The sequence below is a fragment of the Polyodon spathula genome, chromosome 24 (assembly GCF_017654505.1).
Source record: "Polyodon spathula isolate WHYD16114869_AA chromosome 24, ASM1765450v1, whole genome shotgun sequence".
NCBI classification, from domain to species: Eukaryota; Metazoa; Chordata; class Actinopteri; order Acipenseriformes; family Polyodontidae; genus Polyodon; species Polyodon spathula.
Window position 1 is genome coordinate 21,210,393 of NC_054557.1, and position 144,179 is coordinate 21,354,571.

The 144,179-nt window shown below is 38.8% G+C and overlaps 4 protein-coding genes across 5 annotated transcripts in view; 1 reads left to right on the forward strand and 3 right to left on the reverse strand.

Annotated features, from left to right (window-relative positions):
- Window positions 1–21,471: 21,471 nt before the first annotated feature.
- Window positions 21,472–26,510, reverse strand: LOC121298730 (tumor necrosis factor ligand superfamily member 10-like). The gene is made up of 6 exons (XM_041225939.1): window positions 26,322–26,510; window positions 24,025–24,052; window positions 23,537–23,569; window positions 23,382–23,441; window positions 22,673–22,711; window positions 21,472–22,373 (listed from the first exon to the last, which is right to left on the reverse strand). The coding sequence occupies exons 1-6, from the start codon at window positions 26,445–26,447 to the stop codon at window positions 22,012–22,014; spliced, it is 648 nt and encodes a 215-aa protein (XP_041081873.1). The 5' UTR covers window positions 26,448–26,510; the 3' UTR covers window positions 21,472–22,011.
- A 22,184-nt stretch (window positions 26,511–48,694) lies between these two features.
- On the forward strand, window positions 48,695–52,114 carry LOC121298748 (V-type proton ATPase subunit G 2-like). The gene is made up of 3 exons (XM_041225965.1): window positions 48,695–49,135; window positions 49,896–49,996; window positions 50,497–52,114. The coding sequence occupies exons 1-3, from the start codon at window positions 49,054–49,056 to the stop codon at window positions 50,668–50,670; spliced, it is 357 nt and encodes a 118-aa protein (XP_041081899.1). The 5' UTR covers window positions 48,695–49,053; the 3' UTR covers window positions 50,671–52,114.
- Window positions 52,115–52,533: 419 nt separating this feature from the next.
- Window positions 52,534–115,915, reverse strand: gabbr1b (gamma-aminobutyric acid (GABA) B receptor, 1b). 2 transcript variants are annotated; one of them, XM_041225781.1, is made up of 24 exons: window positions 115,876–115,915; window positions 98,613–98,714; window positions 97,715–97,798; window positions 96,991–97,194; window positions 94,809–95,003; window positions 94,598–94,630; window positions 83,899–84,059; window positions 67,889–68,023; window positions 66,273–66,443; window positions 65,321–65,422; window positions 65,018–65,083; window positions 64,249–64,440; window positions 63,153–63,398; window positions 62,177–62,240; window positions 61,154–61,231; window positions 59,691–59,841; window positions 59,061–59,193; window positions 57,863–57,979; window positions 57,340–57,447; window positions 56,985–57,078; window positions 56,522–56,649; window positions 55,872–56,000; window positions 55,371–55,514; window positions 52,534–55,035 (listed from the first exon to the last, which is right to left on the reverse strand). In XM_041225781.1, the coding sequence occupies exons 3-24, from the start codon at window positions 97,788–97,790 to the stop codon at window positions 54,790–54,792; spliced, it is 2,973 nt and encodes a 990-aa protein (XP_041081715.1). In that variant the 5' UTR covers window positions 97,791–97,798; window positions 98,613–98,714; window positions 115,876–115,915; the 3' UTR covers window positions 52,534–54,789. The 2 variants fall into 2 exon arrangements, with proteins under 2 accessions (XP_041081715.1, XP_041081714.1); XM_041225780.1 differs by having other exon boundaries at window positions 57,340–57,450.
- A 22,985-nt stretch (window positions 115,916–138,900) lies between these two features.
- The window catches only part of sh3bp5lb (SH3-binding domain protein 5-like, b), an 8,341-nt gene continuing 3,062 nt past the window's right edge, over window positions 138,901–144,179 (reverse strand). The window contains exons 2-6 of the mRNA XM_041225864.1: window positions 143,983–144,045; window positions 143,469–143,597; window positions 142,652–142,813; window positions 140,567–140,740; window positions 138,901–140,154 (exon numbers count right to left, since the gene is read on the reverse strand). Of these exons, the coding sequence (XP_041081798.1) occupies window positions 139,657–140,154; window positions 140,567–140,740; window positions 142,652–142,813; window positions 143,469–143,597; window positions 143,983–144,045 (1,026 nt within the window). The 3' untranslated portion in view covers window positions 138,901–139,656. The remainder of the gene's footprint in view (window positions 140,155–140,566; window positions 140,741–142,651; window positions 142,814–143,468; window positions 143,598–143,982; window positions 144,046–144,179) is intronic.

The window sequence follows — 144,179 nt, forward strand, 5'->3', positions numbered from 1 at the left end:
CGTAATAATGTTTGTTTTAGTTTGGAACAAAGATTCCCGCGACTTCCACAAAATCAATGACTTCCCAACACTAATTTGTAAATATAAAATGCAATGAATATAGTGCAGACACACTTTTAGGTTGCAGATGTTGTTTTTGATATATATTTTTTTACAATATTATCAGTGAAATACGTATACCTGGTTTGTCATATATTTCAAGATAAAATCAAGAGAATCACACATAATAGGACATTTACCAGGTAGGAAATGAAAAAGAGTAACTGCGGAATATTTTCCAGAGAGCTGTTTAATACCTTGAGAAAAACATTTTAAATGTAGAAAAGACACATCCTCTTTCTTACAGTATAATTGTACAAATGTGCACAGTAGTCTAAAGGTTAAGCCACCGTGCAAACTGTCTCAGTGTGCTCTACAATGAAGTGTTTGACCTTGATGTTTTTTCTAGGGTTTTGTATGACCAATAGAAGATGATTCAAAACCTCTGAGGGTAGTTTTTTTATAACACACGCTGACCTTGTTAACTTAATCTAAAGAGGTTCATTAAAAACCCACAGACCTCAAGACACACGATGGAAACCTGACAGCCTTTTTTGGTTGTTCGTATGAGTGTAGAAAATTGTATTTGCGCACTGTGGACCCTGTGTCACTGCCATTTTTAGATTTGGGGGTGGAGAGGTTACGTGCGTTAACTGGAATGTATGTCAGTGTCCTTACAACAGACGTGCCTAAGCAGAATTATTGGATGTTCATTAGACTGAAATGTCTTTAACTGCCTAATTCAATAATTTAATGCTCTTTAGTTCAGGACAAAACCCAGATGACAGCTAATTTGAGTGGTATTTGATTATTTATTTATTTATTTGTTGTTTGTATGTGTGTAAGGGGGGCGCAGTCAAGGGCGCTGGAACTAGGGGTGCTGGGGGTGCAGTAGCACCCCCTGGCTTTGCATGGCTTCCTTCATATACAGGGGTTGCAGTTTTGTTCAGTGGCTTTAGGCACCCCCACTTTTAAAATTGTTCCAGTGCCACTGGGCGCAGTCATTCTTCCTGAACTGATATTCAGTTTTAACCGATTAAAAACGATAAAAACACCCCGATACAAACAAAATGAAATCGGTGGATAGCCAATAAACCGAGGAAAAACGCTGGAAATTGCTGTTGAATTCATATTGGCTTGACCCCTTTCCCCGTAAAACAAATACAAACAGAATAAAACTTTCCCTGGGCAATGTCCTTGCTCCCTGGCTTGTACCTCGCATTGATTCGTTCTGAATACTTAATTTAAGTCTAACTGTTGTTAGATTTGTGCCTATAACTCTTTAACTATAAAGGTTACAGGTACATTTCATATTTGAAATGAATATGAACACACTAGGCTTCTATAAAAAATAATAAATAGTTTGAGACTCACCCTGTTTAGTACTGATAACAAAAACCATTGAAAAAGAGAGACGCTTTTTAGAAAAAAAAAACATTATACCATTTATTTTAGCATGCTCAGTGTACAATGAAGCTGCAACATGCAGGTGACTTGGAAACGTTTGTAAAAAATTGTATAATAAATAAAGTATTTATGGCCATATATACAAAAGGTACCAAAAGCAACCCAAAAAAAACAAAAAACAAAAAATACCCTGAACAATTAAAAATTGTGCAAATGAAAAACATAAAGAAAAATAAAACAGAAAAAAAAGAAACACATTCAAATTATTCGTACCGGGGACCCTGTGGTGCAAAATGTGTCTATTCACTGTGGCTTCAAGCCTGACCCTAACCCTAACCCTAACCCTAACTTTAACATCTGACTTGTGTCATGCATCGGACCTTTAAGTGCTAAACCCACCCACACTACTGAGTGGCAGCAAATCCTTACATTTCTATCGGAGGATTGCAACATGCTTGCCAGATTTAAAACAAGATTCTAATTAGAAACTGAGGCTTATTCTTGCTCGCAGGATTTAAGGCTATGTTACTGTTCCATGTAAAGTATTTACATGCAGGTGCAAGTGACCCTAAGGATTTTGTTGCGGAAGACAGCAAAGGAAAGAAGGCACAACTGAAGTGTGCAAGTACTGTTGAGTTACTGTTGAAGTTATATATATAGTGACAACAAAACAACCAAGAATTTTGGAAAGTAACAGAAAGCAATAATTTCATACAGTATATAAAAAGCGAAAGCCCTGAAAAAAAAACGATTTACATAAAACTTGAAAACAGCTAAAAATAAGCAGAGACAAAGAACATCAATAAAAACAGAAGGCCTATTATAAAGTACTGCATCAGTAATGCATCAAGGTTGTTTAAAGGATGACCCTCGAACTACATATGTCCCGTTGATCTCCAGAATATGTCTTTCGATTTAGAGGTAAAATCTGACAGGTTTTTTTGGTAGGTCAAAAGGAGAAAACCCATGAAAAGACTCCTCAAAGCTTATTTTATGAAGCAGTAGGTGAAGCATTGGGCACTGAAGCCTGTGCAACTCGGAAAGGCTTCCCCAGCTCACTTTAGAAAACCAGCCTCAAGGAGTCTTCTCAAGTATATATCTCAATGCAAGATTCCAAAATGAGATACAAAAAACATCTGAGCCGTGCAGAGGAAAAGGCATATCTGAAAAGTAGAGCGTGTGAAACAGTTTCTAAGAAGGGTTCTTTTTAATCTTTACGCAATCTGGTTGATATCTGCCAGTACGACAGCTGCAGAGGGGAAATTTTATTCATTAAAGGCAATTTGGGACGTTGTTCCGGGTGAAATCAAAATTTGTCGCTTTTAGATTGCTTATTCAAGAAGTTTAAATGCTGTTGATTGTGTGGAAGAGAAGCGCTGCGGTCGAGGCTAACAGCGGGAGATGGAAGATTGCAGTTCAAGCGCTTTTGACACACTCTCATGCTTTACAAACAAAGAAATCAAATGTTTAAACCAAACATCTGAAATAAACCAGCACCCAAGCAACAGCTATCTCACTGCAGGGACAAGAGAGCACACGTTACTCCTCTCAGTCCTTCCAAAACCAACCCACAAAATCAATTCACTTAAAAAATATCTTCTTCCCGGTGGCAAAAATGCATGTCAAAGCATTGCCCTATAATTAGAAGGTGTCATATAATAGCTTTGCTTGCGATCACTTCAGTGTTTTCCATTTTAATTCAAGAGAAAACTCCTGAGTCATTCCTATGAATCATTCCTGTTCATCTCCTATGAACAGAAATATAATCTTTGAGAAACACCTTATGTGTCATTCATAGAGAGAAACAAACATGCTTGCAGGCGTCTGCAGAAGCATACTCTCTAAATTACAACATGTTCAGAACTCAGCAACTCAGCAGCACACTTTGGAATACCATTCCTAAACAGATCAGGGATTCTGCCTCTTCGAATGCTTTTAATTTTTTTTTTTTTTTTAAATCTAGCTTAAGGACATCATTAAATAAAAATAATAATAATAATAGTAATAATAATAATAATAAACTATATGAACATAATTTTGATCTTTTATTTAACATCATGCAATCAAAGCTACAAAAGTGTACCGCAAGTCTACCAGAAGCCATATTAGTAGTGCAGGATTTCATGTAAGATTTCGAAAATATCACATTTTTCATTTTTTGTCAGTTTTCCGTTAACAATATAGAAAACTACAAAGTGTTATGTAATTCAATATGTTAACGTAACATTATTCAGTAGGTTTTATTTTATGAAGCAGAACTAGTTTCATTCTATAGGCTGATGCAAAACTCTTGGCTACAATTGTAGTACCAGAGATCATGTTTTAAAAAGGAAACACATGTCTGAATTTATTTAATAGCTGCACAGTGAGACCCATGTGGCCAATGGAAGTGTAAAATGGGTAAGATTAGTGGAATTATTTGTTATCTGCAATGACTTTAATGTAAAGATACTAGATGTTGATTTCTTCTTTCATTGCGGTCTGCTCAGGTCTCAGAAAGGTAAACCAGGACTCTAAGTTGCTTTCTGAATTGGCAACAACCAGCCATTCAGAAACTGATCAATTCAAAGAAAGTAATCCCAAATTTGTAATGAAATTCTCAAGTACTATCTGACTTGGTAGCCTGGTTGTACCTGGTTGCTAATAGAAAATGACGGGGGCTATCACATTTTTCTTTACAGAACACATTTAATCTTTTAGGACGTGGTTAAAAATAGCTCTGATTATCTAAGCAGAATCTGCAATAGAATACACATCATAGGATATTTATCATATCTGTGGTTGTGGTTTTAATTAATAATACACGAAAAGTGTGCACTGTTGCATAATAATTGTATTTATTTCATTACAGGCCACACTCTGGAGTGACTTATAGCAATTATAGCAGAAATCTTGTTTGAATGTATCCTTCCACCAGTACAAATATTCACTATACTTATTTAATAAATAAGTAAACAACTATGTTGATTTGTGTGTGTGTGTGTGTGTGTGTGTGTGTGTGTGTGTGTGTGTGTGTGTGTGTGTGTGTGTGCTTAATAACCATCAAAAACTACTTTCTGTAAAAAAAAAAAAAAAATGTGCTGGATAAACTTGATAACTCACAAATTAATTCAGTTTTCAGAAAAAAAAAAATCTACAATATTGTGTACCTTATTCTGTAAGTTTTTCCATGACACCCTTCAATTCATTCAGCAGTCATAAGATCTTCTAGTCAATTTGTACCTGTACATCGCCCACAAGATGTAGGCTTGTGAAGTCACATCTCCCACTGAAATGAATAGGGTGACTTCTTTACCAGTGCATGTAAACAGCTAATGATAGTTTGAGTCTGTGTCACCACAGGGCCTCCATACTTCTGGGTTACTCTGCAAGGGCAGTGTTTAAAAGGGACCCCCCCCCTTTATTTCCACTAGAATGGTAAGTGGTATACTCCAGTCCCCATTGTGTTCCCAAAGGAACATACCAAGCTTGTGAAAGAGGGAGAACTGCCCTTTTTTTTAAACAATTGTGGTTGAAATCTCTTTAGAAGTGTTGCTAGGCTGGGGAAGATTGGGGACAGAAAACATAGAGAAGGGAACTGTGGTTTTGACACAAATATAGATTTGTACAGAGAGAGAGAGAGAGAGAGAGAGAGAGAGAGAGAGAGAGAGAGAGAGAGATTGACGCAACTGTTTATATTTTCCAGTTACCTCAGCAATTTAATATAGAGCATTTGGATGTGTAGCGGACCGCAATGGAATCAGCATCCCTCCCCATCTGTCTGTCCTTACCTCAACAAATTAACTTTAATGGAAATGCAGGCAGACTACCGTGGCAGTGTTTTTGCATTATCCTAAAATGGTAACACAAGTATAGGGCAATTGGATGAGACCATTGTGAAGTTTCCATTGTTGGTAATGTTGCGATGTCCGAGTCATTCTCCTTGCCAGGGTTTCTTCAGGGTAGTACATTGAGATTAGAATGGGGATCAACAGCAGGGCTGGAGATGGAAGTCTGTGGCTGTGCCCATGCTTCTCTTCTCCCTGTCCTTTTTTTAAAGTGATAGGTGGTACCCTTCAACTCAATTCCCCTGCAATGGCCAGAGGAATATGTCAATGTGTAAAAGGGAAAAGCATATTTCCCCTTTATTGGTCTGCATCACTGGGTAACTAGAGGAAATGGAAGTGTGTGGTTATGTTGCTGCATTTAGAAGTACATATTTAGAAAGACAGACTTTGTTTTCAAATGGTGTGACACAAGTATCTCAGCAACATTAATTTTCCATTGATTCCATTATTATAGAAGAGCAGTAGACAGGAAATGGTCAGACTACATGAACAGCTCAATTAAAGAAACGTAGTGCTAGGTATATTTTCTTTTTAAACATTTTATCAATGGGATTAGCTCAGTTTGTAAACTATGTTTAAAGAATAAGGGTTGTCCTTCAGTCCAGTACTGGCTTGAAATAATTGTCTTAAAGAGGAAGTAGTGGGGTTCTGTAATGTAATGTTACACGTCCCCACGTGTTGCTACAACTGTTTAAATGATTTACCTGTAATTTTTCTTTTCACTGTTAATATCTTCACAACTTTTTATACTTACAACTTTAAAATCTGTTTCAAAGCTCTTTTCAAAATGGCCGCTCTAGTGCACTGGGGTTTGAGATCTGTCCTCTAAATCACTGCAGGAAGAGCAAAAAGTGCTTTGGCTTTTCTGTTCCGTAATACAACACGGCTCGCTGCTGTGTTACCTGTTTGACAATAATCCTTACACTGTCAGTGCACTAAAGCGGACATTTTGAAAAGAGCTTTGAAACAGACTTTAAAGTTATAAGTGTAAACATTTTTTAAGATGTTAACAATGAAAAGAAAAATGAAAGGTACGTTATTTACACATTTGCAAGAACCCGGATATTTACTCTTTAAAGTCTTGGGAGACTGAACGGCTCCCTCCCTCAAACTTTAATAAGAGGTGTCCAATCACCGTCCTGCAGGGCCATTCCATTCGGGTTTTCAACTAAACCATTTAGAACCGGGTTTAAAAAAGAGTGGGAGGGCCAAATTGGGATGGCCACCCTGCCTGAACAGAAAGGGTGGTCCCTCAAAATCCAGGCCAGGCTTCAGGCATTGAGACTGCTTCCTCACTCACCCCTCAAAGGAAAGATTGGTTCAGAACTGATTGCTGTGGATACAAGGTTTATTTTTGACTGTGGTGAAACTCTGGAGGTCCACTTAACTCGCTGTCATGCCAGCTTATTAGGGCACATCCGCTTCACTTAGAAGCATATAGTCAGAGAGAGAGAAAGTGAGACTTTCCGCAATTTATGTGACACAATTATGTCAGCAACATATATTTTCCTGTGATGTCACTATTTGAAAGTAGGGCAGTTGACAGGAGTTGGCTAGACTACATGAACATTTCAATTAAAGAAACTTCGCTCTAGGCATATTTTCTTTTGAAACATTTTATCAACGGGATTAGCTCAATTTGTAAACTATGTTTAAAGAACAAGGGTTGTCCTCCAGGCCAGGGTGGGCTTGAGATAGTGGTCCTTAAAGCCTAGAGAATATGTGAGGCATGGAGACTGAACTGCTCCCTCCAGGACCCCCCAAGAGAAAGGGAGGTCCTTCAAGTCTAAGGCAGGCTTGAGGAATGGAGACTGAACTGCTCCCCCCCACTCAATCACCCCTACAGCAGAAAGGTTTGTCTCTGCAGTATGAACTCATGCTATTGGTACCAGGTCTATTTTTGGATGAGGTGAAGGAGGCCTCATTGACCTGTGATTGGCATTGTGTCATGACACTGTATTAGGAAACATCTGCCAGGGAGAGAGAGCGAGGGTGGAGGGAGAGGGGGAGTGGGTAGGGGTGGTAAGTGAAGGGTATCTATCTGTGTTTCAACAGGAGTCTAAAAAAGTCTAATTGTGTTCTGTTGTTCACAAAAGAAAATTAAGTTTCAATTAAAGTGGTAGTCACAACAAATCTCTTAACATTGTCTAAACCAAACCATGACTTTAGAGAAGTACTCCACTGCAGAATTGCCTTTAAGACATATGTATCTGCAACCAATGAATGGCATAGCAAGACTAAACTGACTTTGCATTATCAGTTTAAATCCTTGGTACACCAATACAGCATGAAAATATCCTTCCAGTCAGCTTTTAAAGAATGTAATGTGGAAATGAATTGTCATTGATTAGTACTCAATTGTATACGTGAGGGAAGGACAGTTTTTCTTGTTTTGAAATCAACACAATAATGAATAGGAAAAAATGCTGATAAATACTTCTTAATGCCTATTTCAAATAAGAGCAAGTTGTTGCACATCTCTTAAATAGATTAAAACCACAGTAGGAAAATAAATCTATTAAAAAAAAAACATATCCTTAAGATATTATATCATTCATGTCTAGGATCATATTCCAGCTCATAAGAAGCAGGAAATGCATTGAGAATACTATAGTTTATTTCTGAAATTGTAATGCTAGGTATGTTCCATAGAACTGTGTTGATCTGGAGCAAGCTACAGTAGGTACTTAGTTATGTGGTCTAATAACTCACTTTTCCTTCATTAGGTACATTAGCAAAAAAGAGTATAAATCATGTGCACATGTTTATACATGATGTGCAGCAAAAATAAATTTGCAATGTTACTATAGGACATAGTTAACCAAGGTGTATTTCTGCTCCACTGCATTCATTAACAAGACACTAGATACAGTATACGTTTTCAAACTGAGCCGTACATACTGAATTGAATTGAGGATAAGGTTTATGAAATTATTTCATAAGCTAAAACCTTTTTTTTTTTTCCCCTGCGGGTGTATTCAATGTAACATTTTGACTGAGAATGTTATGTATGCCGTGACTGAGATAGCAAATCTAAGGTGCTTCTCTTAGTCTAAGCTTTGTGAATACAGACCCTGTCTCAGTGCAGGAAACTTGACGTGCATTGATGCCTCCATGTCTTTTCCTGCCTCGTGGTTGGTGCACGGCGAGGTCACAGAATCCAGCAGTCGTGCAGACGCGGCTTTCTGTTCCATTCCTCCGCTTGGTAGAGCTGACCTACTTTTCTATTTTGATTTGAATTATCCCCCTTGTCAATGAGGCAATGAGTGCATGCGTACATCCGTGTGTGTGACATGTATGAGTTTTACATGTATGACCTTGTTCCATTGAGACGGAATTTTGTTCAGGACAAGTTGTCGAGAGTATCCAAATCTACCAAAAGAAACATCTTTTCCTACAATACATAAATATAGTGCACGATAGCTGACTTTTTTTTTTTTTTTTTTTTTTTTTTTTTTTTTTTTAATGAGCCCGGTTTTATTGCTTTTCAAGGCCATCTACATTTTAAGGATATTCAGTTTTATTATGCGCGTTTTGTATCGTTCTATGTTTCAGCTTAAATCAGAATTTACCCTGCTTAGTAATTAAACAACTACTGGGTTTGCTTCAGAAAAAAACCCTTTTTTTGGTGACTTCATTATATATACACACACACACACACACACACACACACACACACACACACACACACACACACACACACATATATATATATATATATATATATATATATATATATATATATATATATATATATATATATATATATATATATAGATAGATAGATAGATAGATAGATAGATAGATAGACTAGCTATCTATAGATAGATAGTATCTTACTTAGAAGAATATAGTCGGTACATAAAAGAACTATGACTATCAGAGTTCATTCTTATATCAGCCATGTATTTTTCATGTTGATACTGATAACTCTAAATTAGTATTTACAGTCCTGTTCTGTTTCTTAACTACTTGTTTAGAAAGCCTTAAAACATATATATTTTTATTTTATTAAAAACAAAAAAAAAAAATCTGTAGAAATTTAGATTACAGGATACTAATAACTATCAACTATCAATAACAAATGCATATCTGCAATTTCTTTTCTTATATAGTTCCAAAGAATCTAGCATCCCTATATTCAACCAATTGCATAAAAGTGCAAACAATCATTAATTGTCCTTTGTTTTTAAAGAAAAGCAAGACTGTAATTGTGACAGTAGTTGGGCAGTTTTATTTGTCTTTGTGTTTTGTTTCCTTTTTGTAAAGCCTGTGTGATACCAGTTTTCTTTCTTTTCTGTTCATGCTTTTTTGCCAGCCAGCAATACAGTACAAGTGTGCTGAAGCGCTGCACCCCTGCCTCTGTGTTCGTGTAGTCCCTGCTTGTCACAAGGTATTGCAATGTAACTGCACAGTTAGTGAACCCAGAACCTAAAACAGGTCTTGTGAATAAGATCAAATATCATGCCTTTCTACAGTTTACAACACGTGCTGGTTCATTAGATGGTCACTCCTGCATGGAAGTGTTAACCCAAAGACAGAAGAGAATGCTGCTAGGTCGATTTGTGTGGATTCCATTAAACACTTACCCACTCTTGAGGAATTCAGAGTTGACAGTGCGTAGTGGTTAGTGTGATTCGGTTCATTCCATTTTATGTAACAGCATACCTACATCGGTTTTCCACTCTACAGTCATTCACCAGTCATAGTGAACTGGTGATGAAGGGAGAGAGGCGGGAGAGCGCTAATACAAGAAATAGATGAGAATGGAAGGGAACACAGTGGCGTTTATGTATTTATAGAACAATCTAGAATGATCTGTTAAGTGCTATGTAAGCCAAAAAGTGAAAAGCTGACTAAGAAAAGAGAAACAAAAGAGTTTGCAAGAGAGGAAGAACTCCTAACTACAGAGTTAAAAGTTGGATTAAGGTAACAAAGACCAGGATAGTGAAAACCAAGGTTTATTAGTATTAGACACATTATCACTGTGGCCCTTTGTGATGAAAATAATGTTGTACATTTGTTTTATACTTTAATTGAGATTTACATATTATCATAAGTTTTATATATATATAATATCTATATAATATATATATATATATATATATATATATATATATAATATATATATATATATACATACACATTAGTATGGCCTCAAAGCTTGGCAAAAAAGCACTATAATTCTTATTAGTCAGAAACTGTCAATAATATCCCTCAACAACAATAAAAACAGAAATGAAAAGTTGCTATATTTTGAGTTTAGTTAAAACGTTTGCATTGTCTGGTTTACAAGAGTGCACAGTATTGAAATATCATATAAAACAGCACACTGTCCATTAGCATACAGAAAAATGCAGTGTTTGTATTTACAGTTTTCGTCTGTTTTATTCGTTAAAATATGTTGTGCATATACAATATAATGTACTGATTAAAAATACAGTCAATGCAATACATAGTACTATACTATTACGTTCCACAGCAAACTGGGTTTACTGTGATTCGTTTTTCTCAGTCCAATACTGGGGTTAAGATTGTCTCAGCAGCCCCTGGTGTGATAGAGACAGACAGGCAGAGAAAGCGTGGAAGGGGGAAATGGCTGATCTAGCTAGGGGAAAACCAGCGAATATGTGGGTAGCAGAAGTGGTATAATTTTAATTCTGGGGTTTGCCACTAAATCCACTTCTAAAGGAAATCTTTTAGTTCATGCAAAGTTACAATCAGAAGGCGTTGACACTTTCTACCTGAACTAAAGGGGCTTTTTGCCAGTCTACGCTCTTTCAATATCTCTTCTTTTTTTTTTTTTTTGCTCCATGTTTGAACATTATTTTCCAGGCTTATCAATATTCCAGCAAAAACGGCAACCAACGGGCCTGCCTTTGAAAAGCTGCATTTCTGAAGTGTGGCGGTTTTAAAAATGACCACTAGGGGGTTGTAACTGTAATTTCTAACTGTGAGATAGTACAGGGAAATGTCTATGCCAAACAGTAATCCTTAAAGTCACCTAAATTCACCTTCAGAAAAAAAGAATCGAAAAAGCAATACAGAGAACAAACATAATAGGATCTTAAACTAATTAATTATCAAGAAAATATAAGTATTGAAAAATAAAATCTATAAACAAGTGGAGGCACCATAGTTCTGGCACCTTAGAGGAGGCAAGGCTCCATTATAAACTCCTATCTTCTATTAAGCACAGTGCCAGCAGTAGCAGGTCACGTGATCTAAGCACAGGTTTTAATTGGAGGAGCAACTCAAACCCTCCGCCCCCCTGCTGAAGCACTGCATTACTGTGTATGTGCGATTATGAGTGGGGTTAAAGGAGATTTTGACCAGAAATATATATAAATCCATCAACGATAGGACAATTTTGTTGCCGTTGCATCTCTCTATTGTGTATTTGTTTAGTACAGTAACTAGAGCCCAGTAAATCCCAGCAGTTATTTTGTGGAACCAGTTTCACATAGGTGTAGCTGGTATTGCTCCATAAATGTAGTATTTTAAAGATCAAATGACTGTATTATTGGAATAATAATTGCATTAATAACAATATATAAACCCTTCTCAATATCCTTCTCTGAAAATGATTTATATATTAAACTAATGCTACATGATTAAAAGTTCGCAGATCGTATTGGTTATTATGCAAAACAATGCAATTTATTTAAACATGTAATCACAACAGTACCATTCAGGTAACTCAGACAAAGCAATGTCTATAGTATTAAATACAAGAGATCCTCTCAAAATCACTGAGCAATAAATACTGAAAGAGCGTGAACTTAGAATTGAGACCCTTTAAATGAATCCCATAAACAAGAATCATACATTCAAATAGTGGTTCTTGTCTTATTTGAGAGGTAATGTGAGAGAGGGTTGAAATGTTTTAATAATCTTTCCCATACCTCTCTGTGCTTTACTTATCTACGCTTTATTATGCTTTCACTGTGCGATATTACACATTGCTTTTACAATGGGAAACTTTTATAAGGGTAATACTGAAAATGTTAACATTGATGATATTACAATGCTGTCAATCAGACAAAATCAGGCTGTGCAAAAGTGGCAGAAATCGTTTTAGGTTTTATTGGGAGATCTCCAAAATTATCTGCAAGGCGCCTGTTTATATTGTTCAAATGCATGCTGAAGTAAAAACAGTTTTCATTGCTTTGTCTTTTCCTTTGTTGACATGCACCATCCAGGAAGTGGTTGGGGGTTTGAAAGTAATGTGGGACAGGAAGTGAGGGGAGATAGCATCGACAGGAAGAAGTGAGAGGCAGACAATTAAAAACAAGCAAAGGTGATTTCCAAAGTAACACTTTATTGAATTCCAAAGAAGTAAATAAGTGAACCCCCTGTATTACATTGTATCGAGCAAAAAATATCATTGCATTTTTATATTATTTGTCATTCCTCAACCCTTCTTTATTATTGGCAATCAGTTTCTCTGCTTCATAAATCAAAGTGGTGAAACATACAGCACAGTTTTGATGTTGGAGCATCTATGCATTTCATTTTAGGGTGTCTGCATTTCCTTTTTAAATGATATCTTTTACCATACAAGGTTGAAGGAAGCGTTCAGTTTGCATGTCTTCTTTTCTGGTAGTTGCTTTCTGAAGTCGTGGAGAGTGAAATTAACTCCACCTCTTCAACGCCTTCCTTCCTGTCTTTAACCAGAAAGCTGCTTCCCCTCATAGCTGCCATGCTCTGGCACCTCAGACCTCAAATGCACTACAGGAAACAGCAACAGATGACATTAAACCTAATAGTAACACTTGAAGGCATTGAGAAAGAGCTCCAGTCTGAACCTTTGTCAAAGTTTCTTTGAGTACTACTAGCTATGGCCAAAAGTTTTGCATCAGCAAAAATTATATATATATATATATATATATATATATATATATATATATATATATATATATATATATATATGTGAACAGAATTTTATGCACTCAAATTATCTACAACATGATGTCGCAAAAGTCTACTGGAAGCCATAGTAGTAGTACAATATTTCATGTTAGATTTTTAAATGTCACATTTTCCAACTTTTCTCAGTTTTTTGTGAAGTGTATGGAAAACTACAAAGCGCTATGTAATTAAGTATGTTAACGTAACATTATTCAGCAGGTTTTATTCAACTTTATGAAGCAAAATTCGTTAACTCTGCAGGCGGGTGGAAACCTTTTGGCCTGAGCTGTAGATATAGCACCACTGAGTGATGTACATGAAATACACGAAGTGGATACCCCTGTTACAATGCCACACCCCAGCGGTGAGGGCCTCTAGCTGAGCCAGAACCAAACCGTGCCACTCTGGAGTCACAACCCCTCTGAATCGGGCTCAGAGCCAAGCAGGGCCAGGGCCAGGGCCAGGCGTGGTTAATGATTCTTGTCACTACGTTGTGGCCGAGTTTCTTGTTCGTCGGATCCAAATTATCGCTCTCTCCAAGAAGCTTTCTTCCCTTCTTTGCCTAATCAGCCTGCCATTGCATTTCCATTGTATTTTGCAATATATGAAGAAAGGAAACGAAGTAAAACACAAACCACAACCTCTGGATCTGCCATTCTCAATTCAAATACAGTATCTCTTAATACAGCATCATCTACATGCAACACGACACACAGCTGTATGACTCGGGCTCTGCAGTGGAGACATAGCCAGGCTTTTAGACAGGCAGAGCTGCATTAAACTAGCATGTTAGAAAACGTGTTGTCAAGTAAAACGTTACCGTTTCACTGTCACATTGTTTTAACAGTCAGTCCTAAATCATTGTTGTCAAGCTGAAGAATAAACTTCTTTATTCAGTAGACATGAGCACAGGGCACCTGTTTTTTATACACTACCTCAGACTGGGACCCAGGAGTCCCATGACAGTCCAATGCGATTTCCAGCAGCACGTGTTAACATACAGCACTTTAAGTAGTCAAGCTCAGGAAAGTACACGCTTTCAGATCAGTGTTATTGCATGTTTGCAAACCATTCTATCAGATATGCATTCCCCTTGCAACATAACTCTGGGAGCAAGAACAAAACCTCTAACCGATAAACAAATTCATCACTCGCTTTCAGTGAAAATATATCTCTTGAACCTTTCATTCAAAACAAAAATGAACAAAAAAAATTAGTAAAGAAGCGTTCCAATCATATCTTTATTTAAAATTGGTATGCCCTCCTTAGCCTCTTGTCTGCTCAGATCTCAGAAATGATATTGCACCATGGCATCAAGACGAGGTACTTATTAAGATTCATATCTCAATGAGATAAACTGAAGCCACATTTCCACTGCCCTATAAAACTGTAGAACTCAATCTCATCTTGTTCCAATCTTCCAATATCAAACTCAGACTGCAGTCAGTCCCGTTAACATATTGAATTACATACCGCTTTGTAGTTTTAAAAATGTGATACTTGGAAATCTAACATGAAATGCTGTACTAATATTATGGCTTTTCCAAATTATCATTTTGTAATTTCTTTGATTGCATGAAGTTAAACAAAAGATCCAAATTCTGTTCCAATATTTCTATTCTTTAAAATGATATGTCAATCCTAAACGTTTGGCCATAGGGTTAGATTGCATTCTACACTTTATCGCACAAACGATTACTTAGACATCACTTCTGGTGGTTTCATTTAAACTTGATTTTAACAGAAAATGGTTAATGCTGGTTTCTTGATTATGAAGAAAAAAACATACACACAAGGCACAAAAGTCAATCTAAGGTGGCAGTTTCAATCTGTTCTCTGCTGAAATAAATGAATCCCAAGGAGATAAAACTGAAAAGCAGTCAGGCCTGGTCAATACTGCTTCTTGGGTGGGAATCTACTCTGATCTCCAAACCAAGTCAAGCTAAGCGGCAGGGTGAGGTTTGGTCAGTATGTATTCTTCATTTTGGGCTGTGGTTGGCTCAAATCTCAGAAATCAACTAAACTACATCAGCTGGATCAACGATGGTCAGAAAGTCTTCTTGAATTGTGATCTGCTCACGTCTCACAAAGATCAGCTTAGCAAAGGAAATGTGTTCTTCTTGGACCGTGAGTTGCACAGATCTTACAAATACACAGCTATGGCCAAATGTTTTGCATCACGTATAATTTTAGGATCGAGACATAATTAAAACAATGTGAACATAATTTAGATATTTTATTTAACATCACTTAATCAAAGAAACTACAACATGAGATCGCAAAAGTCTATTGGAAGCCATAATAGTAGTACAGTATTTCATGTTAGATTTTGAAATGTCACATTTTTAAATTGTTGTCAGTTTTTTGTTAAGTATGTGGAAAACTAGAAAGAATAATGATAATGTAACATTATTCAGCAGGTTTCACTCAACTTTATGAAGCAACATTTGTTAATTCCAGAGGGTGATGCAAAACTTTTGGCCATAGCTGTATACCTGTAGATCTCAGGTGAGTTCTTATAAAACATGACAGCCAACCAGTTCAGCAGCAGCGGATTTATTTCCTGTTATAGCCTCACCAGATCTCAGAAAGCACTAAGCAGCATATAGCAACCCTACCTACCATATTTCAGTTTCATCACTGTGACTAATATTGTTTCCCCACACTTGCTATTTAGTCCCCACATAGATGGGTTGCTTTGTACACAAAGTTATTTATTTAATGTTAGTTCAATGATGTTGCATCCTTGCAATGCTCTGTTGTTTTACAGTACACTGGCTCTTTACAGGAAACTGCCACTGGCGAGTGAGTAGGTGGTGAGTTTACCTGGAAAAGGCCTTCAAATTCCCCGCAGCGCAGTTTCTAAGTCATAGCAAGACTTCTTCTGTCACAGACGTACTGCAATAGGTAGTGACAGCCTCTCCTGTACCATTTGAACTTCATAAGAACTGAAGGGATGGGTACTGAAGAAAAGTAACACCTAGCTTACGGGGGATCTCCTGGGTGGGGCAGGGGGTGTACAGATCCTTCTTGCATTCAATTTAATGGTGCTTGTCTTTCTCATGTGCTGAACATAAAATGGTTATGTCCTATTGTAAATGACTATGCAGCAGCAGTTGTTGATGCCCCCTTGTCTCTGTAAGTCGCTTTGGGTAAAATCATCTACTAAATGACTAATTATTATTAATAATAATAATAATAATAATAATAATAAACAATAATAATAATAATAATAATAATAATGACACATCATAGGAATGGAAATAAGACTCCCAGTGCATAGCACATTTTTAGTTTCTGTTAGTACAGCATTTTCTGTGGTTTTGTGAAGTGATGTGGGGAAGCATATTAGTGTTGCTCTGTGCAGTGCAGCCCGAGATGTGCACGGAATCCTGTGCAACACTAATGTGCTTCCCCACCTCACTTCACAGAACCAGCATGGGGGAATCTCAGCAGAAGTATTAATGAAATAGGTAGTAAGCATGGCAAATAATAATAATCCAAGCAGAAGCATTAGACTGACAGAAAAGACCGATACAAGTATTTTAAAAAGGCTGAAGATTAGATATTGTATAAATAATTATCAGTCTAAAACACTTTCGTAAATACAAATCTGTATTTTTGTAATAATAATAATAATAATAATAATAATAATAATAATAATAATAAAAATAATAATAATAATAATTTGAAATACGGAGAATATACTGTTACCCTTTTAGATTCATGTCTCTTCCATGTTTGCCTAAACTTTGCAAGTCTAGTAAAAAACAAGTCCAGTATTGATACAATTGTCAGCTTGTGCTTGTGCTTGTGCTAAATGAGTGATCTAGAGCTGAGAAAGCATTAGCTGAGCAATACAATCACATCTGGTGCTGTGTGCTGGGCTGTGCAACCTTTTGATTGCTCTCAGCCCCATTCTGAGTGAACACGATCATGTGATCTGAAGTCTGTTTTTGTGAGGGTCTCATATTTACACACAAGCAAACATTGTGTGTCACGCAGCAGTGGTGGCATGTCATTATACCCTAAGCTGTGAAGTTTTACTATGTTCTCAGTTGCTATAATATAGAAGTTGGCATTGTTGTTTATACTGTAGTAATTCTGCAGTGTTGTTATGGATTTAGTATTCAGAATTTTTTTCACAGTTCTGTGAATACACTTATTAAAGCAATCTTTAGATATTTATGCTCATTAATTGTCATTAATACAATCCTAATATGTTAAGGTTTAAGCGTTTAAACATACTTAATCTCTGGTTAATTAAATTTGTTCTTTCATATAATATCTTTTGGCAAAATACAACACAGACGTTCCTGCTTGTCTAGGACAGGTTCTCTCTATATATAGATATAAAAATATGAAATAAATATTATGTGAAGCATATTATGTGAGAGTCTGAGATGACAAGCACGACGGACACATATCATCTGAGGATATGAGTGGAGCAGAGAAAAGCGAAGCAGTTCATTTTTTTTTTTTTTTTTTAATCCAGCCTTTGTTTTCTGACATTGGTTAAGTCACAAGGTCACAGTTATGATAAAATAAATCCAAGATTATGTTAAAGTAGAATATGCTTTCCATCCACATCTGTGTACATTTTCATAATACAGAAAAAACCTGTCTAATCCTGCCCCATACCGGGATTTTGTGTAATTCAACATCATTTCTTGGTCCAATCCCTATTAAAATTAATGGCATGATGCCTTCTACAACAGGGTGGCCAAAATTGTCAATTCCACTCCTGGTCTTTGTTCCAACCCTGTTATAAATGGTTTAACTGAATTGCATCCAGACCTTGAAGTAGTTCATTTTATCCGTTAAAGCGGGAGTGAAATAGCCCTCCAGGATTGGGATTGGACACCTCTGTGTCTACAACCTGGAACCTGTCTATTCTGGAATCTTGTCTACCTAATAATTAATGTAAATCCGACTGTGGAGATAACTGTCCCTTTAAGGCTTGTGAAAAAGATTTGAATTGAATTATCTACTCTTTTTGTAGGAATGTTTTTTGAGGTAAAGAAACACACCCTTTGAACCTGAAACCTTATCTGATTTTTGAGGTAGACTGTAGTTGGGGGAATTACCTGTTGGACAAGTGAGGCTTGTCTCACAAGTAGAACAATACCTACGTACTTTCAATTCACCTTCGAATCAGGACTGTAATGAATGAAACTGACACTTCTTTCAGGCTGCAAACCACGCAGCCGCCACAAAGGGATTGATTCTCAGGTACCTGAGACAGGTGTGTGGGTTTTTTTTTTTAACTACTGCTTTCATCTGTTAATGGGAAATTGAAAAAAAAAATATATATATATATATATATATATATATATATATATATATCTATATATATATATATATATATATGTGTGTGTGTGTGTGTCTTTGTTCTAACTTGGCTTTCTTTAGACTTACCATATTATATGTTGCCTAAGGCATTTGCTAAAAATAAATAAAATAAAAATTGTTGTTTGATTTAAGAGGATGACTTATCAAGCCACACCCTGGTGGGCTAACCAAAACTGGAATTTGCTAGGAACATTTTACAGGGCTGGGGAATCAACCTGTCTTGCATCATCTGTGGTTATCCCAGGATTACTAAAGAAAACAATCAAATAATCCTTGTCTTTTTTTTATCAGTCAAAGTGATGATGGCATTAGCAAAAACGTTCCTCTGCTTACTCGGTTTCTTATAGTTTCCCTTCAGTGACACTCATGAAGACAACAGTCAAAACGTGTGTAATGGAGGGTCGCCTCACATCTTAATGTTATTCACCAGGAAAATAATGTCTTAGTTCTTTCGTATAGCTTTACTGCCATCTAGTGGCAGAGAGTTGCCAATACACTATTTAGGCACTGGGTTGCATAGCATTGACCCTCTTTCTAATCTGGGGAGCTAGTTAACATAATAACCCTGTTATAAAACCTAGGATTCCCAGACTGAGTTATATACTGGCCATGTAGTTTGAAAAAACATCTACAGCAAAAAAAAAAAAATCTATAGATTGTATTTCATTTTTAAGCATAGTATTTACAACAGTTTTGTAAATTTTCACATGAAATAATATCTCGGGGAACATATATTGCAACAAAGATATGAATGCTTGTTATTTCCATTTAAAGTCATTTCTGTGAGTTACTTTTTCTACTTTTTTTTCAAAAAACGGTCTACACTGCCATCTGCTGGTAGAATGTCGCCAACATCCCCCTCCATGTCGAAACACTCTTGTGATTCTTGTAAAAAAACACCTCAGCTAAACATGGCTAAAGGCAGATAGCAATCATATAGAAGAATATAACATAAGAACATTCATCATTAGGCCCATCACCACTCTGTATATCTCTTAACCTCTGTCAGTCTTCTCCTAGTTCACAACCATATTCTCTAGTCCTGGTTTCTGTGCTGCAAAGTCTTGACTAGGGTTTATCAATTCTCCGTTATGTTTTTGTTTTTTTGTTTTTTCCCCCTGCCAGTGCTGCTGCTTTCAGGAGCACGCCAAGATGCACTAGTTATCATTTGCACCGACAATAAGACTGTGATCCCCATCCCTTTAATATATTAAAAACTGTGATCCCCATCCCTTTAATACATTAGTCCCTGTAATTAGAGCCCAAAGCCACTGCTGAGGTAAAAATGATCTAGGAAAGGGAACACTGAAAGTAAGGCTTGCAATCTGAGATCCTTCCTTAATCTTATGGTACCAAATATTGTATTTAAAATCAGTGTAGAGGTGCTTCAAACTGCATCGGTGAGATCACATGGAACACATGGAATTATTTAAATGAACTTTTCTCAGAAGCCCGTATTTATCAACAGTGGAAGGAAGTGCAGATATATAACTTGCCACAAGATGGCGTGTTTTATATATTTTTTAAAAATCCAGACGCTTATTGCAGATGGCACTCTTTTTGTGAAACGATGCAACAGTAAATTAAAGCTGCGTTCCTCAATCATGTTCAATTTCCCACTAAAATAAATTCACCATCAGCTTACTGCATTCTTCTATTGTTTTGTTAAAGATGCAGACAGAATCTGTTACACATTCCTGTTCAGTTCCTAAGAAATTGCTTCTTGGTGTCTGCTGGCTACATTCTTTCATAGTTACAGCCTAATAAATCAATGCTAACTCTAGCTTTAAAATTACATTTCAGTGAATAACCTAAAGGTTCTCAGCTCAATTAAAAGCACTGCTTAGCACATCTTTAAAGTTACAGGCAGCATCCCACAGTCATGTTCAATTTTAATACGATATGATTCCTTCTTGTTGGCCGTTCATTCTTCATAGTTTACTTTCATTAAAGCTGCAGACAGACATGTTCTTTTTTGGGGATAAAATGAGAAACAAATGGCTTATCCCAAGTCATCTGAATTAATTATGAATAATTGTTGTAAGGGAGAGGATAGATAGATAGATAGATAGATAGATAGATAGATAGATAGATAGATAGATAGATAGATAGATAGATAGATAGATTCATTCACCACAAAATGTATGCAATACATGTGTGACAGTTGTGTGCAACTATTCAGAAACAATCATGAGAAAGTAGAACAGATCTCAATGCTTCACAAGGGCCATGATAGTTGCTGCATTAATCAACCACAGATTCCTTCAAGGCTGTCTCCCTGATGTTCCTGGAAGGGCAACATTTACAGAAAAGCCACCACTGGAAAGGCAGCAGGCTGGGTTGTGCTGGGTCAGGCTTGCAAACATGCAATGTATTGTAACAAGCAATGCTACAGTGGCATTCAACACCTGACTAGACACACCTATTTCCACTAGAAGAATATGAGGGGAAAAGTCTCTAATGAGAACATTCACTCACGTAGATAGATCAGTGATTTGTGCATTCTTTCTTTATTAAAAAATTAAATACTTTATTTTAAATAAATACAGTGACAACAGCATAGTCTAACATAAAGCAAATACGAATACAACTAACATTTTATTTTTGTTCAATATTTAAGATTAAAAATAAGATTAAAAGATAGAGATAGATTTTCTATCTGACACATGTGATGCTTAAAAAGTTTTGCATCACCTAGAATTTTCAAAAGGATGAAAAGCTAATATAAGGTTTAATATGGATATTTATATTATATATATATTATATATATATATATATATATATATATATATATATATATATATATATATATATATATATATATATATATATATATATATATATGATATATATATATATATATATATATATATATATATATATATATATATATATATATATATATATATATATGTGTGTGTGTGTGTGTGTGTGTATATATAATGATATCGCAAAAGTCTACCGACATAATTTTTGTCAGTCTTGTAAAGCTACAGAGTGGTATGTGATTCAATATGTTAACATAACATTATTCAACAGGTTTCGGCTTTATGAAGCAAAATTAGTTCATATTATAGGGTGATGCAAAACCTTTGGCCATAGCTGTACATGTCATTGATGGTACAATTCCATACTACATTGCTGATCATCTAAAGAAAACCGCTCAACACAAACCAGGTCTGGTCAGTACTACTTCTTGGATTGTGATCTGCTCAGATCTCAGAAAGCCGATGCGCTAAGCAGCTAAGCAGCAACGGGTTCAAGACAATTCACTATCATCAATCTCTGCCTGTCTCGCCAAATGTGTAAAATACACATGACTGAATGAGGCACCTTCCAACACCTTGTGGTCTATGCCATGTCAAGACTGTGATCAGGGCAAACCGTGACCCTCATATTAGGTGCAGGTTCTAATAAAGTAGACAGCCAAGTAGAAATGGACATTTTGATTGCTTAATTTGTGTAAAATCAGCAATCATTCTGAAATCTTGAAGGCTCCGAAGAACATGGAGTCGAGATCGAGGTCCTCTTCTGGCTGAACAGCAAGTTTGAGCTCATCGTCTTTCTCCAGCTTCACCACTGTGCCCTGGGACAGTGTCCGGGATAGGGGCTTCTTCACCCAATGAGGAGAGTCCATGGATTCGCAGATGGTTTTGTTTTTCTGGTAGCTGGGGCTGTTTTTGAAGAGGGTCATGCCTAGCTGTACACCTGTTCTTTTCACCAGGAAAGTGGCTTGTGAATAGACATAGTAATATCCATCTTCTTCTATCACGATGACATTGGATTTCAGAGAGATCCTTCTTGTGCTCTGGGAGTTTTTCCAGCCTTCTTTTGTTCCTGTTTAGACGTTGCAAATAATGGATGAGAATCACCATTGTCAAAATTCAATTTTGTAGAGGTCGTCCTGTTCATGCAAAATGCAGTATATTTCTTTTAAAAAAATGCATATTTAATAGTAATTCCTGAATACAACCTTTACGATTTTTACATATGCATTAGAGATCATATCACACATTTAAAGCAACCAGAACCGCTCCAGTTTGAAGTTGCCATTGCTGTAATGCTGTGGTTTGTTAATGGTTCGGCTCACTCAGGATCCCAGTTCAATTTTGGAATCCATTTTCTGAGATACTTACTGGTCAAGTGAATGAGAGGCGTTTGTCTGCGGCGATCATCTGTTTAAAGATATTAAATAAGCGAAACTGTTTAAAATCCTGTTAGTTGTGTATAATATCAATGCCTCCGCCTAGGTTATTATTTACCATGCTTACTAACTAATGTAATTTTTCAACCACTGCGGTTTCTGAAAATACACCTTAAAACTGAATTTCTGAAGTTTTAGGAATGGCCATTAGGGGTGCACATATGGTCAATTTTCAAACCACCTTACTTCAGAAGCAACCCTTGAGTTAAATAAAAATGACATTAATTTGTAAGCTAGTGTGGAGACTAAGTGTGGTCTTTCGCCAGGGCATTATACAACATTATACCAGAATATCGAATACAAGTTTACCAAAATGAGGTCATCTTTTACACAGGAGCTATGAAATGACGGTAATGCAAAATGAGTAAGACTTCAGTATCTCTATGTACTTTAAAATGCATTACTTATACAGATTGCCATCTCTGCTGGAGATGAAATATATAGTGGAATACATACATTAAACGTAATATTTTTCCATATATCTGGAGAACCGCTTACCCAATAGTCATGAAACTTTATTTAGCATAATCTATAGAGAGAATCGGACCAGCAAACTGGGTTTTTGATGACCAAGCCATTGAGTAAACGTGAAACTGTTATACTAAAAACTTGTACTAAATTAGTATAAACTCCAAACTCACCGATATTGGGGAGTAAGATCTTACTGGTGACTGTAGGAGGCGCTGCAGTAGAAGTGCTGTCTACAGGGGAGATTGGCACAGGGTTAGCCCAGGCTGGCAGACAGATGGGCAGACAGACAGCCAGACACATACACACACAACAGAGTCCTACTTACTGTATTGTTGCCCCATCTGTCCACTTGCTTTAACTGAAAAAAACAAAGACAACTATATTTTTAGTCAGGAAACCTTGTTGTAGAAAATAAAAGCATTAACATAAACATGTGTCGTTAATAAAATTGAAGGAAGATGTGTGAGTATGACTTTTTTATGATTGAATATATGTTTTGTTAATGAGTTTTATATTGCATCTGGCAGCTGACTGAGCTCTTAAAGGACCCCAGTGATTCAGCATCAACAGCATGGCTAGGTCACCCATTCCATACCCTCACCACTCTCTGTGTAAAGTCATGTCTCCTACCCTCTGTCCTAAATCTGTCCTAACTTTGGTCCTGGTTTCTGTGCTATTGTCCTATTGTCCCAAATGGAATGTTTTAATTAATTACATTTTCTAATTAGGATGTCTGAGCACCTATCCTTGAGCTAATAATAATAATAATAATAATAATAATATAATAATAATAATAATAATAATAATAGTTACCTTTAGTTGGATTAGCATCTTTGTCTACCTGAATTGAAATAGGAAACAAATTTAATCTACAATTAGTGTATGCAATTTTCCAAAAGAAAAGTGATTCAACTGAACTGCTTATGCTATTGCTGCAGATTCCCATCCCAATACAATACAATACAATACAATACAATACAATACAATACAATACAATCCTGAATGAATTAGAGGCTGTTGTTAATCAATGAGGATTTGTTACATGATGTATCCCTTCAGAATAATTTAAAAAGCAACTTGCAGACTCACTGTCAGTGCTCTCCTGATGACCCATAGAGGCACCTCATCGACAGTGCTATGGCGGGTGTTCATTCTATGGTCAGTTTTATTTAGCATTTTTGTAGACAACATTACAGAATATTGATTTTTAAACATAAAACTTCCCATGTGAAAGCCCCTGGCATTTTAACTACCCTACTGAAAACAGAAAAAATTTAAATTAAAAACCTCATGAGATGTGAAACTAAACCAGACCACTTTCGATATCCCAAGAAACTATGTTAACACAGATACCATTGAAACGCCAAGCAGCGAGTGGCACTGAAATAAATGAGTTATAGATTTTTAAGTGGAATTGAAAAGTTCCAGTCTACTGTGAAAAATGAAACTTCCTTTTGTTTGAAAAACTCTTTAGTTCCGCATAGTTGTGGGTTTTCTAAAGACTTGTTTAATCCTCCCTCCCAATCCCTCGTTTCGTTCCACAAGAGCTGGTCTTTCTCCATTCCCCAGTCCCAGTTTCTCTCCTTTCCAGTCCCCCCTCAGCTCTAACCACTAGCCTCCCTCCCTTATTCCTCCACTCTAACCACTAGAGTCAGCCTCCCTCCTTGGCTCAAAGCATTAGTGCCAACCTCCCCCATTCCCTCCCAGTCCCTCCACAGCTCAAAGCACTCGTGCCAGCCTCCGTCCTTCCCTCTCTCAAACCCTCTGGTGCACAGCTATGGCCAAAAGTTTTGCATTACCTATAATTTTAGTTAAGTAGATGGAAAATATGTTAATGTGACATTCAGTGTGTTAATTTATCATTATCCAGCATGTTTCATTCGACTTTATGAAGCAGAATTACTTAATTCTATGCGTTGATGCAAAACCCACTGCCATAGCTGTACATTGTGTGCTTCAAGCTTACAGATAATAAACTCAACAGGCTCCCCAGAGAACCTGCACCCTCTAGATGGTTATTCATTCTAAGAAATGTCTGTTAGCATCTTATGAAATACTAGTCATGTTATCTGATATGAACAATAAACTTGACACACCAGAACAGGTTAACCAGAAAACTGAATTATCTTTGTGGTTTCCAAGATTAACAAAGCAGTGAAGTTTGTCCTGCATCAAAAAACTTGGCATGAGTAATTCTGAGAATGTTTTTCTTTTTTCTTTTTACATTTATTCCCACATATATAAATCGTGATATACTGTAAAAGCCTCTTAATTGATCTCAAAGAGTCATATACACCCACAAAGGAATATTTATAGATTTGACACGTGGAATGGATCTTTCTTTGTAGGATTTTGATCAATAGGTAACAAAATAAGTGAGGAAAGGATGTCTGTTTTCCGTCTTTCACCAATATACTCCGATTCTTTTTTTTTTGTAGAGTACATGCTTTTTGTATGTGTATGTATATATATATATATATATATATATATATATATATATATATATATATATATATATATATATATACATATCAGGTGAAAAATGCTGAACCAAGAAAATACTTACCTTAGAATGCATTCGTGTTCAGTGATTTTGCAATGGACATTAAGTTCCATGAACACACTGTCATATCACAAATACAATAAAACAAATCTAAATCCTTAAATGGTTAATATTGCAAAACATTTCTCCTTCCGAGCCACTTTTCACAGACAGACTTCTCCCCCTCGCTCCCTAACATTTACTTTCTCTCTACCTCTACCTATTTAAAGGAAACATCCATTTTCATTTGCTGATTATAATTTGATGATATTCCCTTAATCAGCACTCATGACTCTACAGACCTGTAACAGGTGAGAACTTCAGATATATTTTTTCACTGAACAGCTGATACATGGAAGCATAACCGTTTCAATATAACCCAAGCTAACGAGAGCTGAAAGAGCAGCTAAATTGATTGATGAATGCTTAATTGCGACTCAGAGAATTAAAGCCATGGCAATCAGTAATCAATTTATATTTGCATCTTTAGTGATTGCTACACCTTGCTGTGTTTTTAACATTTAAAATAACTTTCCAAGCTTCTCTGTAGAGGGACAGAAAGACTTACCTCTTTGTTTTTGTCACAGTGTTGCCCTGTTACAACAAAGAAAGCCATTCCCAGGAAGGCTGCAGTCAAAACAGCGCACCATAGCAACAGCAAGCATGACACTTTGGATGTAGGTGAGGCCTGCATTCCTGCCTGTCCTGTAAAAGCCTCCCAGTAAATTAATCAGACACCCGTCACACCAGGGACCTAAGACACCATCCACTCTGAAAGGGAAACTGAGAGACCGAGAGTAAAAGAAACGCTCCTAAATACACAATGGCACACTCACTCACAAACTCTTCATTGACTATATCTGGTTTATCATATTCTCATATCAGTCCCCTCACTGAAAGAGGGTTTCCCCTGTCGCAGCAGTTATAATGTATCTGTTATGTTGTGTGTAGGATGTGTGTGGTTTATTTTTTTTTGTTCTGTTTTTTGGCCTTTTGCCTGAATATTGATTCAGTGGCTAGTGCAAAACTGTGAATGTGGTTAGCCAGTGAGAGGCGAGAGGGAAAATTATAGTTTTCTTTAAAAAAACACTTTGACCAGAATTCCCCCCCGGTTTCAGTATTGAGAAGATGTGGTTTTAGATAATCAATCAAGTACCTTCAGAATGCACAGAGCTACACCGAACAAAAATATAAACGCAACATGTAAAGTGTTGGTCCCTTGTTTCTTGAGCTGAAATAAAAAAATCCCAGAAATTTTCCACACGCACAAAAAGCTTAATTCTCTCAAATTTTGGGCACAAATTTGTTTACATCCCTGTTAGTGAGCATTTCTCCTTTTCCAAGATAATCCATTCACCTGACAGGTGTGGCATATCAAGAAGCTGATTAAACAGCATGATCATTACACATGTGCACCTTGTGCTGGGGACAATAAAAGGCCACTCCAAAACGTGCAGTTTTGTCACACAACACAATGCCACAGATGTCTCAAGTTTTGAGGGAGCGTGCAATTGGCATGCTGACTGCAGGAATGTCTACCAGAGCTGTTGCCAGAGAATGTCAACGTCATTTTAGAGGATTTGGCAGTACGTCCAACCGGCCTCACAACAGCAGACCACGTGTAACCACGCCAGCCCAGGACCTCCACGTCCTTCTTCACCTGCGGGATCATCTGAGACCAGCCACCCAGATAGCTGATGAAACTGTGGGTTTGTACAACCGAAGAATTTCTGCACAAACTGTCAGAAACCATCTCATCTGCGTGCTCGTCGTTCTCACCAGGGTCTTGATCTGACTGCAGTTCGGCGTCGTAACCGACTTCAGTGGGCAAATGTTTACCTTCAATGGCCACTGGCACACTGGAGAAGTGTGCTCGTCATGGATGAATCCCGGTTTCAACTGTACCGTGCAGATGGCAGACAGTGTGTATGGCGTCATGTGGGCGAGCGGTTTGCTGATGTCAGCGTTGTGAACAGAGTGCCCCATGGTGGCGGTGGGGTTATGGTATGGACAGGCATAAGCTACGGACAACGAACACAATTGCATTTTATCGATGGCAATTTGAATGCACAGAGATACCGTGATGAGATCCTGAGGCCCATTGTCGTGCCATTCATTCACCGCCATCACCTCATGTTTCAGCATGATAATGCACGGCCCCATGTCGCAAGGATCTGTACACAATTCCTGGAAGCTGAAAATGTCCCAGTTCTTCCATGGCCTGCATACTCACCAGACATGTCACCCACTGAGCATGTTTGGGATGCTCTGGATCGACGTGTACGACAGCGTGTTCCAGTTCGCGCCAAAATCCATCAACTTCGCACAGCCATTGAAGAGGAGTGGGACAACATTCTACAAGCCACAATCAACAGCCTGATCAACTTTATGCGAAGGAGATGTGTCGCACTGCATGAGGCAAATGGTGGTCACACCAGATACTGACTGGTTTTCTGATCCACGCCCCTACCTTTTTTTTTAAAAGATATCTGTGACCAACAGATGCATATCTGTATTCCCAGTCATGTGAAATCCATAGATTAGGGCCTAATGAATTTGTTTCAATTGACTGATTTACTTATATGAACTGTAACTCAGTAAAATCTTTGAAATTGTTGCATGTTGCGTTTATATTTTTGTTCAGCGTAGTTAAATAATTCCAGCACATGCTCTAGGTTTGGTTTACATAATAAAAACATGTTATTTATTATTATTATTATTATTATTATTATTATTATTATTATTATTATTATTATTATTATTATTATTCCTAGGGGTGTGCAATACTCATATTCCCTTTAATTAACAATGAATGGAAAGTGGGGCCTGAGAGTTGTAAGGGAGAGTTACACCTTAAGTTAGGCATAGAAGCAAATGATTCAAAGTACTTAATTGCACCCCACTATTTAGGGATGGGATTAAGAGGTAAACACCCCTAGAAACGTACAGAAAAATAAGGTTAAACCCAAGCAAAAGACTAGAGCCAGTAGCTGTAGTCTTGGGGAACCGGACTGTAGATTCGAAGCGAGGCAGTTGAAAAGTAGCAGCTAGTGTCAAAGTTCACAATATTCCACGATAGAAAGGGGAACCGAAATATGAAACAGGCCTGCAAGCCGAAAGCCAGCATATAATAATGCATTTTCTATGAATTTCACTTGAATATCCTAAGGGGGGGGGGGGGGGGGGGGGGGGGGATTCACAAAGCTGTTTACTTTGAAAGTTAGAAAACCACCTGTTGTTAAGCATTAGAAATAAACATGTCAAGAATGTCTACCTGCCCTGGAATTCAATTCCTGGACTGTTCATTTTAAGTCGTGTAACTTGAATGGGTGCTGTGTTCCCATTCTTCTTTGCTGGATAAAACCAGCCCCCAGTTGTTGATGACTGCCATCAGTGTTTCCCATATAGCTGCAGAATCTAATACTCTCAGTAACTTTAGTAATATTAATACCAAGTTCCATTACAATTGCATACAGCTGTGGCCAGAAGTTTTGCATCACCCCATAGAATTAACAAATTTTGCTTCATAAAGTCGAATGAAACCTGAATGAAACATACTGTATAAAATAACGACTGAGAGTTTATTGTGCAATGCTACAGTGCTCCCTCAATATTTCACCATCTGATAACTAACTCAATAGTTAACTCACAATTAGGCCATCTTGACAGTACATTTAAAGCTCCTATATTAGATTCTATTAGGGCCCTTCACTTAGTCAATGTTTTCAGTATTTAACATTTGTATTTTTTTATGTGCAAGTGATACAAAGACGGCTGCAGTGGGTGATGTCAGACCAGAAACCAGGAACCAGGAAATAAACAACAGAGAGGTGGGGTTTGGTGAAGCTTATTTAATAACGAAACAGACAAAAAATAAAAGGTTGAAAGACAAACAAGACACAGGACACGGCACTCGCAGCCAAAATAAAAAGACAAACAAAACGGATTATACAGACAAAACATGGTGAAGTTGTATTTTAACTATTATACTAACCGTTACCTCCATCTCCAATCCCGTTCACCACTCACTGAACACACAACCCCGAGGGAGTGAAAACATGCAGCTTTTATGCAGCTGTACCGAGACTCGATTGCTAATCAATCATTCAATTGGAGTCTCGGTACAATTGCACGTGAATTAATAAAGTGCAATTCCCCGTGCTCACATATTATTACATTTTACCTGCGCGTGAAGTGCTGTGCAATCCTTGTGCCTAAATACAAATATACATTTTAAACAACTTGTGTTCCACAGACCCATTTATGTCCACTGTACCAATGACTATACACCAACATTAACACACAACACGCAACATACAACACAAAATACACACAGGGTCAGGGCAACACTGCCACAACAAGTCAAACAGAAATCAAGAGGGGGTACTGTATACATTCAAGGGTGTCCGACCATGGTCCGGGAGAGCTACAGGTTCTTCTGGTTTTTGTTTCAACCGAGCTCTCAGTTACTTAATTGCAAGATTAGTAGGTGTTCCAGATCTTTAGCGGTTGATGACACAGATACCTATAAATCCTGAGAATCTGGGGCTCTCCAGGACCAGGTTTGGAGACCCCTGGTATTCATATATAAAAATACCAATTAACTAGCCATACATTTATATTGTCCAATGCAGTCTAGAATCACACTCACATTATTTCAGCTCGGATGGTACTTTTGCAGGGGCATTTTTGTGTTGTGTTGTCTGAGGATTCTGTTCCCAAATTAACATGGGATTTCACCCTGGAATCTCATGCTAATCCCCAAGCCATGTCTACTGGACCAAAACAAATAAACAGCCCTGCATAATAGACTAGCCATATATATATATGAAAAACACTGAAAAATAGAAGCCAATACCTTTCTCTGTTTCAGTGCCACGACAAATGGATCTGAGCAATGTTTGTTTGTACCGCCTTGTAGATGCTTAAAATATTAAACCACCCCTCAGATCCGTGTTTCACTGTGTATGCTACTGCATGTTATCATAAATACCTGAATGTTTTTTGCGTTTTTTTTAAATCTGCTTTTAAAAAATCGCAAAATTTAAATTTTAACAATTGTAGAATGGGTTCTCAACTTTCGCACCATTGGTCAAGTTTACTTTGTTTCTTATACTTTTACTTTGATCATTCCATTAAGAATAAGGAAAAGTAAAAAGTGGTGTGTAATTCACTATGTTAAAGTAACATTGTTCAGCAGGTTTCATTCGACTTTATGAAGCAAATTTATTTAATTCTATAGGGTGATGCAAAACTTTTGGCCATAGCTGTACACGGTGACCACACTGCCTTGGTTTTGCATCCAATCCTCGCTAAACATTGATTTATGATCCACTCCCAGCCACCTACAGAAGTTGCATCTGACTATAATCTTTCACTCACTAAGCAATTATGAAGACCGTCTCAATGTGCCTGCCCTGGTTTCAATTCCATTAATTGTTCACTTTATTAAACAACCCTTTAGTGGCTAAATGGTGCATCACAGAGCAAAATGGTGCAATCAGTCAATTATTGCCTGGCTTGATATTTAAACTGGCTGAGGATTGCACCTCAATCAATAACACACATGAAGGCATTTGCCTAAACGATTGTCCACCTGACTTTTAGTTGCATATCCATTAAGACATTAAATGTGATTCTACAGTACATGAGCAGCATTTGTGATCAATGGAACGCTGGTGAGGCTTGGGGGAGTAAGTGAAAGTCATTCTGAACAGTTTGCACTGTGGAAGAAGGTATCCTCTCGTTGTGTGGGATCGTATCTCTTGGTGGTCACTTGTTCATTGTAGAGCGTTGTTTGCCTGTCCTAGTTTGTAGGAGGGGGTTTTACCTGGCTAAGGCCTGAGACTGCTCACTGAAATTTCCCCGTAGATATTCCCCTAAAGGGAAAGTGAAATAGATTCAACACAATCCAAGTTTAGATACTAGCGTTAGACACAGGCAAGTCTGTTTTAAACCCTCCTAAAAAAAAGATAATGCAAATATATAATCCTTTAGTAGAGGAATGAAAATAACATCCTTTTTTATTATTATTATTACTGTGTCGCAATTCTAAAATTCTAGGTGATGCAAAACTTTTGGCCATAGCTGTACTTAATTTTTCTGTAGATGTTGACATGTTTTGACCAGAAGACGACTTTCTCAGGGTCGATAATGAAGTTTAGTAAATGTATACAGATAGTTTTAGTACAACAAATAACAATAGGTGTTTTAAACTTTTCAAAAAGAGTTATATAATGATGTAATGATTTTCTGTAAGTCCCATCGTATGTCATTGAAACACATATACTATTTCCAGTGTTATAGGAGAAGTTCTGAGAACATTGACTTTTCTTTTGGGATTTTTGGGGCACGCCGTGTTTCGTATTGGGGGATCCCCTCTATCCTGCTTTAGAGATACATCTCTCACCTGTAAATGTCACAACGAGGATCAACACACATGCAACACATTTACATCTTTCACAAGCCTGCCTTCTTTTCCGTCGCTTATCAAGTCGATCTTCCATATCAGTTTCTTATCACTCTGAAATACTTTTTTTTTTTTTCCAGTTGAAATTTTACATAATGCTCGATTCTACCAAAGATTCTACCAAAGATATTCAGAACTTGGGTGCATCTGTTATATTTTGGGTCATATTGACCCGATGCAATTTCAAATTAATTTAAACATCCTTAAATTGATTAACTGTTTTTATTTGCAAAGGTTTTACTCTTTTATGCACTCTTAGGCTAGGAGCAGAAATTTCTTTGGCTGCCAGCCTAGCAGCTCCTCATTTTGGAATGTCTTTACCAATGACATGCTGTTGCAATACTGACAGAGAAAATTAGGCTCCAAAAATTATTGGCACCCTTGATAAAGATGAGCAAAAAAGGCTGTATAAGATAAACACAGGTAATGAGCTATATTTTATGCTCCAAAATATGGGAAAACTATATTCGTTTATACTAATACAATTGCTCAGAGAAAAAGTTTATTTTTAACAAGTAATCTTTTTTTTTCTCAAAAAGATAGGTGTGAAACTTATTGGCACACCTAAAGATAATTATAAATATACGTAATATAATAGGGCAATAATTAAGAAGTTCAAAATCAGTGGTATAGTAAACAAATTTATATTTGTTTATAAATAACTCCAGACAGGTGCAACCACTTCCATAAATAATAATACAAATATAATAATAATAAAATAATAAATTAATGAAGTTTGTTTTATTCCTGCACACAAATCTACATAGATTGATGCCAGCTGTTCTAAAAAGAAACAAACAAAAAAAAAAACTTAGGAAAAGTCATAAAATATTATACAGAAAATGAAAAGAAAAATAGCATTTGGGGAAATTGGAAACTAGAGTCGAGTCAAATAGATCCAAAACTTAACCTAACCGAATATTTTCAGAGTAATTAAAGAATCGTCAAGTGGTTAGGTATTGACAAAATGAAATTAAATGTGTTAATTGTCCAACACAAAACAAGGCTGTCCCTTAGTTGCCCTTGTTTATGCAGTGAATTGTGGGATTTTTAGTCTAAAGTGTTAACCCTCATTGAACTTGACAAAGAACTACATATCCCAGTTTGCACAGCGGTAGCTCGAGTTAGGAAAGGTCATGTTTATGTTGCATTTGCAGTAAAAATGTCAGCACCCCGGATGAGAGGAAAATTAGTTTCCAGTTGGTTTTTAAAATATTCCATGCAGAGGTTAATTGCCATTAATTGGCATATTAATAAACAGATGGATTTTGATTGATTAAATACCTGACGAAAATGTAAAGCTAAAGCTATCAGCACACCCCTACCATATAGTTTTACCTACCTAACACAGATGAAGGCATTCGCTGAAACATCAGTGTATTTGTACTTTTTCTTACCGTTTCATCTCAATAGGACAGATAAAAGCGTTGGCTGAAACATTATGCTAGTTGACATAGTTTCACCTAAAAAAGAAAAATACTGGGAAAGGCATTAACTAAAACTATTACTGTTATTTTCACAATTATTGCAGTCTATTATTCAAGATCGACCTCTACAGTTTTTGCATCACTCTATAGCAGTGGTTTTCAACTCTGATCCTCTGGGACCCCCGAGTCTGCAGGTTTTCATTCCAGCTGCTCATTCAATTTCTTAACTAAGCACTTAATTGAACTTATAATTAGCTTAAATAGACCTTTTGAATTGTTCTCAGCTCCTAAAAAGATGCAGATTTTAAGTTATTTATACATTTTATAGTTAAGTTGAAGTCTCCCATTATTTAAGAGCAGCAAACAATTAAAAAGGCCTAATTAAGCTAATTATTAGTTTAATTAGCACGTATTTAAGTAATTGAGAGCTCAGTTGGAATGAAAATGAACGAGTCCCGGAGAACCGGGGGTGAGAACTACTGCCCTATAGAATTAACAAATTTTGCTTCATAAAGTCGAATGAAACCGGAATAATGTTACGTTAACATATTGAACTACATATAGCTTGGCACTTTTTAAAATACTTAACGACAAACTGACAAAAACGGGAAGATCTGACATGTCAAAATCTAGCATGAAATACTGTACTACTATTATGGCTTAAGGTAGACTTTTGTGATGTCATTTTGTACTTTCTTTGATAAATAAAATATCAAAATTATGGTCATGTAGTTTTTTGGGTTTTTTTAAAAACATTTTGTGGTTATGTCTCAATCTTAAAATTCTAGATCAGGGCTTCTCAAACTCGGTCCTTAATTGAACTAATAATGTGCTTAATTAAACCTTTTTACTTGTTTTCAGCTCTTGAACAGTTGCAGTTCAAGTTACTAACATGTTACAGCTAACTTGAAATATGCAACTGTTCAAGAGCTGAAAACAAGTAAAAATGTCCAATTAAGCAATTAAGTTCAATTAAGGGTCTAGTTCAGTAATTGAGAGCTCGGTTGGAATGAAAACCAGCAGCCACAGGGGGTCCCCAGGATCGAGTTTGAGAAGCCCTGCTCTAGGTGCTGCAAAACATTTGGTCAGAGCCGTTTGCTTCAGTGCTTCCACGGATTGCACTTCTGTCCACTATAGTGTGACTGAAGGTATATGTAATCCAGAATCCAATCTGCACACGACATTACGCTGCATTACAATGGTCAAAGATCATCTGTATGGATCATGTTTTTTTGTACAATTACCCATTACGGATATGTATTGATACTGTCTTGCAACTTATCTTAGTCAGCAGGATAGAATAAGTTCTATTCTGGTACCTTCGCAGGAAATGCTACTAAAATAATTATTTTAACAATTCATAATTGTATCCGACTACAAAATACGGAATTATCATTACAACAATAACCTATTTCCACACACACTCACACACATATTATTTTATTTGGAAGAGCAGTTTGACACTCCCACAGAAGTTGTTACAAAGAGAACACGTTTAGAAAAGAACAGTATCGTCTACATATTGAGTTAAAACAACAGTATCAGATAAAGTGATTTTTCTCAAGAACAACTTTGTGGGTTTGTACTGCTGTATGTGTGTGTGCTCTGATTGGCTTAAAATACCTTGTAGAAAGGCATTATATTAAACTATGAAATGGTGGATACAATTAAATGAAGAACTGAAAGACGTTTTAATATTTATCATAACACCCTCAAAATGATTAAAAAGAACTCAATATGCAGACAATGTGTGGTTATTGTCACCCACTGTGGATGAAATGCCTTGAATAAGGGATATAGTGGAGAGTCGAACGCACTGAAGTTACATGTCATATTTCCAGATATCTCTCTCTCTCTCTCTCTCTCTCTCTCTCTCTCTCTCTCTCTCTCTCTCTCTCTATATAATATATATATATATATATATATATATATATATATAGAGAGAGAGAGAGAGAGAGAGAGAGAGAGAGAGAGAGAGAGAGAGAGAGAGAGAGAGAACCGCTTATCCAGTTGTCATGAAACATGGCATTAACATTATTTAGCATAGGTTATTGAGAATATACAATTATAGGTTATTGAGAATATACAAGACTATACATAGAATGGTCATTCTACCATTATAGTGCCTTGTAAAAACATTGAAAAGCAACATGTTTTTTTTTTTTTTGCAATAAATATTTTTTATTAGAAAAAAAACAACATTTAAAACATAACAAAAAACACTGTTGCTGAGCTTAGCAACAGAAAACCTGTGAATAACAAGCCATAAATCCTGGTACAATTAACAATGTATGTGTTTTTAATTATAACATAAGAACATAAGAACGTTTACGAACGAGAGGAGGCCATTCGGCCCGTCTTGCTCATTTGGTCGTTAGTAGCTTATTGATCCCAGAATCAGATCCCAAAGCAGCTTCTTGAAGGATCCCAAGGTGTCACCTTCTACAACATTACTGGGGAGTTGGTTCCAGACTCCCACAATTCTCTGTGTAAAAAAGTGCCTCCTATTTTCTGTTCTGAATGCCCCTTTCTCTAATCTCCATGTCCCCTTTTTTTCAGGTCAGTGTTGATGTAGAACTTTACAATGTTAACAATGCACATACCAGCATTGAACGCACCCTCATAGAAAACCTAACATTTGAAAGTTAGAGATTTATTTGGTATTTGACTCAAAAAATATGTAATAAAACAATTACCAACAACTGGTAGATTTGTATTTAAAAACTCAACTATGTTACTGCAAACATGTAACAGACCAGTAACCAGTGCTGACATATAGAACAATATTTGCCCTTTATGCCTCATGATGTAAACAGAATGTTGTGCTTCTGGTAAAAGGCCTTCTTGAGTTTATAAAACAAATTATTTATTTTTGTAAAAAGTTTTCTGATTTACTTCATGTAACATTTATTGACACTTATAAATAGGGCTTCTGATTTAGGGGTTTTATTAATCGTATTTTTCTGTGGTTATTTTGAGCTAGTTTTATGTAAATCTTTTTTTTTTTTTTTTTTTTTTTTTTTTCATGGCTTTCGGTTTTGATATACTGTATGAAATTAGTGTTTTGGTTTCTTTCCAAAATGCTTGAGCATTTTTTTTTCTGTCAAAATATGTATAGTAGTATCTTGACAGTACTTGCACACTTAAGTTGTATCTTCTTTCCTTTGCTGTCTTTCACAACGAAATCCCTCTGGTCACGGGCACATTCTTCTGGGGCTTTTGTGTGGAGGCATTTTTGTACATTTCACCACAATTCTGTTTTAAATCCTCTGTATCTTAACTGTAATAGTTTTTTTTTTTTTTTTTTTTTTTTTTTTTTTTTTTTTTTGTATCGGGGGTGTTTGATCAAGTTTTATAAGTTAAAACTGAAAATCTGAAGCCATACTTAAGTACCCTACTTACCCCGAGATAAGTTAGCTTTAAAAAATGTATGACACATTGCTTAGACATGCTAGCTGGAATTTTCATCTATCTTCTTCCTTGCTGATAAAGTCACATGCTGAAGATCATGTGATTTGTGGAATAATCCATTATTCTGCAGAGGTGGTTCTCCTCAGTAACAGTGGATTTAAGGACCCTATTAAATATCTTATATACAGTACATATTTATTGATTGTGTAAATGTATAAACAAACTACTGAGTTGTTTTCTGTTATAATGGTAACATATTATACATCTATTAAGATTTTTTTTTTCTTAATGTATTTAGTAAAAATAGGGACACTGCTAAACAAATAACCATGATTTTCACTTTAAATGCTTTGTAGTGTATTTTTTTTCGAATGCATCTGAATATGAATGACGTAATGTATCAATTAGTTTGAGTAAAATCGGTTGTTTTTATCTAAAATATTGCCTTGGGATGCAAAAGCAACTGTAATGGTAGAATGACCCAGCAGTCTGTCTGTCTGTCTGTCCATCGGTCTGTCTGTCATACTGTAGATCTAGGCATAGGCATGGGGGGGTTAGGTGGGGGTGGGGTGGGTGGGTGGTGGTGGGGTGTGGGGGGGGGGGGGGGGGGGCGGGGGGGGGGGGGGGGGGGGGGGGGGGGGTGGGGGGGGTAAATGCTGGCAAGCTTGATATTATAATTGAGTTCATCTCGATTGGCATATATTAGCCTCCATGTGAAAGAACAACACATTTTTGAAAAAAAAAAAAAACAGGATCTTTTCTATAAACTGCAGGCTGCTGTATGCAAATGAAACCCACTTTTCCATGCACGTGCTTTATCAGCCTTCTGTGTCAAGTTGTTTGGGAGTTTGTCAGAAGATAGCAACTCTCTGGCCTGCGCTGTGGAAAATGTTATGGGTGAAAGTGTTGGTACTGATACCGACTCTTTCAATTATTCGTTTGTTTTTGAACAATTTCTACAACCTGATTCTAATTTTAGACAGTCTCGTTAAAACTGTAAACGTACTTTTTCCTGGTCTGAATAATACTGTAATCTCAGTTCCATTCTAGTCTGTGAACGAAGACATTAGTGCTTTACAGAAATTACTTGTTGGAGTTTTTGGAGACAGTTTTTTTTTTTTTTTTTTTTTTTTTTTTTATCATTGTAGTCAATCGTACAGTATTTTGGGGAAAGGTATAGTTAACATACTGTGGTACCATTCTACCATGGCAGACTCATCCCATTCTAGCTGTCCCTTACTTGTGCTACAATTGCCCCTAAAGCCCTAGCCAACTTTTTTGGCACGTCTGTGGAGCATCTTGTTGATCGAGACATTTTAAAGCAATTTGTACTGTCTTGATTAAAACTTATTTGTGAAAATTACCTGAAAATATCCCCTACAACATAATTACTTCACAAGTTCCCATAAGAAGTAGCCTGGTGTTACATGTGTTTAGTATAATACAGAACCATTGCATTGCCATTGAGGATCATTTGGGGAGGTTAGCAACACAGGTAGAAATGAGATTTAGAAGCAAATGTGCTTATTTGACAGAAAGGTATTTAAAAGCTGTTTTGGAATGCAGATATATAAACTGCTGAGTGGTTAAGAAATATAGTAGAAGTGTTAAATAGAGGAGAGGCTATACAGTGTTTATGTCACAGGCTGTGCTATCAAATAAGCCTTCAGCTGAGTTTGTGATCCTTCTGCCACGCAACACCCATTAAATGAATCCCGTATTTTCAAGCTATCAGACAAGATTAAGAACACTGGCGCGCTCTGAACTCATTTGAAGGGACCGTAGAGTAATCTGTTACTGTTTACTAGACAGTGTGGAGCACATACATTCTGAATACACTGAATCAAACCTTACTGGACAGGGTACTAAAATCAGTAATAATAATAATAATAATAATAATAATAATAATAATAATAATAATAACAACTTGATATATTTAATTTGTGATGGTGGTCCACTATGAAAGGCGCTATATAAAATAAAGATTGATTGATAGCACCCTTCACACCAAGGTGTCTCAAGGTGCTGCACAATATGAAAAAACTAAATCAGGAACATACTAATAATAAAACAAAGCTAACAATAAACAGTCAATTAAAAAAAATACATTAAAAGCAGGTAAAATACAAATAAAAACCAGTTCCTAAGATCACAAAAACAACAATTGCAAAAAAAAAAAAAAAAAACATGAAAGGTTTTAAGAACAAGTCCACAGGATCACTGTAAAAAGGCAGCAAACAAATGTGTCTTAAGAGTGGTTTTAAAATTCAACACTGGTGTGGAGTCTCGAAAGCAGCCGGGCAGAGAGTTCCAGAGAGAAGGAGCAACACAACTAAAACTAGACCCACCAAGAGTAACAATGTAATTAGGACCCTGACTGTGCAAAGCCTTGTATGTCAGTAACAGAATCTTGAAGGCAGCACGAGAATGAACAGGAAGCCAAAGCAGATGCATAAGGACCGAAGTGATGTGTTCTGTCCTCCTAGTGCCTGTCAAGACCCTTGCCATTGCATTTTGCACATTCTGACGAGGATTCAGAGAATGAGTAGGAAGACCAGACAAAAGAGCACCGATCAAATCGAGAGGTTACAAAGGCATGAACGAGGATCTCTGCATGCCTGGGAGACAGCAAACGACAAACTCTGGACATTTTATTTAGGTGATAAAACCCTGCCTTTGCCACAGTAGATGATAGCATTGGGGTTAGCTGGACACTGCGGACAACCAAAGAGGCGCCAACAGTGGAATCACCAAAAGAGCAAGAAAACCTAGCAAAAGAATACAGCTGGGTTTCAGATCTCATTACCAACAGTTCAGTTTTGCTTGCATTTAATTTCAGAAAATGATTTGACATCCAAGCAGATAAAACTGCATCAGTATTGGAATTCGTTTTTAAATAAACCTGAGTGTCGTCGTGTTGCAGTATAACATAACCCATCCTGGCAGTTTTGTCTTCATTCCGGCTTTCAACCGCTCCCTGGAGAACAGAGATGCTGTTCCAACAGTTCCACGGGGTATATAAATATCTTATTATTTGAAATATAGAGTTTTTTCAGATTGAAAAATCTGCCAAATTCACTGGTGGAAGCTATGCCTCAAAGCCAATCACTTTAATAGGGAAAGGGTGTCCCAGACTATTCCCATAGAGGCTGTGGAACGTATTTAAAGGCCAGCAAAACCATCAATGCCACATCTGTTTGTACTGTACCACTATCTGAAACTAAGCTGCCAAACTTCCCTGGGATGCCAGCATTCTCTGTTAGAGCTACAGACATGTAATCTATTGTACCTGTTATTACACCATTACAGAAGTGTAACAATGAGAAGAATAGATGTTGCTATATTTAGTGACAGTATGTATTTGTGGGTTTTCTTTCAATTCTCACACCACTCTGAACAATTCATTTAAACAAAGCGCAGTGAACTCTAAACTTCCTCATGTGGTCAGTGTTAGTACACTAGCGTTTTATTTTTTTAACATAATTTTTGCATGGATGAAAACAATCCATTTACCACACAGTTTTTTTTTTTTTTTTTTTTTGGGGGGGGGGGGGGGGGGGGGGGGGGGGGGGGTTTAACACATTGCATTGCATATTTCATAACTCCAGCACGGTATTTTCTCATTTTATCTCTTGTTGTTCAGTCAGCATTTGAAATTACAAACTTCTAAATGCCATCTTGACTAATTACAAACATTCACACACTCAATAACCTTTTAATTTGCGAATTAGTTAAGTGAAGTCAAACACATACAAGCGATTTGTCCCTAACATTTTGGTTCGCATAAAACATATTTTTTTTTAATTTCACACTTGTAGATGGACATGCATAATTATTCACAACTTCTCCTGCAATAAATAAATAAAATATATATATATATATATATATATATATATATATATATATATATATATATATATATATATATATATATATATATGAACATAAAATCTATCTGGATAAAGAAGTCTGAAACATTCTGATATCAATTTTTTTTTTTTTTTTTCAATTATTCACATTTTTGTGTACCTACATTACCTTTTTCTTATATATGTACATATATACACTGAGCACAAATATAAATGCAACATGCAACAATTTCAAAGATTTTATTGAGTTACAGTTCATATAAGGAAATCAGTCAATTGAAATAAATTTATTAGGCCCTAATCTATGGATTTCACATGACTGGGAATACAGATATGCATCTGTTGGTCACAGATACCTTAAAAAAAAGGTAGGGGTGTGGATCAGAAAACCAGTCAGTATCTGGTGTGACCACCATTTGCCACATGCAGCGCGACACACCTCCTTCACATAGAGTTGATCGGGCTGTTGATTGTGGCCTGTGGAATGTTGTCCTACTCCTCTTCAATGGCTGTACGAAGTTGCTGGATATTGGAGGGAACTGGAACACGCTGTTGTACACGTCGGTCCAGAGCATCCCAAACATGCTCAGTGGGTGACATGTCTGGTGAGTATGCAGGCCATGGAAGAACTGGGACATTTTCAGCTTCCAGGAATTGTGTACAGGTCCTTGCGACATGGGGCCGTGCATTATCATGCTGAAACATGAGGTGATGGTGGAGGATGAATGGCACGACAATGGGCCTCAGGATCTCATCACAGTATCTCTGTGCATTCAAATTGCCATCAATAAAATGCAACTGTTGTCGGTTACGACGCCAAACTGCAGTCAGGTCAAGACCCTGGTGAGGGCGACGAGCACGCAGATGAGCTTCCCTGAGATGGTTTCTGACAGTTTGTGCAGAAATTCTTCGATTGTGCAAACCCAGTTTCATCAATTGTCCGAGTGGCTGGTCTCAGACGACCTCGCAGGTGAAGAAGCCGGATGTGGAGGTCCTGGGCTGGCGGTTGTGAGGTCAGTTGGACGTACTGCCAAATTCTCTATAACGACCTTGGAGGCGGCTTATGGTAGAAAAATGAACATTCAATTCTCTGGCAACAGCTCTGGTGGACATTCCTGCAGTCAGCATGCCAATTGCACGCGCCCTCAAAACTTGAGACATCTGTGGCATTGTGTTCTGTGACAAAACTGCACGTTTTGGAGTGGCCTTTTATTGTCCCCATCACAAGGTGCACCTGTGTAATGATCATGCTGTTTAATCAGCTTCTTGATATGCCACACCTGTCAGGTGGATGGATTATCTTGGCAAAGGAGAAATGCTCACTAACAGGGATGAAAACAAATTTGTGCCCAAAATATGAGAGAAAAAAGCTTATTGTGCATATGGAAAATTTCTGGGTTCTTTTATTTCAGCTCATGAAACAAGGGACCAACACTTTACATGTTGTGTTTATATTTTTGTTCAGTGTATAAATGGCAGTTCAAAGGCTACTAGTACTGGTATCTTTTAAATATTTACATCAGTAACCAGGTGTTAGCGTTATGTTAGATTGTTAATGAAATATCACTTCTGAACACAGTGTAGTAGTACCACCTTATACATGTACTGGTAAATGCATTGGATAAGATAAAGGCTTTGCTCTTAATTTGAAATAGCAATTTGAAAAGCTGGTGCATTTGTCAGTGCTATAAAATAGTTTTAGGTATAGTACATTACATTCAGGTTATTGTAGGACAGTTGTATCTTACTAGGGTTACTTTACTTGCATTATATGAAAAAATGACTCAATCCAACCCCTTTTTTTCCCAACCGCATTTAAAAAAACCAATAAGCATATCAATAATTGTGTAAGTAAAAGTTTCACATTCCATAGCTTGCCCTTTAGTAGGAAAAAAAAAAAAACACCTTGCTGAGTCATTTTAGAAGCTTGAAAATTTAGGCCGGACATTTTGGTGTCAGTGTAGAAGAGGCCTCTTCTTCAGGGTTCTTTTTGGGCCTAGCTATGGTTGCCATGGCAACATGGGAACTTCCCATGAGTGTTACAAAGAGTAGGCCTCTGTGGGCTTCTGAAACCACAGGTTTGGTTTCTGTTTGCTTTGTAAAGAGCAAACTCACAAGTTATTTATCACAGAAAGCCATCGTACTGTCAATGCAGAGTGGGAGGTTCAAAAAGACCTTTCAAAAAGGGCACTGGCAAATTGCCTGATATTTTATAAAGATAATAGTAATTAAAACATTTATTTGTATTATTCTTTTTTGTTCACAAAAGCTTTTGAAATATGTTTAATTAATGTGTCTGTATAAGCCTACACTGCTTTTAAAGTACTAAAGCAGCTCTATAAATGCCAAATGCTGTTTTTCAGCACTGTCAATATTACCACTGGTCTTTTTTGTTTTTGTTTTTGTTTTTTTGCTTGTATTTGATAGTTTGGAATAATTATTTCAAAGACAGCACCATTAATGAAAAGTTGCTGCTGCTTCCTGGTATCGAATTACTTCCTGTGTTTCATGAGTTCAAACTCTCTCTGACGTTCCAGCCAGTGTATTCATCCATATTTAATCTTGATTTATAAATCTCACTGACCACCTCAGCCAATCAGATTCTGAGTAGTGTGATTGTTTATCCTTTAAAACCAAACAGGATTTTCGAATCTTGCACACACACACAAAAACATTTGTTCAGTTTATAGCATTAACATACGCTGCCACAGCAGATAATTGATCTGTTGACGTGGTCAGTTATCTAGACAGCAAAGATTAGTGCTTAATTAATAAAAAATGTGGACCCTTTTATGAAACCAAACAGGTATGCATATACAGTGGCTCTCAAAAGTATTCATCCCCCTTGGACTTTTCCACATTTTATTGTGTTACAACACGGAATCAAAATTGATTTAATTTGGAGTTTTTGCCACTGATCAACACAAAAAAAAGTCCATAATGTCAAAGTGAAAAATAAAATCTATAAATTGTTCTAAATTAATTACAAATATAAAACAGAAAATAATTGATTGCATAAGTATTCACCGCCTTTGCTATGACACACCTAAATAAGCTCTGGTGCAACAGTTGTCTTTAGAAATCACATAATTAGTTGAATGGAGTCCACCTGTGTGCAATTAAGGTATTTCACACGATTTCAGGTTAAATACACCTGTCTCTGGGAGATCACAGTTGGTTAGTACATTTCCTAACAAAAACTACATCATGAAGACGAAGGAAGATTCAAAGCAAATCTGGAATAAGGTTCTTCAAAAGCACCAATCAGGGGTAGGATATAAAAACATTTCCAAGGCATTGAATTTCCCCCGGAGCACAGTAAAGTCCATTATTAAGAAATGGAGAGAATATGGCACAACTGTGAATCTGTTTAGAACAGGCCATCCTCAAAAACTGAGTATCCGGGCGAGAAGGGCACTAGTCAGGGAGGCCAACAAGAGGCCTACGGCAACTTTAAAGGAGTTACAGTCTTCCACAGCTGAGCTGGGAGACACTGTGCATACGGCAACAATAGCCCGGGTGCTTCACAAAACTGGCCTTTATGCGAGAGTGGCAAAAAGAAAGCCATTGTTGAAAAAAACTCACATCAAATCATGGCTAGAGTTTGCCAGGAGGCATGTGGGAGACTCTGAGACCAAGTAGAAGAAGATTCTATGGTCTGATGAGACCAAAATAGAGACAAGCCTAACACCACACATCATCCTGAGAACACCATCCCTACGGTGAAGCATGGTGGTGGCAGCATCAAGCTATGTGGATGCTTCTCTGTGTCAGGGGCTGCAAAGCTTGTGAAGATAGAGGGCAAAAGATGCAGAGAAGTACAGAGAAATCCTGGAGGAAAACCTGCTGAAGTCTGCAAGAGACATGGGGCTTGGGAGAAGATTCATCTTCCAGCAGGACAATGACCCCAAACATACAACCAAAGCCACACTGGAGTGGCTTAAAAACAAAAAGGTCAATGTCCTGGAGTGGCCCAGTCAAAGCCCGGACCTCAATCCAATTGAGAATATGTGGAAAGAGTTGAAAATTGCTGTTCACCAAAGGTCCCCATCCAACTTGATGGAGCTTGAGCAATTTTGCAAAGAAGAATGGGCAAAAATTGTAGTGTCCAGATGTGCAAAGCTGGTAGAGACTTATCCAAATAGACTCATGACTGTAATTGCTGCCAAAGGTGCCTCTACCAAATATTGACTCAAGGGAGTGAATACTTATGTAATCAATTATTTTAAATTAATTTAGAACAATTTGTAGATTTTATTTTTCACTTTGACGTTATGGACTTTTTTTATGTTGATCAGTGGCAAAGAGTCGATGTATAAAGACAGACAGACAGACATATAAAGACAGACAGACAGGCATAGAAAGACAAATAGACCTGAAAAATTTAGAAGTGTACAATAGTCTTATTTTTTCTAATTGTTAATAGCATAATTAATTACATGTTTACCATCAGTTATAAAGGATTCCGAAACTACAGTGCTACCAAAATGGTTGCATTTTCAGGTTTTATTAGTGGGTAGAAGTCTTAATTCTGTTTTTTTTTAATTAGTATTATTATTGTTTCATACAAAATAATACTGTATCATTAATGAAGGAGCATATATCTACACCACACTGAGGCTGTTGGTGTGCTGACGCTGTTGTGTGCTGGCGGGGGAGTTTGATTTTGAGATTGAAGAGCTCTTGTTTGCGATGCAGAGGTGGGCAATGTTTCCATGTCTCTGGATTAGTTTCACATCAGGGTTACAGTGCGTGGATTTTCCACTGCGTCTTTCAGAGGACCGTGAAATACAAAAAGAAACTCAACAAATTGAATGACAAAGGGTTCGACTAGAAGACATTATGGATGAAATCACTGAGATCCTTCTGCATCCCCAGGATTGTTGCTGAATAGTTTCACACAGCTCTCACACAGCTTATATCAATGACATGACACACATTGTCTGTGTAAATTGCAAACAGGGGATTGTTACCTTTTTTTTGGTGTGTAAATGTACATTAGCTTTTAAATATTTACCTCAATATTGAATGCTCATTAAAAAAAAAAGTTAGGGGTATTACAGAAAGCAACTTAACACATCTACAGCTATGGCCAAAAGTTTTGTATCACCCTACAGAATTAATAATTTTTTCTTCATACTTTTTTTAAGGCTAATCAATATACGCTGAGCTGAGGGACTGTTATGTGTTTCTGCTGACATCTAGTGGTGTGAAAACTGAATAACAGGCCACCAGGTTTGTGCTCAATTCAAATTAAACTGATAAAAGTGAATTTTGATGCTAAGGTCTGGTCTGAAACCCCTATCACATGTGGTATTGCAAGGGTGGTGATTCTGAATTATATACAGAGCATCAAAAGAAACATATCACTGGTTATATAATATATATATATATGATAATAATAGACTTATGATATATATATATATATATATATATATATATATATATAGATATATATATATATACATATATATTATATATATATATATAGATATATATTATATATATTATATTTATATACAATAGATTTTTTTAATAAGGTATATAAATGATGGACATTGACGAAATGTTTCTGGTTTCTTTTTATTCACTCGACCATTCATCCTTGACCATGACATGCTTGAGTGACTATGACTGAAGCATATGCACTTAATCACCTAATTAGTGAGAGAGTTGATTGGATGCTGCCTATGGAGTTATTTCAGATGTTGAATTGCAAGCTTGAATAAAAGCAATAAAGAAAAACAATATGCCACGTCTGTCAAGGGAGCAGTCCCTTCATGCAAACGGCATGTTGAAGGCTGGACTAGGAAGGCGTACTGTGACTCGCCGTCTTGGTTGCTCACAGCCAGCAATTTCAAACCTAGCAAGACAGTATAACCAGACCCACTCTGTCAATCACAGGCCACAAAGTGGGAGATCAAGAGTCACCACACCTGCCCGAGATCAACAGATCATTTTGCAGCATCTTCGTGATGTCAGTGATTAATCAGCACAATAAAAAGTCACTGCATCTGCTCTAAAACAGAGTTTATTACATCTAGTGAATTTTATCCCAATATAAGTGATACCTTTCTTTTGATGCTTAAATATAAGTGATTTTTTGATGCTAAAATATAAGTGATACGTTTCTTTTGATGCTGAGTATACAAATTGGCAATGGTAACAGAAATATAAGGCAGCTACAATGGAATGAGGCTGCCATTGACCAATCTGAACCATAGTATGCTAATTATACCCTCGCCAAATTTGAGTGGTTACCTTTGCAGGGCAAGCAACCAGTCTGAAACTGCTTTAGGGTTATATGAATCCCTTGTTAACACATGTGGACGGTTTCACTGGCTCTGATTAGCACTCATATAAGGTTTACACAAATTAAGTTATGATGCAATCAGGGTTTGTGAAACTAGCTAAAAATGTGACTCAGCTTATTGGGTATTTGATGATTGCTGCTTTACTTAGACTGTGGAGAACAGCAATCATCACAAAATCCAAGCAGTTGTTCTTTCCCTTGTTTTGCTTGGACTGATCAATAAACCTGACAGATATCACTGACCTTCGTCTGTGGAGGGGTTGATCCAAACAATCGCATCATCGGTTTGTGCAGCTCTATTTCGCCCTTCTGCAGTGGCATTGAGGCTGTTGGTGTGCTGACGCTGTGTTGTGCTGGCGGGGGAGTTTAATTTTGAGATTGGAAAGCTCTTGTTTGTGATGCAGAGGTGGGCAGTGTTTCCATGTAAAAAGTGATTTCGCGTCAGCGTTTTAGTGCGTGGATTTTCCACTGCGTCTTTCAGAGGACCGTGAAATACAAAAAGAAACTCAGCAAACTGAATGACAAAGGTTTCGACTAGAAGACATTATGGATGAAATCACTGAGATCCTTCTGCATCCCCAGGATTGTTGCTGAATAGTTTCACACAGCTCTCACACAGCTTATATCAATGACATGACACACATTGTCTGTGTAAATTGCAAACAGGGGAATGTTACAATTTTTTAATTGTGCAAGTTGATGGCAAAAATGTAAGGCAGCTACAATTGGATGAGGCTTCAGTTTGGCAGACCTGAACCACACTATGCTAACTAAACCCTTGCCAAATGATCTTCAATGGTAATGCAATGGTTCTATAATAAACTAAAGAACCATGGGACCACAAATATAGGGCAACTACAATGGGATGAGGTTGCCATTGGCAGAAGTAAACCACAGTATGCAACTATACCCTCCCCAAATGATCTCCTGCAAAATGACTGTCTTACTACTTCTGAGCTGATCTGTTTCAAGAATGGTTGCTAGGAAACTAAAGACTGTGCTGGAAATTTACCAAGGTTCCAAACTGCTCAATAACAGAGTTTTATTATTTTTTTCTATTTTTTTTGTTTTTTACTATTTAATCTCCCAAGCATAATCATGTTGTTTATTTATCCATGTGGTTTCTTGTATAAGCCAATGTTCTGTCGAATGCCTAAATGTACAAAATTACAAATCTTATATGAAATTTCTTAAATATATCAATCAGAGGCCTACACGTCCACATTATAGCCATAGTATTGATAAATATATCATTTGTGAGCAATGTTGATTTCATAAATCCGGTTTTCTTGAGTTTCTCTAAACTTCAGGCCAAAATATATAAATATTTCTTCTTAAGCTTACTGTTAAGCTACTAAAGCAGTCTCTGTTTTTTTCTTACGGACAGTGGAAATTGTAGCAACACCATAAAAGCTACACACGCAGGTAAAACAAAAACAAAACATTACGTCATTAAATGTCTTCTCTATGGCTTCCATGAAATATCAGTGTGTATTACATAACCAATATGCATTTCCACTTGTTTTAACAGACCAGCCACCGTTTCTACACTAGAAGTTGCTCTGAGACGGTGCAATGGTTTGAGTGAACTGGTTTTACCTTAATTATAATAGGTTTGTTTGTGTGTTTTATTTATTGTAACCCGGGCGGAGTCCTTACCGACTTAGCTTACTTGCCTCAGCAATTCACGGATCTGACAGCCACGCATTGACAGAGCGAGGGGCGATGCGGATAGAGCCAGCCGGGTAGACAAACCGAACAACGGGAACAAGAAGCAAAAACAAACAAACAAAAAGGCAAGCAAATAAAAGATGGCCAGTCAATCCCAAGGAATCCAGCAGCTTCTCCAGGCTGAGAAAAGAGCTGCCGAGAAGGTCGCAGAAGCGAGGAAACGTAAGAAAACCTGTGCAGACCCATCTATTTTTAATAATGAAAAACGTTTATTATTATTATTATTATTATTATTATTATTATTATTATTATTTATTATTATTATTATTACATTAATACATAATTATAAATAATAATTATTTTAATATAATTTATTATATATATATATATTATATATATATGATATAAGTATATATATAATCTATATATAATATATTAGCCAATATATATTTTTAATCGGAGCCAATATATTTTTTACAGTAACGTGTATTCTGTAATTTCGTTTGCGGTTTCGTTGTTTTAACCGCAGATTGGCGTACCTTGTGTGTTTGTTTATTCGTGTATTTGTATTTTGTTTTTTAACCTTTGTTGTCGATTTCAGTGTAATTACAGTGTATGTTTACCGAACATATACAGTATTACGTTTGTATTGTGTAGACTACTTCAACAAGAAACGACCGCAGCTAACTGTGCTGTGACTTGAACCAGCGGAAAATCTGCTGGCAGCAGTGAGGGTTTCTCATTGGCAGCTCATATTCTACTGCCAGTAAGAAAACCCCGAAAGACTGCTGCCAGCGGTTTAACAGCAGTGATGCCTTGTGCCAGTAAACATCTTGCAGGAGATAACGTCTATCTTAATGTATAACCTTCTAACTAAGATTTGGTGTGCGAGTCTAGTTTTATGTTTCACGTTTATTTTACATTTATTGTACATGTTTATTTCGTTACACCATTATCTTCCATTAACGCTGTCGTTTCTCAGGGAAAACCCGGCGTCTGAGACAGGCGAAGGAGGAGGCGCAGGCTGAGATTGAGCAGTACAGGATTGGCAGGGAGAGAGAGTTCCAGCACAAACAACACGCGGTGAGCAGCTACACACTAGGGGGCGCAGGCAGGCAGATAGACTAACCTCTCCTGTCTTTCATCTCTTGGACCTGAGCTCCAATCTAGGAGAAAATGTGTTGCAATGGTCTAATTCACTAACCTAACCTGCTTTTCATCTGCCCTTTTGCTCCCTTCCTCTTTCTTTTTTCTTATTCCCCCTTTTCGCCTTTCACTCTGCTCTTCTGCTTTCCTTACCCCTTCACCCTGTTTTTCTTCCCCACTCTCCCCCTTCTCCCTGTACTGACCTTCCTCTGTATTATTGACTGTACTATTCCCTCTTTCCCTTCTCCCTATACTTAATATATCTCTCCCCTCTCTCCTTCCTCTCCTTTCCTTGTGTTGAGTATCTATCTGCCCTCTCTTCTCTCCCCTCTCCCTGCACTGAGGCGCTGTCTCCTCTCTCCTTTCCCTGTGCTGAGTACTAGATCTCTCTGCCCACCCTTCTCTTCTCTCTCTGATCTCTCCTCTCTCTTCTCCAGTCTCTGGGCTCCCAGGGCAACCTCTCCACAGAGGTGGATCAGCAGACCAGGAAAAAGATCCAGAGCATGCAAGGAAACTACCAGAGCAACCGGGAGAGAGTGTTGAGAACACTGCTGAGCCTGGTGTGTGACATCAAGCCTGAGATCCACCAAAACTATCGCTTTACTGCCTAGAGGGGAAAGGGGAGAGGGGAGGAGAGAGGGGAGAGAAAGAGAGAGGGGTGGGAGCCTGGTGTGTGACATAAAACCACACATCCATCTGCCTAGAGAGAAGAGACGAGGGAAGAGAGGAGAGGGAGAAGAGAGAGGAGGGGGGGGGGACAAGAGAGTGGAGACAAGAGAGAGGGGTGGTGCAGTGTGTGACATTAATCCACACATCCATCAGAACTACCAGATCACTGCCTAGACAGGGGAGAGGAGAGTGGAGAGGAGAGATGGAGAGGTGAAGAAGAGGAGAGGGGACCACACTTAGAAAGCAGTGCTATGGCAATTTACATATCCATCTGAAATCAAGCCACTGGATATTTTGCATGTGCATGGCTAGTTGTACCGTGTGTGCAAATATATAAAACACAAACCCAGATAAGTGTGTTAAAAGGAGTGCTAGCCCAATACTATCAAATACTTAACACCAAATAGGGTTATGAAACAGTAATTTGCTTTAATGTCATTTTTGTAGTTTTTTTTTTTTTTTCAAATTCCCTGTGCCGGTGTGTTTGCTATCATTCTAAGTGGCTCTGGTTTCTGTATTGTTATCACTGTCTCAAAATCTGCCTTTGCCCAGCTTTGAGCTGCTTGCCTGGAGAATCCTAAATGCTAGGACAGAACAGCCTTCCTCTTCAAAAAACGTTGACTGTGACTATAACTCTGCCAGCCCTGCCTGCCCTACATACCGTACAAACAGACAGAGAGAGTAGGTGGGGCTGGCAGTTGGAAGGTCTCATTGACGCTTGATTTGGCTAGAATGAGAAAGGCTGCCACTTTGGATTCTCCTGACAAGAAGAAAGCCAGGTAAAGGTGAGAAACACGAGAGGGGCAGAACTGAGAACCACTCATATTGCAAAGTCCATGCAAAGAGGCAGGTCATGTAAAAAAAAAAGCGATTGAAATGAAAGCTACTTATCAGTCCCTGTGTATTGTGCTTCCTTGTTTATTTGTCTTCTTAGCCCTTTCATGTTAACAGGTGTCACCAGAAATGATGTTGGAACCCTATGGGACTCCTGGGTCCCAGCCTGAGGTAGTGTAGATAATTCAGGACTGAAAGGGTTAAGATATGCAAATGTTTCCTATACAACATTATATAAAAACTGTTGGTACCTGTGCTGTAGGTCACATGGAGTGAGGTTGACCTACAGCACAGGAAGTGATTAGGTACCAGTAAGCAGCAGCATTGTCTTTGAATTAACTGCATATTCTGTAATGTAAAATGCAAGCCGAGAACTTGAACAGAAGGAAAGTGGGATAAGGTGATGATAACGTGGCTACTGCTAACAAGAGTAAAGAAAGGGATTTTAAAGCACTCCTTTCGTGTGTTCTGTGTGATAATTGTACTGTACTGTGCATTCGTATTGTTAACAACTGTCATGTTCTGGAACAACTAATAAAGTTTACAACCAGTTTTGTTTAGTTGAATTCATTGAGTTTTCAGTCTCTGTGCCTCAAGCCTGCCCTGGACTGCAGGGAGCACCCTTTCTCTTAGTGGGTGAGGGAGGGGACCAGTTCAGGCTCCAAAAAAGTACATACTACTAGAGAATGATACGGCAGAGAATGATACAATGATCTAGAAAAAGTTTAATTTTATTATAGAACAATTAATGTCCATATATTCTGTAACTATACTTGTTTTAAATAGGTGAAAGTACACATAGAATTGTTTTTAACAATAAACAGTCCTGTATAAATCTCTTCTTTTTTAAAAGATATATATATATATACTGATATATATATATATATATATATATATATATATATATATATATATATATATATATATATATATATATATAGAATTATTTATTAATTAAATTATTTAAGGACTTTCTAATCAAACATTTCTCATAGAATTGTGTTAGTTTCTTTTAATATACACTGTATATATACAGGGCTGGAATAAAGTCGCTAAGGAGAAAACAAATGGTCCAGAACACAATAATGCAATTTACAAAAGACCACATGGTGGCGCTACTAAAGCACATACCATAAAGTTAAAAAATAAGTTGCAAATGTCACCTGAATTGCTTTTTTTAAATTTTACATTTCTCTTACTATTTCAATTACAATCATTCTGAGTGGTTCTGTTGCTCTAATACTGAATCTTCGCTGTTCTGTAAATCTGCCTTTACCTGTCTGCTGCCAGGCACTGAACTGCCTTTCATATGACAATGTAAACTCTGACACCTGCTCTCTCTGTCTCTGTAAAGTGGGTGGGGCTGGCAGAGTTAGGTCGCATTGCCAAATGATTTGAATGGAACGAAGAAGGTTGTTCAGTCCTGGTACCTAGGATTCTCCACACAAGCTCGGAGCAGCTCAAACCCAGGTGAAGGCAGACTTAGAGAAAATGAAGAACACAGAACCATGGAAACACAGAAAGACTGCAAGCACTCTACAACAGTAAGACCAACATAAAACAATTCAAATGACATTTGCAGCTATTTTCTCTTGTAGCATTTGAAATATCTAGCACGAGAGAAGAAAGTCAGCACTCTTAAATGAACTATTAAAGTAGCAATATTCAACGCTCCGTGTCAGCCAGATCTATAGGACAGTGTGTGTGTGTGGTTATAAGTCAAGCTACTTCATGCCAGCCCTGTCTGTATCTTCACAACAGCCCCAGTAACTTTAGCCTAAGAAAGGGTATTCATGTATTTACATGGATTAAATGCCCCACCTCAAGTGCTCTTGAATTTGTGGCGCATGAAAACCTTTTGCATGGATTTTCAGAGGGGTGCAAGAGATACCATGATATTTATAGAGAAAGAAAGCAAGACAGAGCTCTAAAACTTGTAGAAGTAACCAATCCTGACCAATTATAAAGTGGTTGCTGCAGAGCAAATATATCCATACATCTTACACAGGTTTTCAATATGTGATTATGAAATATACATGTGTTTTTATTTTCAATCCTTTTATCTTCACAAGAGTGCAGTTGGTTACTGCTTCACTTCCTGGGCCAGCTTACTGGCTGAAAGCATTGTCAGTCAACAGAGGAAGCAGCTAATTGGTTCCTGACAGGAAAGAAGACACTGACGGGGTGGGGACAATGTCCCTCTCCAGGTGAAATGACCAAGGAAGTGCAGGACTGCCTTCAAAGCAAGGCTTGCAAACAGAGGTTTGAGTGTAGTACCAAATGTTTTGCTATCGTTTCAAAACTGCACACCTGAGACCTATATAGAGAATGGAAGTCAGATTTGTGGAATTACTTTGTTAGCTACAATGACACATTTTTAACTACAGTATTTCAATTATTATACTGAAACAATAAAACATTATATCCATTTATTTTGCCCGTTTATCCCCAATTCAAATTGCCCAGGACAACAGATGAACAGCTCTGATCCTCCCGACCATCGCCCCCTACTGCCCCCTGGAGGATAAAGCCCAGCCCTGCCAGTCTGAGCTCACCAGATGTTGGAGTGACCTCCCCAAACCATAGGAGCTCTAGGGCCAATGCAATCTCCACCTTGTTTATCCAATCATATCATTTTGAATGAAATAATTAAACAAATGCAAGTACAGTGGCATTACAGTGCAACAGGCATGTACTCTGGAGTGTATCCAACAGCAAATCATCACTTTCTAGCTGAAAATCATTTGAAATACAAAGGATGCAGTCAAGTAGACAAACTGTACAAATGCATTCAATGTTTATAGATTTTCTAAAATACAGTACTTGCAAATTCAACATTGTATAAGCTGGATATATTTCTGACAAGACATTTCTAAAGTTGGACCACTTCAGACCTCTTTAGTCCTTTTTGGCCTACTACAGCACCCCCCGTTTGTGACGACTCCATTAAGAACTTTTCTAGGGGGTGTGCATTTTCATATTTGTTTACAGATGACCTGACAAACATACTTCTGACCTTCATGGGGAATAAAATGACTAGTTAGCCCACTTTGGCCCACTTTAGCACAAGTCAGACCACTTTAACTCACTTTGGCCAATACTTTTTTTCTAATGTTAACAACAAATTTGCTTGTAGAAACCCTGAAAAAAATATATAGTGATAGCTATATTTAGATTTTTTCAGACAGCATACATTACATGTTACCCTATTTTGGCCTGGTTTTGGCTCACTTGTAGAGCAGGTGGAGACGACTGCCATGGCAGTTATTACGAGTGATTTTGTCTGCGAGGGGCGCTGGGCGGCCTGTGGGCTGGTATAGGGAGGGGACAGGGGCCTGATTGGAGTTGGAGAAGTGCTGCGATTGGTGGTTCTCCAGAGGGGCCTGGTTCTCATTGGCCGAGGGGCGGTGGCGAGATCGGAGCTGCTTTCTCTCAGAGAGTTGGTGACGGAGTTCAGAGACGCGTTCCTCCTTCTGTGGAGAGAGAGACAGAATGTGAGACACTCACGTATATCCACACATGCTGTGGAATATCCAGCCGATGTAGAGTGCTGTATTATGGTACTAGCGAGGAACAGGTCATGTTTAAAGCAGAGAGATTAGTGTGAAAGAGAGGATGAGAAGAAGACACCCAGACTGCTATTTCTCTCCTCTTTTCCTCCTCCCCCTCTCTCCCCTGTTGCCTCTCCCCTCTCTCTCCCCTCTGCTATGAACTTCTCCAGTTCGCGGTTCTCTTTCGCTCCCCTGTCTCCTCGCCCCCTTCCCCTTTCCCCTCTCCCATCTCTGCCCTCTCTCCCTGTCCCCCTTACCTCTGCTATGATCTTCTCCAGCTCGCGGTTCTCTTTCTCCAGCTGTCTGGATTTCTCCTCATCGTTGTTGTTGGTGGAGGAGCCAGTGCGCATGGTGTCCTGCTGCTCGGACTGCCACTCTCCCCGAGTGATCAAACGCCTCATCTAAGAGGAGAGGGGGAGAGAGAGGAAAATTGGGAGAGGAGAGGGAGAGAGCAGGGGAGAGGAAAGAAATAGGAAAGATGAGAGGGAGTGAGAGAGGGTAGAGAGCAGAAAAAACAGGGAGAGAGAGGAAAGGAGAGAGAAAAAGGAGTTTGAAAGGGGGAGAGGAATGGGAGGAGATGGAAGATAAAGGGAGGCATGTAGAAAGAAGGAGAGAGAATGACAAAGGAGAGGAAAGGATCATATTTTGGTCACGTTCAGTTAACAATATAATGTGAGTGTCTATTTGCTAGCATCACCCTGGGTTTAGGCTCTGAGAAGCCTCTTTATTGCTGAGCTGTCAGGGTGATCTAGTCTTACCTTGGGGACAAAGAGCACAACTAGGGTGATGTAGACTGAGAAGATGACAGCCAGCGCTGCAAAGGCAAAAGCTGCATCCTGCTGACTGTTCAGGATCATTGTGACTGGGGCTGTGATCATACACAGGACCTAGAGAGAGAGAGAGAGAGAGAGAGAGAGAGAGAGAGAGAGAGAGAGAGAGAGAGAGAGAGAGAGAGAGAGAGAGAGAGAGAGAGCCTCTCTCTCTCTCCTTCTTCTCTCTCTCTCTTTGCTCAGAGAGACAGAGACAGAGAGAGGAGAGAGAGAGAGAGATTAGTTCCACTAATATCTCAAAAACTGCTTAACAAGTTAACCAGCTAACTAAACAAATGAAGACAGGTGAGGATACAATAAATAGATTACTAAATAACTAGCCAACTAACTGACTAGCTTACAAACTAGTTAACCAACCAACAATCTAGCTATAGCAGTATTTTCACTAACTAGCTAGTTTGATTACTTGACAAACAGTAACTTGTGCCTATCTCACTATCTAACTAGACAACTATCCTGCTAACTAAATACACTAACAAGCTAACTGTCTAGATAGTAAACTAGCTATATATCTAGCTATCCAAGACAGAGACTGAAACACACAGTCAGACAGTCAGACAGACAGAGCACAAACTGACCGCTACATTGTAGATGGCCATGCCGACAGCGCGGTGGTCATTGATTTTCTCAGTGGACACACTCTTGGTCTCGTAAGCCAGAAAGATTCCCAGCAGAAGCAGCAGACCCTTGTATCCATACACCACGCCTGAGAGGAGACATATCATTGTACTGAGACAGCGCAATACAAGATAGAAACATACTGGAACATAGCACTGTACTGAGACAGCGCAATACAAGATAGAAACATACTGGAACATAGCACTGTACTGAGATACAGTACAGAAACAGACAGCAATATATCACTCTACTGAGACACAGCACTACAGTACTGAAACATATCACTGTACTGTACACAACAACCCAGCACCCAAAAGGATATCATAAAGCAAGCGCCATTCAGTGACACTACTGACAGTCTCTGTTTGTACGGAGAAAGGGAGGCCCAGGACTGAATAGCAGGGCAGGGACTGTTCAACTCACCCAGCCATGTGTTCATCTTCTCTGAGTTGCAGTGCTCAAGTAAAGGCTGGATCAACACATCGAGATCACCTTTGGGTGCCTCTTTAGTGAACTCCTAGAACGAGAGAGAGAAAGAGAGAGAGAGAGATTATGTTAATAAAGCCAATAAGAGATGTATTCAAATCATGCCAATAATGTCTTTTAAAAATGTGTATGTATGTATTAATAAACACAAAAAAATTATGCATGTTCTAAAATACAAGTCCTATTTCGGCATGTAGATTGGGATCGCTATATAAACTGCTGTTGGTAATTCTCTACTTAGTAAAGTGCTTTTCCTATGTTCTCTTGGCCCTGTGAGCCATTCTCTCCATACCTCTACAGTGATGTGAAGGGGATCCACAATCTGCCAGATCATCAGAGACAAGATATCTATGGCCAACAGAACCCCAACTGTAGCATAGAGCTTCCAGGGCTCCAAGTGCTGCTGAGAAACAGAACCGACAATTAACCCTTCAAGTGTCAATACCCATTACGTTTTGATTCGATTTTAGCTCAACTTCCAGTCCAAATTCAGCTTAAATGCCGTTCAGTTTAAATTAGTTTAGTTCAAATTATGTTCACATTCCATTTATCTTCAATCAAATTCAAATCAGTTCAGTTTAAATTCAGTTCAAACTCGTGTTGTGTTCAAATTCAATTCAAATTATGTTCAGTTTGGTTTTGTTCAAACTAAATTGCATTTAACTGAGTTTAGTTTTGTTCAGTTTAACTTAGTTCAGAGTACGATTTGTGTTCATTCAGTTTTGTTCAAGTTTAGTGTTCATTCAGTTTGGTTCAAAGTCAGTTTAGTTTCATTAAGTTCATTAAATGCAGCTCAGTCCAGTCCTCTAAATTACCTTACGCTTGTCCTTTTTCTCATCCTTCTTTGTGAAGACCGTGTGGACCCACCAGATCTTTGTGAACATGCTGCCGTAAGCCAGGCTGAACCCCAGTCCTAAAAGCCAGAGACGAGCCTGGAGACAGGAGAGAGGACAAGCATGGCAGTAACAACCACCCCCTGCAATGGCTCCAAATCCAACCCTTAAACTTCTAAACTTTTCAGACGACACAAAGCCTGGAAAAGAGGCTGACATGGTTACAGATATCCAGGAAAACCAAAAAGATTTTGACCGCTTTGGACTGGGCAGAAACATGGCAAATTAAATTCAGTGTCAGCAAATGTAATGTGTTAAAAGCTTATTCATGAAATCAGATGTTTCATACCATTCCGCTGTATGATTTGTCACTGGTGCTCCCCTACAGAACTTTACAATCTGATCAACTGAATCTTTTGAGTTCTGAGATTAGCTACTAGGAACCGGAAGAGTTTTGATGGGCAGAGCGGCCAACTCTCCTTCAAGCATTTTATGTTCTTCAGTAAATTAAAAATCAGAGCTATTAGTATGATGAAAAAGTTGATGACCACAGCATACATCAACAGTAAGTACAGAATAGTACAGAATAATCAATTGTTAAATGGCAATTGGAAAATGGGGTTTAAAGACTTAGACGTCAGTAGGTAAGCAAACGAGGTGTTTCTATACTGTAAAGTACATTCAATTGACTGATTTCCTATGTGTAGAATAACTTGCTCGCATGTTTACTAGAGCGTCTTTTTTCAAAGCGGAAGCAGCTGTTTACTAGTTTCAGTACTCATTCTGAGCGGTTCTGGGTCGTGTCACATTGAGCTATTATCATTGGAACTGCCTTTACCTAGCTTTGAGCTTGCCTGGAGAATCCTATATACCAGCCCTGATTCCTCAATCCATTCAGATCAGGTGACAATGTGACCTTTCAACTCCGTTCACCCCATGTAATTTCCACAGAGGCACACTTTCACCTGATTTCAATGGAAAGAGGAAGGCTGTTTGGTCTTGGCATTTAGGATTCTCAAGACAAGCTGAAAGCCAGATAAAGGCAGATTTAGAGGGAAATGATCACTCAAGAAGGGAGGAACAGAATAACCCAGCAAGCTGACAAACTTCCTAAAACAGCAAGCAAGGCGTACAAAATGAAAGCGACCTGAAGCTCAAGCACCCACCCCCTGCCCCTTACCTGGCAGATGAAGGGGAACTGGCCCTGGGCAATGTGTTTCCTGTCTAATCCTAGTGGAAAGACAGCAGCCAGGGCTAGCATACAGCCCACAGCAGTCATGTTGTTGAGGTAGGGCTGGGAGTTCTGGATGTACCTGCATAAGAACACAGAAACACAAACGACCTCAGTTTTCACAGTGGTGATGTCACACAGTGCCTGGTTCCCCCTGTAAGATGTTCAATTATTGCTTCCCCTCATCGCTGCAATTCACCACACAGTTTGGGAGAACTGAAGGCTCAGTGGGCGTCCTCCAATCCCACGACCAAGCCAGCTTCGAGAGAGGATCTCAGAGAACTACCGGCCTCTGGAGGATAAAGGCCAGCCCTGCAAGTGTCCACCCAAGCTCATTTTTTGAGTGTTTATTAATTATAGCTGATATTAAGCATTTACCATGGTGTTCTAGGTTTTTGAATATGCTTTACCATGCTGAATATGAATGACTGAACAGCTCTCCTGATGGACCTTCCAGCACCTTCTGGAGTCTATGCCAAGTCAAGGCTGTGATCAATGCAAACGTTGACCCTGTTATTAAGTCCTAATAAAATGGCCATGTAGGTAGCTACACAGCCGCCTATATAGGGACAGGCTCACCGCACGCTGCTGTTGTAGATGTTGAAAGTGAGGCAGATTATTCCGAACAGAATTCCAAAGCCTGCGAATACAGCTACAGACACAAAAAGCTTCTGAGACAGTAATCGATATTCCACAATGAGTTCTGTCCGGTCAGCGGGAGGACTCCCACCTGGAGAAACAGGGTCGAAACCTTAATTAAAGGCCTCAGTATCAGTTCTATTGACTTCAGTGTTAACATGCCAACATTAGGGCCACTGTATTCAATGGACCGACAAATTATGGCCTTAACAGGGGGTGAGGGTAGTCGATGAATTAACAGTGTAGTTCCACTGATTACCACAAGAGGTCAGCCCACTACAAGGAATTTAAAGAGGCGCATTATATTGCATTATGTTGTAGAAAGCCATGTCCTAAACTGGACAAGGAGGTCTGAATCTTGGTTATATTGATCTTTTTCACAGAGGATAACTTAAGTAGGCAAAACTTCCATCTAATAGACCCATGTCCTTTACAAAAAAGATATGCCATTAAATAAATGGACACTTCTAATGGAAAAACAAATTAAATTAAATAAGATTATTATGAAAATGTGTAAAAATGTACAGAAAACAGAATAAATCAAACAAGTACACCTCTCCCCCTCTTTGCCCTAATTTCTCTGTCCTCTCCTCCCACTCTCCTCCTCTCTCTCTCCCTGCACTTGCTGTCCTTGACTGCTCTAAAGGACATAGGTTTCCATGACGACCTAGCTCCCAGCAGACATTGCAGCAAGAGCTCAAGAGTGGTTACCCCAGCAACCAGAGCAGAGAGGGGACATGAAGTTGTTTCCACAGCAACAGAGAGAGAGCGAGAAAGACTGTCAAGCTAATTTTGTTGGTAAAGAGCTGCTTAGTTTCCTGTATAGGCGTTATTGATACACTAATCAGTGTGTCATCTCTCTAGGTAATAGACTCTACAATTAGAGTTATTTTTATTTTGTAATCTCAAGAGTTAGTGACAGAATCTTTTTTTTTCACCCCTCACCCTCAACCCCTCCATCACCCCTCTCCCTAACACTCCCCTTCCCGCCTCTTCCTTCTCCTCTCCATCTCTCCCTGCCCCTCTCCCATCTCCCTCACCCAGATGAAATCAAGCTGTTTGCCCTTCCACAGACAGCAGGAGACCCTGATAAAAAGGTCAGCTCTCCTGCAGGCCACAAAGAGCTCATCTACAGACTTCCTTTTAACAGAATCTCAAACTGCAGGGGAGTGAGGTGAGACAGCCAGACAGAGGGCTAATTCACTACCCTCTCGTTCCTGCCTGTGTTCCAAACTGAGGGGCTAGGTGGCACAGAGACAAACAAAAAGACAGCATTCTGATTCACTAGCCTCTTCTGTCGCCTATGCAGTTTCAATATCTATAGTTTTATACCATTGCCTAGATCTAAATCACACTAGACACAATGTACAATAAGAGACAAAGAAAAAAGTTGTTTTTCTTACCAATCCACTTGTCATTTCCATACCAGGTGAGATTTCCTTTGGAACTGTCAAAGTATCCTATTTTCTTGTAAATTCCACCTGTGGACACAATGTTAGAAGAGAAGAAATGTTCTGAACGAGAGGAGGCAATTTTGGCCATTACTGCTTTTCCGATTCCTAGTAGCTAATTGATATAATTGATATCTCTCTCTCTCTCTCTCTCTCTCTCTCTCTCTCTCTCTCTATATATATATATATTGTGCTCCCTCCCTATAACGCAGGTCTCTCGACACGCACACAACATGAGCGTTATAACGGGAGAGGGGGTGGGGGGCACTGTGGAACACATAGCAACACACATCTGAGTAAAATACAAAATAAAATAACTCCCTCTCTATAATGCACATATAGTGAAGCAGAAATCGAACTTTCCATGAAATAAGCATGCATAAAGCACCATGTAATCAACGCTATATTTTTTACAAAAAATAGTAAAATTCCGACTTTAATTTGCAGTTTTTAAACTATAAATAGCCTGGCTAAATGGCGATCAAGAGTTCAGTTCGAAACGACAGACAACCAAACCCAGCGTGAGGAAAGCGGGTCGGGAGAGGGGAGGAGGGAAAAGGCTTGGCCCGGGTTCGGCTGCTGGAGCGGGGCTGAAGCGTCTCGTCTCCTGGAGGGGAAACCTTCAGCTCCTCTCTCAGCAAAAAAAGTAAATACATTAGGAAAAATAACCACGTAATAGGCCTAATATTTATTTGGTTATAAAAGGAATGCTGAATAAGATTTCTGTGTTATAAAGTGCCAGTGCAGCTTTTCTTTATTTCAGATACTGTATCAAAAGGAGAGTAACAGAAACGGAAGTCAGAGTGAGAAGTTGTTTAGTTTGAACACCACCAGTACTATATTTACTGTAGAAATATTGCATGAATCACTAGTATAGGGAATTGGGGGACATGCTGTAGGAGCGTTCTATCCGAAGCGTGTTATAACTGAGATCCTTGTAGCGAGGGAGCACTGTATGTGATGAAGGAGACCTACCTTGAAGCTGCTCAATCAGAGTCAAGGCCATTCTAGAACCCTGGGCATCGAACACAACGTGACCCTGCAAGAGACAGAGAGAGGGAGAGGGGGCGGTGAAGAGAGTAAGGCATCTCAGTTCATTGAACTGAATGGAAAGGCAAGGGCAGGACGCAAACCGTACACGATGCGATTCAAAGACAAACACTTTACCATTCAACTAAAGAGAAAGCTTTGTAACCAAAAGGGAAGTGTGGGTCTCATACCAATGACAGTGTTATTGACTGAGCAGCCGCTCAGAGGATTTTCATTACAAGGGGAAGAGGGTGGGAGAGATGAAATAGAGAGTGAGAGGAGAAGGGAGGGATAGAGAGTGAATGGGGAGATATGTGCCAAAGAAATGGGGAGGAGAGAATGTGGGAGAGGGGGAAAGAGAGGTAGTGATGAGGAGGAGAGAAAGAGACAGGGAAAAGGTAAGGGAGTGGGTTAGAGAAAGAGAGGAAGAGTGTGAGAGAGGGGCAGGGTGAGGGGTAGAGAGAGTGCGGGTGAGGGGTAGAGAGAACGAAGGTGAGGGGTAAAGAGAGTAAGGGTGAGGGGAAGGAGAGTGTGGGTGAGGGGTAGAGAGAGCGTAGGTGAGGGGTAGAGAGAGCGAGGGTGAGGGGTAGAGAGAGCGAGGGGGTGAGAGTTAGAGAGAGTGAGGGTGAGGGGTAGAGAGAGCACAGGTCATCATTAGAGAGTGGGTGAGGGGTAGAGAGAGTGAGGGTGAGGGGTAGAGAGAGCATAGGTGAGGGGTAGAGAGAGCGTAGGTGAGGGGTAGAGAGAGCACAGGTCATCGTTAGAGTGCGGGTGAGGGGTAGAGAGAGCGAGGGTGAGGGGTAGAGACAGTGTGGGTGAGGGGTAGAGAGAGTGAGAGTGAGGGGTAGAGAGAGCGTAGGTGAGGGGTAGAGAGAGCGTAGGTGAGGGGTAGAGAGAGCGAGGGTGAGGGGTAGAGACTCACAGAGACCCCCATGAAGGAGGAGGTGTTCATGGCTTTGTAGATCTCTCCCGTGATGTTCTTGTTGTTGTAGTTGAAGTCCTCCAGCCGTAATCCCCTCTTTGCCAGCTCCCCGGCAGTCTTGTTTAGGGCCAGGGCGAGGGCCCATACCGCGTCGTAAGCCAGCGGAGCCTCCTGGAACCCCCCTGTCTCCTCAGGGTTCATGACCCCCAGACGAGCCATCATCTTATCCAGGAAATCCTCTGAGGTCTGCAAGGAGACAAGCAACAACGGGCTGCTTTCACAAAGAATTTCAGGTAGCAGTCTGCTAAATCCAATGCAGGGGCTCCAACCCTGGTCCTGGAGAGCTACAGGGTGTTCTGGTTTTCCTCTCAACCAAGCCTATAAAAGACACCTGCAGGATTGGGGTCTCCAGGACCAGGGTTGGAGACCTCTGATCCAATAGATGGGGCCCCTTAACTACTTCCTTTTATCTATTCTTATGAAATTGGCCATAAACCAACTTCCATTTAAACAGGTCAGCCATCTGTCATCTAGCCATACATAATGTCTTTGAACTTATCGTTCGTACACTCAGTCATTTCCACTTGACATGTTTACCTTCTATAGATAGCTCACTGAGCACATAATTCAACCTCCCACTTCGAGCTATGAACTCTCTCACTCCAATTACTGGTCCACTTAGAATACATGAGCATCACAGTTATCTACATGATATAAGTTTTGGCAGGGCAACTTCTCAAACTCCATAGAGTTCACACAAACTGTTTTAAAATTTCTATAAATAAAATAAAAAAAGAGAATATAATGAATAGATATACACAGCCCCCTGAGAAAAGTCCATTAGCAATTATCCACCCAGAACACCCCACTCCTTATAATCAATTAAGAATATTAATTTTGCAATAATACATTCAGAATAATCCACTCCTTATAATAAATTGAGAATAATCCATTTACAAAAACTCACTGAGAATAACCTACAGAGAATAATCCATTCACAGTAACTCACAATCATGAACTGAGAATGGCACGCACAGTGAATGGCAGCACAGTGAGTTTCCAGCAGTTCTCATTCAAACACAGCTGAGTTGCTCACCAGGTCAGACACTCCACGCACAATCTCAGGGTTCAGCATCACAATCTCCGTTGTCACATGACCCTCGACAGCCTCGGTCATGTTCTCCACCGTGCAGTTGATTGATGGGTCATTGATCTTAAACCAGTTGTCGGCGTACCACCCAATCAGAAACCAGACGTACTTCTTACCATAAAGCTTCTCCTTGAAAACCTGGAGGCAAGACATAGCACTGAGGAATTCGGGGACCTTGGAGGAGTCACAGCCTGACAGAATTTAGACAGGCACTATTGCCAATAAGCACCAAGTATATTGCACATTTCCTAATATATAAAAGTGGGTATCAGTTTGAAATAGTACAGCAATCTTAACTGATGTGTTTCTCTTCTTGTTTAGATCCCCTTTGCTTATTTGTTTCAGTCGTCACATCCTGAAGACTTTTTAAAAGGCTCTCAAACCAGGAGTAACATTTCTCCCAATTTCTGTTAAACAGTTGCACCAAACATATTAAGACAGTTTCCAACAGGATAAATCTGATTCTTATAAAGCCTTCTAAAGCCAGCGCCACCTAGTGCACAGATGTGTACTGCCAGCAATGCAAATTAAACTTGATCCTTAATACCTGTTCACTAGATGGCGCTGGCTTGTACTTCAGTAGAAGGCGCTTTGTCGCATCTGGCCTTGGATAGCTATGGCAATCAGCTAGAATGGAAGAGAGGCTCCTGAACTCACAATGACACAGCAGTTAAGTAATTGCAACAAGAAACACTCAGCACGATTGCATTTGTACCTCACAGAACACTTTGCGAGCTTCTGTTTCATAAAACAGTCCCACGATTATCCGGGCGTCTTGTCGCTAAAACAGGAAAGAGAGAGAGTGGTGTTGTGAATTAGCTGAACAAAAAAACTACAAACATGGAGCCCAGCTGCTAGGGCTTCTATAGGTGTCGCCATCCAGAATGTAGTTCTTTTTTTTATTACTGAACAGTGCACTAGCTGTATGGATCACCCTGCTTGTATCAGGTGAACTAATGAGCGACCCCTCTATGGAGCTGCTTTACTTAGGTAACAGGTATGGATTGAATCAAGTTACCTTGAGATTCTTCACAGCCACGGCAGGATCTGAAAGGAAGCTCTGTCTGACACTGAGTTCAATCCCTGCCTTCTTCACTCTGTCCTCCAAATCATCCAGAGTCTGCACAGAGAGAGAGAGAGAGAGAGATATGTGACATCAGTAACTCAAATTTCATCCTTATCAATCAATGACATGTCAAGCAATTGTCCACTTTGTCTAGGGTTTGGTAATTTTGTATTGCAGTGCAATACTATCAGTTAATGCTTTGTGTGTAGGGTATCTTATTTTTATAAGAGATGCTATTCCGTGCAGTTTAGGCGAAGCTGAGCTGCTCAAACCATGCAGAATGACTTCTGTTGCAATAAGACACACCTTACACACAAAACTTTTTAAACTATTCCGTGCAGTTTAGGCGAAGCTGAGCTGCTCAAACCATGCAGAATGACTTCTGTTGCAATAAGACACACCTTACACACAAAACTTTTTAAACTTTTAAATTGCATTCCCTGCCTCAAGATGGCTTCCCATGTACCCACATGGACCTCTCAGAACTGCATTTCCCATCATCCTTCTGCTCACTGGTAAATCCATCTCAATTACATATGTGAGCAGGAGGATGATGGGAAATGCAGTTCTGAGAGTTCAATGTGGGTACATGGGAAGCTATCTTGAGGCAGGGAATGCAATTTAAAAGTTTAAAAAAAGTGGTTAAATGGAAAAAAAAATAATAATTGAGCAATACACACAGCTTATGTAAGCAGTAGCAACACATGGGAACATGTAACACAATAAAATAAAAAGGTCCTTATGTACCCTTTAAAGGGGGAACAAAGATAATGTTGCTGGTGCTATTACAAGTTAATACAATGGATTTTTAACCCTTGGGTGGCATTCCTTTAAAGGGGAACCACTGATAATGTTTCTTGAGCTGCTAATAAGAGGCCTCCACAGTAGACAGAGACACACTCACTGAAGTGAAGACTTCTGTCGTCTGCTGGATGGTGGCGATCTTGCTCCAGTTCCACTTCTTGAAGAGCTGCACTCGAGTGGGGTTGTGCAGCGTGGCCGAGGGGTGAGTGCGGAAGAACGTGGGGAAGCGCTGCCGGTTAGAGAGGGCTGGGGAGCTGGAGCCGTACGAGAGCTGGAGAAGAGATAGGGGGAGAGAGAGAGAGAGAGAGAGAGAGAGTGAGACAACATGGGGGAGGTGCTGCTAATTAGAGAGGGATGGGGAGCTGGAGAAGAGAGACAGACAGAAAGGGAAAGTGAGAGGGAATCTCACATAAATGCATCAGATATTTGTTAGGTGCAGACTGGACAATAAGTACTTGTGCTTTTCTGTGTCAGAAAATTCTGAGAAGCTTTCTACGAAATGGAAATATATAAATACCAATATTGTTGAGAGAGCGAGAGAGAGAGAGAGAGAGAGAGAGAGAGAGAGAGAGAGAGAGAGGGAGAACCGCTTATCCAATTGTCATGAAATGTGGCATTAACATTATTTAGCTGCAAGCTTCTGAGCAACGAAGAGAAAATAGAAAAACCCCTTTCACTCCCTCCTCCCTCGCACCCTCTCTTCTCTTCTCACCTCTCTCTCTCTCTCTCTCTCTCTCTCTCTCTCTCTCTCTCTCTCTCTCTCTCTCTCTCTCTGTTTGGCATACACTGCAGCAGAAAAATAGGATTCTTTAAAACCATGGTCGGAACCTAATTGCTAATTATATTCCTGCCAAATAATGCAAAACTAATAAGCATCAGCGCCACTGCTATCGAGATGTTTTGTCCTTCTATCTTCCTGTAGACAAGTGGTTTGTCTGTAAGAGGATGCTGGGGGGTGTTAGGTGTCACGCACATGTGACCATGAGTTAGACAGAACAGAAGCCACAGAAAGGGAGAGATAATGAGTGGGAGAGGATTGAACATGAGGCAGTGCTGTGCATTGATTTTGTTCAAATTGATTAATTCTACCTGATCTACTATAATTGCGCCGCTGAAATTGCTTCTTGACAGTTCGATAATCCGGTGCAAGAAAGCGCGAAGGGAAAAGAGTGCGAGGGACTGATAGCCAAGATGAGATTTAGAAAGAAAGGAATTTTTTTGTTTGTTTTGTGAACAAAATCAAAGCACCCCTGGGGAAACAGAGTAAGAGAGTCTCTGAGAAAAATGAACCTATTCAGCCTGCAACACAGAGAAGAATCACAGGGGTCTTGCATGAGTCTTTAAAATCCTAAAAGGAGCTGACAAACCCGAACCAATACTTTAAGCACAGCACAGCAATCAGGACCAGAGGACACCACTGGAAATGAAATAGAAACAGGACAGAGGGGAGGAGACACATCTTCAGACTGAGAGTGGGGAGGGTATGGAATGGGTTAGCTAGCCATGTTGCTGATGCTGAATCACTGGGATCCTTTAAGAATCGACTTGACAAAGTTGGTCAAGCATGGATGTACACTTCTTCTCTTGCTGGCCTCCTCTTGTTCGTTTTCCTATGTTCTTATGCTCCTACTCATTAAAGAGTGAGTAGCGGGGTTCTGAAAAATATAGCGCTAGCTCAAATGGTATCAGAGATGTGAGATCATAAGCAGCACTCACCACAATGAGATTCCACATTCTCGCAGCTTCAGCTACCAGGGTAGAGACCGAGCTGCAGCCAGGCATCAGCACAATCTTGATGGGGTCTTTATAGAGCAACTCGTACAGGAGCTTAGTGGCTTCCCCCGGGTCACACTTAGAGAGAGAGGGGGAGACAATCAGGTTAATACTGATAAAGAACTCAACTGCAGAACTATGGGCAAGCTGGTCTAGAACGGAGGCTTCTGAAAACTCACTACAGGAGAACCTGTCACATGCAATCCTGTATGATATCTTCCCTTAACCGATGGACCTCTGGCAGGTGTCAGTTACACATGCTGCTACAAACTGAACGGTACTAATGATCAATGCACGTTTTATTATGGGTCTAAAACAGTCAATTCAACGCAAAGGAGGACAGAACAGATTCAGTTGCAGATTTTTTTAAAATTAAGACAGTTTGTGTTTGTGTGCAAACTTTCCCGAAAGCATGATAAGAACTCTTTCTGGAATGCTGTTTTGTAAATTGCCAAATACTGTACTACAGTGCTTTCTTTTGCAGTAGTTTTCAACAATTTTCTTTGTATAGTATACTTGCAGTACCGCACTTTGGTGTTTTAGGAACACTGATATATCTGACATTGTTAATTTATATTCCCCCGATGTTACTAAAACAACTACAATGTACTCCCTCTGAGATACGATATTTGTACTCCTGGAATTACACTGAAAATGACATGCTCTGCTGCACTTTAATAATTAGCTACTACTAATTATAATTGCTCAAATAATTATAATTACCAAAAAGCTGACTCAAAACACTCTGAAAGCCATAGCCTTGCTGGTATTGCAAATCTTCTAATAGAAAAAGCGTGCAATCCTAACCTTGTTAGATAAAAGGGAAAACTTCTGGAAAATTTTATGTGCCCTATTCATAAAAGTAACAAAACAAATGTCATTTAAAACTAACAAAAGTCGTCCAGATTGCTATTCATAAAACAATCTGAGAATACAGAATACGGAATCCACCGACACTACTACCAGAACCCGAGTCTGCAGCTGCCAGTCACGGGCTGTATGCAAAACCTGATTCCGACGCCCCTGTCACGTCTGGCAAAAATTTAGGACATGCCATCATTTAGAAAAAAAAAGCATTTTTTTAATAAATACTTGGTATTTTTCATTTTGTTTGGCAGCGCTGGTAAACATATTTTCATATGCACACATAAGATTTCCACTCTTAACTGCAGGACCAAAAAAAAATTAAAAAGACTCCCTTTCGAACACTGATCTCAGTTGTTTTTGCAATACCAAGCAAGCCCAAATTTCCCATGGACTGCATCAGCAGCACTGGTATACTGTATATTGTAACATTCCATGAAAATAAACAGGTTCACACAGGCAGTATTCGTCCAAACTGTTTATTGTGAACACAGGTAAAAGAAATACAAAGGACCACTGTCAGCCGCGGATCACTGCAAAGAAATAATAATAATAAAATAACTGTCTATTCTCAGTCTCTCACTTGCTCTCTGCTTGACAGCGCTGTTTCAAAACGAATATGTTCTTGTGTGAGTATATGTTTATATTAAACATTTTCCTTCATAAAAAGCTAGATTTTTTTTTTTTTTTTTTCAAAATAGACAGTGTTAATCACAGGTATGTCAAACCGTTTAACAGAACCAAGTGTAGTAATAAAATAACTTTAAAAAAAACTTAAAAAAAAAAAAAGTCAGTTGAGGCTGTCGTTAGTTATGACCTGACTGTAGAAAGCGTTCAATAACTCCTAGTTATCGACAGCATTTTGCTGTCGTTCACTTTTATGAATAGCAGGTTGACGCTCCAGGACCGATGAAAACTTTATGCTGATGACGTTAACCGCTCTCTCAATTCTTAAAAACATGCCTCCATAGAGGAAAATCGTTGGGGCTTAACGACGCATCTGAATGATCGCTTATGAATAGCAACTGCAGTTAAATAGGCGGCTATGGATGAATCCGATCATGTGCTCCCGTTTTCTCATTTCGACAGCCGTTAACCCTTTATGAACAGAGCCCTATGTCCCCATGAACTGAACCTAGAAAACAGAGCACCCTTGTTGTAAGGTTTATGAATGAAGGTAAGCATGGAATCGACTGCTTTGTTATATATAAGGATGAGACCAGACCATGTTTCAATGTTTACCATGTATTAGTTACCCACATGATATTCTACATTAAACGTTATTGTTTTGATATAATACGTGCCATCCCTGAAGAGAGCCATTAAACGCTATATTGATGTCCATGATGATCCTGGCAGTATTAAAAAGCTTCTTTGTCTATATCGCCTCCATGGTACCATATGGGCTTAGGACATATGTGACCACAGTCTGCTTTTGTTAGCCATAGCAATGGAGGATTACTGAAGGACTTGTTTTACCTGTACGATCATATCTGAGTAAGAGCATCATAGAACCCAGTTCTGTACTGAAGGAGAGCTGAGGATATGTCCCATTACATAGACCGAGACACCTTCATTTAAGCCCTAAATTGAACTTTCTCTATACTGTCTTGGCAACAAATTATTTAGTTCAGTAAATAAATGTCTTTCTAGAACCAGTGTGCCCTTTTCAGTTTAATTGGCCAGATCTAAGTGTCGGAAGAGACGAATTTATGAATACATTACCCTTTAAAACAAATTGTATCCCAAGGAATGCATTTACAGCTATTCCAGTATTCATAAATGACTTGTACTCATGCAAAAATAAAATGTGCCTTGATAATCATCATCTTTTTTTTATTATTATTATGCTAATCACCTCTCGTAGGAGAAATTCAAACAGATCATTTAAATCGAAAAAACTATCTAAAGATTATTTGCAGAAAAGTGGGAGACCGTGATAATGTTGATAGTTAATGATAATAAAAAAAAAAAAAGTTTATGACCATAACATGTATCAGAATAAAAAGAATAAGAAATGGCAGTAAACAGTTTAATGAAAAATGCTGTTTGTATTCTCGAGATGTAAAAGTGCTAGTGTCACATACAGATGTACAGACAGACAGACACCTGCATATAGCCCCACAATCTGATATCCCACTATCTTAATAAACTTAATACCAACTTCATCACAATTTAAAAAGCAATTTTCCAGACACATGCAAAACTCTAATACTGTCAATATAATGCATGCTGAATTTCATAAGTAGTTTTTCTCAGGTTTCATAACAACTGGCTATGTGTTTCTCCAGATATATGTATGTATGACTGCCTCCAGTGTATCTGTTTCTAGGATTACATCCTCTGTGGAGGATAAGAAGAATTTCTCTAGAAATATTGAGTGTGGCTTTTAGACTGACAGCCTCCGTACACCCAGGGATTATGATCCACTTAATAACTTGAGTTTAAGAAGGCTGTGAGCAAGTTTCATCACAGTGGCTAGGCAGTTCTCTACAGCTATGGCCAAAGGTTTTGCATCACCCTACAGACTTAATCAAATCATAAAGTCGAATGAAACCTGCAGAATAATGTTACGTTAACATACTGAATCACATACCACGTTTTAGCTTTCCATATACAGAACAAAACAATTTGACATTTTGAACTACAATCGTGGCTTCCGGTAGACTTTTGCAATATGATGTAGTTTCTTTAAAATTATGTTCAAATATTTATTTATTTATTTATTTATTTTTAATTAATTTTTTAAAATTTGAATTCTAGGTGATGCAAAACGTTTGTCCACAGCTGTAGATATATGCAAAATTGTAAAGCAGGACATACGATTGATTTTAGCTTTAGCGTTCTTTTACGGTGCAGCAATGTAATAATATCTAAGCATGGATTAGCCCTTCTTTAAAAGAGAGCAAGCCTTCCAAATGTTTCTAGTGCTAGTCAGTTGATTTTGGAGCGTTGGTTTGCACTCTGATTCTGTTTGCAAGCAGCCCCCTATCCTGACTGTGTCAATGTCGAACAGGACACTCCACAGCTGAAAGCATTAATTCAGTGGATCAATCACTTGATTGAATTTGACGTGACATTATTGCTCTCCGACATCATAATGTAAATCGACGCTGAGCAAAGGAAGTTACTCAAACAGATTTATCTGACAACGACATAAAACTGCTGGTTTCAGAAACTGTCAAGACTGCTGTTTAAATCTGGGATTTGAACACCCGCCACACCACTGTCAATAGAGTTGGCCTCCGTCCAACCAGGATGTCGCTTGTCAGAATGCTATAACGCTCAGTTTTAAAAGAAAGTCACAGGCTCCAATTAGCACTATTCTTGGACTAACTGGCATAAAGTTACATGTTAATTTTTGTTAAAAATAAAGAACAGTAATACAGCTATGGTCGAATGTTTTGCATCACCTAGAATTCTAGGACTGAATAATAATAATAATAATAATAATAATAATAATAATAATAATAATAATAATAATAATAATAATCTGAACATTATTTAGATCTTTGATTTAACATCATGGAAGTCAAAGAAATTACAAAATGATATCACAAAAGTCTACCGGAAGCCGTAATAGGAGTGTTTCATGTTAGATTTCAAAAAAGTCAGATTTTTTCGTTAAGTATATGGAAAACCACAAAGCAGTAAGTAATTCAATATGTTAGCGTAACATAATTCAGCAGGTTTCATTGGACTTTATGAGGCAAAATCAGTTCATTCACTAGGGTGATGCAAAACGTCTGGCCATAGCGTAGGTAGTTCAATTAACTTTCCAGGAGATTAATTCCAGAATGAACAGGGTGTACTAAATTAAATCATCTTCTCACCCACGCATCCTTCATGCTATTTGGTTTCCAATTCTCTAAGTTTCTCATCACATCCTTGAAACTTATTTTTTAATTAGGAGATTTAAAAAAAAAAAAAAAAAAAAAACACACCTCATTAAGGGAGTCGGGAGGTCATTAATTAACAATTAACTAAATAATGCTGTTGTTTATCTGATAAACAGATTGATCAACAGCGTGGGTAGCTACTGCAGTTAAGGAATTTGCTCAACTTAAGTAGGAAAAGCAATCCATTCCTTTAAAATTTTGCACAAAAAAACAACAAATATTGTATAGCAGCTAATTAGTCAAGGAAAACCCAAAATGCAATTAAGAACAAGTGTGCCAGTAACATTCCTAACCATGCAAACTCCTAATTAGAGCCATCAGTACGATGGGAAATTTGCTACACGTACATCAACAATATGCACAGAATAAGAATTAGCAATGAAACGTTTCATCACAATTTGATAAGCGATTCTCCAGAACCATGCAAAACTGACAGCAGATAGATGAATGGCTAAATAGACAGACACCTCCACATATACCCAGAATAGATTATTCTTAATAACTGAAGCTAAATAATGTTAATACCTAGTTTCATGACAATTGGAAAAGCGGTCCACCAGATGGAAGAATGCTAAGTGTGACATGTGTATGTATGATTGCCTCCAATATATACTTCTATTGGAAAGAGGAACGCTCAAAATGCTTGCAATTTGTACAGGGGAAGAAAGTAACAGTAATCTATTGGGAACGCAAAAAAGAAGAGCCATTGACTTGCAAACATACCCCCAGATTATAATACTGTCAATAAAAGAATGTCTTATTATTGGATCTGGGTAGTCACTGTCTGGCTACTTTATTCAGACATGTAACTAATACAGGGTCACTGTTTGCCCGGATAACAGCCTTGATGTGGTATAGACTGCACAAGGTGCTGGTGTCCTGATGGTTTTTCCTCCTTGACCCGCAGGAGAGCCAGAGCCAATCCAACTCTCCCTCTGGAATCCCGAGCGAAGACCGACGACAACCCTGCACTCCCCTGACTGTATGACTCACCATATACACCACAGGGCTGTGCTTTTACCCGGTGAGCTTCTCGGGGACCACTCTCGGGGGATTTCAATCTTTAAAATGTTTAAATTGCACAAATCGGTAAGGTTCGGGATGTCGAATGAGATCACAGCGGCCATGGAAGATGCCTGAAGTCTCTGTCCTGCTCCTCAAACCATTCTCAATGCTGGCACGGTGGATGGATGCATTGCTATCCTGAAAGTAGCCACCAGGGTTAAGCAATGTTGGTTGGATTTGATCTGCACTGATGCTTAAGTTAACTATGAATCAAGGGGCCTAAGGCATACCTGGAGAAAAAGCCCCACACCGGGGCGATGCCAAATACAATCGGGTCTTTGACTGACAGGCACTCCTATTTTTATGTCCCTGTACATTTTGGCTTAGCTGTATGTTATAAGTCAAATTACTCATTAGTGTAAGTGCATGAGTGGGAGCAATTTGGGGAAAGAGGTTTTGTTAAACAGCACACAGATTGATGGCTCTTGAGTGAACGGAATACAGTTACATTAAATGTAATTGCTAAGTGTGTCTGGGTAGGGTTTAGATCCAGCAATTAAACATGACTGATACCTAGCAGTGTACTGACAGGTTGCTCCATGCAGCCCTAGACTCAGACCCTCTCAGTACTGTTAAGGAATGTCCTAACCAAGTGGCTAAGCAGTTCTCTAGATATATCTAAAAATGCTCGCCATACGGACGCACAGCAAGCCAGACACACTTATATGCTCAGATTTTCATAATCTCAATAGTTTATAATACCAAGTAACACATGCAAGTGGGCTGTACAGCTATGGCCAAATGTGTTGCATCACCTAGCATACTAGGATTGAGACATTATATAAAAAAAATAATAACATATATATATATATATATATATATATATATATATATATATATATATATATATATATATATAATACATACACACACACACACACACACACACACACACACACACACACACACATGAATATAATTTAGATCTTTTATTTAATTATGTAATCAAAGAAACTACTAAATGATATTGCAAAAGACAACCAGAAGCCATAATAGTAGTACAGTATTTCACTTAAAATTTGTGTCACTTTTTCATGAACACAACGCGGTGTGTAATTCAATAGGTTAAAATAAGATTATTCAGCAGGTTTCGTTACACTTGAAAATGAGTTCATTCTACGTGGGGATGTGAGACGTTTGGTCATAGCTGTACATACACACATATACATTGACAGTCCTAAACGAAATCATCACTAGCAATGGTAATATCATTACTGGCCCCCTTTTTCTTCAATTGAAGATCTGTTTGCGTGCATTTTCTCATTTGGAATATGCAGATATCTCAAAAGGCAATGTTAACACTGCAGCTGTATCCTGTTACGAAACAACTAACAGTCTTACTCTGAGTAGGTTGATAAGCATGGCATATAATGATCGAAGCTAAAACATCCGCAGATAATAAAAGAAAACACACATTACAGATAAGGCTCTATTTTTTTCACAGTTATCACAGATTTCAAGATTTCGGTGAAATTTACCCATCACCGTGTAATCTGTAGTTCCCCATGACAATTTCGATTTCTGAATGAACAGTGTAAATATCACTTAAAAATAAGTACAGCAAACGCTTGCTTGATTGATGCATTACCTGCTACGGTGCATTTAGGAACCTGGCAGTCAATTTAGTATTTAAATATTTAGCAACATGTGTTGTCAATTTTGAATGTGTGCTATTTTTTTCTGCATTAATAAATATTATGTTTAATCATGAAATATCTTAAATGACCTATTTTTAGACTGCAGTAAGCAGTTTTTTGCAGTGAAAAAAAAGTCTAGGTTTTAAAAAGGAAAGAAATGAAATATGAGGAGAATGCAGGATGAACTTGTCCTTTAAGGATTAGGGATGCTTAATTTCTCCACAGTAAATCCTGTTTGTTTTCTTGTCTTCTGTTCATCAGTGATCCAGACAGGCCCATAATGAATGCTAGACGCTCTCCGACACAATCATAGGGACATAATTGCCTTTATTGATCACATTTGTATTGTGAAAACAACACCACGCTTTTACTGAACGACAGGGAGGGGGAGGAAGGCCAGAGAGAGGGAGGAGAAGGAAAGCAAAAGAGGGGGAGGGAGATAGCGAGAAGGGAGATGAAGAAAGGGTAATGTATGAAAGGGGGAGGGCAGCGGGAGGCAAAAGGGTAAGAGGGTGAGGAGGAAGAAAGGAAAAAAAGAGTGAGGGGAGGGGGGAAAGGGGTGGATATGAAAGGGTGACAGGAATGGGAGAGAAAGGGGGAAGGAGAGGGGGAAAGAGAGGAGGGGCAAGACAGTAAAGGGAGAGTAACAATGGAGAGAAATAATATGGGGTAGACAAAGAGGGCAAGAGAGACTGAGGGGTGAGGGGGAGAAAAAAGAAAGGAAGGGAAGAGAATGGAAAGGGGAGTTAGAAAGAAAAAAGAGGAAGAATGGGGGAGGGGACAGGGAGAAAGGGATGAGAGAAAGAGTAGAGAAGGGAGAAGGGGAGAGGGTAGAGAGAGTGGCCTTTGAGGAAAAGAGGGGAGGGAGGGAGATAGAGAATGGAAGGGGGAAATAGGGAGTAGGAAAGGGGGAAGAGGGCTAAAGAGAGTGAGGAGAGAGGGTTAGAAAAAGTGAAGGCGGCAGGAAAGAGGAGGATAGAGGGCAGGAGAATTGAGCCAGAGAAAATTCAATGAAGTCCAGTCCAGAGAACTATCAGAGTGCTGTATTGGGGATAAGCAACACAGCTAATTGAATTGAGAATATATTTCTATTGGGAATAACAGATTAACATCACTCTATCTCATTAAGCTAAAAAACAATGAACAGAAATGATGTAAATTGATCTGAGATTTGGAAATGTTCTTAATTAAACACTGCAACTATTAAATAATGCAATTAGAGCAGTGACACTGGATCAAAAATACTGAGACTTTGAGATCACAGATAAGATCCCTTACCAGCGTGGAATTACTTAATTAAACTGTTTTAGGGTAACCATTTTTGCAATTAAACAATTAAACAATTAACATTACTTTGATTATTATATGAAGCAGTCTTTTACCATAGGGGAACCATGCACCGATTTATAATCAATGAGTATCATTATGATTCTGATTATGATCAGGTTTTAATCATAGCTTATGGCTTTATTAAGCAGCGTCGATTTTGGAGATGAGCTTTGCTATTGGTGCTTGGAGATCTGCAGAGCCGTATTGAAAAAAAAAAAAAAAAGAATTGAGCCCAGGTTGGCATGGCAACTGTTGTCAGGGATACCAAAATTCAAACACTAGACTAGACTTATTTCTGCATTGGCCTGCTAGAACATTTAACTAGCAACTCTCAACTCTGCATACTGATTCAACCAGGTGGCGTGTTCTGAAACTGTTTATCTGTTTATAGCATCTTCAGTTCACTCGTTTTTATTTTTTTTAAAGATTTTTTTTATGTTTAAAAAGAAAGAAAAAAGATCAGATATTTTTGTGGACATTTTTGGTTCAGTTTCTTATAATTACAATATATTACTTCTGTTATTGTCATTATCAGTGGTTATCAATAAAGTACAATTAAGCGTCAACTGGCTCTATCGAATGTTACATTTAGTTATTAGTGACTAGCATCAAACAGCAGATTTATTGTAATGGCCAAGTTAACTGTTTTCTGCTGGGAGGTGGTGGTATATGGAGCTGCTGGAATCGTCTATATAGTCAAATATAATACATCTGGTGAAACCCTGTCTTTAAACTTATCTTGCATCACTTGTGACATTTTCACCTTCTACACATAGTTCACTGAGCACATAATTCAAACTCCTGTTTATTCTCAATTATTCGCCACTTAGAGCTATCCAACTCTCTCACTGCCGTTGCTGGTCCACTTGGTAGACATGCTCATCACACTTCTTTACAACATATTGCCTGTCATTTACAATACATAACAAAATGTTCATATTCTCAAAATACCAAACGTTTGCAGATGGAAGCAAACTTGGATCTTGATTAGTATATCACGCGAGAAAAATACTTTCAAAAATACTTTACAAAACCCCGGGTCTGAAGAATGCACTTCTCTACACTCGTCTGTCAGTAGGGATGAGCTCCATACTGCTTTGTAAAAAGTAACAGAGTACCATACCTTTAAATGAGATATGGACCACAAAGGGAGTGCACCTAAATTCCTGTCCCCCTCGAAATGTGTGATTTTGTATAGAGATTGTACTAATTCACAATTGTTAAAGTTACAGTGGAGCAGAAATTGAGTTACATGCCCCTGGTGGTCAATTTTCAAACCACCCCTTTAACTGTTTATTGGAAATAAACAGTTAAATAAGACAAACGTGGAAATAAGACATGTATTTAAATGCATGTATTACCAGATCTGTTTTTAAATGAAAATACATCTTTGCTATAACATCTAGACTATAATTTCTGTCCCCTCTTGAACTATAATTTAGAATATAGATTTTTTTTTGCAGTTGCAGAAAGGGCAGAAACTATAGCACAGATGTTATAGCAATGAGGTATTTTCACTTTAAAAAGAGACCTGGCAACCATTAGGATAAAATAAATCTCTCATTTTCAACCCTCAAGCTACTCCTATGCTTCTTAGGTCATTTAAATGAATGTATTACCAGATCTGTTTTTAAATGAAAATACATCTTTGCTATAACATCTAGACTATAATTTCTGCCCCCTCTTGAACTATAATTTAGAATATAGATTTTTTTTTGCAGTTGCAGAAAGGGCAGAAACTATAGCACAGATGTTATAGAAATAAATCTCTCATTTTCAACCCTCAATGAGGTATTTTCACTTTAAAAAGAGACCTGGCAACCATTAGGATAAAATAAATCTCTCATTTTCAACCCTCAAGCTACTCCTATGCTTCTTAGGTCATTTTGCTTCAGCAGTGTCTTCATGGTCATTGGCTGAAAGCGTGTCAGTCAACAGAGGAAGAAGCTGGTTGGTTAATGGCAGGAAAGAAGCCGCTAAAGGGCGGGGACACCCTCTAGGTGACATGGCCAAGGAAGTGCGACAATAACTGAAAGCGTGGCTCGCAAACAGAGATTTCTTTGACTTTGTGTAGGACCAGTTTTAAAATAAAAATAAACTTCACTTCAAAACAGAGGAGATGTATGGAGCTATATGGTTAGCTACAGTACACTGTAACAAAACTGAGCTATGTGGGGATGAGTAAACAGAATTGACCTTATTTGCACAACTTTAATATAATAATATACAGGTCTGTTACAAGCAGTAAATTAATTTAAATAAATCTTAAATGACAGGAGGTAACACACAGGTTGTAGCTTTGGAAACTAGTGTGATTAAAAAGGTTGATATCGCTCTTAGGAATAGTGGTCCAAGAATATATTATAATATATTAAACATCATTATGAAGTTATTGGATGCATAGCCCGAATGTGCAATCACATTGTAACAGGGCTTACAATATATTATTACATACAGTGCCTCTGGAAAGTCTGCACCCCCTTGAACTTTTTCACATTTTGTTGTGTCAGTGCCTCAGAGTTTCATGCATTTAAATCAGGATTTTTTCCACTTATCTACACACCATACTCCACACTGTTATGGGGAAAAAGTTTTGATTGAGAAAAAAATTATATATTAAAAATACAAAACTGAAAGATCATAATTGGATAAGTCTCCACTCCCCTGAGTTAATACTTGGTGGAAGCACCTTTGGCAGCAATTACAGCTGTGAGTCTGTTGGGATAGGTCTCTACCAACTTTGCACACCTAGATTTGGCAATATTTGACCATTATTCTTTACAAAACTGTTCAAGCTCTGTCAATTTCCTTGGGGAGTGTTGATGGACAGCAATCTTCAAGTCATGCCACAAATTTTCGATTGGATTTAGGTCAGGGCTCTGACTGGGCCACTCAAGGGCATTTGCCTTTTTGTTCCTTAGCCACTCCAGTGTAGCTTTGGCTGTGTGCTTTGGGTTGTTGTCATGCTGAAAGGTGAACTTCCGTCCCAGCTTCAGCTTTCTTGCAGAGGGCAACAGGTTTTCCTCAAGGACTTCTCTGTACTTTGCTCCATTCATTTTTTCCCTTCTATCCTGTCAAGTGCCCCAGTCCCTGCCGATGGGAAACATCCCCATAACATGATACTGTCAGCACCATGCTTCACAGTAGGGATGGTGTTCTTTGGGTGATGCGTTGTGTTGGGTTTGCGCCAAACATAACGCTTTGCATTTAGGCCAAAAAGTTCCATTTAAGTTTCGTCAGACCACAAAACATTTTGCCACATGACTACAGAATCTCCTCCGTGTTTTTTTACATACTTCAAACAGGATTCAAGGTGAGCTTTCTTGAGTACTGGCTTCCTTCTTGCTACCCTACCATACAGGCCAGATTTGTGGAGTGCTTGGGATATTGTTGTCACATGCACACTTTGACCAGTCTTGGTCATAAAAGCCTGTAGGTCTTGCAAAATTGCCATTGGCCTCTTGGTAGCCTCTCTGATCAGTCTCCTTCTTGCTCAGTCATCCAGTTTGGAGGGACGGCCTGATCTAGGCAGGGTCTTGGTGGTGCCATACACCTTCTACTTCTTAATAATCGTCTTGACCCTGCTCCACAGGATTGTTCTTTTGAAAGCACCTTGGTGCTCATGGTTGAGTCTTTGCTTTGAAATGCACTACCCAGCAGAGGGAACCTACAGGAACTGCTGAATCTATCCTGAAATCAAATGAATCACTACAATTTAACAAAGGTGGAGGCCACTTAACTTGGTGTGTGATTCTGAAGGCGATTGGTTACATCTGAGCTAATTTAGAATTGCTATTATAAGGAGGGTGGACACTTATCCAACCAAGCTATTTCAGTTTTTATTTGTAATTAATTTTCTACAAATTTCTAGAATATTTTTTTCACTTGGAAGTTGTGGGGTAGGGTGTGTAGATAAATGAAAAACAAAACCTATTTTAATGCATTTTAATTCCAGGCTATAAGGCAACAAAAGTTGAACATTTTGAAAGGGGGTGTAGACTTTCTATAGGCACTGTATATTACATAGGCCTCAAAGGTACAGTTTTGAAAAAAACACATGTGTTAGCAAACATGGAATTTAATTTTGAAATATCTGCTACTGCGCCGCATCAAAGAAATGTCCTGGAAGCGGAAATTTTCCTCACCCCCCTCAACGGTATCTTTCCTGTCAATAACCAATCAGCTGCTTCCCCTACTGAATGACATGCTTTCAGCCAGTAACATGACCCACGAGACACTGCAGGGTTGACCTAGGAAGTAAAGCAGTAAGAGACTTCTTAAAGTTAAAGTTAAGCCTCTGCAAATCATAACACTGCTGTATGTTTATGCAACCTAATTAACTGTCCATTCCATACTGTACTTGGAATAAGGGAGAGGTCTCATTGTTTGAGACGTGTATCATTTAAATTGTATTTGCAATTTGATATTTAAAGTGATGCATATAAACTAGGCGTTAGAGTGCAGTCTCACACAGTTTTTATCAAAGCTCTGAAGTGTATGAGTATTCCTGTCTTTGTATTGTGAATGGATTTGTTTCAGATTTATTTAAAGCCAAGAGCTGGTTTTTTTTTTTATGTCATTCATCATTAATTACCTTCATATATCAATATGTTGTGTGTTTCTGTCTCTTCAATCTTTAACTAATACCTTAGGAAATTAAAAATTGTAAAAATGTAATTTGAGGCTAAATCTTTCTCATGAATTAAAAAAGAGGACGAATATCTATTCAGGGCAAAAAATCTATGGGGATCTGATTGTGTGGAGGGGGTGGAGGGGAGTGTGGGGGGTGGGGGTGAACAGTCAATAAATACCTAACCCCTCGCTGTTTCCTATTCTAGATGAAGCCTCCTGTGTGATCTAAAAAACTGAACCTACTTACCTACTTATAAAAAATAAAGTTTGCAATTTTGGTTAGCTAGCCTGTCCTGCTGGGTAGCTAGTAGTGCAGACGTATATCCTATCATAAATGTTATTGTTTTTTGTTTTATTTTTCTGCTGTCATTATTTGCCATGCTTACTAACTATACCCACAAACTTCTGAAAAAACTTTCTCTAAGATTTCAGTGTTGCACGGGTTTTGGTGTAAAATGCTTTGCCTATTATTTTTTTTATAGATTATTCTTGCATGTAAACCAAGCCATAGAGGATATGCTGGAATCATTTAGTTTGCTCTATTATGTTCTATTCTAAATGTAATTGATTGAGATTCTAAAACCACATCAAGTTAATAGTTATGAACACCACCGAAACCTCACTGGCTAACCTCATTTATGCACTAGCCACTGAATCAATACCCTGCTAAAGCACAACTCCCTATTCAGGCAAAAGGCCAATATGGGAGTATACCCTTTACACAAGCTGAAGACAGTATAGTAAAGTGTAATAAATGTACACGTTGTATTTCCCATGGTAAACTTTTGTAAGATGCAAACGCCCCCTCGTAGAAAGGAAAGCTATACTTAAAACACGCTTTACATATTATTATTATTATTATTATTATTATTATTATTATTATTATTATTATTATTATTATTATTATTAGTAGTAGTAGTAGTAGTAGTAGTAGTAGAAGCGTTTGCCATCCTCTATATATAGCAGTTTGCTGAAACAGATGTTGATTTATGATACATGCAGCCCAGATATGACCAGACTTGTACAGGTGCGTGTGCCGCTGATCAAACAAACACAAGCGGTGCTGTAGATCTATTGCAAAATAAATAAATAAATAAATAAACCCCAAAAAATCCACAGATATATCAGTCTGGCAACGTGGTGTAAAACATATCATAGTTAGTGCTCGCATTATGCAGCAGAAATGCAATAATGTGACGGTTTTAGTGGCTTTGGTGTAGCGGTTATTGATTTGTTTTTGCATAGACTGGTCTATTTATGTTATGTTAGAATGTTATGTATTAAAGTTAGAAGGACATTCAATATGTCAAGATAGAAGGACGTTTATTGTACTGTTGATTAAAAAGAAAATATAGAATTTCACCCAGTCAATTACGTCATTACGAAAAGCTGAATTATGTAAGCAGATTCCGTCTCGTGTACACATTTCCAGACTGGCAATACATAATGAAAAATGTGGATATAAATATGAAAAATTCTGGCTTGTGAGACTGAATTTAAATATTAATACAGAGGGATGGCATACGGAGACTACGGTGTTAAACATCATAGACAGACAGCCTAAGGCGTATTATTGTTAATTTTTAAGTATGTTTTAAAGCACTTATTAGCGGTTTATACCAAAAAGAGTCTGTTAAAAAAAAAAAAAAAAACTGCTCGATGAATTAAAGATGGCATTACCTTCCGTTGAAGGCTTTCCTATTTCTTTGTTAGCTGTGTTAAGTGTAAAGTAAGCTCTGTTGGCCTGCTTGTTTACATTTTCACTGTCCCAGTCTTTAAAGTACTTACTGTTCTTCAAATGCACAGCTATGGCCAAAAGTTTTACATCACCCTATAAAATTAACGAATTTATCTGCATAAAGTCGATGAAACGTGCTGAATAATTTTATGTTGACGAAAAACTGACAAAAAATGAATAAGTCTCAATCTTAACATTCTAGGTTATGCAAACGCGTTCAGTTTCACGTCAGTTCCAGTCTATTAAAAATGTTTGCCTAATTTTGAATAGACGATTATTCGGAGGAAGATATTCAGTAAACAGGGTCGGCGTGCGGTAAACAAGCAAAAACAACCCCAACATTTGACCCAGCATTGCTCTTGTGAGACGGCTTGCTCATTAAAAACATTCTACATTTGAAGAGGGGACGACTACTGTAAATATATTTATGTTTAGTAAGCGAGGGGTCTGAGGGCGGTCAACTGGCCAGAAATAAGCCCCTAAACCTGCAGGGGTGCTTCAACGCTTTCTGAAGTAACTCATGAAGTTAGGGGCACTGCAATTACCTTACACTGTCTATCTAAATAGAAAGGCATTGGAAAATGCACAGTATGACACACACGTACAACTTTTCTGTGGTGCCATATATATATATATATATATATATATATATATATATATATATATATATATATATATATATATATATATATACGGACACCATAGTAAAGTGCTGTTATTTAACATGAGAAAGTACATTTACCGGTCATTTATCAAAAAGCAGGTAAAGAGGAAACATCACCGCCTTACTTTGCTGTCGTGGTGGATGAGTTTGAGCTCGTAGTCCGGTAAGATATCTGCTCTCCGATTGACGTGTTCCAGCGCCATCTCGGCCGAAGGCAGGCAGGCTTGTCCGCCAGGCCAACCCCCGCTCATGGGGAACAGGGCTCCGATATAGAGGGTCTTCTTACCTAGAGCCGGAGCGGGGAGCGAGGAGAGCGCCATTAGCAAGGCGAAAGCGAGGAGCAAGCCGAAAGAGGCGCGCCGCGGACCGGCTAACCCACCCACACACGCCGGCATTCTACCCGCAGAGTGCCGGGGAGACCCGAGATTGTAAGCTTTACAGCAGTGTTGTCCCCGGTGCCTGCGTTTCGTTTTTCTAGTTCTAGCTTTGTGTCGGATTTTGTATCCTTGTAGTCAATGACCTGTTAATGACCTATATACATGTTATGTTTAGGTCTGTAAGCAATTCGCATCTGTCTTTTTTTTTTTTTTGTTTTTTTTTTGTCTTTTTTCTTCGCTTATTGGCTCTCGTAGAGCTACATACCTCTACTTTGAGTGCCTTTGTATATCAAATTCACAATTGGCCAATTAAAAATGCCATTTCGACTACGGTTAGGTATCTATCTGTCTCTCTGTCGGGTAATCAGTTTGTCTATTTATCACTCCCAGAGGAAGATCAACTTGAACAATCGACAGATACTAATGTAATCGATTAACGAAGTGCTGTATTTCTGAGTGATATTAATTGCGGCAAGTAATATACTGTATTCCACTTTGAGCTCCCGGTAATATTTGCAGGCTTTGAAAATAATGTATGGTAAATGTACTATTTCAGAATCCGAGTAGTCCTCTCCAAAATAAAGAAAACTGTAACCAAAATAAATAATCAGTAATGTATTTAATAAATTAATGGACGAATCGATGGTCTATATTTAAAAAAACAAAGCCAGCAATAAAAACAACTTCTACCGCCCGCGCCAATATGTCCCCAATATATATATATATATATATAAATATATATTATATTATATAGACTGGGGGGGGTAAAACAAGTATATTCTATTAATATATATATATCATTTCATTATTCTCTAAGATTCACAAAACAAGTAATAATTCTAGCAGTAATGTCGCTCCAATCATTTCAGCATAGTCTAGCGACAGACGCCAGGGGAGGCAGAGATAGAGTGTGGGAGAGTGAATGAGAAAGAGAGGGAGAGAGCTGGGTTTAATAAGCGAGTTTAAAATGGATCGCTCTCTTCATCCTATTTTTCTGCTGCAGTGTATGCCAAACAGAGAGAGAGAGAGAGAGAGAGAGAGAGAGAGAGAGAGAGAGAGATGAGAAGAAAGGGGGCGAGGGAGGAGGGAGTGAAAGGGGGTTTTCTATTTTCTCTGCTCGTTGCTCAGAAGCACGATTTCTCTCTCTCTCTCTCTCTCTCTCTCTCTCTCTCGAGAGAGAGATAGAGAGAGACTGTCTTCTAACAGACGATTTTTAATCAGCAATTCTAATAAGTGCAAAGGTTTATATATATATATATATATATATATATATATATATATATATATATATATATAATATATATATATATATATATATATATATATACACACGTTTTCAATATAAAATACTGATTGATATTATCCGGAGTGTGATTCTAACCAAAGTGATGTTAGCCCCCTTCCATTCCTTTAAGCCTATCAACAATCATATTCTCAAAGTCGTTTCGCTATCGGGCACAGGTCTTGCGTGACACGTAAGCAATAGTGACCCGTCACTTCAGTTAGCGCTTCTCTCCGTGACCGTGAAATCCATCCCGACCCCCTGACACGCAGCACCTGCTCGTCAGTCTGTTTAGAAATGTAGTTCAGGTCTGTTTTTAGTCTACCGCTATGGCCAAAAGTTTTGCATCACCCTAATAGAATGAACTCATTCCGCAACATAACGTCGAATGAAACCTGTGAATAACGTTTCGTTAACATATTGAATTACATACCGCTTTGTAGTTTTCCAGTTACTTAATAATAAAAACAAACACGGACAAACACTGAAAATGTGACATTTTGAAATCTAACATGAAATACTGTAATACTATTTATAGCTTTTGCGGCATCGTTTTGTAGTTTCTTTTTAATATTGTCTTAAGCCATTGTTCTTTGATACTAGAAAAGTGAATCGTTAAATACTGAATTGTCCAATTTTCACAGAACGGAAACATCTAATGTTTTATGTATTACAGCTGGAGAGGCTCTACCAGACAGATAAAGACAAATTAAATTACTTCCTTAGAATGTGGTGGTATGGATACATATTAATGCACTTCTAAAAATGTGGTCTATTGACCTGGCATGGACCATCACACACAAAGCCGTTCGCTTCTTAAGTTCGTAGTCAGTAGCGGTGATAGTAGAATTGATCATTATTCCCCTGTATCTTTTCCCTTATAAAAGTGTATCACAGTAAATTACCTGCGTTTTTCCCGTACTGTCCCTATAGTATATGCATTCACAATGGTTTACAATTGCTCTTAACAATATGTTGTGCCGAATTCCTATGGGACCATTTTATGAGGGATGTGTCTACAGTGTATTTCACAATATCAAAACACATATTCTTGTTATTCGTAAAACACCAGCCGAGTATTGTGACAGCTCAAAACACCGAAGACCCGCTGCTGTCATACCGAAGAACAGAAAACGAGATGGAATGATGGCAGAACCATGCCCTCCCCGTGCAGACCGTGATGATGCGCTGCCTAGCGAGGTAATAATGAAAACCATCACATTGTCAGAGGTTTGTACAGCCGTGAAAGCCAGCACGAAATTACTCGACAGCAGTGTAAAGTCACCTTCAATAAAAAGGCCACCTTCGCATTCCGTATTCAGGCCACCATCTGCAGTCCCAAACGAAGCAAGGACGTGTTAAATGACCTCTCTATGAGACCAGCGTGCGGTAAGATAATACACCTTTTTTTTTTTTTTAAACCCTCTGAAAACTTGGCTGCATTATGATATAAAATGCATGTTCCAAAACTGAAAACTGGGTGCAAGTTCCAATTCTGTGGTATGTTATTCTAAAAGTAGGCGATTCTCAAACCAACAGAATTAAGACCATATTTAAGACCACCCCATTAAGACCATATTTAAGACCACCCCATTAAGACCATATTAAGACCACCCCATTAAGATCATACTTTGTGTTAAAGTCAGGTTTCACTGAATACATATATAAACTAGTTGGAGCGTTGCTCCTTTAAATTAAAAGGGGGGTGTTATGTCAGAATTTGGACCCGGATAATGAAATATTCCTGCTGCAGCACCGCAAGCGAGCCTTTAATTACCTACGCGTTAAATACGGGCCATGATGAATGCACCGCCATTCACATAAATACCTTTCTCATAAATCCTTAAAAAAAAACATGAATATTTCATGTGCTAAAGTCCATAATGTGAATATTTAAATAGTGGGAATCTATAGTTAGACGTTTCAGATAAAATATTTGAAGGGGTAAAAGGATAAGGTCAAATCCGCTTAATGTCATTCCGGTTAATATCACATGCACTTATGTATGCCCGTAATAAGTCTCGGTCAAAATATAATTAGAGTTAACACGGGCACGATGACAAAGTCAATGCGGTTGTCGCTGACCTTTTACCAGTAGTAAATCGAAAGGTTTTATTCAAGTTAAATATACTGAAAAAAGCTTTCTTAAGTTTTAAAAATATTAAATTGTGCTGTAGATGTACAGGGAAATAGACTGTATAGTATTTTTTTTTTTCTTTTAACCTATTCGAGGATTCTAAGATGTTTAGCCAGCGAGCGCAGTGATTAGTGGAGTAAATCAGACGACAGATGTCGTTTTGTATTCCTCAGCCTCTGTTAGATGGTTGGAGTGTTTGACATGGTGTTTAAAACAACTGGCCAATGCGGTTATGTTTTAATGAACACCTCCACTACAGAAAGGGGTAAGGCAACTGTTAAAATAATATTTCTCCCGTCTTAGTGTCAACCAGCAAATTGATTAGAGAATTAATTTCCACTGGGAATAGCAGGCTGGCGTCTTTCTAACTCATTAAGTTCAAAATAGACACAACTATAGTAAATTGATCTGAGATTTGGGGCTTTTCCTAATTAAATACGTAACTAGTGTACTGAAGAATGCAATTAGAATCGTTGATACACTAGCCCAAAACAACGGAGACACCGAGAAACAACACCATTCACAAGCCAATAAGGGTTAGGTTACATTGTTGAGTTGCTGTATTTTCCATTGTTTTTTAATTGCTGTGATACGAACCTGTGTTTATGAGTATGCAACAGGGATATAAAAGCTTACTACAGTAAAGCCACGGTAATCTAGCATTTTGTCAAGTTTTTCCTGTGGGCTATGCATTTAACTATGCTTTGTCACGTGGTTGAATATGCTTTACCATACCTCTTTGAGATATGATGCTTACCTATGCTTTACCGTGCTCACTATTACAGCAAGGCTCATATATTACAGCAAAGCTACGTCTACGATCCAAGAATAAGCAATTATTTACAGTAACACCGCTGTGTGAAAGAGCATTGATTGGGCCTGGGAGCTGTCCGCGACCGCTGGTGCTGATCCAATTGCGCATTGAAATGGATATATATAACTTATATATATATAAATATTATGAATGAATATATATATATATATATATATATATATATATATATATATATATATATATATATATATATATATATATATATATATATATATATATATATATATATATATATATATATATATATATATATATATATATATATATATATATATATATATATATATATCAGGCATCTCCACCTCCAAAGATGAGACAAAAAGTCTGTATAAAATAAACACAGGTAATGAGCTATATTTTAAGCTCAAAAATATGGAAAAACTATATTCTTTTATACTAATACAATTGCTCAGAGAAAAAGTTTATTTTTAATAAGTAATATTTTTTTTTCTCAAAAAGATAGGTGTCAAACTTATTGGCACACCTAAAGATTCTTAGAAATAAAATCAAACAAAATTCAATCAAAATTCAAAAATCTACTTTTTTTAAGTACATCTCAGCCTTAAGGAACTATATTGTGGCCTTCCATGGCTTCCTGTTTCACTGAGGTATAAAAATGAGGGAACACGCATGTAAAATCCATTTGTCATCCATCACCATGGGGAAAAGTAAAGAACTCACAAATGAAAAGAGACAAATGGTTGTTGACCTTCATAAATCAGGCAATGGGTACAAAAAAACAGCTAAAAACCTAAATATACCACATATCACTAATAGGGCAATAACTAAGAAGTGCAAAACCAGTGGAACAGTGGTAAATCTGCCTGGTAGAGGACAGAATTGCATCTTGCCCCCACGCACAGTGAGGAAGATGGTTCGGGAGGCAAAGAAGAATCTAAGGGCCACAGTTGGAGAATTACAGAATTTGGCTGAATCTTGGGGTCACCAAGTCTCCAAATCTACAATTAGATGCCACCCTCATGCCAATAGCCTATTTGGAAGGGTTGCCAGAAAAAAGCCTTTATTGAGAGTAACCAACAAATGTAAGCGCCTGGAGTTTGCTAAATGGCACTGGCACTTGGATTGGAACAGGGTGCTATTGTCAGATGAGTTGAAAATAGAGCCCTTTGGCCACGCACACCAGCAGTGGGTTTGGTGTTGAAAGGATGCGTATGCAGAAAAGAACCTCATACCTACTGTAAAATATGCTGGTGGATCTTTGATGTTATGGGGCTGTTTTGCTTCCACTGGTCCTGGGGCCCTTGTTAAGGTCAATGGCATCATGAACTCTACCAAGTACCAGGACATTTTAGCCAAAAACCTGGTTGCCTCTGCCAGGAGCCTGAAACTTGGCCGCAAGTGGATCTTCCAGCAAGACAATGACCCCAAGCACACATCAAAATCCACAAAGAAATGGTTAATTGACCTCAAAATCAACATTTTGCAGTGACCATCTCAGTCTCCAGACCATTGAAAACCTGTGGTTTGAATTGAAGAGGGCAGTCCATAAGCACAGACCGAAGGATATCAAGGATCTGGAAAGATTCTGTATGGAGGAATGGTCTAAGATCCCTTCCAATGTGTTCTCCAATCTCATTAAAAAAAATTATAGAAAAAGGCTCAGTGCCTTTATCCTTGCAAGGGGAAGGTGCACAAAGTACTAAAAACAAGGATGCCAATAATCGTGACACTTAAGTTTTTTGGAAATAAATGTATAATTTGTGAAATATGTAATTTTGGGTGATTCCCTTGAATCATCAATAAAGTACAATATATTCCACATGGTGGAAAATTACAATATAGTTCATTACCTGTGTTATTTTATACAGACTTTTTTGCTCATCTTTATCAAAGGTGCAAATAATTTTGGAGGTGCCTGTATATATATATATATATATATATATATATATATATATATATATATATATATATATATATATATATATATATATATATATATATATATATAGATATAGATAGATAGATAGATAGATAGATAGATAGATAGATAGATATTTATATAATGGCTGCTTTCCCTGTGAGGTGTAAGAGAAACAGGACAAACTGCAACATCGCTGTAATTTGAAGCCACAGTAGAAGACGAAGCTCAACTGTACAGTCTTATAGTTAATCCCCTGCGATTAACCAAGATCAAGGAAATATCTTAATGTCTGAGTACTCAATTAATACTCTCTCTCTCTCTCTCTCTCTCTCTCTCTCTCTCTCTCTCTCTCTCTCTCTCTCTCTCTCTCTCTCTCTCTTACATCCAGAAATATTTAACATTTGATCACGCTGTAATCAAATGAGGTGGCAGGCTGCAGTATACAGTGCACAGATTTTTGCTGCCTCTTCTTCCCCCAAAAGATTTGCTGCTTCTCCTCCCTCTGTCTCTTCTCTCGCTCTCTCTGTCTCTCTCTCATTAATTGGGAGAAACAGCGGGGTGCATCTTATGTATTCATACCACAAAGAATCTGCTTATCCTTTTTCAAAATGCTTCAAATAGCACAAGCAACATTAGCACCCTCCCCTAGCCCCTTCAGTAGAGTGCTGCTAACCTAGCCTTTGAAATCTATATCTGTCTGCTTATTAACATTGTCACTGCCATCCTTTAAATGAATGCATTGTTACCTTTTATCAGTAATAACAATATTATTACTGCCCCCTATTTAAAGGTACAAATGCTAACTTTCTTATTTTTGCAATGAAGGGTTTGCGCAAAAAAGGGTTTCAAATATACTGACAGCTTGGATCAGGTCAACCTGATGGTCAGTTTCTCTCAGATGTGTTTTAAGAAGAGATAGTTTGAACAACAAGCACTCAATACCTGAAGAGCTTACAGCTTGCAGGTTTGATTTCCACATTGCATGGTTGCTAGGTGAAGGCATTCCATATGTCAACATAGCAGGTGATGGAAAATTCTCAACGTCATCCACTAATTCCAAATGACAAAGCACCAAGTGTGAAGGATTATGTCTGTATTCTTTTTTTTTTTTTTTAAACGTTATTTCACATTTGCAGAAATTATGTGTTCTATTTAGGTTCACTTGTGCAGCTGTGCTAATGCTATGGTCATTTGTTTTCATTCTTTGCATCCATTTTTCAATGTCCAATCTTTAACAATACCCTTTTTTACTATGTATCACATCTCCTAATGCTAAGCAGCACAATGAAGAATGGAGTTGTTTATAGACACGCTCACATTGAAAAGGTCTTCGATACACAAGGAAACGAATGTGGCAGTAGACATGCTCATTACTACAAGCATATCCTGTGGTAATTCAATTTAAGGTGAAATATGTTAGTTTTAGCTGCCGCTTGCAGTTAAATTCCCATCTTACAGACTTCACAACATAGAAAGATGTTCCCTGGGAGAGTTGCCTATTGAAGGCATCTTAGTTTCTTTATGTTGGCTACACAGTTTGTCTAAAGTGAATGTGGTAAAACTTTACATGAAGTGTCCCTAATTACTGTCTATTTAGATTGTAGTTACTTAGTAAATACACATGTACTTACACATAATTACAATGTTATTATGCAGAGTTACAATATACTTAGTGTCAATCTTTTTGCACAATACATGGAAGTACACAATTGTATCAGAAAAAGGTTTACAGTTAGCGTTAGATCAAGCAAAAAGATTGACATATTAAGTACAGTGTAATAATGTGTATCTACTATGCAAATACACAGTAAGTAGAGACACTTAAGGTGAAGTGTTACTGTGAATGGAAATGCATGTAACTGTCTAATTAGAGCCCCTGTGTTGATTAGAATGAAAGCAGTTCAGTGTAGAATATTACATTCTTCCACAAACTGCTGCTTCTGCACACAACCTTCCAAACACCAAAGAGACCCGAAACAGATCAATATATTTAGAAGCATTGTTTAGGAAAGACATTCGAAATGTTTGAAATAAAACACTATTTTAATGCTTTGCAGCACTCCAAAAAGCATTAAGTATGATTTATTTGTATTTTTTTTAGACATTATAGTAGCCTTTCTTATGCATTTAAAAGCATATGATTTTCTTTTTCAATAGGTAAAAAAAATACTTTAGTGGTAGTGTATTGTTTGAAACAATATAATAGTATGGAATCCAAAATGCTAATCTATATAATTCTATTTAATTAATGTGTTGTATTTCTATACTGTTTATAATATGTACTGGTAAATGTTGTTTGGTGTCACCTAGTATGAAAATAATTGTAAATACTTTTAACTACTGCTGTTTGCTGCTAACGCAGAACTCCATTCCCATCACAATTATACCACAGTAATTGAATATAGCCCAGAAAACCCTTTTGAAAAAGCACAGAACACACAGCCATGGACAAAGGTTTTGTCTCATCCTGAGGAATTAGCTAACTTTGCTTCATAAAGTTGAATGAAACCTGTTGACTACTGTTATATTAACATTTTGAATTGCATACCGTTTTGTAGTTTTCCATGTACTTAATGAAAAACTGACACAAATTGAAAAATGTGACCTTTCGAAATCTAGCATGAAATACTGTACTGCTATTAAGGGTTCCGGTAGACTTTGTGGTGGTGTGCCACTATGAAAGGCGTTATATAAAATTAAAGACTGATTGATTGATTGATTGATATCATTTGATACTTTGTACTAGATTACATGATGTTAAATAATAGATCAAAACAATGTTCATATAGTATTTGTTTTTTTAAATAATGCCTCAATCCTAAAATTCTGAAGTGCTGAATGTAGGCATATGTATTGATACCAAAGAGCACTTTCATAGAAATGGTAAAACCCTTTTTTCTACTGTGGAAACATCCCCACCTTGTGGTAAAATGAAAAATTACGTCCTGCACATCTGAGCAGAGCCACTCCAACACTGATTGCAGGCTCGGTCTGTCACGATGACCCGCTAACAATTAGCTTAATTATGGCCTCTTAAACAGTAGGGGATTTCAAGTTAAGTAACCAAAGATCTGCAATTTGTTAGGAGCTGAGAACAATTAAAAAGGTATAATTAAGCAAACTATTAGTTCAATTAAGAGTTTAGTTAAGTAATTGAGAGCTCAGATGGAAAGAAAACTAGGAGACACAGGGGTCCCCGAGGACAGGGCTGAGAACCACTGGTAGTTACTGTCTCTGTTAGGAAGTGAACATTTTCAGTGGTGACAAAATAAATCATCTTTCATTAATCAATACTGCCATCTTGTGGTGACAATAAAGATAGCACCTGTTACTATGAAGTTTATACTGCCATCTGGTGGAGATCTAGGTGATATCTTGCATCACATTTAACTCAATGACCAAGTGACTTCAAATGACATGTTCTAAAGATATTGACAATCATTTTGAATGCTTCTTATGGCTATTACTCAGTTATTGTGTTAACCCATTAAGTACCAATTAAATTGTTCTTTAAAAAAAAATCAGAACAAAATATGATACATTACATTTAGAACAAACTTCTGCGGGTAAAAAAATTAGAGCAAGTTATCATAAAAGAGAAAATGTAAACAACAGGTCGTGTCTAGTTAAAAATGCTAGTTTCCTGCAGGACAGATCAGCCAACGAGTCTTTCTAGAAGTCTTGTGAAAAGATCGCGTTGGCTCTGACATCTATAAAGACACTTTTGCCAATAAGGAAATGCATGCACTAGAGCAGCAGTGCACAGTGTGGGGTGCCAGGTGTAAAAACAAAAAATGTAAACCATGTATGTTTTTCCTAGATTTACAGAAAAAAAGTTGTGATTTAGTTTAATACATAAATGTTAACAAACACATTCTAAAAGGGTTTGAAAAGTGCCCATATTGTTTGGCAATTTAGTATACAGAGGAGGTGAGGAAGTGGAGAGAGTGACTCTTGGAGTGTAGCCCAGGAAGCATATAAAAAGTTTGCGCACCACTGCACTAGAGGGCGCTGGCGATTACTACTAGAAGAACACATTGGCTGCTCTGCCCTGCAGCACATGTGTCTATGGCAGGAAACTGGAAGTCAAGAGGAGCGTCTGAATTATACAACAATACAAAACCCAGTGTTTGAGTAGAAAGGGCATTTAGTTATAAAGCCCCCAGATTGTGGAGCCTGTTGCCCTTCTCTATTAGAGATGCTGCTTCAGTCAATATTTTTGGATCAAGATTAAAGATTTAATTTTATAGGTCAGCCTTTTTAACCTGGCTAAGACAGTCTCTTTCTTTTTTTTACAGTAAGATGTCTTACCTGAGCGTGCCTGGCCAGTGTAGTGGCGATCATCTGCAAAGATAAAACAAAGAGTGGGGTCACGCACTAACAGATAAGACAGTTGTGTTGCGAGGGGGGGGGAGTGGGGAGAAAGGAAAGGGAGAAAGGGAGGGAGAGGAAGAAGAGAGGGGAGAAGGAGTGAGAAGAGGGAACGGGAGAGGGAAAACAGAGAGAACGCTGGCATACTCACATTGGCAGACTGGTTTGGGATTGTCCCACTTGCCGATCTTGGTGCAGGTGCTGGAGTTGGCCCCAAGCAGTCTGAACCCGGGGTCACAGTGATAGGAGAGCTGGGTGCCTTCGACTGGGGAGCGATCCAGCTCAGAGAGATCAGACTGGACCTGTCCATTCTCCAGAGACAGCCACACACGAGGGCATGGGTGAACTGAGAGAGAGAGGCACAGAGATGTGAGAGAGGGAGGAGCGAGCTGAGAGAAGGATGTGAGAGATGAGGGAGGGAAGAGATGAGAGAGGGAAGAGTGAGCTGGGAGCTAGAGAGAGATGAGGGAGGGAGGAGAGATGAAAGCTAGAGAGGGAGGAGAGATGAGCTAGAGAGAGATGAGAGAGGGAGGAGAGATGAGCTAGAGAGAGATGAGAGAGGGAGGAGAGATATGAGTGAAGAATGTGAGAGATGAAGGAGGCAGGAGATGAGAGGAGTGAGCTGGGAGCTAGAGAAAGATGAGAGGGTGATGAGAGCTAGAGAGAGATGAGAGAGCTAGAGAGGGAGGAGAGATGAGCTATAGAGAGATGAGAGAGCTAGAGAGAGGAGAGATGAGCTAGAGAGAGATGAGAGAACTAGAGAGGGAGGAGAGATGAGCTAGAGAGAGATGAGAGAGGGAGGAGAGATGAGCTAGAGAGAGATGAGAGAGGGAGGAGAGATGAGCTAGAGAGAGATGAGAGAGGGAGGAGAGATATGAGTGAAGAATGTGAGAGATGAAGGAGGCAGGAGATGAGAGAGGAGCGAGCTGGGAGCTAGAGAAAGATGAGAGAGGGTGATGAGAGCTAGAGAGAGATGAGAGGGAGGAGAGATGAGCTAGAGAGAGATGAGAGAGGGAGGAGAGATGAGCTAGAGAGAGATGAGAGAGGGAGGAGAGATGAGCTAGAGAGAGATGAGAGAGGGGGAGATGAGGGAGGGAGGAGAGCTAGAGAGAGTTGAGAGGGAGGAGAGAGATGAGAGGAAGACAGATGAAAGAGGAGAGAGGTGAGTGCAAGAGAGAGATGAGAGGGAGGAAAGAGATGAGAAGGAGAGAGAGAGGAGACAGATGAGAGCCAGATATGAGAGCTAGAGAGAGATGAGAGGAGAGAGATAAGAGAAAGGAGAAAGATGAGAGGGAGAGAGAGGTGCAAGCTAGAGAAAGGTGAGAGATGAGAGGAAGATAGATGAGAGAGGGAGGAGAGAGGTGAGCGCTAGAGAGAGAGGTGAGAGGGAGGAGAGAGATGAAAGCTAGGCAGAGAGACGAGACGGGGGGGGGGGGGCTGGTATGTTGCATATAGACAGAGCAGAGTTGTTTTGTGTGTTTCATTGTGTATTGTTTTCTGTGTAGCTGTTTATAGTCGTGTACCGTTACCTAGACATGAATATGTCTGTAGCAATAGTTTATCACTGCATGTAGCAGTGTATCGCTGTATAAAGGATCAGTGTGTAGGTTTATTCTTAGTCATGTAGAACTGTGTATAGTTGTGAGTAGCAGTGCCTCATTGTGTGAAGTAGTGTATCATGTAGTGTGTGCACAGCTGTGGCCTGTTAGCATTTCTGAATGAACCAATTTTGCTTCATAAAGTCGAATAAGTGACATTTCAAAATTTAACATAAAATATTGTACTACTACCGGTATACTTCTGCAATATCCTTTTGAGGTTTCTTATTTTCTAGATGGATAGTGAATAAACTCCAAAATTATTTTCTACAGTTTGATTTACGATTCCACTAGGAAAATGTCAACAACGTATCAACACAGGGTGATGCAAAATAAAAGCCATCTAAGTTGTGTCTCATGTTGTAGAGTCGTGCCTCGTGCTGTGCCCTGTCAATCCTAAAGCCCTGTCTCGTGTTGTAGAGTCGTGGTGATGCAAAACTTTTGGCCATTGCTATAGTTGTGTCTCATGTTGTAGAGTCGTGCCTCGTGCTGTGCAGCCCTGTCTCGCGTTGTAGAGTCGTGCCTCGTGCTGTGCAGCCCTGTCTCGCGTTGTAGAGTCGTGTCTCGTGCTGTGCAGCCCTGTCTCGCGTTGTAGAGTCGTGCCTCGTGCTGTGCAGCCCTGTCTCGTGTTGTAGAGTCATGCCTCGTGCTGTGCAGCCCTGTTTCATGTTGTAGAGTCGTGCCTCGTGCTGTGCAGCCCTGTCTCGTGTTTTGTGTGAGACAGACTGTACTCACGGCAGCGGCTCTCCTTGCTCATGTCAGTCCAGCTCCCGTTCTCCAGACACTTGCGCACTTTGGGCCCGGAGATGATCCGCTCCCCCCGGCAGATATACTCGATCTCATAATCCACCGGCAGGATCTGCACTCTGCGGATCTGCTCCTGAGACAGACCTCGATACCGAATCCCTCCATCACGAGGGGGCTTGATGATGTGACAGCCTGGGACAGAGGGAGGAGGTGAGGGCCAGGGGGAGGGAAGAGAGGGGCAGGGTGGGGGAAAGGAAGAGGATTCGAGGGCCAGGGGTAGGGGTAGGCAAAAGGAGTGAGGATTTTGGAGGAGAGGGAGGAGGGAAAGCAGGGGGGATAGGATGGAGATATGGAGGAGAGGTGTAGAGGGCAAATGAGGGGAGGAGGAAAGGGAGAGAGAGGTGGGATTGGGAAGAGGGAAAGGGATGTGAGGGCCAGGGGGAATGGAGATGAGGTAGGAAGGAGTGAGGCAATCGGGAAGAGAAGGAGGGGAGGGAGCGAGAGGGAAGGGGAGAGAGGGGTGAGGAAGAGGATGCAAGGGAAAGGGGGTCAGGGGAGAGAGAGAGAAGGCAATTGGGTGTGAGGATAGGGGGTTTGCAAGAGCAGGGGGAAAGAAGGGAGGAAATGAGAGAGAAAGAGATTCATTAAAGGCATAGATCAATGGACATGTGTGACAGCCAGACAGAGACAGACAGATAGACAGAGTCGGTACCTGCGATAGACATGTTCCTCAGCGTGGCTTCAGTGGTTTGGATGAGTAAGAGTACCAGAAGCATTGTGACGCCCATCTTCCTCTCTGCAAACACAGAGGAAAGAGGTTAGGGTTAGGGTTAGGGTTAAGGTTAGGGTTAGGGTTAGAGGTAGGGTTAGGGTTAGGGTTAGGGTTAGGGTTAGGGTTACACACACAGAGGAAAGAGGTTAGGGTTAGGGTTAGGGTTAGGGTTAGGGTTAGGGTTAGGGTTAGGGTTAGGGTTAGGGTTAGGGTTACACACACAGAGGAAAGAGGTTACTCCCTGATAATGGAGACACTCTTTTACTGATGAATGGATTTCCCAATGCATTGCATGTCTACCTGATGTAGAGGAATCAGTTACAGATATCTTAAACTGTTTTAAGGTACTGAGAGTTAAGCTGCAGGTTACTGTAAATAGTCAATGACACCAATACCTACAAGTGTAAACAAACACGTTTGTCATTGAATTTATTTTCTGTTAGCATTTCTTAATTCAGCACTAGTGGTTAATAGTTATGGGAGACACGTTTTTAGATTTCAATAACTGCTTTGTAACGCTGTTTTCCATTTCTTGTCAGGTGCAAATCTCCTGTTCTTGCACGACAAAGAGGAGATGCAATACCTTTTATTCAGCATTTCTCCTTACAGTATTAGAATTCTAGGGATTCAAAATGGGTTCTTTTTGTTAGTTCTGAGGCCACCATTGAATGTAACCATCAATCTCTCTTTTTCTGCTTTCTCCGCTGACGTCTTGAAGGCTTGTGATGAATTATTGTTGAGTTGGTTTTAATAGAAGGTTTTTCTCTTTGTCTGTCATCTCCAGACTGATACAGCTACCATTTAATCTATCAACGACTACATAAGATGTCATTCTTACATCAAATTCCAGCGATGCTTCAGTGCTTTAGGGATTGATACTTCTCTCCTCTGTCCTTTATTGCCAAACCATATGCTGCATTTCCAATCAGCAGGAACCAACCTGGAGAAATCAGAACTACATTTTATAAAACAGCCCCTGAAATCCCATTCCAATCCCAGTACATGTGTGAATGCAAAGCTGTAAAAAAAACACCACTTGTACTGGAACAGTATTGTGAGAATCATAGAATTCAGCAGTGTACCAACTATAAAGACCCTGGGCTGGGTTCCCAAAAGTGATCGCCATTAGCGCAATTTTTATCTGAAAGGAAAAAAAAAATAGTATTTACAGTTCTAAAACACGACTGTTGTTAATTATACATTGATTTATGTTTTTATTGTGTTTGATAATTCACTGACGGTGAAAACCGAACATTTTTAAAAGGTGGACATAACAAAAATGAAAAATATTCTACAATTTAGCATTTACTATTTTCCAGGTAAAGCATTTCAACATTTAGGAACATGTGTTGCATAATATAGGAACAAAGAAGAAAAGGATTCATTTTGAATGTGACAGCGCTATTCTGTTCTGCGTTAATAAATATTACGTTTAACGGTGAAATATCTTGAAACACCTATTTTCAGACCTTCAAATTATGATTTGCCACGGCAGGCCATTTAAACTGATTTTCAAACGCAGCTTGTCAAACAGGCTTTGTGAAAACAATAAGATAATCAGGGTTAGTGCTTCATTAGCCAAGCCCTGCAGACTCAATGCAACTCTGCCGAGAGAGAGGTTGCTCTTTCCACTGTGAAGAAATTGATTCAGACACACATACGACATCGCCGTTTCCTCTGATTAATATTAATAAGAGCGCTGGCCACCTACGTTTCTGAATGTCTAAAGCAGCTTCCAATTGCATTTTCCAAGCCTTTACCTGATTTTTTTAATCATTCTGAGCCGAGGACTACATTTATCAACACCCTGCACAGAATCGCATACAATAAGAATTAGCAAGGACATGTTTAAATCACAATTTGATATGCGATTCTCCAGATATATGCCAACATATTACATATATTTGAAAATATCCTCAGAATCAGATTCTCAATAGCTTATGCGAAATAATGTTACTTCATGCCAACTGGATAGGCGTTTCCCCAGATATATGAAAATCTGAGAAGTGTGACATATGTCACATATGACCACCTCCACTGTATCCCTGAAAAATATTCTCTATAGGTGGGAGCATTACACACATACACCTACATGCTTTCAGATCATGCTTTACAAGGGAATATCATGGTAGATTTTTAAAAGCCCACAAACAGACAGACAGACAGATGGCTGTAGCAGAACCTCCACATTCACGCAGCTGTCACACAGTTGCCTTGCTCTGAGACAAACGGACAAAGGGCAGTGATGTGCATAGCTAGCCTGAAGGCAATACATAAAATATCACTTAAAGCCACAGTATCATATGCACATTTTCAGTTTGACGTTATAGTGTATAATTCCTTCGTGGTTTCTGCTTGTTTTCTGCATTCAAGCGAAGGCAGAGTCGGACCATCAGTGCATGATCGGTTCCTAGCAGCTGATTGATCTCTTAGTCAAGCCCGGTCTTAAAGGATCCCAGTGATTCAGAAATAAACAACATGGCGAGGCAGCCCTTTCATTCACTTCACCACTCTGTGTAAATAAGTGTCTCCTACCCTCTGTCCTCAGTCTGTCTCCATTTGCAACGGTGCTCTCTAGTCCTGGATTCTGTGCTGCGCTTCTAGTATTGTGTAGGATTTGTGACCTCCTTTAGCTCTGGTTTTGCCCTTTTGCAGTAAGAGTTGGAACATGTTGTACCACTAAACATCCACAAGAGGGAAGCACTGAGGCTAAACCCAACAGAAAGGATGTTTAAAAGCTGACCGTTCCTATAAACTACAGGAAATATGTGTTTAAGGATGAAAAGTAATTGATTATTGTGATGTTATCGAGAATGTGTTTAGATTTAGTGTTCTAAACTCCACAGGGGCCTGGGTATAGTCACAATAATGCTAAATAAACAAATAAAATAATGTCATGTTACACATATCTGCTTATGCATTATAATGCCATGGACTCATTCGGAAGAATATTTTCACAAACACACACACAGACTCTCTGACACACACACAGAGTCTCTCTCTCTCTCTCTCTCTCTCTCTCTCTCTCTCTCTCTCTCTCTCTCTCTCTCTCTCTCTCTCTCACACACACACATACACACACCTTCTATCTCACACATACACACAGTCTCACACACACACACAAACACAGTCTCTCTCTCTCACACACACACACACACACTCTGTCTCTCTCTCTCTCTCTCGCATACACACACACACACACACACACACACGTGTTCTCTCTCGGCTCGGTACTATAATCACTCTGGGATGATAATGAAAGCAGACAACTCTGTCTAATGCTGTTTCCTAGCAACCAATCACCCCCCCAATCAATCCCTCTCTCTGTCTCACTCACTCTACAGACAGCCAATCTTAAACCAACACAAGACACACACAGTGCCCAGCATCCTTTAATCTGTCTGTCTGTAATACGTTACATATCCGAGTGCCATTATGCCTACTGTATCCCTGTCCATCTGTCTGTCTCCCAACAGTATCTATGTGTCTGTCTTTCTGAGTACTCTTTTCCTTCATCCTTCTCTCCCTGCCCCCACCCCCTTCTTATCACCCCTTCCTTATCTTCTCCTAATTCCCACTTTATTCCCTCATCTCCCTCACCGTCACTGCCATCTCCTTAATACCCCCTCGCTCTACCTCTCCTCTCCCCTCTCTCTTTTTCACTTTCTCTCTCACCCTCCCTCTCTCGCTCTCTCTCTCCCTCGCTCTCTTGTAATTCCCCTCGGGCATTCTTCTCTCTGTCTCTCTCTGTTTCCAAAACATGTTTTTATAGAAACAGCGGCAGATCATTCAGAAAGGTTAGCAACCAGCCTATTGGAGCAGCAAAGCGTTCCAGAGAAGATCAGGAAAACTAGCCAAGGATTTTAAACACGTTTACTAGGCTTGTATGTCGCACATGCAACCATATCTTCAACTCGCCTTTAAAATTAAACCAACATTCTGCAACCATATTTTTCACCTGTTATTGACGCCCGCAACATTATCACAGTTCTAAGATTATAAATCCATTTTCTTACCTCTTACTAGCACAGCAACATTACACCCTCCACCAGTCAAAGGACTACTAAACTTGGCTTCAGTTAAATACATTTCCCTGCTTCTTATTATCTCTAGCAACACTAGCCTGTGTCCCTTTAAAAACTGTTCTAAGATTCTGAAATCTATTTTCTTACCTCTTATTAGCATGAGCAACATTATACCTGCCTCCCCTTTAATGGAGTGTGTCTACAGTGATAGGACTGACAGTGCTGGAGACTGAAGTTCTCTCTCTCTCTCTCTCTCTCTCTCTCTCTCTCTCTCTCTCTCTCTCTCTCTCTCTCTCTCTCTCTCTCTCTCTCTTCGCTGCTCCCAAAGCACTGATAATGTAAATAGTGTCAGGATATCTACAGCAGCTCTGTTCCATGTAATGTTGTGACCCAGTGGTTTGGAACTGAAAGCTCTCCTCACTCGCAAATGGAAAGTGTGGCTACTGATTTATCTTTCCTCAGCTTCAAATGACCAGAGCTGGCAAAACAGTTCCATGCATCTCCATGCAGAGAGTAGTGGATACTACATAACATGTCATCTGGCTTTGAGATCTAGTTTCCTGCCATAGCAACATGTAATGTAGGCTAGATCAACCAAAGTGTCTTTATAGAACTAAGACACAGTGCCATCTAGTGCACAACTATGTATTGCAAGCAAAACTAGCTTGATCCAAAGTGATGCTGGCTCTTCTATAAAGATCCTTCTAGCCTAGGTTATATATCAATATCAGGCAACTAGAACTACAGGAGCTGCTTCGATAAATAATATTTCAATTTGACTGTTTATTGTGCTATGTATTGTGTTATTAATCATCATTGATTACTGTTTCTCACTATTGAGTTTTGGGGCCAGTCTACGCTTGGCCAATTGTGCGCCGCCCAACAAGTTGGCATTTCTATAAAGAAACAAGTTAAGTGCTCAGCAATCACTTACATACTAGTGGAACATACTAGGGTACTCCCAATGTTTTCATTTCTACACTGGTCTCCTTCCAATAGTCTACCTTCTTCAGGCTTGCTCGTAATCACGACGGTACAGATACGCTGATATTAAACATGCTAAACATCCAGAGAGGGGCAAGGAAAGAAAAGGTGGGGTAGCACTCCTTTAAAGGGGGTGGGGATAATGTTGCTATTGACAATTGATTTTAAAGGCTTGGTTAGCACAAGTTTAAGGACTTTTTACAACTTTTTGTAAAGCAGCAAGATAATAAAAGATAAGAAAATGGATCTGAAAACTAGGTCATTTCTGCCTTTTTTTATCCTCCTCTCTCCCCATCTCCCCTCTCCCTGTGAGTGCTACAGTAACTCACAGCTCCACGTTATTTTAATGAGATTCTCCAACGCTTTTCAGCAGCACTTAAGGGAGTCTCCAGGCAAAACAGAACACAAGAGATTTTTCAAAATAAAACAACAAAAAAAAAATATGCCTGCCTCTTTCTTAGCCCTGGCCAGGTGTGACATCGCTACTGGGAATGCCTGGGAATACAGTCAAAAGTGTAGATAACAAATCAAAGGAGGTTACATTACCAAGAGGACATTGAAGCCCTGGAGAGAGTCCAGTCAGTTAAAAGCACAACCTCCTGTTAAAATCAGAGCTCTCAGTATGATGAAAATATCATATATGACCATGACTTATCTCAACAGTGTGTACAGAATTGACAGTGGAACGTTTAAGCAGAATTTGAGAAGCGAGTCTCCAGTTTAATGCAAAAAACTGCCCAACATTATCTATAATGTCGCTATCAATGTTCATGACATTCGGACAGATAGACGGAAAAATGGAAGCTTGACATACAGATGGACGAATCAATGGACAGAATGCGATACTCTCAACAGCTTAAGCCAAATAATGTTAATAGAAAGTTTAATGACAACTGGATAAGCTGTTCCGATGGTAAAATGTGAAGTGTGGCATGTACGATTTCATCTCAAATGTGGCATAGCATTAGGAAACACGACTTTCCGTCTTTGAAGCAACAATTTATGTCCAGTCCTTGCCTCTCTATTAAATTCAATGGGCTGAGATGTCACACTTACATTTTCATCTTGAGAAGAAATTATTCCACATAAATCAATCCACTTAACAGCCTATGAGACTAACACCTCATTTGCTTACCTAATGACATATATAGCTTATCCAGTTGTTATGAAACTATTAGTTGCCATTTGTTATTATAATATTTGATATCTGTCATTGTCGTTAAAGTTTCTCTTGTACCGTTAGCTCTCATTTCCCGCCGTGACGAGGGATGTGCGTTAGTGGCATGCTTGTTATCAAAAAAAACGCGGTTTTCAAATTGTGAGCAAGAGTTAAGAGAAAAGGCGTGTTTTTCGAATATTTTATTTTATAGGTTGTTTTCCTTTGTCTATTTGTATACTTAAACTCAATGCAAAGGCAAGCTGGTGGGCACTTACTGATAAGGACGCATTTCGTATCTGGGTATGATATATGGAGGTTGTCGATGTCTGGTACTCTTCTGTTGTAATCTCTTGTAGTAATATATCTTATTAGCAGGGTGTGTGTGTCAAATGCATGAATTGTGAACATGTTAACAGAAGGGCCAAAGGGATACCACAGCTTTAATGGAGTGAAGTAACCAAATGAATTGTGAGTACCAAAAGGGTGCCAAGCTATACTGGAAACCAGTTACAAAAGAAAGAATCGTAAAAGAATGATGTCATCACAGGACAGGTATAGAAAGGCTTGTTCAGAGCTTTTTTGTTAGACTAGATGAAGGAAGAGTGCAGGTAATTATTCGCATGGATGCCTTTACTGATTTGCATGCTGGTATTAATGCTTAACAAAGCATTTGTATTAAACTGACTCATTATGAGTTCATCCACAAAATAAGAGTCCCAGCAGTGAGCCAGTTAACAAGAGAATCTAACATTATAAAAAGCTGGTATTGTACCCAATCCTTCTCCCCCTCTCCCCCAGTCCCAGACTCTGTGTGTGTTTCATTACAAATCCACCTAGTCTCATTAAATATTTGCAAACCGCTAATTGCTGTTTATAAAGAGCCATAAGACTTTTAATTAGGGACCATCTGCAGTCTTATTTGGGGTTAATTGAATGTAGCTGGGGTCGCTTAGCGATGAATCGCTACAGAAAGACAGTTGCTTTAAGCATTCCAAGCACACAGCGTAGATTTGAAAGCCACAAGAATAAGACAGAACACGCAAGAACACGGTCCAGGTATTACCTGAACTACAAAACCCATTCAAAAGTGGAAACAAAGAAACTGTGACATCACTTTTATCACACATGACTTCATTCAAGTTAAATTATGTTGGCCACTTTATTAGGACCATTGGATTTTTACCATTGAATTAACTTGGACTTGATTGAAGTCTTTAAAAGGAGATATGCTTGGGATAGAGGGTAGGAGACACTTCTTCCCAAAGAGAGCGGTGAGAGGATGGAATGTGTTACATTGTCATGTTCTTGATGCTGAATCACTGGGATCCTTTAAGACCAACTTGAAAAAGTCTTGAGATCAATCCGTTACTAGGAACCGGACAAGCACTGATGGACCGAATGGCCTTCTCTCGTTCATAAATCTTCTCGTTCTTAAGCTTTGTTGTGGAACAATGCTGAACCCTGATATTCTCAAGAAGATAAAGCACCCATCCACCGTGTGAGAATGGAGAACGGTTTGAGGAGCAGGACAGAGAGACTTCAGGCATCTTCCACGGCCATCACCCTACAGCTCCATAGACACCTTCAGCAGACAAGAACCACCCATTTCCACACAATACTCCCAAACCTTTGCATTGTGGGCTGTCACTGAATGCCAACGACTGAACATGAATTAGAAAACACTGTCTGCCACAGTCCTGAACTCTAATCCAGGATTAGATAAATTATGTGTGTTGATTATGTAGCTACTAGGTAGAGCAAGTCATAGTTCATGGGGATTAAAACATGATTTCATATTGATTACATTGATATTTTTTCCCCAGTAATTTCTAAATGAAAATGGCATTAGCTTTCAACCCTACTCTAGTCTATTTGACACCACTGAGCAAACTCACAGTTTGGACCTCAGGCCTCCACCCTAAAGTTTCCCAGTAAAAGCACATCAAAGTGTAATAATGCACAGCGAAATCATAGGCAAGCATTGCAAATCCCAGAGAGGAATGGTAAAGCATGGAAACTATGGGGAATGATAGTATATCCACAGGATAAGCTTGGAAAATGACAATGCAAATTCACAGTGGTAAACTTTATAAGAACAGAGAATGGTAAAAGGTAGGACCTGCTAGAGAATTTGCCCGCTGTCTCTCTGTTTGTGGCACCAAGTCAATTTATTTGCAAATTAAATTGAAACACAACACTGTCAGTCATTTTGAGGACAGTGACAAGCAACAGAATGTCAAAAATCCCCCAGCTATCAAGAGCACTAGACTGCCATTTAAAACACCTTGAAATGTGATTTTAAATTGAACTAGGATTACTGAGAAATGCACTAATGGAAATAGCTACTGAAAATATCCACTACAGCATGCATTAGGGCATATACATAAACTGGTGTGGGGCAAATATGTAAAAACTTGAGGTGTGACATATATACACATCTACATACATGGCATAATGTCATGGCATAGACTCCACAAGGTGTTGGAAGGTATCTCAAGGGATCCATTAAGTCATTGCAGGCATGGAAACAAGACTCCTATTGTAGGTTTTACTATGACCTTGATTAGCCTCCGTGTACAGGTAACAAGTTCAGGTGTGTCTTATAAAATTGCAATTACGCAAGGGGAGTCTTATTTCCAGTGCTGCATTACTATTTCATGCAACTGATGCAGAGAGGTGGGCTGGAGAGACTGGATTGTCCAAGTGCCTCCCAAACATGTTCGACTGCATTGACATCATGGAAGTAGTCTCTGTCATGCTCCTCAGACCATTCACGATTCTGGCACAGTGGATGGGTGCATTGTTGTCTTGGAAGCAATCATCGCCATCAGGGTTCAGGATTGCTGAGTGGATCTGATGCTTAAGTAAACTATTTGTTTGGCCTTCCAGAGTAATCAAGGGGCCCAGGGTATACTAGGAGAATATGTCCCACACCAGGGCCATGCTAAAGAGCCAGAGCCATCTAGTGATCTGCCATTTTGGAACAAGTTTCTGCAATACAGTTCTATGCACTAGATGGTGCTAGTGCTTGGTTATATAAAGACACTATGGCTGATCTAGCCTACATTATGTCTATGGCAGGCAACTACAACTGAACAGCAGCCCCTTTACTGACAGTAAAATGAATAATAATTGCAATAAGAACCACTCAGAATGATTGCATTGTAAAAAAAAGTAAATGGGAAACATTACTGGACAACTATTGGGCAATTCAGAATGATTGTATTGAATTGCCACTGTTAGTGTGAATTGCCACTGAAGATCTCTTGGGTACAGTTAGTAAACTATAATCCCATTCTATCAGCTGCATTCCATTGTAGCTGCCCTATACTTGTGTGCTTTCATGGTTTCAAATGTTACTGCTGAAACCATATCAGCTAGGAAGTAGCAGTAGAGCAAGGTTACAAGCAATTAGTCCCCCATTAGAGTGTGCCGGGCAGCTGTAAATCCAGGCAGTGTCCCAGACTCATTATCACAGACGGAGGGTGGACCATGATCAGCACATCATAAGCCTGGCTTTATAGCATGGGCCGATGGTAAACACTGTGCTGTAAATCACAGGGCTTCAGAAGACAGGCAAAGGAGGGGGAGGGAGAGAGTGATGAGAGGTAGGAGGAGAGGGAGAGGAAGAGAGAGGGAGTATGAGAGAGGAAGGGAGAGAGGAGAGGAAAGGAAAAAGGGGAGGGGGAGAGTGGATATAGACAACTGGGAGGACAGGGGAAAGGGGGAAGAAGAGAAAGGGAAAGTTGGGGGAGGGTGATGGAGCTCCTCTAAAAAAAAGTTCCAGAGAGTAAAAGCATAGCAAAGTGCAATGAAGCACAGTGAAAGCAGTCAACCAACCAACCAAGCAAGCAATGGCAAAGCCATCTCAAAGCAAAGCTTCACGATTGAAAAAAGAAAAAAAAGGCCTGTAAAACATGACCGAACCATAAAATAATAAAGTAAAATAAAACACACACAAAAAAAAAAAAACATAAAATGTAATGACACTCCAAAGGACTGAGAAATAGGCTTTCAGCCATGACTTAAACTTTGGAAAGGAATCCCTTTTCTGATGATCTTTGACAAGGCATTCCAGAGAGAGACAGCGAAGTGGGAAAAATAACACCCTCCTAGCGTGACATGCCGTACCTAGACACAGGGAAACCAACAGCCTTGACTTTATCAATCAAGGCAAGAGTTATAAGGATGAAGCAGTTCTGATAAATAGGTCAACAATGTAATTTTAAAAGTGACGCAGAAGCTAAGAGGAAGCCAATGCAGTCACAATAAATCAGACATGATCAACTCTTTTGGTACAAGTCAGAATTATTAGTTTTATATTTTTTTTTTATTAAATTTACAGCGCCCAACTATTGTAGACCCAAGTTTTTCCCCAATTTAGAATGTCCAATAGTTATTTTAGAATGTCCCCTCACTGCAGCAATTCCCCACACAGCTCAGGAGAACTGAAGGTTCAGTGGGCATCCTCCAATCCCACGACCGAGCCAGCTTCCTCTTCTACACCCAGGAACTCGAGAGCAGAAGTCAGCAAGCTACCGGCCTCTGGACAAAGGCCAGCCCTGCAGATGTCTGCTTTTGAGCTCATTAGGCGCCTGGCTGTCAGGATCTGCTGTAGCACAATGAGCAGAAACAGTCCCTGAATGTTTTGCCTGCTTAACCTTCGGAATCCCCAGCGATGATCATCGACTTCACACAGCCAGGATGTGATGCTGCGCTCCCCTGACTGTATGACTCACCCTGCACACCACGCAAAAACTCTTTTACCAGGTGAGACATGCAGTCACAATTATTGCCTCTGCATTTTGAATAAGTTATAACTTCTTCACCAGTCAAGCAGCTACAAAGCATCACAATAATCAATAGCATAGGTAAGCTTCGTATTGCACAGAGAGGTATGGTAAAGCATGTTAAAAACATATTGGGAATGCACAGTATAATTTTAAAATGCAGACAAGAGAAAAACAGACCCTGAAGAGAAGAGGAAGAATTGGTAACCTGGGAGAAAGACACAAGTAAAGGGAGTCGATTGAAGATAATTTTGACCTGATAATCTGAAAATTATCGACCACGAGGGAGCGAAGTGATGGCAGGAAGATGGAGAGTGGGCGTGGGGGAGTATGAATATGGATGACTGCCTCCCAGCAAGCTGACATTGAGCTGAATTAAACGATAACATTTCCCCTGAGACAGAGGAAAGGAAAACAACAAAAGAGATGAGCCCAGCGTGGAAATGAGAGACAGGGCTGTGCTGATAACCACAGTTACCAGCTCAGCCAATACAGGAGAATCCACACACCTACTTCCCTGCCTGACTCATATATGACAAGCGTGCTGCTAATATTAATTCAATCTGTCCGGTCGACCCCCTTTACCTGCCTCTTACAGTATAAGCTACTATCTATATTCTCACAAATATAAACTAATAGAAGTGAATCTGTCCAGTTGATCCCCTATACCTTTCTATTACGGTACAAGACTAGTGTCTACCTTCTCACTAATCAAAGGCAGTCTGTCCAATTTCCCTATGGTCTAAGGCCACTGTTTTCTCACAAACAGGAACTAATAAAGTGAGTCTTTCCAGATAACCCTCTTTCCCTAAGGTCTAACCCTACTGCATTATCTGTGATACAAACTAACAGAAGTGAATCTGCCCACTTTGCCGTATCCTGTCTTTTATAATACAAGCCTGCCTTGTCACTGATATAACATTAATCTCTGCAGTTGACCTCCTTACTTCCTCTAATGCCTCATTTCTACTGTCTGGTGCTGCAGGCTTTGGCTGCCTATGGTTAGCCGCTGAAGTCACAAGAGCGTTTTGCTGCTTTTTTTCCAAACCTGGCCAACCTGGGAAATTATTGCCATGTGTCAACAGTCACTGGGGGATGTGGGGTTGTATTATGTTTTGTTTTAACCCTTGGATGCAGCACTAAAATACTCTGTTCCAGTAGTTGGGTCTGTATGTCCCGTACAAGAAATAATGTACAGTACCAGTCAAAAGTTTCAGTACACTTGCTGAAAACTAGTTTTTTTTTTCATAATTGACAATGTTTTACGCCGTCTATGTTTCTGTAAATACTTGAAAATGAAAACACGTGATACAAAATTATACAAAACAAACATAAGGAGTATCAAAGCAATGTTCAAGAAAATTGTTAATTGTCTCTAAATCTTGGATTCCTCAAAATAGCCACCCTTTGCCTTAATAACAGCCTCACAAACACGAGGCATTCGGCTAACAAGTTTCAGCAGGAAATCACCCCACATGTCTTCCCAGGTCTTCTGCAGCAATTCCCAGAGATGTAGGGCACTTGTGGGTAGCTTTGCTTTGACTCTTCTGTCCAGTTCATCCCATACAAGTTCTATGGTATTGAGGTCTGGAGACTGGGCAGGCCAGGTCATTAGACTGAGTTGTCCTTCACTTTCCTTCTTCGGCAGTCAGTTCTTGCACAACTTTGAGGTGTGTTTTGGGTCATTATCTTGCTGAAGAATGAAGGACTGCCCAACTAGCCGTAATCCTCATGGAATGGAATGCCTCTGAAGTATGCTATGATAGCCATGCTGGTTGAGCTTGCCATGGACTTGGTAAAGATCACCAACTCTGTCACCAGCAAAGCAACCCCAGACCATGACACTCCATCCTCCATGCTTGACAGTGGGAACCACACATGCAGAACTCATGCGCTCACCCTCTCTGTGTCTTACAAATACTCGGCGGTTGGACCCAGATATTTCAAATTTTGACTCATCGGTCCATAAGGCCGACTTCCACTCCTCAAACGTCCAGTTTCTGTGTTTTTTGGCCCAGGCAAGTCTCTTCCTCTTATTCTGCACTCTTAACAATGGTTTCTTTGCAGCAGTTCTTCCAGTTAGGCCAGCTTCACGCAATCTCCTCTGAACAGTTGATGTTGAAACATCTGTACTTCTAGTAGCATTTAGCTGAGCTTGTATTTCAGGGGCAGTTAATCGCCGGTTTCGCAGACTTGTGACTCGAATGAACTTGTTCTCTGATTCTGAGGTCACCCTTGGCCTGCCTGACCTTGTTCGGTCCTCATGAGTGCCAGTTTCTTCAAATCGATTGATGGTCTTGGCCACAGCAGTTACAGGCACTTGCAAAGTTCTTGCGATTTGTCTTAAAGATTGACCTTCATTTCTTAAAGTAGTTACAAACTTTTATTCTTTTTTCTTTGCTTAAATGAGCATATTGTGTCATTTTCTGCTCCCTTGTACCATGTTATACACATTTCAGACTTTTAACTGACTTGGGCTTCAAACTGAAATCCCTTTGCTTTGGGTGACCATTTCATTGAAATTGACAAGATTTACATTTTCATTTAAAAATTAATATTTTGAATGCAATTCACTTATGATTATCAGCTTATATAAGTACACGTATCCTATAATGTTTATAGACAAGTTTATACAGTTAAAAGCATAGCTAATCATGAAAAACCTGGTTTCAAGCAGGTGTACTCAAACTTTTGACTGGTACTGTGTATACTTGCTCAAAAAAAAAAAACCATTACTTATTGACCCCTTTGTTTAATAAGATGTTAAATGTCTTGTATAAGGTCATGCAGAATTCTGAATAATGTATACCAAATTTATGAACGAAGTATAACAAGAAAAAAAACAATATAAATGTATTTATAACAATACAAATGCTCTAAGATCTGTAATGGTGTGCCTTGTATCTTCCTCTCTTACAGCTATGTAATAAAGAGACCAAACAACCTGTGAAGCATTCCTCACTGCAGGTAGCTGACACACACAATGTGGCCGTGCTCCTTGCACACTTGGTGTTCGCGTTTGATGCATGTCACGGGCTTTTCGTGGTCCTTTATCAAAGGGCAATAATGACATATTTTCTTCTTCAGTTGACCCTGCTCTTGGCTATGTGCCATGTTTTCTTGCATTGCTGTTCAACCTACTTCTCGTGTGTGGTGTGACCATTTCCCTTACAAGCGCTTGCAAAAATAAATGCCCTTCTCTGTGTTCTGGATGCTGCGATGTGTTCAGCATGTGGTTTTCAGGCTAGCTACATCCAGAACTTTGTACAGCAGGACCTTTGGCCACCTTCTGGATTGTTGCTTGCAGGAATATGTACGAAACCATCTGTCTGTCAGGTCAGAGCCACCTTTACGCTGTAATGCTTAATACTTTTCTTTTTCTGCCTCAAGCATCGTGCTCAGTAAAATTACAGCCTTGCTGATTTTAGTACAGTGAACTCGACTCTTAGAAGCCTTTACCACAGCAGGGATGTCTGGCTCAGTTTGGCAGAGATTCAACACAAGTGTCAGTCCTTTCTCAAGTAGTGCTTCAGCAAGGGGCATGCTTGTGAATAAATGATCTGTTGATATGTTGCAACTGGTGTTTCTCAATTGACTGTGCAACTGCAGTACGATGTTCGATCCCAGATTCCTGTGGACTTCTTCACCGGGCTGTTTCCCATTGCAGACAATCCCATCTACAGCAAAGGAATTTCTTGCACCAAACGACATTTTAGCAAGAAAGAGATCCAGTTTGAATCTAAAAGCTACCACGTGGTCCATTTGCAGACGAAAGTCTCTTGTCCTCTTGTCGTCAAACCTCAAGAAAACAGCTTCAAATCTTTCGACAGACATTGTGGCTCAATACATTGGGTTTGAGAGTGGACCTCCAAAGAGCTCCCAAGAGGAAACGTCACATTTTTGTTCATATCCAGCGAAAAGGGACACGCCCAGAAAAGCCAAAAGCTTGTTTTTTAGATGCATCCTTTCATGCTCTCTTCTTACTTCCTCCTACTCTTCATCCTTCAAGGTTTGTACAAACAGATCCTAGGCATCTTTGGGTAATACTGTTGCTGTTCCAGTTGCAGGACCCGGTGGGTTTCTCACTATGCTGCTTCTTAGTGTTTTGCCTTGAGGTGGATGATTTTCGCTCCAGTACGTGCCATTGAGGCTGGTTTGGTCTAATGGGCGTTATCTTCCAGTTCCTCTTCAGAAGACTCAGATAAATCACTGTCCTCACTAGCACAGAATTCTGACATAAACTGAACATCTGAAGCTTACTGAGAAACGTTAATAAATGAGCAGCATGTGCTGAGAGAGTCATAGTGTTTAATGACAAGGAAAGCAGAGGTGGAAATTATAGTCAAGACAACAGTAAAAGAATCTGCTGGACCCAATAACTGGACAATTTGGGTGGTGATAAGAACGTAACTTTTTCTCCTATATCAAAACATTTTTTTAAACTATCCTACAGAATCATGGGTCACTAAAGTGCAGACGAATAGAAGTAGGGTCATGGTAACATAGGTATCTATAACGAAATGATGCACTGCAGAACCAAGGCGGGTCTTTTGGACCCAAGGTTGCATCCTTGGGTTAAAGAAACCAGCAGTTTCATTACAGATAAAAATTAATCGAGTTAGAAGGAGAGCACAGAAGGAGAGCACAGCCAGGTTTTGTTTTGTTTATCATGAATAGAAACAAAAAAAAAACAGGTTTTTGTCTTGTGTGGCGAAGCGCATTGATCCGTGTTCAATTTAACAATGTGCTCTACTTCTGCTGAATACAATAAAGCTGAAAGAAAAACAATAAAGAAAATATCATACACGTGCTTTATCTATCAGCAACAATTATAGTGATTTCCCTGTTGGCTTCTTCTCTATACTCACTTCCTTTGCAGCCAGTTTGGCTACATCGCATATGAGATACAAAACCTGACCAGATATTCACTCAGACTAGCTGTGGAAACACCAGGTTTTGTTGCCGTGGGCAGCCGTCACTGGGAGCGGCAGATCATGGAAGCTGGGCATTAGATTACAAGACTGAATTTCCTCTACACTATCACAGAGAGTCCTGCCACTCCCCTGCTCTAGTCCACACTGTCGCACTGCAAATACCACAGAGCTGTTCTTGTGTTTTCCCCAGGCAGAAAATAAACTTGATTAATATTCCTTTAGCTCGGTTTGCTAGATTTCAGGCACTTTTTTTTTAAATCAGCCAATACAAAACATTCCAAAAATAAATGGTGTATTTATTTGTGAAGATGAACATTTTCTAATGCCGATCACTCTAAACACATTCAGGGTTGGAAAGAAGACTCCCAATGCATAGCAGTTAGATCCAGTCCTGGGTTTACTTTACCTATACACTGCGGCTAATCAAGCTCGTAGTAAAACCTGGAAAAGGTGACTTTGCTATGTAATAAGATTGACTTTTACTATCTCCTTGTCACCGAGGGAAACAATGGTTACTCTATTGGAATTGGTTTAAAGCCTACCCAAGTATTCCTTTAAAAATTCTGGACTTTTTTCCTAAAGCAGTGCTGTGCTTGTTGGGTAAAAAACAGAGTAATAACCCAGGTAGATCTTTTTATTTCTTTTTCCGAGAAAAATAGTTGATTGCAGGTCTTTGAAAGTCTATTTAATTCTGGATATGTTTCTCTACTGAGGGGGTAGGATGTCTTTTCCAGCACCTCAGGCACTTGACTGTTTTTTTTTCCTGCATCCTCAGCACAATGGAACTATACACAATGAGTACAAAGAGGTTATAGATTTACATTGAAGATGTACAGCGAGAATCAACATGAAACTGACTCACACACTCACTGACACACACAGAGGAACATGCATACTGATACACAAACTGTCGCAAACACACACAAACATTGAGACTCGTACCTACCTACAGACACACAGAGGCACACAAACACACACTGACACACACACACAGAGGCACACAAACACAGACTGCCTCCGACATACACAATATACTTTTAGCTTTGTCTGAATCCAAGAAAAAAAGTTAATAGAAAAATCTTGTGACCATCATATTTGTCCTCTTTGAGGTTGTATATGCAATAAATCTATTCAGTTTTATAGCAGAAGGAGGTACACTGAACAGGGACACCACTATATATATATATATATATATATATATATATATATATATATATATATATATATATATATATATATATATATATATATATATATCCATTTGGATAAAACCTATTTCTCCACTAACAGACGACCACAATTTACTGGTCAATATACTGTCATGCCAGGTGGATGTTTCAATATTTGAAAAAGGCTATTTAATTTATTATAACTCATAGAGTCGTTACCGGGCGTTTCGGTTTCTCACACACACACACTCACACACACACACACACACACACACACACACACACACACACACACACACAAATAAATAAACAGCCTTTGTACATTTTTTTTATTAAAAAATATAGCCCGTTCACCATGTTGATGTTTTTGTAAATCACTGTAGCTATTGCAATGCAAAGCGCCTGCCTTAGCTTAAAAAACCGGGTGCATCAGAGTCCAAAAACGCAACGCGTAGACCAGCAATTATACTGCACGCATTAATAACATACTGTATTACTCATTAAAAAAAAAAAAACTACAATTGAAAGCTTCTGTGAAGTAGAAATTCCGATTACTACAATCCCCTCTAAATGGCATGTATTTAATATTATATCCACAAACTAAAATATCGTTCCAAATAAACCAGGTTGCAACACAGCATTCGACGTTTTTATATGCATCGATATCAAACATAAATACTGTATGTAAAGTCAAATTTACATATTGCATATTCCAGAATGGGAACCGATGAAACCAATATTCAAATCTACAATGTATCAAAAGATTACAAGATTAGCCTACTCTATCCAAAAGCTTCATTTTTTTTTTTTTTTTTTTTTTCAGAGAACATGGATATTACACCCCACCATACATTAATATGTGCTAGCGGGACAATAACACGGGCACAATCATACAGCGCCAGTCCTTAGCAAACATAAATACATTATCAAAATATTATAAAATTAAATATAAATGTATTTACATATAAACCATAGCACATCGTATGTATAATAATAATAATAATAATAATAATAATAATAATAATAATAATAAAACTTACCTTAATGTTATTGTCAATGTTAAGTGTTGCGTTTTTTTTTTTTGTTTGTTTGTTTTTGTTTTTTTTGTTTTTTTTTATCAATGTATAGGCCTGTGGTTATGTATTTAGTTTGTAATACAATGATATAATCCAGACTCGTCCAAACATTCACTCCTTAGGGTAATAAATAAATAAATAAGCCTAATCGCTATTAGAAAATGAATAATATATACAGTTGATTCCGGTTCTTAGAAAAATAAGTCGAAATACCAGAAATGAGTAATATAATTATAAATACATGTCTTTATAGTGTATAATACAATTCTGTATTTTTAACTTTCTGCTTCGGTCGAATTATGGCTTTTCAGATACCGGTAAGAATAAATAAATAAATAAATAAATGAAGTAGAAGATTGAACATATAGATATAAAATAGTATTCTTAACTGTCTGCTTGAGTAAAAGGTATTAGGAATATATAGATACTGGTATATAAATATATATATATATGTATTTATATATTCTGCTTTCCTGTAGCGGCGAGTAGGTGAGAGAAAAATACAGTGCACAAAATCCAGATTTAGACAAAAATACATATATATTGCTATTGGACGATAGTAAGGAAGCTACCGGCAGAACAAATTTTCCTTCTGCAAAAGATCTCGGCTCTCTCTCTCTCTCTCTCTCTCTCTCTCTCTCTCTCTCTCTCTCTCTCTCTCTCTCTCTCTCTCCTCTCTCTCTCTCTCCACTCACGCTACGTCAGTACGCGTCATTCGGCTTGCTGTCTCTCCCACCACCGCCCTCATCCTCTCTCAGTCATTGACTCACTCATCCGAAAAGATATATATATATATATATATATATATATATATATATATATATATATATATATATATATATATATATATATATATATATATATTACAAATGGTACATTGAAATGTCGTTCTGTTTGATATTTTATTTTTAAACACTGAAACTCAGAATCAATTATTGTAAGGTGACATTGGTTTTATGTTGGGAAATATTTTTAAGAAAAGTAAAAAACTGAAATATCTTGCTTGCATAAGTATTCAACCGCTGTGCTGTGGAAGCTCCCAGTTTGCACCGATGAAAGAAATTGCCCAAAGGAGGACACAATTACCTTACCATTGGCCTCCACCTGTGAGCCATTAAAGTTGCTGTCACATTTTCTGGATAAAAACCCCACTGTTGAAGGATCATTGGTAAGGCTGTGAATCTGAAGGAAAATGAAGACCAAAGAGCATTCTACAGAAGTTAGAGATAAAGTAATACAAATGCATAGATTAGGGAAAGGGTACAAAATAATATCCAAGTGTTTGGATATCCTAGTGAGCACAGTTGGATCAATAATCAGGAAGTGGAAACTGCTTCACACCACCCAGGCACTGCCCAGAAAAGGCTGTCCTTCAAAACTCAGTGCTCTAACAACAAGGAGACTTGTGAGAGAAGCCACAGAGAGGCCAACAATCACTGAATGAGCTACAGAGTTCAGTGGCTAGGAATGGAGAAATGGTGGACAAGTCAACCATATCAAGAGCTCTGCATAACACTGGCCTGTATGGGAGGGTGGCAAGAAAGAAGCCGTTACTCAAAAAGTACCATCTGAAAGCACGACTGGAGTTTGCCAGAAAGCATGAGAGTGACCCAGCTGCGATGAGGGAAAAGGTTTTGTGGTCAGATGAGACCAAGATAGAGCTTTTTGGCCAAAACTCAAAGTATGGTGATGGTAGCATCATGCTGTGAGGATGCTTCTCATCAGCAGGGACTGGGCATCTTGTTACAATTGAAGGAAGAATGGATGGAGCTGCAAGAGATACTGCAAGAGAATCTGCTTCAGTCCACTAAAAAACTGAAGCCTGTGAGGAAATTTATCTTTCAGCAGGACAATGATCCCAAGCACAAGACCAAAGCAACATTGAAGTGGCTCAAGAACAAAAATGGTGAATGTCCTACAGTGGCCCAGTCACAGTCCTGATCTCAATCCCATTGAGAATCTGTGGCACTCTTTGAAAATTGCGGTCCACAAGCGTCGTCCAACCAACCTGAACAACCTGGAGCAAATGTACCAAGAAGAATGGGTCAAAATCACTCCGACACTGTGTGCAAAGCTGATACATACTTACCCCAAAAGACTTAAAGCTGTTATTGCAGCGAAAGGTGGCTCTACCAAATATTAATGTGTGGGGGTTGAATACTTATGCAAGCAAGATATTTCAATTTTTTATTTTTCTTAAAAATATTTCCCAACATAAAACCAATGTCACCTTACAATAATTTATTTTGAGTTTAAGTGTTTTAAAATAAAATATCGAACAGAACAAAATTTCAATGTACCATTTGTAATTCAGTAATATGAGAGAATTGGTCAGGGGTCTGAATACTTTTGCAAGCCACTGTATATATGGATCGTTCATTTCAGTATCTAAAGCATGTTTCTATCTGAAACAAAAACAGATAACGTCAAGTTATCAAAAGTGCCCCACCATTTTGACAGTCGTGCCTATTTGCTTTGTGCTGAGCAAACTTGCCCCAATGGTTTGTGTTTTTGATATCTCTATTTTAAGTGGCAGGGAACCTTAGATAACTTACAGTTTTTTTCACATTTCCAGTATGTTTTTGTTTCAAATATCCCTCCTTTTTTTCACTTTATAACACACACACACACACATTACGGGAATAGCAATATTGTTCAACCTATATTAAGCCAATGTATTGCTGTTTGGATAGGATAAGTGTAAATAGTAGCCTAGTCTGTTGAAAGGGTTAAGATGTGAATCTATGTAGAGTAGTGATTATGTAGTTGGAATGAATGTATGACCAGTTTGGGCTCAAATCCAGCCTTATATATATATATATATATATATATATATATATATATATATATATATATATATATATATATATATATATATATATATATGGGATAAACCACAATGGGCCATGTGGTTCCTATTATATATATATCGCGCCTGGGGTGGTGATAAGGCTCAAGGTGTCATCCAAGGGCCTTTAACCAAGAAGTGATATATATGATGGGAACCGCAGAGCCCAAAGTGGTTTATTCAGTTTATAACATGGTTAACTGTCAACTTTTATTGTGTCTGCATCCAAAGTGTAACATAGTCCAAAATTTTATTTTATTTATTGTTTGCTTATTCAAAATAAATTGCACATGTCCATTTATTGTGAATTTCTGCATCGAAAGTGGCATCTCACTAGAAACTAGAGGACTGAAGACAAGTTGATGATGAGTTTCAAATGACAGAGGAAGTAAGAGGAGCAGTTGCCATGGATGCTGAAGCTGTATCTGCAAGTGAGTTTGTGTCCTCGTTATATGCGAGACACATGTGTTCAAGTCCGTTTTCATCCTTTCAGATCTCAAAAGGTTTTTGTTAGTTGCCAGACACCCTTGCGTCCAAGTCGTGTCAGATTCAAACCAGACTTTAAGCACCAAACCGACCACGGTGTCAGGATACAGTGCCTCACTTTCCTGAAGACGCTTAAAATCCAGGCAGGTAATTTGATGGTTGGTGTCTGGCCTTGTCTTTACCTGCTTTTCTAAAAGTTTTCATGACTGACAGGAATATATTTTTGTTGGTTTTAAACTCGCTGTCAACAGAGATGTTAAAACTGCTACTGTTAAAACATCTATTTAGTCCGGCTCAGGTTTATAAAATTTCAATCTTTTTTTCCTTCTATATCATTTAGCTGTTCCTCGTCTATTGTGTCTACTCGACAGTTTTTGGTGCACTTATTTTATTTCAATTTTTTTGTTTTTCAGGTGGACTGCCGTCTTCGTTCAGAAAGCTGGTGTTGTACCAGCTATCTGGAATTTCATCCCCAAATATATTAAAGGAAGTAGGTGGAATGTCACTCATTTTTGGCAGTGGTTTTGTAACGGATAACAAATAAAATGGCAGTTTGTCATGGAATTTAGAATGCAATGGTGCGTAGTGATTTAATCAGTGTGAAGTGGCTCATTAGTATGCAAGCCGTAGTATACGCTATATATAGGAACGGTCATGAGATGCTGTTTAACCAATCAGAGAATGTTATTATTCCAAGCCGTGTGTGAGTGTGTGTGTGTATATATATATGTATATATATATATATATATATATATATATATATATATATATATATATATATATATATATATATATTATATATATATATAATATATATATATGCACAATGCACATACAAATGCATTTACATCCACACAGTCAATGCACAATGAAAACACAACAGTTTTACATCAATAGTTCATTAGGCACATACATAATGTTATTTACATTTTAACTATTGAGCAGATATTTTTGTTGACTGTTTGAGTAGTACTGTTCCTTGGGATATATAAAAATACTGAGCTCAAGTCATGTGATTTCATAAAAATGCCACTTGCTCAGCGTTTGTTATTTGAGTTGAGTTAAAATTGCCAAAATGAGTTGATTAAGAATCAGTATAAAAAGCCAATCGAAAAGACATGGTTTTAATTAACGCAAGAACAGTGAAAGATATGACCATGCCCCGCTTGAGTAATGAAGATTGCCTATCAGCATCCAGGAGGTCTGTCTGTGAGAGAAATTGCCTGGAGAATGCGATGTTCTGCTTCAACAATCAGCAGACTAGTCCAGAAATAACAGCTCTGTGAGGGACAGGCCACGTCCTAGAAAGCAGAGAGCCACCACATCGGCCAGGACTGTTATGCTGACTGTTGTTCAATCAACCAGTGGGGCAACCACAACCAGCCAACCTTCACCAGTTAACTGCACAGGAAGAGCAGTGGAACATCCCACAGCAATCTATTCAGAGGCTGATCAGTATGGCAAGCTGTTTTAACATTGAATCCTCAATTGCTGATATCAAGAATGGCATTTCTGAAATCAAGAATGGCATTTTTTATATCAGGAATGGCATTTTTGATATCAGTATTGTAATCACATTTTTTATATCAAAAATACAATTCTTGATATCAAAAACGCCATTCTCGAAATCAAAAATGCCATTCTTGATATCAAAAATGCATACTAATGAGCATCCGGTTTGAATTCTTGATATCAGAAATGCATACTAATTAGGTGATGAATTACATCCGGTCTGTATGTCTGTTTTGTGTTTGGCAAAATGTCTGAGAATTCTAGTGACATGGACAGTGTTTTACGAGCAATTAATAGAAAATGCACTTCCAGGCAGGATTGGAACGCGCAAGGCTTATATTGTTTCAAATAATTAAGACAGAAGTAGTAACGTTCAGCTAAAGCATTCTGAATGCAAAAAGGTTTTTTTTTTTTTTTAATAATATATATATATATATATATATATATATATATATATAATATATATTATATATATATATATATATATATATATATATCATACGTTACACAGTATGTGTCATGACCATACAATAAATTGTTCAATCTCTTTTTCTTCATCTTGGAAAAAACCTGTGTGTTAAAGTCACTTACTCTGATGCGTCATTACTGTTAGACATGTCCATTCTGGCCCATTCTATAGATGAAAAAACATGCTTTAATACAGCAGAAACATTATCAACTCTATCGGCCATGGCATTCTTGGCATACCCAGGATAATGTGCTTACAAATGTACTGACCGGAAGACTCTGTCTTATTAGTATACTTTTTAGAAATCCAAAATTGAGTTCGGATGTTCATTAGCATGCTTTTTTGATACTGGAAATAGAATTATTCCTATCAAAAATAGAATTGTTGATATTGGAAATACAATTGTTGATATCAAAATAAAAGGTACTATTTTTGATATCAACAATTCTATTTTTGATATCAACAATTGTATTTCCGATATCAAAAAATAACATTGAGAATTGCTGATATCAGTATTAAAATTGCCGATATCAGCAATTGAGGATTAAATGTTAAAATGGCTTGCTATAGATCAGGTCTATGCTTCAAGGCTGCCAGGATTGTGTTAATGTTCAGGGATGTCATACCAGAAACTAACTTTGTAATTTTATCATTTTGACAGTGTCTCACGTTTTATACTGAAAACTTATCATGATTCTTTGATCTGTGTTTTTGTTCACATTTGCTGTGATTTTGTTTGATATCTCTGTTTAAAATATTTGATGAAATCCATGAGACCTGAGTGTTGCGTTTCTTTTGTGCATCAGGTTGCTTTGTCCCAGGAAACATTAATAGGAAGCATTTCTTAGATGTTGCCACCACCAAAGACAAAAGACAACAACTCTCGCTAAATAAAAGTCTACATCCCAAAAGTGTAAATTATTCATACTTTATTCATTAAAACAAGATAAAAACTGGTACGCTGATGTGTTTCGACATGTTGTCTTCATCAAAGCGTATTGAAAGCAGGACTCATTAGATCTATTAAATGCACCTGGCACTCATTGTCTTAACACCTCGGTTTATAAGGTAAACAGCAAAGACTGGTTTCTGTTGAAGCACAGTACACAAATAACCAATTAATAATGGTTATATACTTCCTCTAATGTGGTCTAATTCAATCTAATGCATGAAGACATTTGTCATGTTACATTCCTCTCTGTGTGTTTCAACTGAACGCCGTATGGGTGATGCAAACATATCGTTTCAATATCCTAGGTCAACAGGAAAATGTAGCTCTGTTATTAATATCATAATGGGCTATTTATTGAGATTAATGAAACTGTCTTCCCACTAATGTAGGGAACCTGTCCAGTCGTGCCCCTCTCCCTGTCCCTTGCTGTATAATTGTGTTAAATAATACTCTTAATTCCCTACATTGTTCTACCATAACCTATACAATAGTATTGTAACCACTCAGGCATTTGCACTGAAAAAGGACCTGTTGTCTGTTCCGCTTGTATTTTGTGTTCAATGGCTCCAATCCATTATCTACCAATCCTGGAAATGCTTCCAGCCCCTGACTTCATCCGAGGCTGGGGTTCAGCTATTGCATGCCCAAGGTTGCTGGCCGCTGGAAAAGGGGGCAGGAGATAGTGGGGTATAAATAGGGGTGCATGTGCCAAGCATGTGCCTAGCAGAAAGCAAAGATTGAGAGTGGGAGATGGCCTGAGGTTAGAGGGAGGCAGGTTTTATTATTTTATTTTTGGCCGTGGTCCACGACTCACAGTGGTCCTTTTATTTCATTTTATTGTGCTAATAAACTGCTTGATTCGAAATGAAATTACTACCTGTGTGAGCCAAAAGCAGGCTCCACACAGGCAGTACTCTCATGGTAAATTACAGTAACCCTCTGTGCGCCCCAATATTTTGATTTAGAAGTGGATTAAATTGTCCTTACCACTTTATGATGTTGGCATTAGTGTGTGTGGTTCTGAGTTCTGTTGCTCCAACACTGAATTATCATCACTTTAAATATACCTGGCTTTGAGCTTGTATTGGTCTTATCTGGAGAATCCTAGATGCCGGGAATGTACCCTTTCAACTCTACCAGCACCACCTACTCTCTCCTAGTGTGGAGCAGGTGGGTATAATGTAAACCATCAGCACCATGAAACCAGTTTGTAAAACTCACCTTGTTCCCAGTTTCAAACCTGGGGCCAGATCCATCTGCAGTCTACAATCCAATCTGCAACCAGACTTGCTTGTATGGGGCACATTTTTGTATAAATCGCTATTTTTAAATGAATTCACCAACCTCCAGTGTTTCCCTGGCAGTACAATGTACTCACAACCTTTATAGAAATCTTTTTTTTTTTTTTTTCAACAGTCACTGATTTAAAAGCTGCAATTGGATGCTGATTAGATAACTTTCACAGCAGCCTGCAATCCTAAATGGGACTTACAGAGAGACAGACAGACAGACAAACAGAGTCCCAGTTGAAATGGATTGGACCTCAGATATGCTGATGGTGGAAATGAACCAGTCTGACTTCAAATTATTTTCAGGTCTGTCCCAGTGGCAATTTATGTTATAATAAAAATGGGGATGTAAATAGTTTATCTACAATCTTTTCCCCTCCTCTCAAACACACTTCACTTGACAGTTTAATTACTGAATGTAATCAAAATGTTTGGCATGCAATCTTTAGATTAGACAGCGCTGGAATCTTGCTTATTATAACCCACTGGTTATGAACACCCCTGTGAAGGGGGTATAGTGCAGGCGGTCCTTCCTATGTATGTCACACTTACTTTACTCCATATATCTGGAGAACCGCTAACCAGTTGTCATGAAACTTGGTATTAACATTATTTAGCAGAAGTTATTGAGAGTATCAGATCCTGGGGATATATGGAGGTGTCTGTCTGTTCAACCGTATGTCACACTTATGTTTTTGCACAGAATCACTTCTCAAATTGCAGTTCTTATTCTGTACCATTCTGTAATACTGTTGATGCATTTTTGTCATACTCTTATTTTGAATTTACAGCTGTGGCAATGAAGGATGGATGTTCCTGGCACGCTTGTTATTTTTTGTTGTTATTAGCTAATGCATTGTTGCATTCTGCCCTAAGGTAATTTGATGAATAGTTCAACATTCAGTATTTAATTAATAGTGTTTCCCATTAAAAATGCAATTTTTGTTAGAAATTACAGCATGTTTTGTACATAGTCCCCCCATTTTAGGGTACTGAAAGTATTTGGACAGATTAACATTATGTACAATAAAGTAGTCATGTTTAGTACTTGGTCGTATATCCTTTGCATGCAATGATTGTCTGAAGTCTGCGACCCATAACATCACCAGACACTGGGAATCTTCTCTAGTGATGCTCTGCCAGGCCTGTACTGGAGCCATCTTCAGTTCCTGTTTGTTTCGGGGGCTTTTTGCCTTCAGCATATGAAATGCATGCTCAGTTGGATTCAAATCGGGTGACTGACTTGGCCAGTCAAGAATTTTTCATTTTTTGGCTCTGAAAACTCCTTGGTTGCTATGGCAGTGTGTTTGGGGTCATTGTCCTGCTGCATGATGAAGCGTGGTCCAATGAGTTTGGAGGCATTTGGTTGTATCTGAGCAGACTAGATGTTTCTGTACACTTCAGAATTCATCCTGCCGCTGCTGTCAGCAGTCACATCATCAATGAAGACAAGTGAGCCAATTCCAGTTGTAGCCATACATGCCCAAGCCATAGCACTACCTCCACCATGTTTCACAGACGAGGTGGCACACTTTAGGTGGTATACTTCCTTTTTTTCTCCACACTTTCCTCTTTCCATCACTCTGGTACAGGTTAATTTTCATCTCATCTGCCCATAAGACTTTGTTCCAAAACTCTACAGGCTCATTTAGGTACTTTTTAGCAAACTGTAACCTGGCCGTTCTGTTCTTGAGGCTTACTAGTGGTTTGCATCTTGTGGTGTACCCTCTGAAGTTCTGCTGGTGTGCTCTTCTGCGAATGGTAGTCTTTGACACATCTACGCCTACCTCCTGGAGAGTGTTCCTGATCCGCTGGACTGTTAGGGGTTTTTTCTTCACCATTGAAAGTATTCTTCGGTCATCCGCTATAGTGATCTTCCTTGGTCCACCAGGTCGTTTGCCATTGCCGAGCTCACCAGAGCTTGCTTTCTTCTTAATGATGTACCAAACAGTTGATTTTGGCATGCCGAATGTTTAGGCTATGCCTCTGATCGATTTATTCTGATTTTTCTGCCTCATGATGGCCAGCTTTACTTGCACTGACATTTCTTTGGTCCTCATGTTGTCAGACACCAGCAACAGACTCCAAAGGCAAACGCAAAGCCTAGAATCAAGACTAGCCATTGACAGCTCTCTTGTGGATGCACTAATGATGCAAACAAACACACCTGCCTAATAAGAAACAGCTGTGAAGCCAATTCTCAAAATACTTTTGGTGCCCGAAAATTGGGGGACTATGTACAAAACGTGCAGTCATTTCTACAGAGAGAGAGAGAGAGAGAGAGAGAAAGAACAAAATGTGGTGATGCATTACATTTTATGTGAAAGAATTACTGTTACATTTAAAAAAGCACTACAATTAATGCATAACCCAGGAATCAGAAAACATTTTAACAGTGCAAGTCAATTCTTACACGTCAAGTGAACACATTTTTAAAGTCAGCCTACTAGAAAACGATGTCACAGGAGGGAACGAGTGGAATCGATATCTCAATCTTCAAGCAATATTTTGAGCCGTAGCCTGACCAAACCGAAAACAAATTTTTTGCAGAACATATTTATACTCTGGCTTATCTAGATACAAGATGTCAATGACAAGCAACTAGAACTGAAAAGCAGCTCCTGTACTCATAGTCAAAGCACCTTCAAATAACGCCTATCAATATATATAAAGATATCATGTGAATCAACTTTACAAGCTGGTATAAGAGTGTCTTCTTGTGAGCACTCGATGTGGGACAGGACTGCAAAGCTAAGCTGAATTAATTCTGCAACATAATTATGGCACAACAATTGTAGCAAATTAGGATGTTCTGGAATGTTCCGAAAACCGCTGTTTTGATTGGCTAAGCGAGGTATGATGATTTAGATTTCATTACACTGGGAAAACCAAAGGGTAGGAGACAAGCAAACAAATGTAAACAAAGTAATCACATTTTGAGTTGTTCTAATAAACACGTTTACATTATGTTTTTTTTTAAACAGCCCTATTTTATTCTAGGCTTTTCTTGTTCCTATTTTGCGGAAGAACAATCTGGTGGTACATGGCCAGCTTCTGTCTGTTAGTTTGAAAAAAGTGGCAATGCCAGTCCTCACGACGACAGCCTGCTCGACTCAGATATTTCTCTAGAGTCGCCAGTCTGTTTGTCAGAGAGCCACGTGGGGAAATACTCGCAAATCAACAGCCAACCTTGTACACTATAATCAGTACACACAGCTATTAGCAGGAGATTACAGCATCATCATTCAGCACACAATCAATATTTCAACAGGGTGGAGGGAGGAGAGTCTGAGAGTAGAGAGAAACAGAAAGAGAAAGCAAATGCTGTAAACAATACCCCCTTTTGTCTCCCCTATGCCTTCAAGCGCTTCTCCACAGTGCTGTAAAATCAATGTTTCCAACAGCAACATTGTTACTGGTCCCCCATATAAAAGGGGTGCAAACTACTACTTTAAAAATCTTTTTTTTCTCTCTCTTAATAGCACTGATGGCATTATCACTGCAGCCCCTTTATAAAGGCCCGCAAACCAGCAGCTTAACATCCATTTTCCTACCTCTTATTATCACAAGCAATAACCCTCCAACCCTTAAGGGAGCACAAACCAAAGTTTTCAAATTAACTTATTTCTCCTAGCTCTAGCCACATGATGACTGGCTCCTCCTTAAAAGAGAGCTTAGCAAGGTTTTGAAATCAATTTTCTTGCCTCTTATTAACACTAGGAAAGTCACCACTGCTTCCCTTTAAATGAGCGCCAGCCACAGCTTTACAATTCATGTTCTCAACTCACAAAAGCAGCATTATGACTGGTCCTCTTATCACTGGCTCCTTTTAAAGGTATGCAAGCCACTACTTATAAACTCTCCAAGTGAAATGACCGAGTAAGTGTAAGACAGTCTAAAACCATGGTTTGGAAATGGTTTCTTTAACCCTGTGTAGTACTAGATAGCATGTTTTAAAATGAAAATGCATGTTTGCTTAAATGTGTTTCTTTTAAAACTGCATATTTGAGACCTATATAATGAATGAACGTGCTATCTAATTAATGGATGTGCATGGCTTAAGCAATTTATGGAACTGGCTACAATTGCTTTAACAAATGTCTTGATAATTGAATACACTGTAAATATATGCATAACCTGTATATTTATAAAACAAGACACATATGGACTAACGGATAGACATGTGGACATTTCAAATATATTGCCAAGTGAAGGGTTAACAGGAAGTAAAGAAACAGATGTGTTCTTCAAATAAATAACACTGAGAAAATCAACAAATACATAAAAAAAAAAATAGATCTGAAATTCCTTTTGTGCTCTGGAAAGGCCAATCTACTTTCCTTCTGCATGTGAGGAAATTCATATAAATTTATAATGAGATCTGTGAAAAAATAAATCCTTTGCTCCTCTCTGCTTTCTGAAATAGGAGATCTTCAGTAATTCAATTGTTTTAAATATAGTACAGTCAAGATGCTGTGGGCAGCTTAGGAGGCAAGGTTACTGGTGTGACTGAGTACGAGTTTGTATCATTGTGTGTGTGTGTGTGTGTGTGTGTCTCATAGTGCAATAGAAACACACAGGACAGGTTAGTGCATTGAAGACAAAATAAATAAATATGTTAATTAATGAATCAATTAAATAATTAATTAGTTAAAACGGAACGCATACATGTTGCTGTTTACTAAAAACAGAAAAAAGTGCAAACTAGTTTTGTTCTGTATCTTTATTAAGTTGCGTTTGTGTGTGGGTGTTGGTATATATATATATATATATATATATATATATAGAGAGAGAGAGAGAGAGAGAGAGAGAGAGAGAGAGAGAGAGAGAGAGAGAGTCAGTTTTAAAATGTCATTTTTACTAAGACCATGTAATGAAATCAATGAGAATGTTTCTGTAACGGTATTTTGTTTCATTTCTCTTTGCTGTAAGATTACAACTTGAAACGCCTTCAGATATCCGTGAAATGTAAAGTAATAATAAAAATCACGTTCTATTTTGCAATAAGCAATTAGTTTGCAATAACGATACATGGCAGACCATGTAGATTTAGTGTGGGAATGATTAATTAAACAAGCCTATTAGTGCCATCCTTCCCCTGTTACGGATGGAAATTCAGAATTATAGCTATCCATGGAAAAATATTTGACATACAGACAGACAGCTTGTGCTATATGTTGTTGTCTAGATAAACAAAGTGAGAGATACAGTCGGATAGACAGACAAACAGCCTTCACATATAACTGAAAAGCAGTTAGAATGGTCAGTCTGCTTTTATTCTTTGTGAATTCAAACCATAAAATCATGGATTTTCGCTAAATACCAACATGCAGCTTCTATAACATTTTTCAGTAAAAATTGAGAATAAAGGCTCACACAGTGTATAAACACACAGCTTTTCTTCTTCTGTCAGGTATTAATGATCTTGTCTTGTCCAGACCCTCTCAGAATGAGTTACTGACCTGTGAGAAGGGGAAAGAGGGGGAGGGAGGCAGGTAAACTGGTGAAAAAGAGGATAGTCAAAAAATCAGGAGAAAGAAGAGGGAGGGTGGCAAAAGAGAGGGCAGAAAAGGGAGTGAAAAGGGGAGGGGGAGAAGGAAGGTAGGAGAGAAGACAAATGGGTGGGGAAAGAAAGAACAGGAGAGGGAGAAATAGGGAAGGAGAAAGGAGAGGAGGAGAAGATGGGGTGGTAAGAGAGAGTGGAGGAGGGGGAAAGAGGAAGGAGACAAGGTAAATAAAACAGGAGAGGAAAGTGAGTGAGAGGCAGTGGAAAGGGGTCAAGGAGAGGGTAGAGAAGAGGAAAGGAAGGAGAAAGGAGCAGGTGGAGGGGGTCCGAGGGGGAAGAGGGGGAAGAGAGTGAGAGGGATAGGGAGACAGGAGGTGTAGGGTTATGGGGAAAGGTTGTGAAAGAGTGGAGATGGGGAGGGGTAAAATGAAGAAGGAAAAATGAGGGGGAGATAATGGAGGCCAAGTAGAGGGAGGTTAAATTAAAAGAGGGAGAGGAATAAGAGAGAATGGAGACAGAGATAAGCAAGGGGAGAAGAAAAGGAGTAGGCTGGATGTGAGAGAGGGGGGGTGGAGTGTGGGGAATGGAATGGGACTGTTTGATCTGCTCTGATTCTGGTGGGTACAGTGTGCGGCTCTATTGATCTACACAGTCTAACACGCGCTGTCACTGAGAAACAACACAGCCTGCAGAGAGAGAGAAAGACAGAGAAACTGTGTGAGATTCCCATGAAAGAAAAACCCATCAGACTCATTGCATATCGTTAGCAGCAGCATTTAACTCAACCATCCTGTCGCAATGCGAGCTGGGAAGCTGGCATATGCGTAGTTGAGACTTTTAACTTTAGCCTGGCACTGGCTACTTTTACAACGAAAACAGAGATAGCACGCTATTATTCCTGGGGGGAAAAAAAATGAAAAATTGACAAGGGTTTACAACAAACTTCTAAATGCCGCGCCAGTGAGCGTCATTTTATGGTAATTAAGGTGCGGCTAGGCTAATATTATTAGCAATAATTAAACACACATTGCATTAAAAAAGCGGGTTTACAGCGCCCCTGTAAGACTTTAGCGTGATATCACAGAAAGTTTCTAATCCTGGCCATCCGGGTTCAAAGCAGTTGTAACTCGAGTGTTCTACATGTCCAGGGATGATTAGAAGTCATTATTTTGTCCATGTTCTATTAAGATTTCTTCATAGCACAAAAGGGATTCCTTCAAGTAATGAGCTATGAAAAAGTAATGCCAACAGGCTACCTCTGCTGCTAATTCAATTCAATTCAGTTTTTTTTATAGATTCATCGCAAACGTTGCGTCAACTTGTACATTACACTTATAATGTGTATGTATATAAAATGTACAGTGTAAACGGTGAGATTAAATCAGAGATGTTGTGAAATTACTAACAATGTACTTTTGACTGTCGTGGCCTCTGCTTGTTTTTTTATTTTTTTTGATATCGAGTGTCTGGGCCTTGCATTATTTGCTGTGAAGCTGCAAGGTAAACATTTCTGAAAACGAGGTTTGCAATGGAATTACAGGAGATACGGTAGTGTGCCTCCGTCTCAGTAAGACGGCTATTCTTCAATTTGTCCCTTGAATGTGACGAGAGAAACTATGTGAATCCAACGAAACTGGCACTGACCTATCCCCTCTATGCGTTCGACGCATGGAATACCCATTTCCAAAATTTTAAAAACTATAGTATTGTAGCGATCTCGGTTCCCGCAGGCAAGCGCATCACACAGGGTGAGGAAATCCACACGGGAGCGGGGGGTAGGGGGGGGGGCACGAACCTGGGACCTCTCGCATTAAAGCATAGAGCCGAGAGCCGGCTCTTTTGCAAGGAGAGTATATTGGGATCATGTCTTTGTATGTGATTACCTCACCAACCAGCCCTGTTGCTGCCTTCCCCCGTGCACGCTACAGTATGATGAGGCTATAATGACATCACAAATCTAGAAAAAAAATAATATTTTCATTCTAGTGTCAAAAGTCGTAGGAGTAGCCATTGATGATACAAAAGGCCATTGGAGGAACGACCTAGAAGCTCGTTTTAATGGTCTTTAGTATAAAATATATTGCTATGATTGCTATATCTTCTGAGTGGAACCTTTTAAAAATAGGTTTCAAGGATGTCATGAAAAACAGAAGCACATGACTTCTCCAGACAAACTCAAAGCAGAAAAATGACAAGAGTACAATATGAGAACGACAGAACCCAAAACCACTCAAAATGATTGCGTGCACTTCATAAAAAATTAAGGGGAATGTAAAAAAAAAAAAAAAAAATTGAACCAGTTTCCGTGAATTTGTAGCAAAAACTGTGGATTTGTTAATCAACAATCTATCTGCCCCGCACTCCCCTTCTCTTCAAAGCTACACAGACACTGTCAGAAGATTCGTAGAATGAATAAATTAAAAGATCAAATGGTGACCTCACAGAAATGTTTTAGGCTGTTATACCCAGTATAGTTTTTATAATGCAAACGTTTGCTATAACATGCTTTTGTTTCAAAACATCACATATCTACATTGAATGCGCACAACAGGCCGGATTTATGGGATTCATTTGAGGAACAGTGGTGTTACAATACTGGCTAATGTGCAGATTAACGGGCTGGCTATTAAAATGATTTGAGCAGACAAGGGTTTGTTCACAATAAAGATAGCAATCCGAAAGCAATAAACCGTCTCCGCTCCCTCCCTGCTACATTGTGTGCTAAGAGGCTGAGAAACCCTTCTTTGGGATGTGCTGGTGACTAGAATGGAATAATTTACAGCCCAAAGCAGACTGCATTGACCCGCGAAGGGGATATAGTGAAGGTGGTTGTACATACACGTCACACTTCACTTTTCCAATTGTGACGAAACTTGGTATTTACAAGGTTTAGGTTGTTAACAGTATTGCATTCTGCTGACACAGGAATGTCCATACATTTTACTTATTTCAGGGGAAAAATAATCCTCATCCAATGGTCTGAAACATAGTAGTAAAAATAGTTTTGTATTAGTTATTAAGAGTATCAGTTTCTGAGGATCTGTCTGTCTCTCTGTCATTTATTCCACATATATGTATCAGTTATTTTAATATAGGGTACTTTAACATGATATGAACACCCCATTATGACATAATGACATCTATGCTTTAAATACCACTTATACAATTTTACATTTCACCATCATTTCCAGTTCTGTACTATTCAGTACATACTGTTAATTCATGGTTACTTGTTCGGTTATCAGAAATATGACTCCATTAAAGCTAAGTTGTGCAAAATCGTTAAAGATGCTTCGATTAGACTGTTAAAAGCTTTTCTAAATGGGAGACGGCAGTTGTAAGAGATTCTGCTTGTTTACTGTATGAAGCTGGCAATGCGTCTCTAGAACAGGGGTCAGTGTTTGATGGGCCTGAAAGAAGGCTGTGAGGCCAGGAGAAACAAGAGATTTTACAACAAAAATAACAAGCTTGTCAGCAACACTCTCCAACCCAACATCTGTAAACGACTAACGCCAACTACACCTACTGAATTCCCATGGGAAAAACGCAAACATGTTATATACAGACAGGCAGACAGTCTCTGTATAGCACTAGGACACTGTACTCTCAAATACTGGCACTAAATTATATCCTTACAAAATGTCTTCACAACTGGTTCTCTAGATCTATACTTATGACAAACACGCCTAATATTCCCAGAGTCTGATACTCTTAATAACTTGTGCAAAAGAATCTCTGAACCATTTCTCCAGTTTTTTAAGTATATGGAAAAATACTAAGCAGTATGTCATGCAAAATGTTAACACATAGTTAAGTCGTCCAAAGTAAGCGAAAAATACTTTAGTTTTTTAATCAAGTAAGATATCTCACTACGTTTTGGAAACAGGTAAATTTTTACATACTGACACCCTTGTAAAATTAATAATATATATATATATATATATATATATATATATATATATATATATATACACACACACATATATATAGTTATATGAGTTAAGAAATAGTTAAAAGCAATGACATGTAAACTAAGTGTATTTTCCTCGATGACGCTTGTAGAGAAGAGGTTGGTCGCACACTCAAAAATCTCTTCTTTTAGACTTGACCACTAATAGTAGGCATCAGAATCCTCTTTTTATTATTTATTAAAAAAAAAAAAAACAAGAGACACTCCTGTAAACTGTGTTTGTTTCAGTAAATAATATTTTTTGTTTTGAAACAAAATGTAAGAGCAATCTGATGCATAATACAAGTCTAAAGGTAGAAGAGATTTCTGAGTGTGAGTCCAACTTCTTCTCTACGAGCGTCATCGAAGAAAAAATGTGTGGTTTGTGTCATTGCTGTGAACTATTTTCTTTTAACTCTGCAGAGACATGAATATATAAAGCGCCATATGGGCAGCATATATAAAGGTTTATTAATTTATAAAATACCAGTATGCTACACTGGGACTGACAAAGTGTTTTGCAATCAGACTTGTTAATTTCCATCAGCAGATCTGAGATCAAATCCATTTGAATTGAGACGGTCAGTCAGTCTCAGTTTGGATTGTGGGCTGGCAGGACTCCATCTCTCCACACTGATGGCTGAAGTTACCTGATGAGTGTCCAAATGCAGGTTTTAAGTCTGTGTCAAATAAAAATCTACAAATCTGACATTGTACTGGCTAGGAAATACTGGAGGTTGGGGAATTCACTTCAAACTAGTGATTACACAGAAAACGGGATCCATCTGTGTAATGTTTGGTTGCAGATGGAACTGACTGCAGCCCCAGTTTGATACTGGAATGAGATGAGATGGTGCAGATGGAGATTTTCCTATCGTTTTTTAGGTAGCAGTGTAAAACAGGATTCAAATGCCAAGTTTCTGGATGTATCCATCGGAATCATGGGACATTATGTAAATCGAGAATAAAAAGGTCACAGATGCACACCTTTCAAGATTCTTATTTATAATCACTTTTATTGGTTTTCCCTTAAGTTCCACACATCACACTTCAGGTTAAAGCACTGTATCAACTCAAAAAAAGACAATGGAAATGCATAATTCATCCTTTTTATACCCTCGACAAGAGCATGACTTGTAAGGCAGGGAATGATTTAATTAAGATTTAGCTTCAGTTAAGAGAGACAGAGAGAACTGTAAGGCCAGGTGCTAATAAACAAGGTCTGGATTTCAAATAAAGACCCTAAAACGGGTGGTTTTACAGACCCCGATTAGCACTAGTCTTGGATTACTTTACCTAAAATAATATTAGTTAGTCAAAGATTAGTGATAACGGGGGGCTGTGAAAGCAGACATCCAGTGTACAAAGCAACGGGAGTCCTGATACTCTGAAAATCAGACCAATTCCCTTTAACAATTGGGAGGCAAGTATTAGATAAAACCGAAATCTGCCATTTAAAAATGTGTTCATTTCGCAACAATAAAAGCTGCCTTTCTCAGATTTGCCCTCATCTATACAGCGGAGCACCAATCAATGGCAATGAATGAAGTGATTTAAGACAACTGGAAGCTAATTTCCCTTTCACCCTGGTCTTGACTATAAACTGACTCAGAATGGGTCACGGAAGTAGCAAATGTCACTGATTCATCACACTGACTAAATTATCTATCACCGTGTATAGTGGGTGATGTATTTTGTTTTTTTTTAAAGTCAAATGAGAGGTTCAATCTTGCCCAGGACTAGAATCCCAGGTCGACAATCCCACAATTCTGTGCAGAGATGCCGCACTTCAGAGAAACCAGTAACGTGAAAACTAAATTTAATGTCAAACAGATAAGAGGTAAAATACAAGTGGCTAGTCTGATCACGACAGGTTCTCTATTAAAACACTATCAGACTGTTACTCAGTAAATGTGTAGACCAAGGACACGCTTTGTTGTGGTGAGTAATTTACACATTCCTCTTTCCATTTATCCAGCATTAAAACAAGATAAAGGGAAATACTTGATTAAGGGCAATTAAGGGTACAACTGTAAGGGTTATTTAAACAGAACTGCCCACGGACTTGAACAGCACATAGTTCTGCACAATTAAGAAAGGATTAGCGGATTTTGGTCTACTTATGATAAAGTTGCTTGTTAAGTATTTTTAAACGTTTCATCTAATTGTTGACTTGTTTAAAAGCATGGCGCTTAACAGTATTGTAAAAGTGCAACATTTAAAAAGGGATCTTTTACTCCTGTATACTGCGAAACCAACAGATTTCTTTATCAGTCATTAAATCAGATAAGTGCAAGTTTAAAAAGACCTTAGTAAAAACAAAACAGAGTTTCAAATGTTACTTTATTTGCTTTTTTATACTACCTTTACTATTTGATTCAGTGGTTCTACTGCTTCAGTACGGAGTACAACTCTGCCTTGATCTGGCTTTGAGCTTGTCTGGAGAACCCTAAGTGCCAGGCACTGAAAACCCTCCCTAATGTCAACTCTGCCATGCCCACCTACTCTCTCTATCTACAGAAGTGGAGTAGACAGGCTAGCAGAGTTGAAATCTTGCATTGAATGGAATAAGGAAGTGAAACTAGCTGTATTTAGGATTCTCCAGACAAGCTCAAAGACAGATTAAGAGAGAATAAAAATAAATCAATCAATACATAGATTCAAAACACCATAAAGCAGTAAGGGAAATGTAAAAAAAAATAAAATAACTGTAACATTTTTCTTTTAAAAATCAATAAATAAATAAACATGACATTTTAAACTTGTTACCTTTTAATATATTGCAGTTTTTCCCAGGAAGAATTGATGAATATCCTAATGACCACTATACACTCATTATAGTTTAGTTCAGTCGTGTAAAAATAGCAAAGTTCCCTCTGTGATATCAGTCATACCCACTTAATATCACACCATTAAAATGCCCAGGCAGGAATACTATGGGAGTCAATGGAGACAAGCCACCAATATCACTTTGGTTATTCTGAGAATATCAATCATGTTTATCACTTAATATCACTTTGGGAAAGCATAAGAGTGAAAAGTTTACATGTCTGGTACAATATGTGAATATTTACAGCTTTGTAGCGCTGCATGAACCAATCTTGGATTGAGCTCTCCACAGAAATCAGACGAGTGATCGGAGTTGATCGGGCTGATTTACTATTCAAAGTGAAACGAGTGAAGAAACAGCTGCCTGGGTTTGGGATGATTGCTGCTTTAGACTCTGGAGAATATCAGTCCACACAAACCCAAGCAGCTGTTTCTTCACTTGCAACGGTAAATTAGCTCGATTGACACTCATCTGCGGAGAGCTTGTTCCGAACAATCAGTTTGTGCAGCTCTACAGCTTTAAGTTTTTAATTATTACACACGTAATAGACTGTACACTGAAAATACATTCTAATAATTAACTATATGCAATAGCTAGTACTAAAATTTTATTTCACAGCACAAAGGGTGTTTTAATGACTATTTTGCCAGGTTACTGGTGAACTCCTGACAGTCAGCTCCACTTACTGTCTCCATGTAGGATCAGAAGTGATATTAACAGAATGGGATTGTTTTACAAATACAACACAGACTTGCTTAAACAGCTTGACAGAAATTAGTTGAATTAGTGCCTTCAACTCCCAGGTATGCCTTGTGAATTTCAGTCACAATACTGCTGTAGATTCGAAGTCATGCACAAGCAATCTAGGTATTGCCTTCAATAGTGATCAAGTGTTCAATTTAAGTTTGGTACTTTGCTTTTTACGCAGCGGAATGTCCTCCCCCCCAAAACCAATTAAAAAATGAACAGCTGGAAATCAACTCTGCCTGGCACATTCATTCCAATCTATTCATTCTTTGTTTCACTGAAGTATTTTTTTTTGTGTGTCCTCTGATCCCTAAGCCAACCACCTCTCTACAAAATGAAACCTGAAGCACTCTGAAGTTTAAAAATACTTTCGCCCGAAACAAACATTAAAATATTGGAATTCGTGCCAGACGGAATCTATTTCAGGTGACCATTTCTTTTACTAGGAATACACGCTTTAACTGGAATTAACAGAAAGTGAATAAATGAACCACCTGAATATTTACTGGCTTCCCTGTATAGAAAGGGCAAGCTGCTTCAAACAAAGTGCGTTACTTGTCTTCATAGCAGCAGATAGACATAGTGTTTACTTTAAAGTTTTGAATATCCACTTGTTTTAAATACAATATTCACACATAATAATGACATCCGCGTTTTAGAGGTGCTGTATTGAACATTGATTACAGCACTCCCTACTGGTCAGCAAGATAGGCAGTCAAAAGCGCAGCCGTGAGCATCTCCTACAGCACCACCCTCTGGTGGGGAAAGACAATAACGCAATTGCATCTAAAATGCATGACCTTAATAGGTTGCGTTTGTTCTGTAAACGTCATTCCAGAAACACCCGCGAGATTGTCTTTATGCTGGGCAATGCTCTCACAATCTTGCTTCTGTGAAGTCACTGAGATCTTTCTGCTTTTCCAAGATTGTTGCTGAATAGTTGCACACAATGTATGTAGGTCTAGCAGATCGTGTCATGCCACCACAAATCTACATACACTGCAGTCCAGGATACTTCACTTAAATTCTTTGGCAGGTCAGAATATACACACTTGGTTTACTGTAGTGAACCCTTTCTTTGTCATCTTTTACTGAAATAGCAGGTTCCAGTTTGTCCATGAATAAAGTTTTGAGAACTTATTTTCCTGAAATGGAGCGAGGTTTGCATTTTCAAGTCTTATCATTTTACTCAAGTTTCCTTTATTTTCACTGACCTGGGTTCAGCCCATTTAAGCCACAATCGTCACACTATAAATCCAATTCTTTCCCAAATAGGCGAATCACATGGAGCTACAGCCCAATGCCTATTTCTGCAGCTTGGATAGTGTTTGAAAAGCATTGCCTATTAAGAGAACCAGGGCTTTTAAATTTTAAGCACTAGCAAAAGTATCCCTGCCCCTTTTTAAAGGAGTGCTAACCAAACCTTATTTAAAATCATCTTACCGCTTTTTAGTAGAATTATTTTTATCACTGCCCCCTTTAAAAGGAGCATTAACCAAGCCACCTTTAAAATAACTACACCCTCTTAAAATATTCCGTTACTAGCATTGGTAATATTATCACTGGCACCCCCTTTAAAGGACATCATTAATAAAGAGATTGATATGTGGTTCTCTACATGTATGTGTGACATACACTGCTTGACCACTTGCCCTGATCACAACCTTGAAGTGGCATGGGCTCCACAAGGTGCTGGAAGGTGACTTGCGGGATTTAAATCCATTTGTTAATATTTCAAGCAACTGGTAAGGCAAGCAGAGGACTGTGATGATGAGTAGAGTTCTTTCTTAGCATGCTCAATGGGCAGAGTCAGGGACTGTGGTGGAAGATGCCTACAGTCCATCAGGTTTGTCAAACCATCCATTCATAATCCCAACCCATTTGAAATCTAGGGACCCAGAGTATACCAGGAGATCATTCACCATACCAGTGCGATACCAAATCAAGTAGACATGCCCTAATAAAAGTTTCCTGGCAGTGGGAGAAGAAGTTTCCTCTTGCATGCTCTTGCTGCTTCTTCAACCCCCAGATGTGGAGCAGTAATAAATGCACAGCAGCTTTAGCAGCATTATCTGTCATGAAACTTACATATTTCCATTCCTGTCTCTGACACAAAACAATGAACAACGTTTTCAAGTTTAATAATAAAAATTCTAAAATAAATTAAATAAAAAACTCAATTCCATTATGTCCAGCCCCCACCCCACACACACACAGAATTTCCATTCAGTTCAGGACCAAACACCCCCCATAGCACTGTCAATGGGGTTTAGACTACACAATTCCACGGGACGGTGAATTGAGTCTGCAAGGTGATTTTGAAAGTATGCTGAAGGGATACAAGCCTGTGAATGGTTTTCAGTAGCCTCCAATTCCTTCAAGAGCGATTCATTTCATTGTACTGCACTGGGGTGGGACTTTGCAGCCAAGTTTGTTCTCCAATACAGAATTGCATACTGTCTAGATAGTTTCAAGTCGGATCCATTTTCTTTTGAAACACAAATCTGTGCAGTCTTGGATATACAAGGAAGGAAGCACCTACCGAGTGAGCGCACGCTATTGTCTCCCAAACAAAAACCACATACACATGAATTGAACTGACAGTTCATGTTCATGTACGAGATTGAAATGTCTTATTTTTAAACTCCTTACCTGTTATTAGCACTAGCAATGAGATCACTGGAATCTTAACTAATGTAATGATATTCTTGTTTAGATTTGCTCTGTATTATATTTTGTTGCACTCATCAAATCCTGATGACTCTTTAAAATGGACCCTGTGTCCGCAAGACAGCTCTCTGAAATCGAATCTTCAGAGTGTAACCATTAAACCCGTTCCCCCTGTAGCAAAAATGTCATAAAAAGAAGCGTCACATACTAAAACTAGAATCACACACATGTTGTATTTATTACACCCACCAGGGGCAGAGTTTCAGGGGGACAGATTAATGGTTACACACTGGTGTACCAGATATACTTGGAGGATAGATATGATTCTGAGTGCTCTATTGAGACCACAGTGGTGCTTTAAACTGAGAAGCGAGAAGGCCACAACCTTAACAGAAAATAATACAAAATAAATCTGAACAAGAAAATTACATCGGATACTTCACAGCTCTTTCAGACACAGCCAGAGAGAGAACAAGGTCTTCATATCTCACAAACTGATGCTCCGATGGTGTTTTAAGAAGGTGGGAGAATGACACCTGCCTTCCTGCCCTCTGTGATCCCGACTGCCCTCCCTCTGACCCCTGCCTAGGTCATCGCTGTGCAGGCTGGAAGCATCGCACTGAATCTCCCCCAGGTGCTCCACAGAATCAAATTTCTGCAGATCCGAAGCGATGGTCTGCAGACTGAGAACAGAGATATTATCAGCTGAGTCTAGGGGGTGGGAAGGGCTTGTGACATCACAACCAGCCCCTCCCACCCCAGCTCCTGGGATTGGAAGACAAGCCGCTTCTGACTCGGCCCCCACCGGCGAGCCCCGCCCCTCCCAGGACATTGGTTGGGGCAAGTCCCGTTTTTTTCTGTTGCCTCGGCGACGGCGGGCGTGGATTTGTTCGCTGATCTGTTCCAGGTTCCTCAGAGCCAAAGAGTAGCGCAATTTCACCTGGGATACTTTGCGCTCCAGCTCCAACACTTTAGACTTGTGTTCCTGTTTAAAAAGAGTACAGGAGATAACTTGTATATGGAAACAGAGAGTGCATAAGCTTTGGATCACCCACATGTGTAGCACAGATATATACATCCTTTGCCATTGCTGCTTTACATGGACTCTGGAGATCACCAATCCACCCAAATCCAATCTGTTTCTTCACTTGTTTCACTTGGTAAAATTAGCCCAGTCAATACCAATCATCCTCACCTGATTTCTGTTGAGAGCTTAAGATGAATAAATCGGTTCATTTGTTTGCTTTTTTTTATGTTCTTTATTTTTTACTTTTAAAGTCATACTGTAGGCTACTATAGAGAAACCCACTTTCTAAGCGTCCCATTACAATATTAACAACATAACCGTAGGAAAACTGGCTGAATTCATTAAACTATATTGGAACGGCAGCTCTTACCTCCAGGATGTGGTTGAACTGCGCTTTGAGTTCGAAGTAGGGTTTGGACTTCATGATGACCCTCTTGAGTGATTTCTGTAGGTTCTGAACCCTGGCCTCTGCTTGCTGGCACAGCTGAGTCACTCTCTGGTGCTCCCTTTCACTGCGCAGCCTCTCCTCCTCCGCTTCGTTCACCTGCCAAAGCAGTACCCAGCAGAAACAGTCACTCCAAACATTACTCATCAGGGCATCAAACTTGCACTGCGCCCAGACGACTTGGAAACTAGGGGATGAACTATGCATCACAACTGCTGCTGCTGCTGCAGAGTCACTTACAATAGGACCTTACGTTTCATCCGAAGGACGGAACACAAGGAGGTTAAGTGACTTGAACCGGGAACCTCCTCGTATCAAGCCCTTTTCTTTAACTACTGGACCACCAAGCCTCCCCTGTTTACAGATACTGTATTATTGAAATGGCCAGGTGCCAGGAGTTTGCACAATCAGCCCCTGCTCTTACCTGATCGCAATACATCACAAGATGAACAGGTCATGAATCTGTAGGTTTACTAACAGGAACTGTTCAACCAGCTGTCAGGGAGGAACAATTTATGTTAACAAAATTATGGATCATAATGGTTTAAATAATTTACTTTATTAAAAAGGTAGTTTTGAAACCCAGGACTGTGTTAGTGGGAGTCCCCCCCCCCATTAAATATTTAAGTTTCCAGAAAGTAATTTCTGATGAAGACAACCTTGTACCTACAATTACACATGGAGGTGGTTCGATCATGACACAGGGGTGTTTTAGCAGTTCAGGGACTGGAGACATTGATGCAATTGAAGATTGAATTATTGAAACCATGACTCAAAACATTCTACAAAATACAATGACACCACCTGCTTGTAGGCTGACTGGGTTGTTGTCGTGTTGGAAGGTACACTACCAAAGCACAAGTTAACTCTGGAATTCATGAAGAAAACAAAGACACAAATTCTGGAAAGACCTTTGTAATCACCAGATCTCAATCCAATAGAAATGATGAAATTGTGTATTTTGTGTTTTTGTTTTATTAAAAAGTGGTTAAAGTTTACTTAATGCCTACCTTTAATCTGTTACCTTGAGCTATAATAAGCATAGGGTGCCAATAGTTTTGTCTACGACTATATAATGAAAGGATGTGCAATGTGTGGAACTGTTTTGCAAGCTACCACTACTTTAAAAACTGCACATCTGAGACCTATGTAGCTAAAGGAAATGCCAAATGGGTACGAGGTATGACATTATTTTGTTAGCTGAAATTACTTTAAGCAAAGCGCACCATGCCTATCAATAAGGAGGGCAGCTTGTATTTCTCGGTCTTCAAACACAGCAGGGCGTTGTTTAGTTAGACACTTCTCAAATACTCAACGTGCTTGTGTGTAAATGGCAAGGTTTGAGTGCGCGACAGTGAAGCTGCGTGTCTTTCAAGATCTCTGCGCGATGCTATGAAATAAAGTGTGCCTGCCAGGGAGAGGAAGCGAGACACCGGCAGGCATTCAGCTTAGCAGGCAGGAGAGGGATCAGAGAACAAAATGGAGTGTCACAGATAATTTGGTGCCACTTAAGAAATTCTGCCGAGTTTATGGATCTTTAGAATACAGATGATCTTTAGAGCCATTTGGTGAAAAGCAATGAGCTAGGTTGTGTTTTTTGGTCTTGTGTCACAACACAAATGGAACATACCTCTATTACGATACAAAATATCATTTAAAGAAAGTATCACAATTCCAAGACACACAATGAATCGTTACACCCCTATTAAAGATGTTGAATGGGTGATTTATTCAGAAAACATACCATTTCCCATATGCTGTGTATAACAATAAGCAGTCCACATGACAAGTGCTCACCGCTTATACAAAGTATATTTTCATATTTAATACGCAAATCCTAAATTTCATATCCGAAATTATCCCATTCTCAGATGGCACATATTACTGGATCACGGTGAGGTAAGAAATACAGGGAATCACTAAGCTGATCTATAGCTGCAAAGACAGCCTGCCTTGCACTCTGTCCCCTCTCCCTCCCTGCCCCAGTCAATGCACAGGGCAGGCTGTTACCTTGGAGGTGGCATGGTTCAACATCTCTTGCCAGGTGGGGTCCAGGCGATTGCGGTCCGCCATTAACCCTTGCTCTGCCACGTACACCATCTCCCGCGCGGCGTTGTGCATGCTGACGGCTCGCTCGTAGCTCAGAGCTGCTTTCTGCGTCTCCTGCTGGGCCTGGTGCACGCAAAACACAGGTAAACAAGCAAGGAGTCACCTTTAAAAAGCACTTCTCCACCAGAGTGGTCCAAGTCAGTCACTTGGAAATTCCCAAAGTAATATGGTCACCATACTGTTCTCCAACACCCTTTATGAAATGTGGGTCCTCACTATACTATCTGGTGGACGTTTGGGTCCATTTACAAGGCTGTTGGATTGGAGGCACCATTTTGAATATGTGGGGTTTTTTTATTTATTTTTTTACAACAATCTAGTTTTAGTTCTAAATCTGCTTTTACATGGCATTGAGCTTGCCGGTAGAGCTCGCCATCTCTGTTTATATAAAATGAGTTGAAAGGTCACACTGTCATGATTTAAACAGTGCACGGAAGGCTGTTAGTTAAGGACATTAATATTCTCCAGACAAGTTCAAAACAGGTCAAGGGAGACTTATAGAAAAAATGTGGATAACTCAACAATTGAGCAACAAAACCCAGAACCACTCGGACTGCAAACATAACAACTTAAGGGAACTGTGTGTGTGTGTATATAAACAAATAAACAAAAACTATATTTGAAGCAACATCATTGTATTGTAAGCTTTAGAGTAAGGGTTTCCTTTCTCTATATAATCTGTGTGTGTTGTACTGGGATGTGAGTGTTACAGACTGACCTCTTTAGCCAGTCTCCTGGCCTCATAGTAAGGTCTTGCCTTCTCTATACAAGCCCCTAGCTGGGATCCTTGAGCGTTGAGTTTGCGTGCCGAGTCTGTCAGGATCTTCCTATAAGCGGAGCGAGCTTCCTGTGGAAAAAGATTTAAAAATACAGTACTTGAGTGCAAAACTATTTCCCATTTTCTCATTTAAAATCTCCCAAAAAAGTTTACTTGTGTTAATATGTCTTAAATAGTTTCATCAATGACAACTTGTGACCACACACACATCAGGGGTCACAAATGAACTGGGGAATACATTTCTCAATACTCACTCGGGAACGTTCGCCAGCAGAGAGAGAGAATTTCTATTCTGAGAAATTTCTTATTAGCAGTGACAGGCTCAAGTGCGTCTCATTCAACCCAGAGTAAAACCAGCACTGGATGAAACTGCTATGCAATGGGAGTTTTATTAATATAAAAAAAAAATTCCAAATAACATGCCATTGAATAGGACCCGGTGTCTCATACTCACATCAAGTTGCAGTTCAAGATTGTTGATTTCTTCACTGGCCTGATTCAAGTGCTCCAGCTCCAGCTACGACACAAAGGGAGACATAGGCTTTCAGCTTTCTGAACCGCACTTCACCTGGTACTACAAGTCACATTTCTTTCAAAACTGCACTCTGGAGACCTAGATAGTGAATGGAAGTGCTCAGCAGACCTGCGATC

Coding starts and splice junctions, on each gene's coding strand:
- LOC121298730 (XM_041225939.1), bottom strand. CDS start 26,447: ATGCAGGCCTCACCTACATCCAAAGTGTCATGCTTGCTGTTGCTATGG. Junction 24,053..26,321: donor ACTGTGACAAAAACAAAGAG/GTAAGTCTTTCT, acceptor ATTTCAATTCAG/GTAGACAAAGATGCTAATCC. Junction 23,442..23,536: donor ACAGATGGGGCAACAATACA/GTAAGTAGGACT, acceptor TCTCCCCTGTAG/ACAGCACTTCTACTGCAGCG.
- LOC121298748 (XM_041225965.1), top strand. CDS start 49,054: ATGGCCAGTCAATCCCAAGGAATCCAGCAGCTTCTCCAGGCTGAGAAA. Junction 49,136..49,895: donor GGTCGCAGAAGCGAGGAAAC/GTAAGAAAACCT, acceptor GTCGTTTCTCAG/GGAAAACCCGGCGTCTGAGA. Junction 49,997..50,496: donor TCCAGCACAAACAACACGCG/GTGAGCAGCTAC, acceptor TCTCTTCTCCAG/TCTCTGGGCTCCCAGGGCAA.
- gabbr1b (XM_041225780.1), bottom strand. CDS start 97,790: ATGGGCGTCACAATGCTTCTGGTACTCTTACTCATCCAAACCACTGAA. Junction 56,650..56,984: donor GAAGATGAACACATGGCTGG/GTGAGTTGAACA, acceptor GTCTCCTCTCAG/GCGTGGTGTATGGATACAAG. Junction 56,001..56,521: donor TGGCCATCTACAATGTAGCG/GTCAGTTTGTGC, acceptor CTCTCTCTCTAG/GTCCTGTGTATGATCACAGC.